At 39.1% G+C, this 144,179-nt stretch overlaps 2 protein-coding genes across 6 annotated transcripts in view; both read right to left on the minus strand.

Annotated features, from left to right (window-relative positions):
* Window positions 1-12,767: 12,767 nt before the first annotated feature.
* On the minus strand, window positions 12,768-104,831 carry ubr3 (ubiquitin protein ligase E3 component n-recognin 3). Of its 4 annotated transcripts, none has more exons than XM_079617568.1 (40): window positions 104,321-104,831; window positions 99,367-99,506; window positions 98,778-98,930; window positions 96,686-96,844; window positions 96,021-96,061; window positions 95,744-95,810; window positions 95,524-95,654; window positions 92,731-92,959; window positions 92,387-92,566; window positions 91,230-91,363; window positions 89,796-89,882; window positions 89,647-89,712; window positions 88,293-88,382; window positions 87,349-87,477; window positions 85,375-85,427; window positions 85,153-85,286; window positions 83,168-83,253; window positions 82,573-82,714; window positions 81,434-81,530; window positions 77,800-77,941; window positions 77,496-77,600; window positions 74,687-74,881; window positions 72,996-73,028; window positions 69,008-69,453; window positions 66,534-66,622; window positions 55,943-56,092; window positions 54,935-55,068; window positions 53,505-53,615; window positions 51,118-51,318; window positions 50,720-50,856; window positions 37,070-37,155; window positions 32,187-32,292; window positions 29,985-30,085; window positions 25,655-25,779; window positions 23,062-23,169; window positions 21,826-21,951; window positions 21,430-21,606; window positions 16,667-16,876; window positions 16,434-16,573; window positions 12,768-14,119 (listed from the first exon to the last, which is right to left on the minus strand). In XM_079617568.1, the coding sequence occupies exons 1-40, from the start codon at window positions 104,755-104,757 to the stop codon at window positions 14,002-14,004; spliced, it is 5,595 nt and encodes a 1,864-aa protein (XP_079473694.1). In that variant the 5' UTR covers window positions 104,758-104,831; the 3' UTR covers window positions 12,768-14,001. The 4 variants fall into 4 exon arrangements, with proteins under 4 accessions (XP_079473694.1, XP_079473692.1, XP_079473695.1 ...); XM_079617566.1 differs by having other exon boundaries at window positions 51,082-51,318; XM_079617569.1 differs by lacking the exon at window positions 72,996-73,028.
* A 23,258-nt stretch (window positions 104,832-128,089) lies between these two features.
* Window positions 128,090-144,179, minus strand: part of kalrna (kalirin RhoGEF kinase a) — a 277,075-nt gene continuing 260,985 nt past the window's right edge. For both annotated transcript variants that reach the window (XM_079619850.1, XM_079619849.1), the window contains 12 exons: window positions 143,320-143,576; window positions 141,311-141,446; window positions 140,161-140,223; window positions 136,594-136,621; window positions 135,346-135,508; window positions 134,055-134,176; window positions 133,845-133,976; window positions 133,201-133,365; window positions 133,040-133,118; window positions 132,739-132,939; window positions 130,933-131,071; window positions 128,090-129,053 (listed from right to left, as the gene is read on the minus strand). In XM_079619850.1, coding sequence (XP_079475976.1) covers window positions 128,508-129,053; window positions 130,933-131,071; window positions 132,739-132,939; window positions 133,040-133,118; window positions 133,201-133,365; window positions 133,845-133,976; window positions 134,055-134,176; window positions 135,346-135,508; window positions 136,594-136,621; window positions 140,161-140,223; window positions 141,311-141,446; window positions 143,320-143,576 — 2,031 coding nt within the window. In that variant the 3' untranslated portion in view covers window positions 128,090-128,507. The remainder of the gene's footprint in view (window positions 129,054-130,932; window positions 131,072-132,738; window positions 132,940-133,039; window positions 133,119-133,200; window positions 133,366-133,844; window positions 133,977-134,054; window positions 134,177-135,345; window positions 135,509-136,593; window positions 136,622-140,160; window positions 140,224-141,310; window positions 141,447-143,319; window positions 143,577-144,179) is intronic.

The following is a 144,179-nucleotide window of genomic DNA, read 5'->3' on the forward strand; positions in this document are numbered from 1 at the left end:
CACAGGCGAGCACTGAACACTATTAGACCAAAACATGTCACAGCTGTCTTATAAAGACCTCAGGGAACAACTGTGTCAACTTCGACGGCTCAAGTCGATGAGATGAATCAATGTAACTCCACAACAACTAAATAAATGTATCCACTAACCATTCAGAAACGTCCAGATGCGTCTAAAAGTTGCAACCCCTTCCTGAGTCTCTGTAAGGCTGCACTCCACTACTGGTTATTTCTGAAATTTTGGATGATTGAGATTCGCATGTTTTGTTATTGCCAGAGTATCCGGAGCTCATGTAGAGGATCGGCCGTCTTCTGAACGGGGGCGGAGCAGCAGCTCATTTGCATTTAAAGAGACACACACAAAAACGAGGCCGCCTTGCTCACATCAAAAAAGGAGCAAATTTGACAAGCTATAATAAATTATTATAATGGGGGGGGGGGGGGGGGGGGGGGTTATATACTATACAGTATATAGTATACTGTATCATACCGTTCTATTGACATGTGCATTTTTGAAGTGTGTAGCCATGTAGCCTATGCTTTGACAAAATGCAATGACTAAATTTGCTATGATCCCATTGGCTGAAAGATCTTGTTCACTGCTTGATAGTTTGTGTAGCCTTAACCATGTACATTATTTTAACAAATAGTAAATTACAATAATTTGCTTTAAAGTAAAATGTAAAAATATATAGGTGAAACAATAAATGGTCAAATTAAATAATAATAACAATAATTACTGTGTGTTTGCAGTCCTCTACCACTAAACAGGTACAGTACATAGACATGTATAGAAAGGCCAGATGGCTTACCGGCGCTGAGAGCCAATGGGACCCGACGACGTCACACGGCGGCCATCTTAGGACAGGACCGCTCGTCCAGTTATAACATTAAAGTCTATTGTGCATGTAGTGCTGAAATAACTATATTTTGCTCAATTTTCAACCGATTTTCAAACGGCTTGGTGTGTCATAAACGTCAGGGATGCCATGAAACACACAGCTACGCTGCAATGTTAAGCGTTTCTCAAAACGTGAAGCTACAATTTAAACATCGGCATCCCAAATCATAGCCACGTTAATAAGGTTTGTAATAAACCAAACCGTTTGTAAATCCGTCAAGAATTCAGCAAGTTACGAGCATTTTAGTTGGCGTATGTCACTCACCTTCCGTCCACAGCAGCAGGGAGCAGCAGCGCAGTCTCCTGACCTAAGATGGCCGCCAAGTGACGACACAGCTGACTCCGCCTTGAGCCATCTAGCCTTTCTATACATGTCTATGGTACAGTAGACCAGCCACTGGCAACCAAAGTGGTTTTATTTTATTTTTATTTTTATTAATTTCATTTAATTATTTTATTTTATTTATTTTATTTTATTATTTATTTGTTAATTTAATTTAATTTAATTTAATTGGTAACACTTTACAATAAGGTTCATTTATTAAACATTAGTTAATGTATTAACTAACATGAACTAACAATGAGCGATACATTTGTTACAGTATTTATTAATCTTTGTTAATGTTAGTTAATATGAATAAAGCTGTTCATTGTTAGTTCATGTTAGTTCACAGTGCATTAACTCATGTTAACAAGATTTTAATAAAGTATTAGTAAATGTTGAAATTAACATTAACAAAGATGAATAAATGCTGTATAAGTGCAGTTCATTATTTGTTAATGTTAACTAATGTAGTTAACTAATGTTAACTAATGAACCTTATTGTTAAGTGTTACCATTTAATTTTATCAGTTACAACCAAGGATGTAACATTTCTGATCAGGCATTACACTCAGCCCAATGTTTAAGAAAATATCTCTTGATTTTGTTGGTTGATGAAAAGCAATGCTAGCTAGATGTGATTGCCAATGCCAATGCAAAGCAGAGAATTGGAAGCAACCACTGTGACATGCAAGTTTCTGGTACAGTTCAGAGATGTATGTTCTTCAGTTTTGTGTGTGATGCATATTAAACATCAGCACAGTGAAGAACCCCAGTCTCTCTCTCTCTCTCTCACCATATCCTGCCATGGAGATGATAAAACTCTGGCCTCTGTGTTTCCTCAGAGTTATCCAGCCCGCTGGGCACAGGGTAAACACACACACACCTCAGGGTTAGTTAACCTCCCAAGTCAAAGTCACACACACACGCACGCACGCACGCTCTCTCACACACACACACACACACACACACGCACACACACACGCACGCGCACACACACACACACACACACACACATATCATGATGCACTCATCAGACCGTACATCTCACTTCTAAAGACATTATCAATGCAGTCCTTGACACGCAGTTTGAATTATAAGGATCATGTCAGTCAAGAGTCATTTCTACTGTATGTACCTCTCCATTCGAGGGTAATAAACTATATGTTGTCAGGCTGAGCCAATATAGGAGGAAAAAATATTACAGAGAACATTTTAGGTAAGTTTGAGTAATAAGCCAAATGAGACTCAGAAACACAGTGACCCCAAAATATTATTTGGAGACGTAAAAATGCAAATGGCATCAAGGGGAACTTATCACATATCTAATGCAATAAAAAAGGTAGACATATTTACATCTAAATTAGATAAATACTTTTGGTGCTTCTTAAAACTTTTTATTTAAGTTATATTTCCTAATAAAAAAATGTAAGATACATTACAACTTTTGAAGACTATATAACAAATATGAAACAATATTATGAGTTGTCCCTTAAAGTTGTCTTAAGTCATATGAATTCAATAAAAACTCTTCCTCTAAGATGCTTAAGACGATGCATTTTTTGTTTTCTTACCTGCTTTGGACCGCATCGGTTCTTCCATTGGCATTTCCTGTAAGGACATTGAATAATTAGACGTACGCTAGCTCAGGTTTTCTAGATGCTGTTCTGTAGACTCTCAAATAACCCATCAGCTCACTGGATCTCTCAGCACATCACCTACCGTCATGTCTCTATCACTTTGTGGCCTTGTACTGCACTAATGGCTTTGTCTTTCCATTCAAATGATTTTTCGACCAGCTAAAACAATCATTTAGAGAAGACCTACCTGCCATGGCTGGTTTCTGACATATCCGATGTGATTTTCAAACCTTCCTAGCTCTCCTGAGGTTAATAATTCACTAGAATTTGATAAGTTCCTGTGTGAGCGTTTCAGAGAGGAAGTGCACACATGACCAATCCCAGCACACACCTGACAGCTCAAGCACGCTGCAACATAATACACACTCTATACGAACAAAAAGCTGTATGATGATTTAAATCATATTAAAAACACTGTAAAAAGCATTTTAAATGTGATACAGAACATGGAATCTTAATTGTCATGAAATTAAGGTCAAAATGCAAAAACAACTCCATGGTCCGAATAATAACCTAGTTCAGATAATACTGATACCTACTGCAGATGCGGCATCAACATATTAGGCATCCATCAGAAAGCATTTTTGGATAAAACCTGCATAAACAGAAACTGCCAGTCCAAACAAATCCAGTTTGCCAAACTAATACAGCATGATGTCATGCAAATGTAGGCGGTGTATTGGTCAGTGTGTCATCCAGGCGGCTATTGTGTTGCCAACCCACTTTCCATTCAGAGGACAAACTTGTTTACAGGGGTTTGGTTTCTGGGCCGCAGCACGACAACATTGAAGATTGAGCCATTAGACAACTGAATGGTAGACATTTAGCAAAGTGTGAAACTAAAGCAGTGAATCTACTGATGTTTTGAACGTGTGCTCAGTTATGACACGTAAGAGAAATTTGTCTAGCTTTTTGCAAACATTAAATCAGAAAACAAACTGTCACAGAGTTCATATTATCTGCTGTAACTAATTGGTACAGAAAAGGTCATTATGTTCTCTCTCGGCCTAGATAAACCCGAGTCTCTAGTCGCCACAATTAACCCTCGTGAGAGAAGACAAGACTCTCATTAATATGATGCGGTCAGTTACTAAACATCAGCAAAATTAACTTATGCTACACTTGCAGATGAGAAATTTTAAAGTGCCCTTATTATGTCTACTAAAGTTGCCATGAAATCGAACTTTTTTGGCTTTTGGTATGAACGTGTTAGCCTTAAAGGCATAGTTAACCCAAAAATGAAATTTTTGTCATCACTTACTCAATGTTGTTGCAAACAACAAACAAATATATTTTAAAGAATGTTGGTAATCAAACAGGTGACAGTAGCCATTGACTTCCATAGTAAAAATTTGGAAGTCAAAGGCTACTGTCAAGTGTCTGGTTTTATAAATTTGTATACATAAATGGCACATTTGTATAATGAAAAGGAAGTCGAATTAGAATAGAATGAGGCATTTATATAGCCTTTATAGCGCTTTCATATGTACTACTGTACACCCAAAGCGCTTTACAATCATATCAGGGAATCTCTCCACAAAAATTAATCAATAATTAGTTAGATATCTCTTATTGGTACGATTAAACTTCCATAAAACAAGCCCAACAAGATGATTTTTTAGGCTAATTGCATTTAATAGATTACTCCTTAAATTCAAAATTTTCAATTGGTTTTGTACAAGTTATTTTTAAATGCATGTTTGGAGTTTTCCAATGCATGCAAAACATTGGAGTTTTCGTTGCATTTACACAATTCTGACCAGGGGCCTCATTTATAAACGTTGCGTACGCATAAAAGAAGGCGTACGCCGCTCTCTACGCAATAATTGGTATTTATAAAAAGCAAAATTCACGGGAAAATGTGCGGTACTTTACGCAAGCTCTGACCCAGGCGTACGCACAAAAACGGGTGAAATGAGAAATGGCGACACCGTCGGCAGATGGAAGAAACACGTGAAAGTGTGTGAAACTGTAGACCGTTGTGTAAAAGAAATGGCAATACTGCCTCTCATAAATAACATGAAGACTTCACAAAGCAAGTCTTACAATTAACAGCCTACACAAACCCATTCGATCGATCTGCAGTGTAAAACAAACAAAATCAAACGAAAATTACAACAGAAATTCAAATGAACACATATTTGCAAAAAGAAAAGTGAAATATGTTCTGCGATAATATTGGCATGTTATGCAATTTATCCTCATAAATAATATGGTAAACAGAACGAAATAATGTACAAAACTGATATTCTCGTCAATGTGTCCGTCTGGCGGAGCAGATATATAGTGCAATTATAGACAGATAGATAATTAGGGAGATAGATAGATAGATAGATAGATAGATAGATAGATAGATAGATAGATAGATAGATAGATAGATAGATAGATAGATAGATAGATAGATAGATAGATAGATAGATAGATAGATAGATAGATAGATAGATAGATAGATAGATAATTAGGGATAGATAGATAGATAGATAGATAGATAATTAGGGATAGATAGATAGATAGATAGATAGATAGATAGATAGATAGATAGATAGATAGATAGATAGATAGATAGATAGATAGATAGATAGATAGATAGATAGATAGATAGATAGATAGATAGATAGATAATTAGGGATATATAGATAGATAGATAGATAGATAGATAGATAGATAGATAGATAGATAGATAGATAGATAGATAGATAGGTAATTAGGGAGATAGATAGATAGATAGATAGATAGATAGATAGATAGATAGATAGATAGATAGATAGATAGATAGATAGATAGATAGATAGATAGATAGATAGATAGATAGATAGATAGATAGATAGATAGATAGATAGATAATTAGGGATAGATAGATAGATAGATAGATAGATAATTAGGGATAGATAGATAGATAGATAGATAGATAGATAGATAGATAGATAGATAGATAGATAGATAGATAGATAGATAGATAGATAGATAGATAGATAGATAGATAGATAGATAGATAGATAGATAGATAGATAGATAGATAGATAGATAGATAATTAGGGATATATAGATAGATAGATAGATAGATAGATAGATAGATAGATAGATAGATAGATAGATAGGTAATTAGGGAGATAGATAGATAGATAGATAGATAGATAGATAGATAGATAGATAGATAGATAGATAGATAGATAGATAGATAGATAGATAGATATATAGATAGGGAGATAGATAGGGAGATAGATAGATAGATAGATAGATAGATAGATAGATAGATAGATAGATAGATAGATAGATAGATAGATAGATAGATAGATAGATAGATAGATAGATAGATAGATAGATAGATAGATAATTAGGGAGATAGATAGATAGATAGATAGATAGATAGATAGATAGATAGATAGATAGATAGATAGATAGATAGATAGATAGATAGATAGATATATAGATAGATAGGTAATTAGGGAGATAGATAGATAGATAGATAGATAGATAGATAGATAGATAGATAGATAGATAGATAGATAGATAGATAGATAGATAGATAGATAGATAGATAGATAGATAGATAGATAGATAGGTAATTAGGGAGATAGATAGATAGATAGATAGATAGATAGATAGATAGATAGATAGATAGATAGATAGATAGATAGATAGATAGATAGATAGATAGATAGATAGATAGATAGATTGTCCACTGGGGAAAGTTGTTTTCATAGTAAACATTTCTTCATCAGCTACGGAATCATGGTATTCATGCATATGCCTTTAGTTTGTAGTAACTTGTGGGCGTTTCACGGACTATTTATGGGCAACTAAGGGCGTGACATGAAGCCGCAAAAGCTGCACTACATTTAGAATTGATTGTGATTTATTAAGGGAAAACTGCGTAGGATGTGCGCGCGCACGGTTTTATAAATCCGAATATTTCTGTCCGTACGCATGTCCTATGTTTCATTCGTACGCCACTTCTGACGCAAATCCTAGTTTTATAAATGAGGCCCCAGGTGTCTCCAGCGTGTGGCGTTTCGAGAGCTTTTAACAACAGTGAATCATTTTGCGAAACAACTGGTTTATTGATTCAAACACTCGGAACTCTTGGAACACATCTGTAAAAATCTGACGGAATCGCATTTCAAACCACCTCCAAAAATGGTTTGAATCAGAATGGAAAAACTACGATTTCATGTTTTTTGTTTTTGTCCAGACTTTCAAAAACCCATCTGGATAAAACCTGGATATGCAGCACACTTAGTTGTGTTATGAGCATTTGCAGGATGTGATGTCAAACAGATGGAGATGTTTTCTTAATTTCCTCAGTTGCAGCGCGTTTATCTTTGTGCTATTTGCAGCACGTTTCTGTATTTGAATGCATTGTGAGTACTGGCATTCACTGTTTTTATTTATTTTGAGGAATATCTGATTTTGTGCAAGTGAGATGAGTAAATGTCACGAGCGGAGCAAGACCCGTAAGTAGGACGTTCTCCGTCCCCGGGGCTACCTGTTTGATCCTGCCAGTAGCATATGCTTGTCTCATGGCTTAGATTAAGCCATGCAGGTCTAAGTGCTCATTAAATCCGTTATGGTTGCTTTGATCGCTACTTGGATAACTCCAATTACAGAGCTAATGCATGCAAACGAGTGCCGACACGACCACCCCAGGTCAGGGACGAGTACATTTATCAGATCCAAAACCGATCCGGTGTGGCTCCGGCCACTTTGGTGACTCTAGATAATCAGGGTTTGATTCCGGAGAGTGAGCCTGAGAAATGGCTCCCACATGCAAGGAAGGCAGCAGGCGCAGCAGGTAGTGACAAAAAATAACAATACAGGTCTCTTTCGAGGCCCTGTACTTGGAATAAGCGTATAAACCCATGGGTGAGGACCCGTCAGAGTCTTGTGACAGCAGCCGGGGTAATTTCAGCTCCAATAGCGTATACTAAAGCTTTTTGCAGTTAAAAAGCTTGTAGTTGGATCTCGGGAGTGGGCTGGTGGTCTGCCGTAATGTGAGCCACCGCCTGTCCCAGACCCTGCCTCCCTGCACCCCCCGGATGTCCTTAGCTGGGTGTCCGGTCACCTCGGGGCCCGGAGTGTTTACTTTGGAACAATTTTTTGTGTTCAAAGCAGGCCGCCTGTCGCCGCTGAACACCACAGCTAGGAATAATGGAATGACTCTGGTTCTATTTAGTGGGTTTCTGGAACCTGGGGCCATGATTGATTCATATTGCGCCGCTAGAGGTGAAATTCTTGGACTGGCGCAAGACGAAAGTCCGCAATCATTGTTAAATGGGACTGTATAGCATATGTAGGATTGCAAGCTGTCTAAATATGTTCACCTTGGTCCATTTATGCACATAATCTATATATAAAATTGCATCTTAGTCGGATATGTCACAATTTGTACAGTTTTTTTATTATTATTATTTTTACTTTGTATCATTAGATATTAGAGTATGTTGAAAAAGAAAGTTTTTTTAAGTATTCCCAATACTTAAAAAAAGGCTAGTCATCACCAATAGAGGATCATATTTCACAGATTAATTAGTGGGCTTTGGTCGATTATTCAGCTTTTGCAATTATTTAAAATATTGAGTTATACATATTCTAACAAATGAATAAAACAAGGAAATCACATCAGCTTTTGAAAATATCTTTTTAATAAACTTCAAGCCAACTGAATAGATCAATTTCCTTCAGGTTTTCTGTCTTCTGAAATCATCAATAGTCCAACTGCTACTTTATTAAGGCTGGGTATTGGCATAAATTTCACGATTTGATTGCTAAGCTTGCAATTTGATTACAATATAGATTTAGTTTGATTCAATTGGATATAACAGATGGCACAGTACAAGTACATTTTTCTCAAGGAAAGAAAAATCTCACAACTAATACGGTAAACTACACAGAGAACCTAGTCAGCTGGTACATTACAATAACATTAAAGGTTAAAAGTAAAAACTTTTATTTGTAAACAATTGCATTTTGTGCAGTTTTTATAATGTTCTACGACAGAAAGGTCTCAGATTTCAGCGAAAAGATCTTCATTTATGTTCCGAAGATGAACAAAAGTCTTACGGGTTTGGAACGACATGAGGGCGAGTAAATGATGACAGAATCTTCATTTTTGGATGAACTATCCCTTTAACTAAACTATATCTTACCATGAACTATTTCACCCTAAAACTTGTTGGCACATGTCATCTGTGAACAGTAAATCCTGCCTTCTTTGATTTGCCATCTCAATCCGACAGTTGAAGTGGAGCAGCCTAAAAACTGTCAGATGAGATATGTTGTCAGGCTAAAAACTGTCAGATGAGATATGTTGTCAGGCTAAAAACTGTCAGATGAGATATGTTGTCAGGCTATATGCCAATGTAAAAAAGGGAGAGATATGGCAAGTGTGAATTACCTGAGTCTGTGTGTGCAGCATCTCTCTACAAGCAGGTGTGAGTTTAATTACTTCAAAAAACCACCTAGTTCGTTACCACCTATTTGCGGAGCCCACTGCACAGCTGTGTTTGTTTGAACCGCGAGAGGCATCAATTGCCGTCATAACATTGTGCGTCAAGTTCAAAGGTAAATCGATGCGTACGGCCGTCTGCCAGAAGCTAGTTATTTTAGTCGATAAAGTTTTAAATATGGATATTTTTCTTACACGAACGCATCGCTTTACTTCAGAAGGCCTTTATTAACCCCTGCAGCGCCATGTCGAGCACTTTAATCATGAATCGATGCGCTTTAATGTACTTCCAAAGACAGATAGCCATTCACTGGCATTATCAAGCTTGGAAGAGCCAGGACATTTTATTTTTATATAACTTTGATTGTATTTGTCTGAAAGAAGAATGTCATATACGTACACCTAGGACGACTTGAGGGTGAATGTTAATTTTTGGGGTAATATAGTAGTATTTAAAGCTACACTGTGTAACTCTTTTAGTTTATTCTTAGCTAAAACCACTTAGTTCTTTCAAAAATATATGTGCTCATTAATGTATATTTACTTCGTTCAAGTAATAAAGTATTCTCGTGAGTGTATAATATGCCATTGAAAATACATACGGGTGAAGGGTTCGAATGTCGGTCGCCATGCTGCCCCTCCATCTTGAAAGTACATTAGCCAAAGAGGGACATACCCGTTAATTCAAGCTTCGCCTTTGGCGTCTCCGCAATTCACTGGCACCGGCCCTGTTTTTATTTTTTCCTTTCCCTCTCCCTCTCCCTCTCACCTCCGTCACATCTACTGATCTCTGCTCACGGAGAAAATGATATAGACTACAATGTAAACTTTGCTTTACGCTAGTGATGTCGTACAATATACAGAATAACGATAGCACTGATAAAAGTTACTTTACTAAGATTAGCTTGCATTCGTCTGGGACTGATAGCTGATGTTAGCAATGAAATGGTAAAAAAAAATAACGAAAACATAAAACTATTACATAGATGACATTATTACTATTACATTAACTGACAAATTATAATAGTTTTCTAAAGTAACCTCATCACTTGAAGGAATACTCATGGACGAGGTCGAACTGGAAGCCATGTTAATCTTGGACTACATTGGCCACCGTAGGAGTTAAAACGAAATCGGAATTGAGAGGAACAGAAACTACAGTAATATTCACTGGATGGTCATATACCTTTTCACCGCTAGATGGGGTAAAAATCACAGTGTAGCTTTAATATAGAACAGTGATAAAACCGACTGGAACTACCTGTGCATTAAATGTCTAAACACACACATTCCAGCCAATCAGAAAAGAGTATTCTGACATACTATCGCATATATGAACAATCTTTGCATAGCCAGGTGGTTAGAGCAGACATTTTAATATGTGGAAAGTACAAACGGAATTTTCTTTGAAACATAACGCTTGACAAAAAAACTAAAACCAAGGCATTTCAGAGCATCTGTATATTTTATTCACATATGTTACATTTTGCATTAAATGTCATTAAAAGTCACCCTTTCAGAGATGACATCATAAAGTCTGAATCAGCACCTACAGTAATGTACTGTATTACTGCCTGCCTGACAAGCATTCACCGCAGGAGAACACACCAGCATTATCCACCCATCACACTTAGCACAACTGTCTGTCTATACAAAGTGGGGAAGGAGAGAAAGAAGAACTCTCAAAGGGGAAAAAAACAGCAGCATGCAAGAAATCAAGACAAAATAATGAGAAGAAGCCAACTTCAAGTGCACTGAAAACATCCTCCATCCAGCATGACATGATTGCAGCAATGATACTCAACACCTACCAATCAAACTGATCAATACAAACCAAACATGCTTTCTTCTGGTACGCGAGTATGAATATGTGTGTGGTATGGGGGGGTGCTTGACTGTCTTCAGTAAGAAACAAAGCAAGCAAACTACCCTCGATGTAGCTGGACGTTACACGTCCCTGTAACTGCACTAAATATCATTTTCACAAGGGCTCGAGTGATGTTATTATTTTGATTGTGACACCACATTTAAAGCTCTTGAAATTACTTTCAACAACTCTCAATGTGGTGTCACACAAGGCGAATTATTACAATGTTTAAACTGGGAACATTTTGTGTTAATGTGATCTTAACTTTTAAGGGGAAAGGATGAGAAGACGAAGTACTCAAACTAAAATCACCTGCTAACAGAGGAGCTGCTTAAAATAAAGAAACTGTGTGCCATACCATACATGTCCATCACTGGACTGGGCTGTAATATTACATTTGATGTGATCCAGTTTAACGCATTTTCAAATAATTAACATGTGCATACATAATGCCCTTTCCAAATTAACAGATTACACAATCAAAGATGGTCCGAAGACAGAGCTTTGAGGAACACCGCATTTATCAGCCTGGAAAACTAGCCTTATACTAAATGTCTATTTGTATAAAGCACCAAATAACTTTTTTTTTTAATCCGCTTTCTTTTTGATAACATTAAAACTTATTTTTTGTTTATTTATTTGGTCTGATTCTTTCTGCACAAAGGAGATACACACAATCCGGCCAAGTTCAAACACTTTGGATCAGGAATTCAATATCTGAGTGGTGTGTGCATCAAAATAATATCACAATAATACATAAATATAGTCTTTGAACGAGAAAAAAAAAACCCTTCACAACCTGCAAAATCCTAGAGGAGGAGAAATTAGACTCCGGCAGCCAGTTGCTACAAAACTCAAAGTTAAGAACAATTATTACTAAGAACTTTCTTAACTTTAGAGGTTTGTTGCCAACTGATCACTGAGCCTGTATATACGTGTCTCTGAGCATCTACATGATCTCATCTATTTAAGTTGTGTGATGAGGCTCTTTGAAACCGAGCTCAGTGTATTGGACAACACGGCCCCCTATGGACCACCTGACACCAGTCTAGGCATTATCATGTAATTAGAATATGGGAAAGACAATCAAGACCTTGAGTGACAATTGACTTGGTGGGTATGTGGTCAGATTTCTGGCCAATAGTGAGGTAAGAAACTTGCCAAGAACATAACAGGTCACTATTTCACCCTTAATCAAAAAATAATAAATTATATTTTGCATTAAAAACTAAGCTTATTTTTTTTTAGAACAAGTATATATATATATATATATATATATATATATATATATATATATATATATATATATATATATATATTTGCATTGCATCTGATCACTCTTTACAATAAAGCCAAAACAAACACCATTGAGAAACAAGAAAAAACATTAAGATGCATTACATTATTGAGAAATGTTTGACTGTGACGAAAATTATGCAAAAAATAATTATCTACATAAGCTTCATTTTCTTAATGCAAAAAATATTTTGGTAAAACTTGAAGCCTTTATGAACTATGCATTATAAAAGTATTTATAATGTACGCTACAATGGATTTTATCATTTCATGAATAATTGTAAACAAAGTTAAAATGCATTATAATATTTACAAATATATTGTTACATCTGAAATTTGTTTGTCGTGTTTTATTGCATGTGTTTACACTTTCTAAGTGAATAGATAAGTATTATAATGTATTACAACAGTGGTTACAATTATTGATGAGAACAAACAATGTATTATAAGGTGGATTACAAGGCATAATTAAAGCATTACAATAATACTTATGAAATAATTTCATAATGCATAATATTTAAAGACTTTAAGTAAAGTTTTACCACTTTTTCTTTTCTTATATTTATTATTTTCAAAAGGCCTTGGGTGAGAAAAGGATAACCTTTATGCAAGGGAAAGAGCCAAAGACCATAAAGCCTTGTCCTGTCTCCAGTCATATAATGTGCCAAGAAATGCTGTTTAAAGGGGAACAGGGGAATTTGTTTTCTATAATAAACTCAACAGACCAGCCAACCACCATCAAACACAGAGCCTTCATTAGAAAAAAGAAAAAAAGATGAAAATTGTAAAAAATATCTTTTTTTTTTTACAAAGGTATAATTTAGTTTTTTTTAAACAATGAATAGCAGCACTTTTTAAATATTAAAATCTTTTATCTGAGGCTACAAAACAAAAAACAAACAAAATAAAATACCTGAGGATGACTGCAACTACACCTCGACTCGGAGACAACTCGTGCTTTAGCTCTAATCTGTTTATATTTTGTCTCATACACTGCTTTTCAACTCAGTCACTCATATGAGATGTGTTTAAACACAAATAGCATGACATGACTGCACACATCGCACTGGTCATGGGGTGGTGGGGGGATATGTTGAGAGTCTTGGTACCTTTAGCATTCAAGGTTTTGATATTAATTCTGATATCTGTACATGATTTGTTTCAACGTTGGTCAGAATAGTTTTTTTCCCCCCAAGAATCTCTCATCTTAGTTTTCCAAATATTACAGAACGGGAGCATTTTTCCCATTTGTGCGTCTAACAGGATTGACACAGATTCACTCGATGTGCTTTCACTGTGAGCTTTGCTGGGACAAAAAAAAAATTCTCCCCTATAAATCCACACGAAAAAATTACTTTTAAACACACACGCACGCACACACGCTGTTAGTCATTAGGCTTGATTGTACACTAAACTTCACATGAACCCAGGCTGTGGCCAACTCAATGCAGGTTTCCATTAAATTACACGACAGAAATCCTCAGAGGATGACATCATGTGACCTGTCCTCTCCAGGATGTGGGCTGTACAGTTAAAGTCCATTGTAGTGGGGACCCCAGCGCTTGTTGATGTGGTCGAAGGTGTGTGACACCCACTGCTGCTCCAGGACGCGGTATCTCTCCTCACATAAATACAGAGGCTTTCCTCGACTGCAGAACAGAAAAGATCAGGAGGTTACGGCAGGAAAGGTAAACAGTTTATAAAAATGCCCCCCAAATTCAAAATAAGGGGGCAACAAAATGCCCCTTTACAATTTACAGCAATCGCTGTGAACAATTTTTTTTGACTGAGACCATACATTTAGACTCCTTTGTACATGTTTTTTAGGCAGCGTTTTGCAGCATTATAACACTCTAGAAATTTCTGTTGAGCTTATGAATTTAATGGCCAATCAGAGGCATTCAGATTAATCACATCTGAAAATGACGTTCTCACTTTGTTCAGTGCACATGCCCTCTGAATGAATTCTGCACTGTTCATTTTCTCATCATAAACAACAAAGAGCAGATGCAAAGCAAATGAGAGATTCATTTAGCTTCAGTGATTGAGTGAACGAGAATTTTTGTACATAAGTCAGTTTTATGCATTTTCAAATAATTAACATGTACTCCTCCTCCAAAGTAACATATTACACAATCAAAGATGGTCCAAGGACAGAGCCTTGAGGAACACCGCATTTATCAGACTGGTAAAACGCACTGAACTGAAGTCATGGACTACTTTTCAGTATTCTTTGCTCCATTTATGTATTTTCCTTACGTGGCAATGCAGAAGTAAGCCATTTTCTGTGATTGTGTGTGTACTTACGATTCATTAGCCGCTATAGTAAATAACTGGAAAAATAACAAAATGCAGTAAATGGCAAAATAATTTGCACTACAAACCAGTGAGTTTATGATTACAATAATACATTCAAATAATATAATAACAAAGAATAGTTTGCAATATCAAGCAACGTAACGGACAGTTTTTGTACAGCTAAAATAACTGGAAGCTGAGACAGGAAGCCTCGACACAATCGAGTTATAATAGCCGTGCCCTCTCTTATGTTAAGAATAAGGTGAATAGAAGTTATTCACAGTTTGTTTTTCATGATACTAAAATAACCAATGCAAAGTTTTGATTTCGAATGCATAAAAGCAATAAACTATTCAAAAACAGTTCTTAGCTTTTGTCTTTCTAGCCAGAATATGATGTGCCGCTTCCCAACTTTTTCCTTATGTATTCTATTAATTCACATATTTATAATAATTACTACAACATTGAGGGAAATAATCAACAATAATGATTTTTGTCATAAAATTGCAGCCCTGTCCTGTAACGAGTTCCTGTTTTTTAATGTTATAATTTATATACTTTTTGTAGGCTATTTACATTTAGCAAAACTTGTAAATATCACAATAGTTTTGTTTTTGAAAGAAGTCTTATGTTCACCAAGGATGTATTTATTTCATCAAAAAAGTAAACAAAACTGTGAAATTTCATTACAATTTAAAATAATTGTTTTTCTATTTTAATACAATGAAAAAATATTGATTTATTTATGTGAATGTAAAGCTAAATTTTTCAGCTTCAGTGTCACATGATTGTTCAGAAATCATTCATGCCGATTTGCTGCACAAGAAATATTTATTAGTATTATTATCAATGTTTTTTCTGCTTAACATTTTTGTGGAAACAATGATACCATTCAAACCATTCATTTGTGGTAACTATAAGACAAAAAAAAATAAACACTGTTATTCATCAAGGACATGCGCATTCAACAGTGAGAGTGAAGAATTTTTATAATGTTCCAAATATTTCTATTTAATATATCCTTTAATAACAGTTCATATCAAAATAAAAATATTATAATATAAAAATAAAAATATTAGAATGATTTCTGAAGGATCATGTGACACTGAAGACTGGAGTAATGATGCATATTAAAATGTATGAAAATAGAAAACAATTATTTTAGTTTGTAATAATATTTTTTAATAAATAAATGCAGCCTTGGTGAGCAGAATATACTTCTTTCGAAATTTAATCTTTCCAAACTTTTGACAGGTTCTGTACATTTATGCCAGCTTTGAGCAGTATTAAACAAGTGCCATGTCAGACGCTACTTCTGTTCTACCTGTGCAAAAAAAGATGGCTTTTGTTGATGTTAATAAGTCTATAGTATATAGCCTATTTTAGCCTATAGCCTATTTTGTTTTTTGTTAACAGCCTATAGTATTTTGATTGAAGTAACTGGTTAAATGTTAGTATTTGACATTAAAGACAACACAGATAAAATAATAATAGTTAATTCTTAAAATTGCCCTTACAAATAATGATAAAAAACCCTCCTGGAAATCAATTCCAGGGGCCAGATATTTCCCCTTAATGGAAAATGAAATTTCAGACCCTGCTTCTGAGACTCTCAGAATGAAATCTAGATGCAGTATCTGTCCATCAGAGCAGCAAGAGGGTTACCGTAGGTCTCGGTCCTCCTCTCCATGAGCGTCCAGATACACAGACCCCCACAGACAGAAGCGATGCCCTCGGATGATGATGATGACCGAGGCGTTTACCAGGAGGAAGATACCGGTCGCTGCTCCGCAGTGCTGGGAGTGCTTTGGATTAAAAAGAAAATGATATAATCATAATCAGCATCATCAGTGTTTGGATCGTTCAAACTGAGCTTTCAGCGTTTGCTCCACACTCACCAGCACACACTCACACACGCCCTGCTGTTTACAGCAGTGCCCCTTCAGGCAGACGAAGGCGCCGCACACCAGGCAGAGCGCAGGGTCTTTGGGGGTTTTCCCGCAGCTGGTGCAGGACTTCCTGTGGTAGAACTGGAAGATGGTGTTGTAATTGTCTGGGAGATGCAGGAGGCGAGGGGCGGCCCACTGCGGATCCTGAACCAACAGAGACTGAAGAGAGAGCAGAACAATCACTCAAGACGACAGATTTCATTAATTATGCTGTATGGAACTTTTTCACTCTACCAAAGCATACAAATACCATAACATTTTTGCGGAAATTTAGGAAACGCTAAGTTCACATATTCGTTTCTCTGAAAAAGACTTCTACACCCAGTTATTTTACTTTGAAATGTGGGTTTCCAGGCTGGAATGTTTGTTTTTGTTTTGGTCTGTGACACTGCACGTTGCTAATTTGTAAATTTTGATTGTCCATTGCGCTCGTTCCTGTTGCGTGTGCTCAAACTGGCAACCCGAGTGAGCGCCGTCCAGTCTGAGGAGAGGGAGGCGGGAGAAACGACGAACTCCGATATTTTGAATTCGACTGCAGTACCTATTTCGACCACTAGTCATTACATACTGCACCTTTAACTTTCGCTGTCAGTCAAAGCAACTCGTCACTTTGTCATATCTTGACACGTGTATTGAATCAGTGTCACATGTGTCGGCCATGCTCAATGTTTGACAAGAGTTTTCGGTGTACGCTTTTCAGGGGAGTCAACCTACAAACCTAATATTTCTCTCTCCATACTGAGGTTATCCTGAAATCACCATTAATTTGTATGGAATGTTGCATTTTTATATATTATTCTGTTTAAACAAAACATGTGCCCTTTTATTCTTTAATCAAAAATATTACCAGGGTGGGCAATAAGAATGTCCAACGGAGTTCCCATCCACAACAATTGTTTACCGTAAATATATACTTTTATACATATACTTTTTTTTTCAAAAGTTCAAAGTGGTCAGTAAGATTTTAAATGTTTAATTAAATGTGTCCAAACTTAATCGTACTGACCCCAAACTTTTGACCTGTAGTGTAAAACATCCAATCAAATCCAATCTATCAGATCTTTCTAACGTTAGTCAAACTTTATATTCTAATTATTCAAGACTGTGAGAACTGACGCACTACAAGACATTTTGTCATTGCTGTTTAAAGGGGTCATGCCATGGATTTTTTATTTTAATATGTTCAGCTTAAAAGAAAAAAATATATATATATACACAGGAAAATAGTTATTTTCATTTAAATGTTTTAAGGGGCGGCTCCTTAAACATCATTGCATAGGAAACAATATCAACGGCCACTCGCTATTAAACACGACATTATCATTTACAGACAAAGCAGTGCACTGCAGTCAGATCCAATACAGTCGGCTGCTTCATCTGTCAACAAATGTTTCTGAAAAGTGAAGCCAAAACGTCTCGATCGCCCCCCGGTGGCTGGTCCTAGTATAGGTCATAAACCCCACCTAACCGTGTTATTCAACCGGACGTGAGACCAACTAAACAATTAAATTACACTTAAATCAAAATTTACCCTATTTACTTTGTTAGCGGATATTACTAGTCTTGTGGTAAACAATTCATCTGTGCAAGTTAATACACAGAAAATTTTTTTTTGCCGTGGTTATCTTTAATCAAAGTTTGAAAAGTTACTTCCGGGTCTGGAATGGTTCTTTTTCTGATGACATAGGCTTGGCGGCTTGGGTTGCTTAAACGCTTAACCACGACCCTCAAACCTTTACTCTGCTATGGGCGAGAGATGGAGAGGAGGAGCGCTGAATAAAACCCTGCCCTCTGTTCAATATTCCCTTTCACTCGGAAATGCGTCACAACACTTGAGAAAAGTCGTTTGCAACTTCCGGTTCACGCAGACTTTAAAATATCTTTTTTTCAAAGGTGGTTTCTGTCATTTGCTGTCGTTCTTATCACGCTGATATAAGTTCATGGGTCTGTTTTTTAGTTAGTTACGAGATGGTATAAAAACGGTGGTGTAACGTCATGATTGACAGCTGTGATTGACAGGTTCTCTGAGCGAAGTAGTCACTGAAGCACCAACAAACTTTTTTTCGTGATCTTCGGAGGACTTACGAGATAGTATTTACTTTATTTTAACAAGCCTCTTGTCGAACTGCAATCAACAGACATCAAAATTGGAGCAGAACAGAGCAGACATAGGCCACTTGAAAGGTGCAGGGAGAGAGCATTCTGCGAGAGTGAGGGCAGGGCCTTGATTTCACGGCTTTACTTCCTGCTCACTACTGCGCAGGTCTGGTCCCGAGATCGCTACTGCGCAGACTCAAGACCCAAGATGTCAGCGCCAAATCGGGACAGTGGCGGCTTCAGTTCTCACCAATGGAAGACAGCGAAGGGGCGTCGTCCATCTTTTTTTACAGTCTATGGGTGTGGCCTATATTTTGATGATGAATAACTATTTGCTCTGGAGGCAGGCATATGCAAATGTATTTGCCTGTGTGATGTCACAGATCCCACAATATCGAAACTAACCATTTTTAACGGTACAAAGAGCCCTTATCAAAAGCTCAAGGCAAATTTGATTTCTCATGCCATGAACCCTTAAAGTTGTATTTTTGCAGCATAAAATCTTATTCGTTCAAAACCCTGCTCTGCAATCTTGAATATCAAAGAAGATGTTATTGAAGATGGTTACGCTTGGTTAGGTCACAGTGGTTAACAGTAATAAAAAAACAATTGGTTAAAACTAGGGATGGGGCCGATCCGATCCAGTATCGGTATCGGGGCCGATACCAGCGTAATTCACGTATCGGATTTTCCCGATCCAACCTGCGGAGATATCCGATATCCATGAGCCATGTCTGCGCTTTAACGTTGTCTGCTGAAATAACTCCAAAAGTGATTCCCGCCGGCGAGTCTGCTAGCTGGCTGCAAACTGTGGAATGGATTTCCTGAACGGAGGCGCGGCTCAATGAGACACAGAGTTATGAGACACGATCCCGCTCAGGAAAGCCATTCCGCAGTTTGCAGCCAGCTAGAGCAGGATAGCATTGAGCAGCATTGTGGCTAGCCAACATGTCCGCTGTGTGGAAATACTTCACACTGGAAACACCATAGACAGTATATAAACTGGACACAGCGACTCCATAGGTTTCAATAGAGAGAAGTGAAGTCAATTAGAAGCACTCACTTCCTGATCGCCAGGCGAACTGCGCAGGCTCAAACTGAGCTTGACGACGTAGATGTGACGTGAGCAACCTGTAGGTCTTCTAGTCGCTGTGCCGGGAGAAATCTGAATCATTCCCTTCCGAATCTCGCAGAGACAGAGAGCGTGAGCATTAGCTGTCCATGAGCTAGCAGCGGGAGCAACTTTATCACTCTCTATGGGCTTCTCCCTTGACTCTATGCCTCCACGTCCCCCGATTGCTTGCGAGCTTCTCTGCCTGTCCATACGGTAATTTTTCGACTTGTGCGACAGAGTCGCGCGGGTATGACGCAATCGTTAGCCTATTTTTACAAAAACTGCTTCTACGGGGCCATAACGTAAGATACAAGGTAATGGAGCCTTTTATACATTTTCGTGTTTCTTTAGAAATAAACAATGGACAAACGGTGTCTTTAAACGCCTCAGATGTAAAGTTATTCGCTGTCAAAGTGACGCCAAAATGAATGGGAGTCAATGGAATGCTAACAGCAGGTGGGGGTCCGCTAGCCAATGGCGGCGCCCGGGGATGCTTCAGTGTCTTCCGAAACACTGCCCCCCTGGGAAACACAGCAGAGTGCAATGTTTTCAAAGCTGTAATGCATAGGCGGAAGCTCCCTCGCATCGTACAACACAACGAACGCCATAAAACATTTAAAAAAGCACCACGTAAAAGAGCACGATGATTTTTTAGCCAGGGGGCAGAAAGACAACGGGAGCCGTCAGGAATCACTTCTGGAGTCATTCATGATAGCGGCTCACTGATGCCCGCGAACTAGTTAAAACCTCCGGAATCTAGAGCGAGCGCGCCCGCGAGACAGACTGTGCTCCAAACCGCGTAGCGCGTGCACGACAGAGAGGGAGAGAGAGCAAGAGACCGCGCGCGTGCCTCACGAAGCGCATGTAATATCATAGTGTGTGTGTGTGTGTAAAATATGTTTACAGTTATTGCACTTTTCTTATATTTATTTTCAAATATTTTACATTTTAAAAACATGATTTGTTGATTCTACAAGAGCCAGTGTTCTTGATTTGTGCTGTTCAGATGTACACTGTTTTATTGATAGTGTGTGTGTTAGATGTTTACACTTGCACGTTTCTTATATTTTCAAGACTTATGAAGTTATGAAATGTAGTCATGAAATGTAATAAATATTGACATGACAATCAATTTGAAATTCTTAGTTGCATATTTGTTTTCAGAATGGGATTTTTCCTGTCAACAGGATTTCCTATTTTTCTGACCTTATACTTACTTCAAGTTGCCTTTTGGGACATATATGCGTACATATCATACTTGCCTGTTGAGAGGAGTTTATTTCAGCATCATATAAAATCAACAAGAATGATAATAATAAAATTAAAGCAAACACAGCTCTGGTATCGGAATAGTATCGGTATCGGCCGATATCCAAATTCAGGTATCGGGATCGGAAGTGAAAAAATGTGGATCGGTGCATCCCTAGTTAAAACACTGACGTTAGCAACACATTAAATAAAACAGGGTTACAAAAAAATCAAGACACAAACAGACACTGACCACAGATTGCTGGGAGGGTGTACTGGACAGAGCGACGACCTCTGAACACCACTGGTTAATCAGATCGAAAGCGTTGAAGTTCCAGTCCAGACACGCTGCGCTGCTCATGGATCCACTGGACTGAACAGAACCAGTCAAACTCAGACACCCGGTCAGCAGAGAAAACTCCTCCTCCACCTGCGACGAGAGGCTGAATGTGAGCCAACGTGTGTGTGAGAACCTAGTTAACCAAAACTTTCATTTGGAGATTCATTTGAAAAACAGTATAACATTAGAATACAATTTTTTTTTTCCTCTTAGGGTGTGAGAGTTAGGTTACAGCATTTATAACTAGCTGTAGAAGTGTATGTAATATCCCCCATCTAGAGAGTGATGTAAATGTGTGTGTGTGTGTACCAGGCATCCGGGTAAGCTGTCTCCATACAGGTGGTGTTGCAGTAAACAGGACAGTCTCAGGAAGGGCAGACAGAACTGCTGTAGGGTGAACTCAATGGACTGAGGAGACCACACACTGGAGCTCAACTACACAGAGAAGACATCATTATTAACCCCTCATTAACACAAGATCTTTAAAAGAACAAGCTTTAGGATCAAATACAGTAACAGTGAGCTGCAGATCCCTATATACCGTATTTTCCGGACTATAAGTCGCACTTTTTTTCATAGTTTGGCTGGTCCTGCGACTTATAGTCAGGTGCGACTTATATATCAAAATGAATTCATACTGACTGAGATGAACCAAGAGAAAACATTACCGTCTACAGCCGCGAGAGGGCGCTCTAGTTGGCGGAGTTGTTCAGAAGCGACACAGAGGATGAAGAGTACAGTGATGAGGAATGAGATCGGGAGCTTGGTGAACTTGTTTACCGGTAACTTGTTGGACTCGCTGGCTTATGTTAATTTAGCCTATTCAGCCTCCCAGGTATATGTTCTTTATGCTATTGTGGAGCTGAATAACTTGCCTTTCCAGATTAAATGTCTGGTCTTGGTCTTGGATATTGTGAAAGAAATTTCTAAATAAATGCAACTTATAGTCCAGTGTGACTTATATATGTTTTTTTCCTCTTCATGACACATTTTTTGACTGATGCGACTTATACTCCGGAGCGACTTTTAGTCCGGAAAATACAGTAATAGATAATTACCCTTCTATGGCCAATTCTCATGAAACTATTTTCAAATTAAAAATTATACGTATAAGATGATGCACTGTGGTTCCAATTTTTTGGTTTTCACAAAAAAAAAAGAAACTAAGCAGCACAACATTTTTCAACATTGATAATTATCAGAAATGTTTCTTGAGCATCAAATCAGTATATTCAAATGATTTCAGAAGGATCATGTGACACTGAAGACTGGAGGAAGGATGCTGGCTTGTCAAAACAACAGGAGAAGAAAGTGAATAGATGCACTGTCCCATGACACATTTGCAAGATATGTCCAACAATGGGTCCTTGGATACATATTCTCATTAGAACTACTGATGCTGAATTTGTAAGTTAATGACTTAAATTATAATTTTTGTCCAATAAATTTGATTTGTAATTCGGATGGGTGCAGAGTACTTGGCCATCACATGTCACTCTCACTGTAGTGCTGTGCGGTCCTTTCGTGATGTTGAAGAGGACTCACCACGAATGCTTCCTCAGAGTTGGTGTCGTACACATCTTTGGCCTTCGTCAGCTCGGAGATCACGTGACCCAGGAGCGACTCCCATGATTTGTCAGAGTTTGGCATGTTCTGTGAATTAAAATAGCATTGAATATTATAAACTAAAGCAAAGAAAAAAAAGTGCTTTTTACTCCCTCCAGACTGGAATCACTGTCCTTGTACTAACTGGATTGAAATACTGTATATTGGCTGTTTCAAAACTTAGTGAGCTGACTATCTAGACAACATTAAATGCACCAATATTCCCCAATACTGCAGTCTAGGAAGGAACTAGCTAGGTTTTGAAACACCCTGTGTGTTGTTTTAAACCTAGTCATCAATTTGCAAAAGCAATAGAAGTTTCAGACAGAGAGAGATGTGCATTAAAGCAGTCTGACTGATGACATGAAACTTCACCTTAGTCCATTTATTTCTCATAAAGCCCATCTACACCAAAAATAGACATTTAATGGAATGCAGAAGCATTGCTAATGATCTCTTCGGTGCTAATGAAAACCTCTGAGAGCCATTTATCTGAAGGATTTCCTGTAGTAGCTCCTCGCTCTGGGTTTTCTGAAGATTATTGCCATCACCCCTTAAACAGGATTGAGGGCCAATAACACCTTCTTTCTCTTAATAAAATTTGTTTATTGTAAGTGTCTTAAAGAGATAGTTCACCCAAAAATGACATTTCTGTCATTAATCACCCTCATGTCGTTCCAAACCTGTGAGACTTGTTCATCTTCAGAACACATGAAGATCTTATTAATGAAGAGATTTCTGTCCCTACATTGACAGCTGCGCATTGACTACTATTTTGACGCTTCAAAAAGTCCACAAAGAGATCGAAAAACTAATCAATATGAATTGAGTGGTTTAGTCCAAATTTTCTGAAGAGACTCTATTGCTTTATAAGATGAACAGATTGAATTTAAGCTTTTATTCACATACAAACATTGTTCATGTTCGCTTGAGGTGCGAGAACCAATGAGGTTGTCGTATGTTACACAGCACAGCATCAGCGAACACCGAACCTGCTTGACGCGTGAGAACAAACCTTTTATAGAAGCTCAAACATGATGCGTAACATGAGAATGATCCTTATTGGTCCTTGCTGAAGCTCAAACGTGCTGCGTAACACAAGAATGAACCTCATTGGTTCTCGCACCTCAAGTGAACATGCTTGAGCTTCCGTTTACCACAACTGATGTGTGAGTTGATGTATGTTTATATGTGAATAAAAGCCTAAATTAAATCTGTTCATCATACAAAGCGATCGAGTCTCTTCAGAAAATGTGGACTAAACCGCTCAATTCATATGGATTAGTTGATTAGTATGATTAGTATTAACTTTTTGAAGTGTCAAAGTTGTAGTTTCATAGTCAATGTAGGAACAGAAATCTCTCAGATTTAATCAAAAAGTTCTTCATTTGTGCTCCTAAGTTGAACGAAAGTGTTACAGGTTTGGAACGACATGAGGGTGATTAATGACAGAAATACATTTTTTGGGTGAACTAACCCTTTAATGTGCAATTTAATCATCATAAAACGGATAGTTCTGCTCTGGAATCTGACTGGATTGAGCTGCTGTAAAATAAACAATATAAGTATCCACACCCATGACAAAAGATCAGTTGAATTCTGCATATAGCACCACTGTGACAGCCTACATCATGAACTGTGTTCGATATTGTTGATTATAATTGCAGTTCCACAACTCACATCCTCGCTATAACTGACCTAACGACAAGTAAATGACTGATAGCCCAAATAGCCAATCAAATCGCTGCACTGAAAAGCCTGGTTGCTATCAGCCATTTTGTCAACTGTCAGACACACACAAACTCTGTTTTGGCAAATTCTTTAAAGTATGGTATGCTGTTGTGGAACATGAAATTCAGATACTAGGTGTTCATTGCTCATTGCGTTACCGAAATCAGACTGTTGGGTCAGACTTTTGACATTGACCTTTGTTCATTTTAAACTTCTGTGATATCCATGATATTGCCCTATGCTTCATCATCAGAGAATTTGAGGATGATATTTTATGAATTTCCTCTGTAAATATCTATCTACATTTAGAGTAAACATCTGTATACTAAGAGCAAATAGGCTTCATCAAGATATTTGTGCATCTGTTGTTTTCATCTTATGTGTGGATCGTATGTTTTTACTTGAAAAACAAAAGAATGCTGAATTGGTTTTAAAGTAATAAATAATGTAGCCAAAGTTAACGTTATTTTAAGAAAAAAGAAAAAAAACACGTTTGCATCTGCAATTGTAACATTTTTCCTGTTAATGTCAATGCCTGTTCGACTTCTTGACAACTGCGTAGATTTCCTCTTGTTATTTCACTAATTTATCATCTTCTACTGTTATTTTAGTGTTTCAACATAACAACCTGATACAATGGTTGGACTTTCAGACTTTTGTGCAATGATAAACTATGATGAACTGCATTTGAAGTCTTTTTTTCCAAAATCATTAAGGGACATTTGGTCTGTCATTTTGACTGGTGTTTGTCTGTATACGTGATTGGCTGAGATGGTTGTGATGTAAGGCTCATTGGTCGCACCTTCTTGGCAGCTCCGGTGTTGCTCCAGGAGAGTCTCTCCTCACGGCTGAATCTGATGGACAGAGCGGCCAGAGCCTGTGTGAACTGCAGACTGTACAACACCTTCACCACACACGTGAAGTGCTCTGCACACAAACAACACACACAACATGCTTATCATCAACACAAGATGTAGTGTCTTATGTTTAAACATGAAATTAAAACAGATTTTCACTTCAATAAATGTTTGTGGTCATACTGTGCATTATTCATCCAAATATAATGACTTCATTAAGATTATGATGAAATAAAAACATTTTATTTCACTCATATTCCATAAGATTATGACTGTTGCATATTCTAGGTTATCACTTAAAAGGTGATTCACCCAAAAATAAATGTATATTTTATAAAATGTCTTCATTTGTGTTCCAAAGATGAACGAAAGTCTAACTGGTTTGGAACGACATGAGTAATTGATTATAATTTTTTTGATTGAACTATTAAAGCCTTCCCTGGGAATCGAACCCATGACCTTGATGTTGCCTCGCTCTACTGTTCAAGCAACAGGAACGCTAATGTCATTTATTCATACAAATGATCAAATTCTTTGTGTAAATTCAAGAACTTAATGTTTTTAACCCACGCCACAATGTTAGGTTAACAAATCTAATTTACCTGAAAAAGTGGTATTACATCTTGTGTTATCTCAGCCACTGTTAATGAAACTGCTTCGTAAAAAGAGACAGCATATTTAACATGGTGAGTTAATATTAAGTATATTGACATATGTCCTATATGACATAGTATTGTGTACATTGGTGTTGAACATTCAGTCAACAATACGCTACTGTTCAAAAGTTTGGGGTGGGTTTCTTTTTTAATGCTTTTGAAGAAAGTCTCACCAAGGCTGCATTTATTTGATTTTTTTTTCTCCCTATTTTGATATACAGTATATTTTCAAATATTGTTTATTCCTGTGATCAAAGTTGTATTTTTAGCATCATTATTCCAGTCTTCAGTGTCACATGATCATTCAGAAATCATTCGAATATGATGATTTGATGCTCAAGAAACATTTATTGTTATTATCAATGTTGAAAACGGTTGTGCTTTGAACGGTAGTGTACATTTCACATCTTCATTCTTGTCCATTGGAAATATATTGAACGATGCATTTTCAAATTAAATGTGACCCGAGACCTTGAGACAATAGGACAATTTAAACTGGACTTCTGTTCCTCACAAATTATGTTCATACACTAATTACAGTGGAATGCATCATTTGTAAAGACTATGGATAAAAGTGGGGCAATAACTACAATATCATTCTATCAAACATATCTTAAACTTTTACTTTGGTCCCCCCAAACTGTAAAAATGTCCTTCAATAAAAGCATCTGTTCCAATAACAAGATGCACAGAGAGACACCCACTCAAACAGCTCTACAGACAGCAGAGCTTTCAAGAGAATCATGGGGCTTTTGTTCAGACACAAAAATCAATCATGTGACTGCGTACAGAAAAAGGACATCTGATTTTTTTTTTTTGGAGAGGGTAATTAGCCCTTGTGTTCATGTAGCAGGTGTTAAGACCGGTTGTGAGATGAAAAGCCACACACACTCCACATGACACTCCATTAACATCCTCACCAGAGACAGACACCACACACACACACACACACACACACGTTTCTGTGTGGCGGCACTAAACTATTCTCCAACACACGCACAGCCTGTTTCTGTTCTAACACAAGCTTTATTGTCTTGTGTCTTCAGACTGATGGACCCGAATCGATCCTCTGCTCACAATGACAAAAAACATGACGCTTATTTGAGTCAATCAATAATTAGTGATTAACCAAGACAGTCCTGGCCCATCTAATGTCTAAACTCACATGTGAAGGGTAGTGTGTGTGAGGGGAAAGAGGAAGATGTTTTTCTTAAGTGCAGTCCATCTACTGTAGCAGAGAGCATCATGGTAATTTGCTCTCATGTGTTTTCTTCTGGTTGGCCTTGTGCATCACAACTGTCAACATTTTTAGGACTGAGTGTGTGTGTTTCAGATAAAACTGCATAGAAGCACTTTGCAGGAGGGAATAAAAAAAAAAATGATAAAAAAAAAACATTTGTTTTTTGTTCGTTGCTATTGTTGCCTCTAGCTTGCTCATTGGGGCATTAAAGCATTATGTGCGGACCTTCTAGAAGCTCCCTGTTTAAACTACATGTTTAAATATTTCCATTAATACTTTTTGATTACCACGTACTCTCGCCAACATTTAAATATCTTAATAGAACAATACCAACCAATATTTAAAGGGGTCATGAATTGAGAAATAACATTTTCCATGAGCTTTTGACATATGAGAGGCCATTATATTATAAGAATATCGAGTTTCAGAACTGAAAACTTCCTTGTTAGTCTAAAAACAGCTTTTATTGTAACCAAGCCCAGAGAACGACTCATTGTGGAATGTGCCAATCTATAGATCGGTGAAAGACCGCCTATGCAGAAGAACTCCTACTTCATCATTGCAACTTTAGCCCCGCCCACTGGCGCGTTAGTGAGATAATGAGGAGAGAAGAGTGATACAGGATCACTGGAAAAAAAATAACATTACCTTCCAAATTATCCTAATGCTAGGAATGTGGTTATTTATTTTCAACAATGTGAATGTCTCAGTTGAGCATTATTTATTTGTATTCGGTACATTGCACTGTGGATTCTTTGGTAAATCAGTTGCAATTTCGGCGCAGGTTTTGCAAACAGCGTTTGACGATATGGACTCGACAGTAATGCCACGACATGCAAGTATCAACACGGTTACTTGCATGTAGTGACCAGTGATTTCTGATATGTAATGATTCATGTAGCTACAGTCCGATGTTCTTTGTCTATGTGTCAGTGAATCAAACCAAAACTGTCAACTTCACATTGTTTCTCTTAGTAGGATGAAAATAATCTGTTATTTAAACTGTGATTAAATTTAGAAAGCGATCAAAGAACACTTCCTTTACAATTGCTAGAGCTGTCAATCAAACAGTGTGAGTTTATCTGTGACTGAGTTTCTGGACTCGTGCCAAAACTCCCGTAAAAATCAACATTTACATCGTGTTTGCACTGATAGTTATGATGAAAACATTCGTTAGTGTGCATTCATAGAATTGCAAAGACGAGATCACTGTATTCATGCGCTCAACATGTCTGTGATCGGCTTCAATGCTCATCACTGCAACCTTTCATGCCACCATCTAAATTTAATTGAATAGATCTAAATATAATGCTATAATAAACACATTTCACGATTAGTAAATCTGGAGAGCTATAATAGTAAAAACAAGCTAAACGTTTTTGAGAAAGATCCACATGCAATACTTATTTCAAATGCAAAGGCGTTAGCCAATCACAGCAGTGGGAAGTCTCGCACAGACACGCCCCTTCAAACAGGGCTAAAATCTGGGTAGGAAAAATGCCTTTTACTTCTAAATTATGTAAATTTGTAATATAAAAATCATACTAACATTATAAGTGCACCCCAGGAAACATTATAAAACAATAAAACAATGCAGTTCATGACCCCTTTAATTCTCTTAATTGCCTTTGAATCCTCCAGGGTTCCCACACATTTTCCATTTCAAAATTCCATACTTTTCCAGACTCAAATTTACAAACCTCTCTGTAGATTTTCAGACCACATTTAAATTGGTATTTAAATATTATTTAACTATTATGCTTGTTCAAATATTCCCTTTAATGCTGTAATGCAGCTTTCTGCAAAGTTATGAAGACGAAAGAGCACGCAATAAATAAAGTTGTTGTTTCTCAAAAGAAATAATCGACTCTGAAAGCCTAAACGAGTCGTCAGGAATTTGAATCTTTCGCACACGTGTGTCCAAATCACTGTGGCAAATGTGCTAGACAACACTTTTAATACAATGTAGCTAGATCTAAATCTGGAGGATCATTGTATCATCATTATACAGTTTAAATTGCTATATTTAATTGATCTATCGAAATAAAGTTCAGACAGAAACTTTTGGTTGCTGTGTTTAACTGGTTTTGTAAAAGCATGAAGGCAGTACTTTAAATTGGAATTGATTGGTAGAAATGCCTTTACTTAATTCTGGGTTTACGTACAGGTCAGGGTGTAAGACTGAATGTTTTTGATTGAACATTTTCCTTTTTAAATCAAATTTTCATCATTAACTGTTAATCTGTCAGGCTTAATCGATAAATTAGTCATTAAGAAAGTCTTTCGCCATAATTAAACATGAACAGTATTTGTGATTCATGTTACTGTGTGTGTGTGTGTGTGTGTGTGTGTGTGTGTGTGTGTGTGTGTGTGTGTTACCTTTGCGTAAAGGCTGAGGCATGGTGAGGATGAAGATGATGAGGAGGGACGGGACATCTCTGAAGAGCATGGGCACCTCAGGACGTTCATCATCACAGAACCTGCACACAAAACACAGAATCATACAACAGAACAACACTAAATGCTGTAGAGAAACACACAAAACACATGATGTAAAGATCAAATACACACAGCATTTTTAACTTGGGTGCATGAAACTATGTGATCTTCTACAGACGACACTATCTTGCACACACAACAGCACAACTTAAATCATCATGTAAAAACCGGACCATCACTGTGGGCGAATATTCATGAGGCTTCAAATCCTTTCAAGACAATTTTACTGTACAGTAGGTGGGCAGGTTACATAAAAAAAAACAAAAAAAAAACAAGACTGCAATTAAAATATAAAATAAAACATAACAGCAAATATTTATTTATTCACTTATATTAAAAACTATCTGAGTGTGTGGGACTGCCCATTAGAGAAGAAATCTGAACCGAGCTTTTGTGCATATTGGCCCTAAATGGTGTTTGGACACTACTGCAAACACTAAAGTAATACACACTACTGCAAACACTCAAATAACACACACACAATGACATTCAATGACTTTACTGTCCAAACACAACTCTGAGATCATCTTTTTTCAGCTTGACAAGTGATTGTGGGCAGGCAGAAACCGGGACAGCAGCTTTTATTCTAATTACTGTATTAATAGCTCAGCGAATGTGCCCGCGGGTTCTAGTGACAGAGTTTTCCGTCAAAAGCCCCAAACAAGGCATTTATAAATACATCTGCGTCCCCTCGGAGCCGGAGTCCAGCCCGGCTAACAGTCCTAAGAGACGCGCGGGTGAAAACACTGTGTTAGCGCCCGACCGCAGGAGAAATGAGGCCACTTAGCCAGCCCGAGAGTGTTAAGTGCCTTTTAAACAGGAGACGTGATGAGCAGTAACCTCCGCACAGCCATAAACCCTCCAAATAAACCACAGCACTCAAGACATGTAGTGCTGCACACCATCATTTGCGAGATGCAGCAGTTATTGGTATCTATGGAAACCCCATTTGCTCTAATGTCTCTCTCGCTCTCTTTCAGAAAGATGCAGCAGCAACACCATGAAAGCCAGTGAGTAACAATAATACTTCTTTTAGCAAATGTTGTCATCGTCTTTTATTTTATTTTAAATACAATACCATTTATAGGTGCAAAACTCTAGTGTTTATGTGTACTGTTATCAATATTTGAGTCAAGTTTGAGTCTTTTTGACTGATTAAATAGTCATTTTAAATAGTCATTCACTGGTCTCACTGTTTTTTTGTGTGCAAAACTTTGTGAATAACACATAAAACTAGTGATTTTGAAATTAATTAGAACTTTAAAAACAGTATATTTTAAAACATTCAGATACTACCATTCAAAAGTTAAACTACTGCAATTATGTGTAATTACCATTTTTAACCATTTTTTTAAATAATTATTAAATTCAGCACAATAAATGATAATGTAATGTATTGACATAATTGTACTTTACAAATCCACACTAGTTTATACAAATATGGATTTGGACAAATATCTTTTTTAATATATTTTAAAATGTAATTTATTCCTGTGATCAAAGCTGAATTTTCAGCATCATTATAAATTATCAATTTAATGTATCCTTGCTGAATAACAGTCTAATATTTTGAACGGTAGCATATGTAGGAAGACTTTGATTATTTTATTGGCAATGCATCATGGGAGTAAGCGCTCGCACAAGTTCTTTTGTCAAAATTCCATAATTAGAGTAAATTCTCTGATTGCTGGATCTCTCTGCAGGATTATGGGTAGTGCAGTTGTACAGTGAGAGTTCAGAAATGTAACGATTTCATAAAAAAGATTGATCTCTGATCAGTTCAGGAAATGTGTGTGTACGTTTGGCTATACTTGTGAGGGCAAAACGTCCAAATATCATGACAACAGAGGCTTATGAATCGAGAACAGGCTTATAAGGACGTTTTTGTTTAAAATGAGTGTTTTGCACATATTTCTGTGATGTGTAGGTTCAGGGGATGGGTTGGATTAGGTAATGGAAACTATCATTAACCTGATGTAAAATCAATGGAAGTCTATGTAACGTCCTCACTAATATAGTGAAACAAACGTGTGTGTGTGTGTGTGTGTGTGTGTGTGTGTGTGTGTGTGTGTGTATACTCACTCAGGCTCTCTGCTGTGCGTGGTCTGTGTGAGTCTGGTCCAGGGGTTGTATGCTGAATCTATGCTGTAGAGACGCATGTGCATGGCCAGCACATGAAACAGCTGATCTGAAACAGAACACACACACACACACACACAAGTGTTAGTGTTTATAACATGATAAATGGAGTTTGCGTAAAGCCTCTAGGTGTGTACGAGGAAGTGACAGACATTAGACCTCATGAAAACTCAGATCAATGTCTTTAACACATGCTGGACAGAGCAGAACATGTGTTAAAGGCATTGAACCCACCGGACACTCTCAAAGCCTGAAGAACCTGCAACTGTACCTCAGATTACAACACAAACCCGCTGCTGGGAACTAAACAAAAAAACATTCGTACAAATGAGGTTTCAAGGATGATGACAAGCAGAAGAACATGTGGCTATGCACCATTTCTGCAGTATTTATACTGCATATACACTACCAGTTTTTAAAGCTTGGGGTCTGTAAGCTTTAGTAAACCATTTATTTAATGAATTATATTATTTATTTATTTGAAGCAATACAATTGATATTTAAAATAAACGTTTTCTATTGTTAATTATTTGAAAATGTTATTTATTCCTGTGATCAAAGCTGAATTTTCAGCATCACATGTCACATGATCCTTCAGAAATCATTCTGATATGCTGATTTGGTGCTCAAAAAACATTTATGTTTATTATCAATGTTGAAAACAGGTGTGCTGCTTCATATCTTTGTGGAAACCGTGATACATTTTTTATACATGTTATCACTCTATTCTCAACATGTCTAAGATGACCGAAGCTTATGTCCGCATACACTCATCAAGCACTCTAAAAATAGAGGTTCATTAACCTACTTCTGTGAGCAGGACATCTAGTGCAGGTGAACCGTTTGTGACTGCAACATCTATGATTTAGACAGTAACATAATAAGGCACATTTACACTACGTCAGCCTTTAATTACTCATTTTTATCCAGTGAATGCAACAAAAGTAGTGGCATCTCTCTCAGACTCATTAAAACACCAGTAACATTCAAGAAGCTGGCTTATCTACAGACTCATGAGAGAGCGATAGCACCACCTACAGGCCATCACTAAGTTATGAATAACTTAGCTCACCATCTTGTTCTTGGCTAGTTCATCCAACAGTAAAACTATCATAAACGACTCTTAAAGACAGGGTTATAGCCACTCTATTGCACGGTCCTTACATACATGTTTAGGGTCCGTCTCCTTCCCTAATGTCTCAGACAACTAGCAATACGTTTAGGTGTTAAAAATCTTGTTTGCATTTTGTTGCAAAAATGTTTGTGAATGCCCTCTAAACCTCAGACATAATGGCACAAGGCAATATGCGAGATCTTCAGATATTTATTCCGTTCCTCCATCCTCTCGTTTCTACCCATTTCCCAATCACTTCATCATGAAGCCTGACAGCTGAACCTGAGATCTCTGCATCGCTCTATTCCTCGTTCACATCGGTCCCTCCACCGCCTATCCTCACACACACACACTCTCCGGCTCCATATTGATCTTGTGTCTCCACACACCTGTGATTATAGTGTTCACACTCGGCCCTCTTCACACGCCATCGATCACACACAGACACGAAACACGAGCGAGAGAGACTTAGATGTTCAACTGTCGAAAGTGAATGACCTCCAATCTACACTAACATGCAGAGAAACATTTTACATCAAATGACACTCAAATTCTCCAAAATACAACCCAGAATCCCTCTGACTAAACTCGAGGACATCTGACAGCAGTGGAATAAAACAGAGTCAATATCTAAGGCAAGTACTAACAAGACACTTTCATCTGAACAAATCAATAACCTTAACTTTTAAACTTCGTCATGTCAATTGTTCTGTACAGTTCCATGGACATTTTTGGACAAGTGCGATGTTTATTTTTATACCATGGTCTGTCTGAATACTTGATTCTGATTGGCTGTGCGTTCAAACTGCTTATCAAATTATTGGTCAATCGCGCCATCCGGCGGTATGTTATTCCTCGGTAACAACCGCTGAAAACAGATAATCAGGTTTATCCGGGTTACTCAGCAGCGATATATGCTTGCTAGGAACGTTTTTTTCTTCATGGAAGTTTTGCGTTTGGTGAGATAATTAAATATTAAAACTCAACATTTTGTGTACAGTTATTTAATTATGTCATCAGGTAACGCGGACTCGCTCTCTCGTTTCATACAAACGAAGCTGCTGCCATTTTGCGACTATTGTTTTGAACACTGTATAAGATAAACAGGTACGATTTAAAAAAAACTTTCATATCAGATCAATATCTCCAATCTTCATAATTATTTATGTGGCAAAATGCTGTTTTCATCAAAGAATCCTGAAAAAAATTATACACCACTGTTTTAAACATTGATAATAAAAAGAAATGTTTCTTGAGCATCAAATCATCATATTAGAATGATCTCTGAAGGATCATGTGACACTGAAGACTGGAGTAATGATGCTGAAAATTCAGCTTTGATTACAGGAATAAATTACATTATATATTCAAATAGAAAACAGTTATTTAAAATTGTAATAGTATTTCACAATCTTACTGTGTTGTATTTTTAATCAAATAAAGGCAGCTTTGGTGAACATAAGAGACTAAAACAAATCATACCAATCCCAAACTTTGGAACGGCAGTGTGTGTGTGTGTGTAAGAATATAGGCCTATAAATATAATTACTGTAGTAATTAATTGTTATATTGGAATTACTCCATAGTGACAGATGCCCCTTTTTTACATTCGAGCCTTGAGGAACTCTGCACACATTGGCTTGATTTGAATAACTTTAACGTACTTGAAGTGTGCAAACACTAAGAAAATACAAGTATCAGATTGAGACTCAGTATCGGGTCAATATTAAATGACTCGGATTGATTGAAAACCTGATCGGGACATCCCTACCAAACAACCACTCGCAACACGGCGGTGAGATCTGCACAGCCACTCACATTCTCTTTCTGTGTCCATACTTTCTATTTTCTTAGTCTCAGTACATTAGAGCTTAGCAAGAGAACGAGTAAATCTGGCCCTCTCTATGGATGTGTGTTTAATGTAGCTCAGAAAATGGCTGCTTTGCTGGAGTGTGAAATCTCTTCAGCTGCGCTTGTGTCAGGATTTTTTCATAACAGCTCAAAGTCTGCACACACACTCATTTATAGAGAGCCAGCGTGTGGATGTGTGTCGATTGACTGGCATCAGCATACAAATATATCATCCACAGTCCACCATCCCAGAAGAATGCCATTCCTGAACAATTAGAACAGTCCGTTCCCATTTGAATCATGGACCGTAGAGTCCACTTGGGAAATTTCACTTGCGGTGCCGTTGTGTAGTGGTTAGGGTTCAAGGCTGGTAACTGCAAGGTTGAATTCCCCTAAGGCCCTATCAATGAACTCTTTGTATCCTTGAACACTAAATTGAAGACAGTGAACTTCAGATTACTCCAGATAATTAAAGTGTAATAAGTTCATTACCAGTGGCTGACACATTCAAGGTCAGCGTCATGTCTAAAGAGCAGTGTGACTGACATACGTAGAATAGCAAATGATACGTACACAAAACTGCTGTAATTAAATGAATACATTTACTCAATTCACAAAAGAATTTAAAAGTGAACATGTTTATTTTCAATTATCAATGCTGACGTGGATTTGGGAACTGAAAACATCTGCCAAGTGGACACTGTTAGATGCTGAAAATCACAAAATGACCAAGCCTGGCACAAAATACTTTAAAGAAAGAGTGTGTTCACAATTCACGTTTGGTTTGATTAAAACAAACTCTTGTTTCAAACTCTCTGTTGGTACCAAACAAGCAGACCGAGACCGACCAAACGCAGGATGTAATGTCACAAGATGCAATCCTAAAGAGTATGGATATATGAGAATTCTGGCCAATACCGATAACCGATAATTCTGTATATTTGAAAGCCGATAACCGATATATTGGCCGATAAATCTAAATCCAAATTGTTATATCATTTCAAGAGCCTGATAACAAAAACAAAAGTCTCACAATGTCTCAAGCACACAATTATAATGTTCTCATTAACATTTTATGTAGTCTATATAACAGACGTGCGCTGCACATGTTGCACTTTACTGTATTATCCTTTTTTGAAGTGATTCCAATCATATTTCAAGTAATTCAAAAACAAAGTGTCTCAGCTGAAGTAAATAATACATTAATATATCGGTCAAATTTTCTTATTGACCCGATAACGAGAACTTTAAAAATGAACATATATCGACCAATACCGATATGGTGGCTGATATATTAAGATTCTTCTTGTCATAGTTGCAATGTTGTCCATTAGAGTTCAGTACAGGCATTAGAACCGCTATCTCCTTACAGAAGATATGTTAGTGTGTGCAACGGAGGAATTCCTGCCGCTGTTTTGACATTTTATGACCTCTTTATGAGTTCTCAACTGGTAAAAAAAAAAAAACTATATGTACACGCATACAACGAGAGCATTGAGCGCACAGCACTGTTCTGGATGTTCAGTGAATTCCGTTGCAAAATATAAATGATCTAATCAGGATGTGAACATATCATTGCCTTTTATCTTTCGGTTTGGTGTTACAAAAATGACAGGGCTAATCGAAAAAGGACAAAAAAAATAAATAAATAAATAATTAGGACCGAACCTGTGAACTTTGCTAACTCTGCATTACTCCCTAACAAAGCTGTTAGTATTCTCTGGAAATGTTGACATTTAGTCACTCAAATTGTACACTGATAACAATCTATAAATGTTAAAAAAAAGCTAAACAAAATATATCCAACAAAACATTAAACTCAGAAAACAAAAAGAGAGGGGAAAAAAAGAGAAAAACTCACTGAGACAGGAGCGTTTGGCGGCAGCACTGGCCCCCCCACTGCACAGATCCCCCCCACGATGAACCAACTCTAACTCCAGATTAGTCCTGAGAGAGAGAGAGAGAGAGAGAGAGAGAGAGAGAGAGAGAGAGAGAGAGAGAGAGAGAGAGAGAGAGAGAGAGTTAGTCAACATGTGGACTAGAGCAGCTCTGAGGGAAACTAGGTTTTTGAGCTGGACCTATCCTTTTACAATGCCTTCTAAAACCCTGGAATACATTTTAATGCAAGCTAAAGAATGAGCAACACAAATAAAAGAATGGAACACAGAAAAGACAGCAAGAAAGAAATATAGCTGCAAGCAGCGATTACGGGCCCAAGCCGGTGGCACCGTATATATATATATATATATATATATATATAAAAAGCCGCCACCCCGTTGCCTTTCGGGTTCCTGTGCACGACGGGCAATAACGTAACCCCGCTTTGACTGTCGAGAAGAAGTCTGCTTTAGAGCTTGTATCAGTGTGAGTCTTTCTGCTCCCCTCCAAACACACACAGAAAAGGGGGGGGACTCACATTAGTTACATCCATGTGATCGCTCTCTTACAACAAACACGCTACTGAAGTTTCATCAAGATCAATAAATGTATGAAGACGTTATAAAAGATCGTGTTTCTCTTTACTCGCCATAATTTCGTTTCCTCGCCACGGCCAAACTGTTCGAGATATCAAAAATCCGTCAGCAATTTAGTATCCTCAATGTCTTGTCGTCAGGCTGACCGAGTTTGGTTGCGATTAGATGAATTTTCTAGAAAGAGTGTTTCAAATTCCAGGGGCATGCGTTTTCATACCACCCACAATAGCCGACTTCCTGTTGGGCTGGCGTAAAACTTAGAGCACGAAAGTTGTTCGGCCCGATGAGATCTAAATGTGTACCGAGTTTCATATTATTACATGCAAGCGTGTTTGATATACGGACAAGTGTTTGAATCCCATTCCAGGGGGCGCTGTCGAGCCCCCCTGCCACACCCGGGTACCAGCTTCAGCCTGGCCCTGATGGCCGCGGGTTCTGACCTGTGTGCAAAATTTCAAGAGTTTTCGAGCACGTTAAGGGCCCCAAAAGTGCCCGAGATTTTGCACACAGCAGAGAAAGGGTTAAACTAAACTAGCCCCCCTCCTCACACACACACACACACACATACACAGATCCCCCCCTCCCCTCCCCACCCCACACAGACAGACACACACACACAGAATGGCAGAGAGACAGAGAGAGACACAATTCACATTCAAACCACAATATCTAACTTTCTGTTGGTCGGAGCTAATGACTGTAAATTAGAAAGTTGTTCGGCTTGATAAGATCAATATACACGCTGAGTTTTGTAACTGTAGGTAAAACTATAACTAAGTTATAACACACTTTATGCATCCTTTTGTAATCATAAATTCGTTTCCTCGCCACGGCCAAACCGTTCGAGATATCAAAAATCCGTCCGCAATTTAGCATCCTCCATGTCTTGACTTCATGCACACCGAGTTTCGTGGTCATCGGATGAATTCTCTGGGAGAAGTGTTTCAAATGCCAGAACATGCGTTTCCATACAGCCCATAATAGCTAACTTCCTGTTGGACTGGCGTAAAACTTAGAGCACGAAAGTTGTTCGGCCCGATGAGATCTATATGTGTACCGAGTTTCATATTATTACATGCAAGCGTGTTTGATATATGGACATGTTTTTGAATCCCATTCCAGGGGGCGCTGCCGAGCCCCCCTGCCACGCCCGGGTACCAGCTTCAGTCGGGCCCTGATGGCCGCGGGTTCTGACATTTGTGCAAAGTTTCAAGAGTTTTTGAGCACGTTAAGGGCCCCAAAAGTGCCCGAGAAGTCCCACACAGCAGAGAAAGGGTTAAAATAAAGCCCCCCTCCTCTCTCACACACACAGACACTGAGAGAGACTGGCAAAATTCCCATCAAATCACATTCAAACCAAAATATCTGACTTCCTGTTGGTCGGAGCTAATGACTGTAAATTAGAAAGTTGTCCGGATCGGGGAGATAAATATAGATACCGATTTTTGTTACTGTAGGTAAAACTAATACCCCATTTTTGACTAAAGGTGACGCTACTGAGCCCCTTACCACGCCCGTTTCTGAAACTGTGCACAAGTGTACTAGGCAATAAATGTAAAGTGTCTGTTGAGTTTCATGCAATTTGAAGTATGCTAAGAGTCTCAAAAACTTTAAAAAAGAATATTAAAGTTTGATGCGTTGCCATGGCGACAGTATTAAAGATATCAATAATCCTTTCACAGGTCTACATCTGTCGTGTGTTTACATTATACAGATGAAGTTTGAAGCAAATCGGGTAAAAATAAGAGGGTGATTTCAAAGCATTTCGAAAGTGACACACTTCCTGCTGCCAGTTGGTGGCGCTATAACTTTGACTCACAATAGTCACATCCATGTGATCGGCCTCTTACAGCGAACACACTGCTGAAGTTTCATCAAGATCAGTTAATGTATGCAGAAGTTATAACACACTTCCTGTTTCCAATATTCGCCATAAATTTGTTTCCTCGCCACGGCCAAACCGTTCGAGATATCAAAAATCCCCTCGCAATTTAGCATCTTCCATGTCTTGACTTCATGCACACCGAGTTTCGTGGTCATCGGATGAATTCTCTGGGAGAAGTGTTTCAAATGCCAGAACATGCGTTTCCATACAGCCCATAATAGCTGACTTCCTGTTGGACTGGCGTAAAACTTAGAGCACGAAAGTTGTTCGGCCCGATGAGATCTATATGTGTACCGAGTTTCATATTATTAAATGCAAGCGTGTTTGATATATGGACATGTTTTTGAATCCCATTCCAGGGGGCGCTGGCGAGCCCCCCTGCCACGCCCGGGTACCAGCTTCAGTGCGGCCCTAATGGCCGCGGGTTCTGACATTTGTGCAAAGTTTCAAGAGTTTTTGAGCACGTTAAGGCCCCCAAAAGTGCCCAAAAGGTAGTAAAATAATAATAATAATAATAAATATAGCTGCAAGCAGCGATTACGGGCCCAAGCCGGTGGCACCGCCACCCCGGTGCCTTTAGTGGCACTAAAGGCAACGAGGTGGCGGTGCCACCGGCTTGGGCCCTCCATCGCTGCTTGCAGCTATATTTATTTATATATATATAATATATATACAGACAGACAGACAGACAGACAGACAGACACACGCACACACACACACAGAATGGCAGGGGGAACTCTGTCGGAGAGAGACAAAACCACATTCAAACCAAAATATCTGACTTCCTGTTGGTCGGAGCTAATGACTGTAAATGAGAAAGTTGTCCGGCTCTGTGCACAAAATACAGACCGAGTTTTGTGACTGTAGGTAAAAATAACCCCCCCACTTTAGTCAAAAGCATCTTGAAAGTAACACACTTCCTGCTGCCAGTTGGTGGCGCTATAACTTTGACTCACATTAGTTACATCCATGTGATCGGCCTCTTACAAAAAACACACTACTGAAGTTTCATCAAGATCAGTTAATGTATGAAGACGTTATAACACATCGTGTTTCTCTTTTCTCGCCATAAATTCGTTTCCTCGCCACGGCCAAACCGTTCGAGATATCAAAAATCCGTCCGCAATTTAGCATCCTCCATGTCTTGACTTCATGTTGACTGAGTTTGGTGGCGATCGAAAGAATTTTTTAGGATGAGTATATAAAATTCCGGGGGGATTCATTTTTTAAACAACCCATAATAGCCGACTTCCTGTTGGACTGGCGTAAAACTTAGAGCACGAAAGTTGTTCGGCCCGATTAAATCTATATGTGTACCGAGTTTCATATTATTACATGCAAACGTGTTTGATATATGGACCAAGTTTTCGGACCACGTTCAAGGGGGCGCTGTTGAGCTCCCCTGCCACGCCCGGGTACCAGCTTCAGGCCGGCCCTGACGGCCGCAGGTTCTGACCTGTGTGCAAAGTTTCAAGAGTTTTCGAGCACGTTAAGGGCCCCAAAAGTGCCCGAGAAGTCCCACACAGCAGAGAAAGGGTTAAAATAAAGCCCCCCTCCTCTCTCACACACACAGACACTGAGAGAGACTGGCAAAATTCCCATCAAATCACATTCAAACCAAAATATCTGACTTCCTGTTGGTCGGAGCTAATGACTGTAAATTAGAAAGTTGTCCGGCTCGGGGAGATAAATATAAATACCGATTTTTGTTACTGTAGGTAAAACGAATACCCCATTTTTGACTAAAGGTGGCGCTACTGAGCCCCTTACCACGCCCGTTTCTGAAACTTTGCACAAGTGTACTAGGCAATAAATGTAAAGTGTCTGTCGAGTTTCATGCAATTTCAAGTATGCTAAGAGTCTCAAAAACTTTAAAAAAGAATATTAAAGTTTGATGCGTTGCCATGGCAACAGTATTTAAGATATCAATAATCCTTTCACAGGTCTACATCTGTCGTGTGTTTACATTATACAGATGAAGTTTGAAGCAAATCGGTAAAAATAAGAGGGTGATTTCAAAGCATTTTGAAAGTGACACACTTCCTGCTGCCAGTTGGTGGCGCTATAACTTTGACTCACAATAGTCACATCCATGTGATCGGCCTCTTACAACGAACACACTGCTGAAGTTTCATCAAGATCAATTAATGTATGAGGATGTTATAACACACTTCCTGTTTCCAATATTCGCCATAAATTTGTTTCCTCGCCACGGCCAAACCGTTCGAGATATCAAAAATCCCCTCGCAATTTAGCATCCTCCATGTCTTGGCTTCATGCTGACCGAGTTTCGTGGTCATCCGATGAATTCTCTAGGAGAAGTGTTTCAAATGCCAGAACATGCGTTTCCATACAACCCATAATAGCCGACTTCCTGTTGGACTGGCGTAAAACTTAGAGCACGAAAGTTGTTCGGCCCGATGAGATCTATATGTGTACCGAGTTTCATATTATTACATGCAAGCGTGTTTGATATATGGACATGTTTTTGAATCCCATTCCAGGGGGCGCTGGCGAGCCCCCCTGCCACGCCCGGGTACCAGCTTCAGTCGGGCTCTGATGGCCGCGAGTTCTGACATTTGTGCAAAGTTTCAAGAGTTTTTGAGCACGTTAAGGCCCCCAAAAGTGCCCAAAAGGTAGTAAAATAATAATAAATATATATATATATATATATATATATATATATATATATATATATATAAATATAGCTGCAAGCAGCGATGGAGGGCCCAAGCCGGTGGCACCGCCACCCTGGTGCCTTTAGTTACACTAAAGGCACCGGGGTGGCGGTGCCCCCGGCTTGGGCCCTCCATCGCTGCTTGCAGCTATATTTATATATATATATATATATATATATATATATATATATATATATATATATATATATATATATAAAAGCCGCCACCCCGTTGCCTTTCGGGTTCCTGTGCACGACGGGCAATAACGTAACCCGCTTTGACTGTCGAGAGGGCAATATAGCCCTATGTATCACTCGATTTTATTTAACCAAATGTTTTTTAACAAAATATGTTATTTATCTGATTCATCCAACCCTATACTGCACTCTTTTACTAATACTATATTATATTTCATCGTTTTCATGTCTTGCCCTCAAACATATCTGTTTAATCTGCTTATTTTTAAGTTACACATAATACATTGATTGAAAAAGAAACTCAAACTTTTTGTTAATGGTAATATTATTTGATACAGAAATAAATAAGTGAGACTGTGGGAGTGAGGGGAGGGTAATGACAGCCAAAGGGAGACAGAGACAGATAACTTTTGAAACTAAAAAAATGACATCCTAACTTTGATAATGTTTAAATATACATAAAAATGCAACATATAATTAATTGAAATTAGTGTACTTTAAAACACTTGTTTAAAATAAAAAAAACATTTATACATTTATACATAGTATAAAACACTAGATGGCACAATTGTTCATAGTCTTTCTGCTCCCCTCCCCACACACACAGACAGGGGGGCTGTCTGTGTGTGTGCCCTCCCTCCCCTCCCCACACAGACACACACACACACACACACATAATGGCAGGGGGAACTCTGTCAGAGAGAGGCAGAGAGAGACAAAACCACATTCAAACCAAAATATCTGACTTCCTGTTGGTCGGAGCTAATGACTGTAAATTAGAAAGTTGTCCGGCTCGATGTGCACAATATACATACCAAGTTTTGTGACTGTAGGTAAAACTAACCCCCCCACTTTTGTCAAAAGTAACACACTTCCTGCTGCCAGTTGGTGGCGCTATAACTTTGACTCACATTAGTTACATCCATGTGATCGGCCTCTTACAGCGAACACACTGCTGAAGTTTCATCAAGATCAATTAATGTATGAAGACGTTATAACACATCGTGTTTCTCTTTTCTCGCCATAATTTTGTTTCCTCGCCACGGCCAAACCGTTCGAGATATCAAAAATCTGTGCGCAATTTAGAAACCTCAATGTCTTGACTTCATGCTGACCGAGTTTGGTTGCGATTGGATGAATTTTCTAGAAAGAGTGTTTCAAATTCCAGGGGCATGCGTTTTCATACCACCCACAATAGCCAACTTCCTGTTGGACTGGCGTAAAACTTAGAGCACAAAAGTTGTTCGGCCCGATGAGATCTAAATGTGTACCGAGTTTCATATTATTACATGCAAGCGTGTTTGATATATGGACAAGTGTTCGAATCCCATTCCAGGGGGCGCTGTCGAGCCCCCCTGCCACGCCCGGGTACCAGCTTCAGCCCGGCCCTGATGGCCGCGGGTTCTGACCTGTGTGCAAAATTTCAAGAGTTTTCGAGCACGTTAAGGGCCCCAAAAGTGCCCGAGATTTTGCACACAGCAGAGAAAGGGTTAAACTAAACTAGCCCCCCTCCTCACACACACACACAGACGCAGAGGGGCAGAGGGAAAATGCTCCTAAAATTCTAACCAAAATATCTGACTTCCTGTTGGTCGGCTAATACAGCTAATGACTGTAAATTAGAAAGTTGTCCGGCTCGGGGAGATAAATATAGATACCGATTTTGGTTACTGTAGGTAAAACTAAATACCCCATTTTTGACTAAAGGTGGCGCTACTGAGCCCCTTACCACGCCTGTTTCTGAAACTTCGCACATGTCTATTAGACAATAAATGTGATATGCATGTTGAGTTTCATGCAATTTGAAGTATGTTAAGAGCCTCAAATGCATCCAAAAAGAATATAAAAGTTTAAAGCGTTGCCATGGCGACAGTATTAAAGATATCAATAATTCTTTCACAGGTCTACATCTGCCGTGTGTTTACATTATACACATAAAGTTTGAAGCAAATCGGGTAAAAATAAGAGGGTGAATTCAAAGCATTTTGAAAGTGACACACTTCCTGCTGCCAGTTGGTGGCGCTATAACTTTGACTCACAATAGTCACACCCATGTGATCGGCCTCTTACAGCGAACACACTGCTGAAGTTTCATCAAGATCAGTTAATGTATGAGGATGTTATAACACACTTCCTGTTTCCAATATTCGCCATAAATTCGTTTCCTCGCCACGGCCAAACCGTTCGAGATATCAAAAATCCCCTGGCAATTTTTCATCCTCCATGTCTTGACTTCATGCACACCGAGTTTCGTGGTGATTGGTTGAATCGTCTAGGAGGAGTATTTTAAATTCCATTGCATGTGTTTTTTAAACTACGCCAAATAGCCGACTTCCTGTTGGGCTGGGGTAAAAAGTCAGAGCACGAAGGATATATGAACCGATGAGATCTATAAGTGTACCGAGTTTCATATTATTCCACGCAAGCGTGTTTGATTTATGGACCAAGTTTTCGGACCGCGTTCCAGAGGGCGCTGTCGAGCCCTCCTGCCACGCCCGGGTACCAGCTTCAGTCCGGCGCTAATGGCCGCAGGTTCTGACCTGTGTGCAAAGTTTCAAGAGTTTTCGAGCACGTTAAGGGCCCCAAAAGTGCCCGAGAAGTCCCACACAGCAGAGAAAGGGTTAAAATAAAGACCCCCTCCTCTCTCACACACACAGACACTGAGAGAGACTGGCAAAATTCCCATCAAATCACATTCAAACCAAAATATCTGACTTCCTGTTGGTCGGAGCTAATGACTGTAAATTAGAAAGTTGTCCGGCTCGGGGAGATAAATATAAATACCGATTTTTGTTACTGTAGGTAAAACTAATACCCCATTTTTGACTAAAGGTGGCGCTACTGAGCCCCTCCACCGCGCCCGTTTCTGAAACTTCACACATGCCTAGTACCTAATAAATCTGATATGCATGTTGAGTTTCATGCAATTTGAAGCATGTTAAGAGCCTCAAATGCACCCAAAAAGAATATTAAAGTTTGATGCGTTGCCATGGCAACAGTATTTAAGATATCAATAATCCTTTCACAGGTCTACATCTGCCGTGTGTTTACATTATACAGATGAAGTTTGAAGCAAATCGGGTAAAAATAAGAGGGTGATTTCAAAGCATTTTGAAAGTGACACACTTCCTGCTGCCAGTTGGTGGCGCTATAACTTTGACTCACAATAGTCACATCCATGTGATCGGCCTCTTACAACAAACACACTGCTGAAGTTTCATCAAGATCAGTTAATGTATGAGGATGTTATAACACACTTCCTGTTTCCAATATTCGCCATAAATTCGTTTCCTCGCCACGGCCAAACCGTTCGAGATATCAAAAATCCCCTCGCAATTTAGCATCCTCCATGTCTTGACTTCATGCACACCGAGTTTCGTGGTCATCCGATGAATTCTCTAGGACAAGTGTTTCAAATGCCAGAACATGCGTTTCCATCCAGCCCATAATAACCGACTTCCTGTTGGACTGGCGTAAAACTTAAAGCACGAAAGTTGTTCGGCCCGATGAGATCTATATGTGTACCGAGTTTCATATTATTACATGCAAGCGTGTTTGAGATATGGACATGTTTTTGAATCCCATTCCAGGGGGCGCTGGCGAGCCCCCCTGCCACGCCCGGGTCCCAGCTTCAGTCGGGCCCTGATGGCCGCAGGTTCTGACATTTGTGCAAAGTTTCAAGAGTTTTTGAGCACGTTAAGGCCCCCAAAAGTGCCCAAAAGGTAGTAAAATAATAATAATAATAATAAATATAGCTGCAAGCAGCGATTACGGGCCCAAGCCGGTGGCACCGCCACCCCGGTGCCTTTAGTTGCACTAAAGGCACCGAGGTGGCGGTGCCACCGGCTTGGGCCCTCCATCGCTGCTTGCAGCTATATTTATATATATATATATATATATATATATATATATATATAAACCGCCACCCCGGTGCCTTTAGGGTTCCTGTGCACGACGGGCAATAACGTAACTCCGCTTTGACTGTCGAGAAGAAGTCTGCTTTAGAGCTTGCATCAGTGTGGGTTCTGCAAAAGTGCGCATCGAGGGCACATATCAACCACAAAGTATGCGTGAGCACCCTTCTGAAACCTAAAATGAAAAATAAGACACCCTACAGTCTCATGGACTTAACGGCCACATGAAATCAGCAGCCATTGTAAGTACACAACACCGAAAATTCCTATGAAGTGTGGTATATATATTCATTGAAATTACTGTACTTTAAAACACTTGTTTAAAAGAAAAAACACATGTATACATAGTATAAAACACTAGATGGCACAATATACCTAGTTTTAATAGTCTTTCTGCCCCCCTCCCCACACACACAGAGACAGGGGGGGCTGTCTGTGTGTGTGCCCTCCCTCCCCTCCCCACACAGACACACACAGGGGGGCTGTCTATGTGTGTGTGTGTGCCCTCCCTCCCCTCCCCACACAGACACACACACACACACACACACACACACACACACACACACACACACACACACACACACACACACACAGAATGGCTGGGGGAACTCTGTCAGAGAGAGGCAGAGAGAGACAAAACCACATTCAAACCAAAATATCTGACTTCCTGTTGGTCGGAGCTAATGACTGTAAATCAGAAAGTTGTCCGGCTCGATGTGCACAATATACATACCAAGTTTTGTGACTGTAGGTAAAACTAACCCCCCCACTTTTGTCAAAAGTAACACTTCCTGCTGCCAGTTGGTGGCGCTATAACTTTGACTCACATTAGTTACATCCATGTGATCGCTCTCTTACAACAAACACGCTACTGAAGTTTCATCAAGATCAATTAATGTATGAAGACGTTATAACACATCGTGTTTCTCTTTTCTCGCCATAATTTCGTTTCCTCACCACGGCCAAACTGTTCGAGATATCAAAAATCCGTCAGCAATTTAGTATCCTCAATGTCTTGACGTCATGCTGACCGAGTTTGGTTGCGATTGGATGAATTTTCTAGAAAGAGTGTTTCAAATTCCAGGGGCATGCGTTTTCATACCACCCACAATAGCCGACTTCCTGTTGGGCTGGCGTAAAACCGATGAGATCTAAATGTGTACCTAGTTTCATATTATTACATGCAAGCGTGTTTGATATATACGGACAAGTGTTTGAATCCCATTCCAGGGGGCGCTGTCGAGCCCCCCTGCCACGCCCGGGTACCAGCTTCAGCCGCGGGTTCTGACCTGTGTGCAAAATTTCAAGAGTTTTCGAGCACGTTAAGGGCCCCAAAAGTTAGGGATGCATCGATCCGATATTCAGTATCGGTATCGGCTCCGATATTGCCATTTTTGCCAGATCGGGTATCGGTCAGACGAGGCCGATCCAAATCCGATATTGTGCGTATACTATTCTGTGCTATTGTTAAGCCCCACAAAAGGCACAAAAACATTATAAAGCACCATAAAGTTGTCGTGCACTATATTATAAGTGTTCGGAAGCCATTATATAGTATAATGTGAGATAGAAATTAATATTTAAGTCATTAAATTCAAGATCACGTTCACTTTTCCCTCCGCTGCGGCTGTCAGTCATTCTCCATTCAGCATCAAGCAGTGCGTCACGTTCGGTTACGAGTCAACACGATGAAAAACTCTCTCCAAGATGATTCAAAGTTACTATAATTATACTTGATCTGTAGATAAAGGGCTATGGTTTTGCATTAAACAACTTTATCTTGCTGGACTTTATTGCTGTACCTTAATCATGTTAACGTTACTTTCTACCGGGTGTCTCTCACAACACTGGAGTAGAGTCAGAGCATTATAATTGTTCTTCACGCGCAGAGTAACTGACATTTAAAACTGTTTAAAGAAAATGCTCTGTTTAAAGAAACTATTGCATAGATGGATAGATACTGTATAATACACTACGCATCAATATGCCTTTCCTTTGTGATTTGAACTTTTCAATGCGGAATCGACGCGCTGCGCGCTGTGACTCGTGTTGCTTCATGCGCATCATTCTGCGCTCGCGATGCGCATAAGCGCTGTGTGCCGCACTGTACTGGAGCCTTTCATATCATAATACAGCGACGCAATGAACGATTATTTCTAGTTCTGTCCTATCTATCATATGTTGCTGCCTCATTAAACCGCTGTGCTATAAATTTAAAACATGTCTCAATTTTATAGTAGGCCTAGGCTATATATAAAATAATTAATCTTTTTGATTTTTGTTATCTTGTTTTTCATGAATGTATTTTACAACAATACAAAGAGCAATGTGTAACGTTTTACCAAATTTAGTGTTACACTTATTGTCTCATATTTGTTTTTGGCTAAATTTTACTGCTGAATTATCCACTAATCTAGTTTATAATAGCATTTTTGTCACAGATTATGATCATATTTTTTTTTATTTGTTGTTTTTCTTTATAATGAAGTTGTCTGTATTAAGTAGATTGTGTTTAACACAAAATAGTGACTATCAGTTCAACACACAGAGTTATAGAAATTCTACTTGATTAAAAATAAAAAACTGTGCTGGTATCGGATTGGTATCGGTATCGGTCGATACTCAGAATGTTTGGTATCGGATCGGATCGATTCTGAAAAAATGGTATCGTTGCATCCCTAAAGTGCCCGAGATTTTGCACACAGCAGAGACAGGGTTAAACTAAGCTAGCCCCCCTCCTCACACACACACACATACACAGATCCCCCCTCCCCTCCCCACCCCACACAGACAGACACACACACACAGAATGCCAGAGAGACAGAGAGAGACACAATTCACATTGAAACCACAATATCTGACTTTCTGTTGGTCGGAGCTAATGACTGTAAATTAGAAAGTTGTTTGGCTTGATACGATCAATACACACGCTGAGTTTTGTAACTGTAGGTAAAACTATAACTAAGTTATAACACACTTTATGCATCCTTTTTTAATCATAAATTCGTTTCCTCGCCACGGCCAAACCGTTCGAGATATCAAAAATCCGTCCGCAATTTAGCATCCTCCATGTCTTGACTTCATGCACAACGAGTTTCGTGGTCATCGGATGAATTCTCTGGGAGAAGTGTTTCAAATGCCAGAACATGCGTTTCCATACAGCCCATAATAGCCGACTTCCTGTTGGACTGGCGTAAAACTTAGAGCACGAAAGTTGTTCGGCCCGATGAGATCTATATGTGTACCGAGTTTCATATTATTACATGCAAGCGTGTTTGAGATATGGACATGTTTTTGAATCCCATTCCAGGGGGCGCTGCCGAGCCCCCCTGCCACGCCCGGGTCCCAGCTTCAGCGCGGCTCTAATGGCCGCGGGTTCTGACATTTGTGCAAAGTTTCAAGAGTTTTTGAGCACGATAAGGCCCCCAAAAGTGCCCAAAAGGTAGTAAAATAATAATAATAATAAAGAAGAAGAAGAAGAAGAAGAAGAATAATAAATAATAATCCTAAGAAAAACAATAGGGCCTTCGCCTTTTCAAGGCTTGGGCCCTAATAATAATAAATAATAATCCGAAGAAAAACAATAGGGCCTTCGCCTTTTCAAGGCTTGGGCCCTAATAATAAAGAAGAAGAAGAATAAATAATAATCCGGAGGAAAACAATAGGGCCTTCGCCTTTTCAAGGCTTGGGCCCTAATAAAGAAGAAGAAGAAGAATAATAATCCTTAGAAAAACAATAGGGCCTTCGCCTTTTCAAGGCTTGGGCCCTAATGAGAGAGTAGACAATAGAACAAATTAAATAAGGGGGGGGGGGGGACACGGCAAATGAAATAGGGGGGGTGGGGGGGGGGCAAATGAACCAAAGCACAAGCTAACAAAAGAATGAACAAGAGAACAAACAAACGGAAGAACAAGCTAACTAAACATTGAACAATACAAACAAACAAAAGAAACTAAGAAAGAATGAATGGATCACGGGAAAGAAAGTACAAACATACCAAACAAATACCGGTAATATATAAAAGGAGGTAAAAATCTGTCAATTCCATGTTTTCCCCTATTTCGACACTGCTGAAGATAACAAACATTATACTCTTCCTCCAGGAAACACTGATCATATTGAAGAACAAATCACAACTAAAATGATGCCATTTCCACAATCATTGTTTTAAAAACAAATTTTACCAATAATATAAACACTGTCATGGCATCAGAACATCTATAATGCAAGACACACACACTTTATGGTGAACTGAACTTCCCTCTAATGCCAAACATAATGAGAACACTGAAGCTTAGATTAAAAAACACTGACCCATAACAAAAGTGGAAAAGCTGTGTCTTAAATAGATGCTCTTTCTCACCTGGCCACGGAGTACATGAACAGGAAGTCGTTGTCAGGTGACCCTGGGTTCTTCCCATAATCCATGTATTTTTTCTGTGTGGTGTTTTTAATGTCCTTTATAACGGATTCCATCTCTTTACTCAGGTTGGACTCCGTCTGTGAGGAAGGAAACAACACACCAGATTTGTGAAGGCGTGAGTTTAATGACCGGACACTGGCTGGAGATTTTGTGTTATGAGATGATAAACCCCAACAGTATTTGGTGGGGCATGAAAGATCACAAGGAGGTGAATGGCACACCAGTCCTTACTCTGAATCAGGATGGAGGGATGAGATGAACAGAACAGAAAAGAGGGGAGGGGAGAACGCTCTAATAAATACCAGTATGGGATCTCTCTGCTTTACGCTGGCGCTTACTGGGAAAATGCCCAGCTGCTCCTGAAGGTCCTCCACTTCCTTCACCAGTGTGGACAGGCTCTTGGTACTGGGAGTGTGCCAGGCGCCCGTCTCCATCCCACGCCCAGGGCGACAGGGCAAAACACTGTTGGCGAACTGACGACACAGTGGACAGGTGAACTCACCCTTATCCACGGAGAACCCCTGGAGAACCTGATCATTCTGAGGAATAAACAAATACAGTTAGGTTTAAAGCAGACTACTTTATAAAAAAAGAACAGACATGACACTTATAGTATCACATATATCCTCTTATAGAGACTATTGACTATTAGCGTAAAAGTCTGGTCCACATTGTAGCTTAAAGGGGTGGTAAAATACCCTTTTCACAAGATGTAAAGTAAATCTCTGATGTCCCCAGAGTGTGTGTGTGAAGTTTTAGCTGAAAAAACCCCACAGATATGATTATATAGCATGTTAAAGTCACTTTTTGAGGGTTTGCAAAAACGCACAGTTTTGTGTCTGGCCCTTTAAATGCAAATGAGCTGCTGCAGAGGGCGGGGTTTCAAGAGCTCGTGTGTGTTTGCAGCTGCGATTACCTCACGCAGACACACACTAACATGACAGAAACTGTTCTGCCTTTAATGTTAAAACGGAGTCAGACAAAGATGGAGAGACTCAAGAAGAAGTGACATGTAGAAGCAACAGGACGTCTCTGAATGGATAGTTGATGAATTTATGTTGCTGATGTGGAGTTAACTATCTTCAATTAGCATATTCTGTCATGATAATCTATAAATCGCTCGTATAGGAACTGTTGTGAGATGCACACAGAGTGACTTTTTATTGCATGTGGAAAGATGCTAAAGTTTGAGCTGACTAACAAATGTGCTCGACTACAACAACTCTTCCTCTTCTCAACATGGACTGTGTTCCCGGGGGCGGGGCTTATGTACAGTTTAGGGTTGCTGATGTCACTACCCCGGAAGGAATGTCGTGTAGTCGCTACCAGCCGTGTGTTGTAGTCCTTTTCTTTAAAAGCAAATATCTTCCTTTGCTTTGAACTGAGCGTTGTAACTTTGCAGATGTTGTTTATGATCAAACAGCAACATTACACACTAACTACAGTTAGAAAAGTGAAATCATACTCAACCACCCCTTTAAGATGTGTTCACACTTGTAGTTCGATTCACTTAATTCGGACCAAAAAAACAAAAACAAAAAAAGTCGGACCGAGGACAAGTTAGGACCAAAAAAAAGTCCTGGAGCACTTAGCGTTCACATTGGCATTTCGATGCCGAACCTAAAGGCATTGGGATTTGTTCATAACCCGAATGGTCGGATTTCATTATGGTTCTGATGCCTGAACCCGAACTGTGATGGGCAACATCACGACTATGATGAGAAAAAACAGGTATGCTTGAGCACTCTGTCCTTTTCTTGTAACATCATGTCCCATTTTAGGTTTTTTTACATGTCTTTGGTCCGTGTTGCATTCATATTTCATTCAAACCGCACAAGTTCATTTGGAACCGGGGCGAGATCCATCTTTTCAGCATCTCGGTCCTCGTTTGGTGACACCAGGATTTGGATGGCAGCGTTCACACTTAGGGTGTATTTACGCCGGTTTTGTTTGGTTCGATTGAATCGAACTCAAGTTCGTATCCCCCCCTGGTGCGGATCATTTCGGCAGGTGTGAATACATCAATAGCACTCGGGTGCAGACCAAACAACCGTACCGAGACCCAGCTGAAGAGGTGGTCTCGGTCCGGTTCCAAACAAACTCTAGTACAGTTAGAATTTTTGTCCAATCAATGGATTTTTTCATAGACAGACCTCTAATGACAGATAATAGCTCAAACTAATAGCTCAAGATCTTGTCTAGAAAAAGACATTTTATATTTGTACATCATGGAAAGTATTGTTGAACGTACCAACTTGTGTATCAACAATATTTAACAAGTAAAACTAAATTAATTTTTAGCAGACAAGACAGTAGATAAACTGATAGTCTTTATGCATCACAGTCAATGAAGACCGTTCCTCCACTCTAGAGTCTGTGGTTCACAAGGCTCTGGTGCCATGGGACATTTTCATAAATGATGAATTGAGGTTTGGAATACAGCTGACAGAGTGTGTGAACGGTGAATACTGAATATGTCTCTGACAGGGGAGTCAAACGCCAGTCTCGACAGACACTAGATCAGAAGCCACTTTCTATTAGACAGCTGGATGAATGATTCCAGAATCATCTGTTGGGTTAAATCATTTAAGAGCTGTTCAGATGCTAGGTGGGCTGTGAGAGTGGGGTCACTGTGCACATATACTTCTCCTAACTGTAGTAAGACTTCCTCTATAACTGCTCCAAATGCACGATAAACGGCTTGATAAGTTACAGTGATTCTCACCCGTAAGGATTCCATGTAGGACTTGTGACAGTCTATATGAAGAGTGTGGCCGCACGTCTGCACATATACACCCCCGTCCCAGCCAACAGACACCGACTGCAGACAGGAACTCTGGCCAATTGAGAACATGGGAAAAAAGAGAAGCTTCAGAACATCAGTCATGACCATGTGGTCAGTCAGAGTGGCATGTTAACAACACATTCAGATTTGATGTATTAACTGAACACAAAGCTTTCACTTTCACTTGCAGTGGGGTTTTCCATACAGTGAAAGTCAATGGGATCCAAAAACACATTGAATTCCACTGACTTATAGTAATATGACACATGAGAAATTGATTTTACTACGTTCCACACTGTGCCTAACAAACCTGTACTGAGGTAACAACACTGTAATGTATTGGTCTCTTGTGGTATCCTGCATTATTAAAGCATGTGTGTAACCGTAATGAGGTTGTACATGTATGAAAGTATGTCGTGCAAAAGTGGTGGTGCATTTAAAATGCTTAAAGGAACACTCCGACTTTTTGGGACTTTAGCCTATTCAACTTATCCCCCAGAGTTAGATAAGTCCATACATACCTTTTTCATCTCCGTGCGTGCTAAAAGTCTGTTTGACGCACCCACCGCTAGCCTAGCTTAGCACAAAGACTGGATGTAAATGGTTGCAGCTAGCATACTAATCCAAATAAGTGACAAAATAACGCAAACATTTTCCTATTTACATGTTGTGATTTGTATAGTCACAGAGTGTACAAAAAACAAAGTCACATGAGACACAGACATATTTTAACTGTATAAATACTGGGAACTATATTATCTGAAGGCGAAGCACTGCTACTTGGGCGGAGTGATAACCGCAGCACCTGAGACGCGCTCTGAACGAACTCTCTGCTCCTCACCACGGCGCGTCTCAGGTGCTGCGGTTATCACTCCGCCCAAGTAGCAGTGCTTCGCCTTCAGATAATATAGTTCCCAGTATTTATACAGTTAAAATATGTCTGTGTCTCATGTGACTTTGTTTTTTGTACACTCTGTGACTATACAAATCACAACATGTAAATAGGAAAATGTTTGCGTTATTTTGTCACTTATTTGGATTAGTATGCTAGCTGCAACCATTTACATCCAGTCTTTGTGCTAAGCTAGCGGTGGGTGCGTCAAACAGACTTTTAGCACGCACGGAGATGAAAAAGGTATGTATGGACTTATCTAACTCTGGGGGATAAGTTGAATAGGTTAAAGTCCCAAAAAGTCGGAGTGTTCCTTTAAACATTTTAGCCTCTCGAAAAAATAAAAGAAGAAAATGGATAAATGCATGCGTATCCAGTCATATTGCACTTATATGCCTGAACAAAGATGTTTGAGATTGAGTTTTATATTGTTAGTGTGTTATAGCGAGGTTATTGTGTGTTTATATATGGCACATACATCTTTAAAGTAGCGTTGCATAAGGGACAGTCTAACATCATTGGTCGCTCCACATGTGTCCTCGGGGTAGATGTGTTCCTCATCTGTAGTTGGCAATCGCTTTGGCGTGTCACTACGACAACGGTGCCCCAACACTGAAATACACACACATACACACTCTTCAGAAATGCCAATCTATGTTAATTAGCTGCCATCACCACATTTATGGCACTCACCACGTCAAAGTCAAAACTGTAACGAATGACACGCTGATGCTTGCTGACCCTAAACCCAACCATACTGAATACTCAGCAATACAAATTAAAAACAGACCAAATCTAAAGCCGGTTAGTCCATAAAATCTCAAAGAACTTGATTTTCTGCAAATAATTTCTCTACAGATGTAGACATGACTGCTTTAAAGTTGCCATCTTGAACTTGAGGTGTTTCAAGAGTACTAAAGTCACATAACAGACAAATCAAAGACCAGTGATTATTCATAAAACACAATGTTAATTTTATCACCAGCTGAGGAGTCACAGAAGCAGTTAAAACACTGTTGTTAAAGCAAGTAGAGTAAAGAGGGTGAATTTAAACTCATGGGTGGTTTAATGCACAGTTAAAGAGCTCCAGTGATCTGGACCACAACCTGAACCTGCAGATGGAAAGCTGTAATGATACACACAGCCCTCGTGGTGATATAGAGACTTACGCAAATGAAAAAAGGCAGTGATGTTCAGTACATCATAATTTTTTTTTTGTATAGTGCTTTTCAGAATACATATAGTTTCAAAGCAGCTGAAACTATACATACATGGGTGTTGATCACTCACTTGACAGAAAATCTCCCTGTAGTCAAATCATTTTATCCCTTAAAACTCATCTTTGATCACCAAAAATACATTTATTTTTTATTACTAAAAGCCCTGATGTGATCGGTTTTAAAGCTGGCCTAAAATCCACTTATACTAGCCAATGTTGATATAGCCACATATACATTGCCGATGTGAATGTTGGAGTGTGTGATACCTGATGAAGCCTGCAGCAGCACCACCAGTCCTGTGGGTCTGTCTTCAGTGGACGGGCCGCTCTGACCACAGATCACACAGTCATACAGAACTTCAGACTCCAAAGGTTCTGTCGAGCCCACGTCCATCACTGCATCTGCTTCAGGAGACTCTATTGAACACACAATCAAACAAAACAAGTCAGATAACCTAAAAGTGGTTTCTTTCCACAACCTAGTGAGCTGCCTACATATATAGCATTTTAAAGATGCGGTGTGTATTTTTTCTTTTTTCTACTATACTAAAGCATAAATATATCATACTATGTTTGCAGAGATTTAGGAAACATGCTAAGTTAAAATACGTGTTTCTCCGAAAAACAATTCTACAGCCAGTTATTCTACTTTGAAATGTGCGTCTCGTGTCGGTATGTCTGTTCTTGTTTTGGTCTGTGTGATGCCGCCCACTGCCAATTTACCCAATAGCATTTTGACTCCCTGGGAAAACAGCTTATTGCAGCCATGAAAGACAGAAAATTAATTGTGTCAGAAATGGCAGATTCTACAAGACCAAAAAAGCATTGGCATTCATCTAATAAGCCCTATAACCAGAGGCACATTAAAACGTGAATAAATATAGTGTAAGGCTCGTCGCATAATAATTTCTGCCATTCAAGACAGAATTCATTCATTCAACATTCTTTTATTTCTTAGGGAAGCATCACATGTATCTCTCACAGAGAAGGCAATCCCAGAGTGCACTGTGAAAAATACCAGCCCACAATATTGTATTCAAGATTCCTGATGAGTTAAGAGAAATGTTGATTATAAATGTTGATTATAAATCATTTTAATAAATAAGTATTGAAAAACAAATCCGTAATACGGCTCAATGGGTTTCAGAGAAGAGATAAAGAACATCAATTTAGATAAAGCATCAGGGATACTTTGCATAGGTGGCCCATACATTCAGTTTAAGTTGTGTAGACATTGATTGTTCGCCGGAAACTTTCGAAAGACTGATAAAGTTTGAAGCTCCTAGCAAAAAAGTAGCAAAAAGTATCATGAGATTCTTTAGATACGTCCATGATAAGGTCATTAATTACTGATTCATCATCCCACCACAGTACTCTATTGTAAGGGTTTGGCGTTTTCATTTTGCATTAAAAAAAGAGAGAAGCCAAGCATAAAAGTCAGAGAAAAAGGGGGTGAAATCCAATAACTGAACATGAATTATGAGCTCAGTAGATTGGCAAAACTTAATTAGTTATATAATGTGGATCTGAATTACTTTTTTGCACTCTCCTGGTTAAATTAGCAAACAGCTAATGGAGGTTCAGGCGGTCATGCATTAAAAGCAGCAACAACAGAGCTAATGTTGTGTGAACCACGCTGTATTTGTACAGCATGTGGAAGCTGAAATTTATATTCTGGGTGTGTGAAGCGATGAGGAGGCTCAAGGAATGGTTTGAAATCTGGCTTAAAATGGCTTAAAGGGGTGGTATAATGCCCTTTACACAAGATGTAAAATAAGTCTCTGATGTCCCCAGAGTGTATATGTGAAGTTTTAGCTCAAAATACCCCACAGATATTTTTATATAGCATGTTCAAATTGTCACTTTTTGAGGATGAGCAAAAAAGCACAGTTTTTGTGACTCCCTTTAAATGCAAAAGAGCTGCTGCTCCCGGTACAGGGGGACGCACACAACACTCACGCAACAAACAAACAGGACAATTTCATGCACTGAATTGTCAGCAGTGTTCAGTTCAAACCAGAGTCGGACAATAATGCCTACAGAGCCAGAGATGCTGTATGGAGATAGAACAGGTGAATAGTTTAGTTTAATTACGGTTATTACTTATGTTGGCACCTTGATTTGATCCACTATACAAGCCTGCTGTAGCGGACCACGTCCGAATGATGGCCAAAACTTTACTGACGAGTTTAATGAAGATTATTGTACATCACACAAAAGATGAGGTGTCAGTTTACACTCCAGAAAATCACCGTAAGAGCTGAATAAACACCGTATAAGAAATGTGCATTCAAATCTTATCCATAAACTCTCTCTCTCTCTCTCCCTTTCATTATCATCAACATACACAGAGAACTGCACAAAAACACTCGTTACAACTAACAGTAAACCAATATATACAAACTTTATGCCTTTTCAGGGGGTGCTAAATAAACTGGTAGGCTTTATATCCGTAAAACAACTCTGTTCAACTGTAATAAAATGAGCACTCTCCCTTTCTTTTCTGCCGTGATCAGTAACGTTAGGCCTATCACTCCGGAGACTGTAAGCTGGATCACAAACGTATTTGTTCTGAATCTGATCCATCCTTGAGTGACAACTTTTTAGCAAAACCTGTTTTGTTTTGCCCCTCATTCACAAAGCAGTCTGGTGTAAAATGATTCGCGCAGACAAACAAATTTAGGTATATGGTGGCATATTCCCTTCAAAAATAAAATGTCAGGTGATGTCAGGAGAAATCGAAGACTGTAATGTTCACTTTAAAGGAGAACTCCGGTCAATTTTAACATTGAGCTCAATTTTTAGTAAATTTGGAGTGCTGTCAATACAGAGAACAACGACAAAAATCGGTGTTGCCTACACCGTGTTATCCTCTTTTTAAAATTTGCACCCTATTGACTTGAATGGGGCAAGTTTTAAACCTGCTTTTATCCTCTTAACATCTTTGATGTGTCATTACAAGTGCCCAGCCATGTTGAGTGATTCCTTCAGAGTGAACACGAGTGAATCTGACTGCAGTAGATGTGAAAGATATTCATAAAAATGATGTTAATTCAGCCAGCGCAAATACCTGTATTTAGTTCCTGTTTTCGGTGGAAGTCCAAAGTAGTCGATTGTCGAGTTCACGCGCGTGATCATAGTAACTAAACCTATGCGCGTGAACTCGACAATCGACTACTTTGGACTTCGACCGAAAACAGGAACTAAATACAGGTATTTGCGCTGGCTGATATAACATCATTTTTATTCATATCTTTCACATCTACTGCAGTCAGATTCACTCGTGTTCACTCTGAAGGAATCACTCAACATGGCTGGGCACTTGTAATGACACATCAAGGATGATAAGACTAAGAACTGGTTAAGTTTAAAACTTGCCCCATTCAAGTCAATAGGGTGTAAATTTTAAAAATAGGATAACACGGTGTAGGCAACACCGATTTTTGTCGTTGTTCTCTGTATTGACAGCACTCCAAATTTACAAAAAATTGAGCTCAATGTTAAAATTGACCGGAGTTCTCCTTTAACATCCAACAACAAAACACCCGAGTTGCTTACGAGACATTCTTGTCTACAGGCTCCGGTGTCGAAACAATGGCGGACCAAGTTAGCTCACTCAGGGCAGGTCTACGCTCAAACTGCAGTGTTAGTCAACCGCCGTGGGAGCGGCTTGTGCAAAAGTACGTCACTTTGCCCTGAATCTGTGAACGGTGTGTTCTGAGACAGTGATTAGGATTTATGGGGATTTTAAAAAAAGCACTTGGTGGATTTTTATCATTATAGGATGGTTGTGTACACACTGCCAACACATATATTTGTGCTCAAACATCATGTAAACGAGAATTTTGCATAATAGGTGCCCTTTAAATGAATGATTCAATGATAAATAAAACATTTTAATAGTCACTTGTCGCCACCTACTGGTGTAATGTAATAGATAAAATCTTTCTTTGAAGCGTTGTTACATGCAAAGGCGATTTACTCTACTGTATGTTGATTGCTACCGTAAATATCAGCGTTTATATCCAAACTATAAACTTTTATCCTAGTACTTCTGTGATAATCTGAATTATTGTATAATTTGTGAAGCTGCTTCATACCTATACATGCCAACTGCTTTCTCTGGGTCAGCGGCAGCGTGAACGCAGATTTGAATGCGAATAGAAAAAACAGAACCGCTGTCCTTTAGGAATAAGATCACAGGGTATTTGAATCGAGATCGCAATCTTTTAATGATTAATCGTGCAGCTCTACCACAAGTCAAGCACCTTCCACTCTGCAGTATACTATATGTGGATTCTCAGTCAACACTTATTTAATGCATTTAGTTACTTATTATGAAGAGTAATGCAACATATTTGACATCACTTTAAAAGTAGCGTGCCCAGTCATAAACACTGCTGACTCCCCTACTTTTAAAGTCTGCTATTCCATTAATTACCTTTTCTAAATCATTCCTAAACATTAAAGAACGAGCAAATAGAGGCTTTGTAAATGTCAGTGTGTGTTTGGATTGATTTATAGCTTAAGGTGCACTGACAGTGACAGGAAGTCTATGGGGAAATGAACCGTTTGTGTTAGAAAGTTAATGTGACAGTGTTTGCCTGAGGCAGCCTGCCAGGTACTGCTGCCCTCCACACACCCGTCCTAAATAAACACTATAATACGAGATACTACAACAACTAGTCGTCACATGTGGACAATTCATGACCTTTGTACACGCCACAAAGGTCAAAACATCAAATTTCATGATGGTGAAACTAGTTTTTGTTGAATATATTCAAATTCATTCATCCAGTAGACCTCGTTCATCAGAAAAACACACAAGCATACACAAACTCAAGGGTTAATGCAGACAGCACATCAGTCAAGCTCGGATTATACAGTAAACAAGATTAATGAACCTGACCACCAGTTCACAAACAAATCAAGTATTTATCACAAAGCAATTATGCAGCTAATACAACTTAATTAACCCAAGAGACGTTCCCATAGCAATAAAAGCAATGTGTGAACTTTGAGAGATTTATGACACAGCATTATTATCCTATGCACTATTAAACAAACCCAAAATTGCCAAGAATTAAAAGTAGGGTAGGCAATTCGTTTTATAAGCATTTTTTGTTATATTGGTTGAAACTCATATATCTGCTGTGGAAGTCTCAGGACCAAAACATTTTTGTCCAATCATTGCATTCGGTCCGAATGTTGACCTGCCTGTCTACATATGTATGCCCATACCTCCGTGCACCCTCGTCACCAGCGCGTTTCGTAAGGCTATGCAGAGTTGTAGACACAGAGTCACCGAGAGCCACAAACAAACAGCAGACACCTTTTTCAGTTCCTCCTGACCCACAACAACCAGCGTATGCTGCGTTCACGCCATGTCGTAAACATAATAATGAGATGGCAACCCGTGATGTTCTACCTGTAGCGGTTCACGTCCTCAGACTCATGAGTTTTTAAGTCAACACGGTCAACGCTGAAATTAATCTGCAGCAGTCAGGTGGTACAACTAGAGCTCTGCAAGTTGTTTACGTTCATTGTTATTTGCTTTGAGACAAGAGGTGATTCATGTGTTTTGAAGGAGGCGTGGCTTTGGAGACGCTCTGAAGGGAGGGTGGGATCTTATGCTTTCAAAGCTAACTTGCTATTGCTAGCCTCTCTGAAATTGCCTACCCTACCTTTAAAATGGCAGAACTAACGGTTAGGAACCCTTAGGAACATTTTCCTGGTTGCATTCGCACCGCCAGCAGGAACTCTGAAGTGACGTAAGCCGCGCTTATTGTTATGACCTTTATTTTGACGGCGCTGAGAACGCCAGAGCCTGAGCTCACACTGCTCGCATTCTCCGTGTTCATTAGTTTACGATCTGTCGTTATTGATACGTTATTAGATAGAACTGTTATACGTAGAAAGTAAGACAGCATATGAAAAGGTATTAGCGTATGCCGTGTGGTTGATATCCAGTGTTGCTAGCTGAGCAGAAATACATAATCATGTTTGGCTTGGTCCCCTCAAAGTTACATTGGATTTTCTCCTTAGCGTAAAGGTTAAGAGGTCTACCTATCATTGTTTTCCATGTCCGTAGAGTATATTTCTGGAGGAAATATATAGGCTATAATATGTGTTTCACTGCTTTTTTAAATTTTTTTAAATGGAGGGTGCTGTTGTTTCGCATGCGTTCGGCCAATCATCGTAAACTAACATCACGGCTAGTTCCTATAGTGCTGGTTTAGACCCTACTCTGAAGCAGGAGCTAAATTAGTTCATCCAAAAGGAGTTCCTAGAACTAAAATCGTTCCTAGTTCCTGCAGTGCGAACTCGCCAAAATCCGGGTACTTCCGCCAATAGTTCTAGGAACTATGAAAAGGTTCCTCTGGTGCAAAAGCTCATATCAGCCATGGCAATTATTCAACCACTAATTGTTTCAATAACGAGGCATTTTGATGAATCACACATTTCCTTTCATTTATTCAGTGTGATTCAAATAGCTGCACAGAAATGGTAATGTTTTACAATGGTCTGTGTTCCTGTCTAAGTGGCGAAGATAAGCTTCAAAATTGACCAGACTATATGCCAACAGCGAGTCTGGATTTGAGAGACTAGCTCTATTATTGGCACTCAAGTTGTCTTTATTACCTCGATTTGATTTTTGATCAGGCATTGACTAAAAACTCACGTCCCTCTGTAAACACCTTCCTCATTTTCACTGTCCCATCACTGTCTCTTGCAGTAAGACATTCAGTACTACTCTGAGATCCATTACCATATGCACAGATGCTCGAAATGCTGGCCCAATTTATCTCATTATAACTCCAGTGCAAATATCCATGTTCAAAGTGACCTTTGATTAAAATCTGGAAAACAAATGGAGCCTGTACAGCAGAGCTCAAGAGAATGTTTTATTCTGACAATCCCAGACACACATCTATAATACAGACACCGCTCAATGTCAGCGGGGACATCAGCCATGGGCGTCTGAAGCTAATATTTCAACCGTCATTTTAGCATTTGCTGGTGACAAATGGTGAACAACAAAGACAAATACTGTTTCTCTAAACAGATCAGATATGATCTTTATTCAAATAACACAGCTAGTGATGCACTGATATTTCAGCAACCAAAAACATTTGGATGACAGTAATTTTTTGGTTTTGGCATAAACAGTTTGGAGGGCCGAAATCCTTACAGTGACATTTAATTAGCACTTCTCCGATGGCCCGTTCTGACGGTATTTGTCTCTTTTTTAAACGTAGATAAGCTACAACAGCAGGGTTTGATGATAAAGACTGCCCGATGGCCCAGGCCAGCGTGAAAGATGCGTGGGACATCTGACAGAATTGTCACTAGCCCAATCATTTGCATGTTTTTACAATGACTTGCAATCATTAGCAAGTCTTGCTAATTTAAACATTTGAGCAATTTTAAACCATTCAAGCCCAAGACAAGAAATAATTATTGCGCTTGAACTGTCAAAATGCTATATTGACGAGTATGCTCGCAAACAAAGTCAGTATAGACTTAAGTGAATGTAAACAGTTGAGAAAGAAAATGTAGGTGTAACAGTATGTTGGATCTGTGCATTCGCTCTTAAAGTGACAGCAGCCTAATATACCCGTTGCCATCTGTGTCATTCATTCGCATTTAATGAAAAATCCTTAGCCCTGAACAGGTAAACATAATAAAATACAGATTTTTTCATTTTTAATCAATCTTCATTTTTATGAACCAATATCGATTCTTTTGTGCAGAGCTGTACTATAGCTGATTCGAAAATTTGTTTCATAATCCAGAAAGAGATTCTTTCTAATCTCTAAACCATCCCATGTACAGTACATAGGCGGTCATGTGTAGGATATGATGTTGACTGTACTGAGATATTACGGTTTATATTTAAACTTCATCACTCATGTTTTAAACACAGTGTCACTGCGTATTCCCTCTTGATCTCAGTAACCAGCACACAGCAGAACTGCCCTGAAGCCCAACAATACGGCCCCTGAGAATCCCCCCCCCACCCACACACACACACGCGCTTCTACTAAAAGGGCCTGAGGGAGTGTGTATGGCAGAACTGAGGCAATTTGAGTCACCTTCCTTCAGAGAGTAAAATTACAGCCAACAGCTTCAGCATTCAAGGATTTCTGCAAGTTTACTATGTCCTCTAAACTCCACGTCTGTGTTTGTATTTGCTAGCAATAGAGTTTAAAATGTAACTGACTAAACCGTTAAAATACTACACTGGAAAGGTCATTATTAAAACCAGAATTTAACAAACACGTCTAAATTGAGATTTGCTTATCACTTTCATTCCTCATAGATGAAGCTACAATAATATGTTAAAATACCTAGAGTATCATATAAATACCATAATGAACTGATGAACCAAATCATTATGACCACTCACAGTTGAAGCGAAAAATGTCCCATCAAGGTGTCATGTCAAGGTCTGGGTTGATTATATGGCAAGCGAACAATCTGTTCTCGAAGTCAACCTGAGAGATTTTGACAAGGGCCAAATCGGTATGGCTAGACGAACGGGTCAGAGCATCTCTGAAAGGGCAAGGCTTATGTGTTGCTCCCGGTCAGCAGTGGTGAGGACAGTGGTCTGAAGAGGGAAAAACCACACACCAGCGACAGGGTGTTGGGCGTCTAAGACTCATCAATGCCGTAGGGCAACAGAGGCCATCCTGTCTGGTCTGAACAGAATGAAGGTCAACTGTGGCATAAGTCACAGAACATTTTAATGATGGTTATGGGAGGAATGCGTCATAACGCATAGCACTCTGCTGCGTATGGGGCTACGGAGCCAGTCAGAGCCCACGAAGACCCCTGTCCACTCTCGAAAGCACATACAATAGGCACATAAGTGTCGGATCTGGACCTTGGAGAAGTGGAAGAAGGTAGCTTGGTTCTAGCAGTCCCATTTTCTTTTGCATCATGTGGACTGCTGTGTATGCGTCTGCCGTTTACCTGGGGAAGCGATGCACCAGGATGCACTGTGGCAAGATGACTGCCGTTGGAGGGAGTGTGATGCTTTGTGCAATGTTCTGCTGCTGGGAAACCCTGGCATAAATTTGACACTTGCCTAAACAATGCAAACTAGGTACACCCCTGCATGGCAATGGTATTGCCTGATGGTAGTGGCCCTTTCCACAGGATAATGTACTCGCACTGCACACATTGTTCAGGAATGGTCTGAGAATCATGATGAAGAGTTTTCCCAGATCTCAATCTGTCTGAGCATCTGTTGGATGTGCTGAAACAACAAGTCCGATCCATTGCAGTTCCACCTTGCAACATACAGGACTTTGAAGGATCTGCTGCTAATGTCTTGGCACCAGATACCACCGGACACCTTCAGATGTGTGTTGTAGAGTCCATGCCTCGGCGGGTCAGCACTGTTTTGTTGGAGGACCAACGGCATATTAGGCAGGTGGTCATAATGTTTTGGCTCATCAGTATAAAAATGGGGGTTTAATCTGTATTAAAATGGGGTGTAGCATGTAAAATCTCAAGAGTAGTTTAGGATCTGTGGGAGTGTGAAAGCTCAAAAGAGTGTGAATGTCCAATTAAGAGTTAAAAAGCTATAAACCAAAAGATCTATAATGTGTACATGGTCTTACAAATGGCAATGATTCAGAACCATGGCATATACACAAGTAATGTGGTATTACCATATGACACTAAGGTACCACCACAATTCTTTCTGTAATAGTTTTCAAATTTCAGTAGCACTTACAGTCCTGTTTCCCCATGTACCTACTATGTACTTATTATAGTAATAACAATAACTGGGTAATAACTAGGTACTAACCCTGAACCTACCGCTAAACCTAAACTTAACCCATGTATCTCTGTAACTGCAATTGGACGTACTGTAAAATAAAGTGCAACCACAATTTGAATAGGCAGAGTGCAAATGGTTAGAGGCCATTTATACGTAGTGCAAATAGTGGCAGATACTATTGGCACCTCAGTGTTTTGTACTATGATGAGTGTATATGATTACTTATAAAATGGATATTGATTCTGATTGCTTGAGCCGTGTTCAAAGCCATTGTAAATTACTCTATAAAACATTCACCCGTGTCCTTTGCTCTGCTTCGTGCCTAACAAACGCCCCTTAGCTGTTTGAAATTCACTGTAAACTACGGCAGCTTGGGGCTTAATTTATTAAAAACATATATAGATGCTGCCTTACTGGGACATTTCTTATCCCTGTCCCTAAAGCCCTCCCCTACTCCAACCCATAACCCTACCAGATGAACACTTTATTCCCACTAGTAAATATCTGTTAGGCACTTTATTTCCTGTTTTCAAAAAAAAAAAAAATCCTTTTTATTTAAATTAAATGCCTCTCCGAGCTGATATTCATTGGGAAAAGAGAGAAGAATGAGTTTGTAAAAAGGTTGATTCGAACCTCGGTCGGTCGAGTTAAAAGCTAAGGCTACATCTCCATGCCAGTGCTCCGGTTATGGAAAACAGAAAAGACTAATCCTATCTCAAATTCTAAATTACACCTATTAAAAATTGTTTTTTGCATTCAGTTCCATGCCGTAGCTATTTTTGAATACAAGAACATCTCATATAAACAGTCTGGGCTGTTTTGCAAACCCATGATTATGAAGAACAACAAACATTGAAAGACTGGAAGATATTGTGAGAACATTGAGTTAAAACATATCCCGATTAAAAAAATTATGTTGTGTCTTTAGATCTGACATACGTCAGAATGAAAATCAATCATATAAACATGAAACTGATCATCTACTAATTAACAGCTAGAGAGGCTCATCAAATTCATAAAGGTCATAAATGTCAGCAAACAACGTCAGCTCATATTCAAGCTCACCAACATCCATGGCAGTCTCCATGAAGCTCTTCTGCCTTGAGGCAAACTCCGCCAGCAGCTTCTGCTGTCTCTCTCTGGCCCTCTGACGCCTGCAGATGTCAAAACACAAGTTATTTGCATCATTATCTTTAATTACTAGATATTATCAAGCACTGAAATGTTGACATGATCATAATCAGATTACATTTGATGATCAGATTTTGAGGATGTGAATGTATCATTCTCAGAAGTCATTAAGTCCAATGGAAATCCTCATTAGTAAGGGATGCACTGACAGAAAGTATGTATATTTCATGTTATTGCATGATATTTTCACATTAACCAATATGATGGCCATATCATAAAATATAATAATATTTATTTATTTAACAAACAAATAGTTTACAAGACTTTTCATGCTATTAGTGATTACTTTACCATGGACAATATTAAAAATGGATAAAGGGGGACAGAAACAGTGTCATGCCATGTGTTATGTCTATAAATTTGAACACGTTGTTTTCTATGAGTGAACACACACAGCGCCGCCACTCACTGTCTGTCCGCAGCGCCCAGCTACAAATCCAGAGGCTGTTAAAAATTATTTTGACTAGGTCACGACTACTCGCATAGTTTTCCATTAAATATTTGTCCCAAATCATAAGTAATGTTCAAAATGACATCACCCTAGCTTGGAAGAATGCGTATACTGCATTTTTCAGCAAAACTTTGACTTTCTGTGGCTTGAATAAAGTCTGCATAATATAGAGATCTAAATAGATTGCTCTTTCCATATGCTGGTTTAAATTTTAGGTAAAAATAAATAAATAAAAAAGGTAAAAATCCTTCCAAAAGCAACTTTTGACACTAAATTTTAAACCCCTAAAAATATTTTTAAAACTAAAAAAAAGCCTGTATATTTCTTTCTCAAAAAATGTGTGCCATATATGTGCTCACATTAGCCCTTTTCACACAACAATCCCAGTAAATTACCAGAAAAAAAAAAGCCAGACCGACTTTCACGGTAAATTTTAAAAAATGTGCCGTTCACACAAGCAACACTCTGTGATGATGTCATTAACTGGAAGTTTATGCCTTGTTCCTGAAGAAGGCTAGTTATTTTATCGTACGTGACAGTATCGCCAACTGTTCCTCTAAGTTGTTGACAAATCTCTTCATCCACCCGGACAAGGAGAAACTTTAGTTTTAGTTTCGGTATCACTCCAATGAATGGCCCAGAGCCGTTGCTCTTTCAGCGGCTTCTGATTGGCCCAAATCACTTCTTCCAGCAGCGCGTTCTGAACTCATACGTGCAAAATACCATAATAATAATCTTCATTCTGCATTCACACAGCACATATATCAGTAATTTTCTGGTAATGTTACAACTTCCCTTACTGGTAAATGACCGGAACCAATTTACCGGTATATATTTAAAAGGTCCTGTTCACACGTGATCTGTTACCGGTAATCTGACAGTAAAGACTGAGTGAAAGGGGCTATTTTCTGTCTGTCTGTCTGTCCCAAATGTGCTGCATACGTCCTGAAAAGTGAAGCCAAAGCATTTCAATCGCCCCCTGGTGGCTGGCTGCAGTATGTCACAAACCGCACCATCTCCATGTAATCAAATGGGACACGAACCAAAAAAACAACAACTTCCAATTACACTTCGACAAAATTTCCCTCAAAGTTGGTTTCTGTCATTTTAGGTAGTTATCATCAAGCAGACGTATGTTCAACTATTCGTTTTTACAATAAGTTTTGCTTTAGTTAGTTATTTGATGCTATAGAATGCTATTGTCAGGTGTACTTGCGATTGAGTCTGCGGGAGCTGGAGAGTATGCAGGACCTTGATACCACGGCTCCACCTCAGGATCACTACTGCGCAGACTGGCTCAAAATTACTTTTGATATTTTGGCTTAATTTTTCAACAATGGAAGTATGTGTAGATGCGTCGTCCAGCTTTTTTCCTACAATCTATGGTCTGTCCCTCCAAAAATTACACTAAATGTGTGAATATCTGGAAACCCTAATAAATCAGTTCAATAAAGCAAATTCAACCAACAGACAGTATAGCACAAAACCTTAAATATTTGGCAAACTCGATCAGGTGAAAGCGGTGGTGTAATTCTCCATCTCTCTCCTTTCTTTATAGTCGGATGGGAGGAACAGACACTTAAGAGGAGCATAAGCGAATAAAGACAGGGATGTTAAGCTTCAAGAGTTTCCAGCTGACAACGTTAAGGACAAACACACATGTGCAAAGTCCTTCAACACTGCTCTTAGAAAAGCTGCTATAACCTATAGTTTTGACTTGGTTTGGGGGTATCGGTTCCACACTCAGAGGTGCTGACAGGAGGTTTATAACTCGTTCCTTCAACATTACAGCGCATTAAGGAATTAAAGATAGTGTTCATAAAAGCCGGCGCTGCTATGAATAAGGTCTCGTCAAATGTAATATGACACCTTTGACAGGGAACACACACACACACACCTCTCCTCCTTGTCCATACTCTTCTTGTCTCCAGGACTGTTCTTCTTGGGTGGTACGGGTGGACACACCTTTCCACAGATTTCCTGTAGGCATCTCTTGCTGTGCCGGCTACGCGCGGCAGCTTTGGCCAAGATTCTTTCGATGGCTGTTAACCCGTCTCCGTGTGCGTGATGGGCCAGATCCACCTCGGCCAGCCAGCTCAGAGACAGAGAGTTCTGCTTGGCAGACAGTTTCTGGTGCAGTTTGACCAGGAGCGACAGCATGCTCTCCCGGATCTCCAGGATCTCGGTCACCAGCTGCGGGGGTGATCCGGGCGGGAGCCACCGGGAGGACGAGGACTTGGGTCGCACCGCCTGACTGGCCTCGTGGTTGCTGCGGTTAATGATCTCCTGGAACTTCCTCCTGCGCTCCGCCACGAGACTGAACACTTGAGCTTCACGCAGGTTCTGAGGAGAAACCACAGACAGAGAATAAACTGGTAGAAAGGCAAATACTCATAGAGCTGCAAGGAACAGTTATAAGGCCACACACACCAATGTCACACTCATGGTTGCGTTGAGAAGATTTGTTGGGTCGTAGTCATTCCGAGTAAGTAGTTCACATGCTATTGAAGCAATAACTCACTTGAGGGTGAGGCAGTGTGTTAAATCATTGTAATGCACAATCTGCTTTTCTAATACAGCTTTATTAAGTGCAACATGACTTACAATATTTTTTTGTTTATTAATTAGTAAACATTTACTAGAAGTTATAGTAATAACTAGATGTTTGAAGTGGTTTAGAAAGCTTGAAGTACCGGTGTTACACAGTGTTCAGTCACACACCAATTACATCACTTGCCCACCACGGCACCACCCACCGATTTTGATTTTTTTGTAGTAATACAATTATATTACGGTAGTTCAGTTAGATAACTGAACTGAGCAGACACATTCAGTTTTTAGTTGTAGTATCTGCTCAGTTCAGAGTGAGCCAAAAGAGTCACATGCGTATCCTTAAAAAGTCTTAAATTAAGATTGATAAAATTTAAGGCCATAAAAAAAGCCATATCTTAAATGGTATAAGAAAAGTCTTCTCAGGAGGTCATAAATATGCAGACAGAAATAAAGTAATCGTTATGTTGCATATTGTGATTGATTATTAAACTTCAAAAGGCTAAAAAAGGTTGATTTAATTAATCGTGAGCGCTGCACGTTTCAAAGTAAAAGCACACTGGTGTTGCGGTCTATAGGCGGTCTATTTCAGAGCAGTTTGCCAAGCAATTACCGGTACTAATGATGTATTGTTAATGAATTATGACAAAGTTTAATGATGTTTATATCTCCTGCAAACTTGTTGCCTGTCTGCAAAATTCTTCATTCTGAGGCCCTGTCCCAAATGAAACCCAAACCCTTGTGATCGTCCACCGCGTCCACACTTTCGTGACGTAACACCGCTTTGACGGTCGGGCAGAGGTCTGCGGAGGAGCTCGTAGTAGGCTCTGCAGAAGTGTGCATCAAGGGAGCATATCGTGGGCACTCGTGAGCACCCTTCTGAAACCTAAAATGGGGGACAAATGCGACACCCTATGGCCGGGATAGGCAACTCCGGTCCTGGAGGGCCACTGTCCTGCAGAGGTTACCTCCAACCCTAGTTAAACACACCTGAACAAGGCAATCAAAGTGTCCAGGATTACTAGATAGATACAGGCAGGCGAGTTGTTATCAGGGCTGAAGCTAAACTCTGCAGGACAGTGGCCCTCCAGGACCGGAGTTGCCTATCCCACAAGTTGCCATTTGGGACAGGGCCTAACAAGCTCAGTGTAAGTTGTGAACAAGGATTACCAGAGTAACCACTATATTTCCATAAGCACCTCCTACTGGTGGTCAGAGAGAGAACTTATTTTCATTCAGTCCATCTCCTGTTTTTGACCAATGCAAAAACTGACTCCTATTTTTACGCAGAACAGCATATATAAGCACTGGTGTTAACTGGTGGATTGAGAAAAGCTAATGTGCAATCTGAAAATCTACACAAAGATTTTCTACAGTATATATATAATCATATTATAAAATCATTTAAATATAATCATTTATAATGTAGACTTTAAAATGGTTTAAAGGCTGAAATGTGAGCTTTATCATAAAACTTGCATTATTTGAACTGTAAACTTGTTTAAATCATAATTTACAGTTTAAGATATTAGAGTCAGACAGTCCCACTTCTTTCATTTGTGCAGGTCTTAAAAGCTTTACACTGAAATAGACCGGCGTTACTCTTTTTAAAAATATATTCATGACATTTCTGATACACGATTGGCAGAACATATTCTGGAATCACAATAATAAAGGACAATTCCTTCACACATATGAACAACTAACCCTTACTGAACGTGCCAGTTGTCCATAGTGTTTAATTAGCATGCTAATCTCACTGAAGCGAATGAATATTTAATAACGAGCACTGAACCACTGACCGCTGTGCTCAAGACTCATTATATCTCCATACATCACTGGAAACACATGCAGTTAATGAAAACTTCCTCTCATCTCTGAGCCAGTTTGAAACATGAATGAAATCACATACTATGAACACAACATCACACGAGAGAAACAAACCAAGCAGGAGAAAACTGCACAGATCAAAACACAAAATCAAACGAAACCCAAAAAATAAACAAAACAAAAATACAAATCACAGAAAACAAAGATACCAGTGCTCTATTTCCTGTGCATTTTATAATTGGGTCAATGGCATAATGCTCGTTATATGTATCTGGATCTATTAATTAATCTCTAAAATGCGCATCTTTCTTTTTCTGAGAACCGATAGATTGAATAAACTCCTTCTATGATAAACATTTTCAAATGTTACATAAAAATTGCTTAAGAGAAAAAAAGTCGTCCACACACGGGTTTTTTACATGAATGATTAAATGTCATGAATGTAAAAATGTATTGTAATCAAATTAAAAATAGGGGTTACCTTGAAAATAGTTACTGTTGCCAGTTTAAAGGAAAACATCAGAAATACGATGCTGCCTATCTAAAATTTTGCACATCCATTTTAAGCTATACGTTATCTTCCTGTTTTCATCATCTTAAGGCTGGTTCACACGGCATAATTAGGCCGATTTTAGCCCCGATTCACCCCTTCCGACAATCTTAAGGATGCTCCGATTATCATTAAATAATATGATCAGATATTCCTGCCGTGTGTGGTGTGTTAAGACTGCTCTCGTCTGCTCGGAAGGACGTCGGGACCGCTCCGATCTCAAATCGGGGATATCCAACATGTTGGATTTTTTTGGCCCGATTTCTCCTCGTGTGTGGTGTCCCCCGGGGACAAACGAGCACGCACCCTGTGGACTGTGGCGTGTAGCCAATCAGAAAGCGAGGTGACGAGGCGGCGATGAAGCACCGGGAAACAAAATCAAAACAGCCGGCGGTATGGCGCACCAGAAAGTCCGGTGGACGTCGGAGATGGAGGATAACGTTTTTTTTTTTACAAACTATCGCCACTGCATCCTCTTCATCCGCCATGATTGTTTACTCTGAAGTCACGTTTGATCTCCAGGGATTTTGCGAGATTTCCCGTCTGACCTGGGAATGCTCAGGAGTCAAATCGGTTTGTGTGTGATGTGTTGATTTTGCCGTGTGGTTGCGCACCACACACTGTACGACCAAAACTGTTAGACCCGTGATTTTTTATCGCCGTGTGTGGGGTCTCTCAGGTTTGGAAAATCGGCCGACAATTTTAAAATCATCTCGTGTGAACCAGGCATTAGATATCCTTATTTGTTACAGACCAATCGTCATTACCCCTCCCAAAAATGTGTGTAACAAGAAAACGAGCAACAGGTCTTTGAATATCGCAAAAGAATGTTTGCAAAACAAACACAAAAAAAGTGCAGTGCTTGTACTTCAGACCATTCCAAACTTGGTTATTCCAAACAGAACTCTTGAAATCATTCCACATCACTTATCAAATCATTCCCAAATCCCTCTACCTCTCTCCAATTTCCTGTCAGCCGTCTGGAACTCTGAGGATGGAGAGTGATGTCATCAAAACAACAGGATATAGAAATCAACTTTTGCGTGACCCGGTCTACAAACCATTTTTCAATAATATTTCAGACATAACAGTAATGGGGCCGTATCATACACCTTGCGCAATGCAGTGCCAGGCGTTTGCGCCCATCTGCCATTTGTGCGCCCATGGGCTGCTGGTCTGAAAACCAGGTGTGTTCTGGTGCATTGTTGGCGCATTGCTATTTTGAGGAAACTGAAATAGTTTCCTCAATCCGCCAAAATCCGCCATCGACCAACTGAAACCTGGTCTAAAGTCAATGGCGCATATTTTAAAATTGATTTAAAGAGTGCATTATGCGCCTATAGGCGGATGCACAACATGTGTACACTTTGTCCTTGAGCTTTAAATGGGTGGTTCAGGATTTTGGACATCGGACATCATTTTCAAGTTAGCCTGGTTGTTATTCATCAGCGGAGACAGTTTTCAAAAAATGTCATCCAATCTTTACAGTTGCATAGTTCGCCGGTGCTAGGCTAGTGCGAGTCAACGGTATATACTAGCCTGCCATTAAAAACAGCAAATAAATTATAACGCCAGACTATCGATGTAAATGTCTATTGAGAGAATAATGTTAGAAATCAAAGTACTCTTGCATCTCAATGATCGCATTACATTTACAGGAACTAGTTTCTCAGCAGCGGCGGAATTTTACTTTGCTCCGGTTATTAGTACTGCGCCGAAAAGTAAACAGAACAGAAGCGCACTACGTCTAGCTAACTAGTAATAGCCTTGAACAACGATATAGAAAAACATTTAATTGTAAACTAAGGAATTCTCTACGGCATCTCCAGCGGCTGCTGTCTCTACAGACATTCTTTCAGCATCCATCTCGATTAGTTCTTCGTCTGTGTATTCCGGCACATAAATGTGCGGTTTGTTGAATAAAACACATTCCTCGCCTTCATCGTCTCCAAAGTCTGAAACATTGGCATGGCTTTCAAACGTGGCCATAGTCCTATGTTGATTTCTTCGTGAAATATACTCTGCTTCTGTAGTGATGAGTGTCAGTGGCAGGTAAATACACTTGCGTGATTGTCATGTGGACCGGCTCTCTCGGTTGCCTAGGTAACGTAATATCACTCCGCCGCTGCTGTAGACTGTGCTAATAAACACAGCGAACAAAATATAACTATTGCAATGCAATGAAAGGGTAGTTTGATTTCTAAGTTTGTCTCCACTTATGAATAACAACCAGGCTAGCTTGAAAAATAGGTCCGATGTCCATAATCCTGAACCACCCCATTTACCTCGTGCACGAGCAGATCCGTTTCCTCTTTGGAGAAGCGTTCAGTTTTTCCGCATGCAAATTCCGCCATGTAAACAGTGAATCCGCCATGGTGCGAACGCAACTGGCTTTTAAAGGGAATGAGAGATGAGACTCTGATTGGTTTATTGTACGTTTATGCCCAAAACACACCCATTACTCATTAAGAGAATAGAGACAACCCTTTTAGGACCATGCGCCGGGAGCGCTGACCATTTTCCCCGCCGTTAAACTAACAAAAGTGGATTCGGACACGGCCTAAGTACACTTGCGCCGTGCGCTTTAGATCATGCGCTTACATCGTTAAAATAGGGCTGAAGAACTCAGAGGAGCATCAGGCTCACCTGTCCGAAGCCGGCGCTCTCAGAGCTGGTGCTGGGTGGAGTCTCTCGCTCTCTCTCCCGCTCTCTCTTTCTCTCCACCTCAGGAGCCGTCTCTGGCACTCGAACCCGCACAAAGTTGATGACGTGATGGAGGTTAGACAGCAGGCTGGTGCCCGGGAACCAGCTGTCATGGCAGTGCTCCTCGATACAGGGCTCCTGCAACAGAGTGAGGGAAAAACACCTCAGCAACGAGGAAAACGCAAAAGCCTGGAATACGGGAATGTGTGCTTTTAGCTGCTAGCCATAATCTGGTCAGGAAGAGATCTGTTTAAAGACTGGACTAACCGTGATTGAATTAGTCAAACGCTAACAGAGTAATAACAGACTGCTGGCTGGTAAATGTGTCGGAGACTACTTTGTTGCTGAGGATCAGATTGGAGTTTAGAGCTGCATTTTTCTGATAAAAATTGCGAATGCGATTTAAAACGCAATTAAAACAAAATCCAGGTTTGCAGGGCTGCACATTTGTTAAAAAGTTTGAAATTATATATTAATATGGCTACATAATAATAATAATAAAACTACAGTTGTAATGTAGCCTAACAATTTAAGTAAAATAATATATTACTAATATTTATAGTTCTTACATTTTCAAACATTAAACCAAGAATGTTTTACACCGTGTCTTAAAGGGCACCTATTATGACATTTAAAATGTTCCTAATGTTGTTTAGGGAGTCCCCAACAACAGTTTTACATGCATGCAATGACAAAAAACACTTTTGTTGTCGTATAATATGCATTTATTTTTACCTGATTTGCTCACCAACTCCCAAATGAATCGTTCAACGACTCGTTTTTCAAACCCCTCCTTTGCGCGACGCTAATCTGCGTTGATTGGTCAGATGACCCAGCAGTGTTTACAGAGATAATACTTATTTTTAACACGGAGTACAATGATGCTTTTATCAATTAAATTGTGTTATAATAATGATTATAGTCCACTGCTTTATAGTAGTAAAAAACGAAAAATAAGATAAAGAATTTAATGTTATGTTAGCGAGCATAGCCCAGAGTTCATATTGTAAAAGCACAATCAGTCTTTGTTTGCATTAGCCCGATGCATAAACATAACGTTTTTACACAAAAAAAATGCAGTTACATTACTACGAGGTATTACTTTAGTCTTTAGACAACTCCGAAAACAACGACACTTCACATATCTCAATACAATTGCCATTGAAGACCTAGAAGCTAAACGGTGCTTACACAACAAACAAGATAATTATTAAGCATGCTACATAAAACATAAAAGCAACAATTATTAATAACACTTACAGGTTGTGATACGGAGGAGGAAGCTGATGCAAATACACTTGGAACTGAACCTTCCTTCAATATCGCGAATCCAAGTTTGATTGCATTTAAGTTGGTAAAGCAATCGTCTTCAAAATGGCGCGAACAAAGCACAAGGCTCGGACTATACTTCTGTGGTATAGTTGTATATATGAATTGTAGTCACTTAGTCTTCAAATGCTCCTCCTTGGGCAGATGAAAAAAGTAGGCTTTTGAGTCGCACTTCAGAACACAGCGTCTCATCGCCATGATGTTTTCCATGGCCTTGGAGCGCAATAAGTGTGGGCGTATCGTATTCAAATAACTTGACAAGTTGACGTCATCTAGTCAGAGAAAAAGCTTCGGTCTTCTAACGATTCATAAAAATGACTCAGAGTCGACTCTCACTTTTGAAAGACAATAACTTTATATACGGTGCACTTTCATATTTCAAACTTTGCAGGATGTTTTTGTTCACTTAGATCTATGTTACACACTACATGAAAGGTAAATTTCAAAATTCCATAATAGGTGCCCTTTAACCATGAGATGTGATGCGATAAAAGGCATATTTTCCATGTGAATCAGAGCGTTTCATTCCCAGCCACATGTAGAGATGGAATATTCAAGCCGTTTAGTCATTTTCTAACCCTTAACATAAAAACAAAACAAACAAAAATCAAGCTGAAATGTTTTTTGGGAGGGGGAACGAAAAAGGATACATTTAAAAAATGTTCAATATAAATAAATAAAATAAAAAATCTAACTAAATAAAAAAACGAATGGACAAAGGATACACAGATGCAAACTGTGCCTTGTTTTGAAGTAAACTGCGAGTGTAAAAGCTCCCTTATTTAGATGGAAAACTGCTTCTTTAGCTTTTGTTGAGCTGCTCAAGTGAAAACAATATATACTAAACTGTATTGGAAAGACATTAATTTAATGCCATGCAATAAATTTACATATTTATGTACTAATAAAAATACCCTGCAATTGTACTTTTGGTGTGCTAAACTGATTTCCTTAAAGTCTGCTAAATTGGAACAACTAATTTGGTACTAAACGCACTTTAATTGTGCAGAAATAGTGCTGAGGTTCAACTAAAGATATACTTGATTGTGCTAAAGTGGAACTATTGCAAGTCTACGTTAGGTACACTATAATATCAGTCTTTAAATGCAAGATATTTAAAAAGAAATCATACAATCATTATTAATAATGATATTAAAACACATTTTAGGCTTAATATTAAGAAATGTGCATTGTGCAATAAAAACTTACTCCAAATAAAGTTTAATTATAATTTTAGATCAGTAAGTCTTAAGTGATGTGTCATTAAATATGTTAATGTATTTGAAGTATACTTCGCATGAAATAAATGTTTGTTTTGGTATAGTTTTTTATAAGGGAGAACACAGTGAACCACATCAGTGTTTGGTCACGCTCTCTGATTCTGAGACGAGACCAGTCTCTTATTCACCAAATAAATGCTTACCTCCTCCACTTTGTCATCCTGGACCTGATTATCAAGTCCGAGTTCTATCAGGTACAGCACCATACACAACACATGTTCAGACATGTTCTGGTGATCCATCCAGATCTAAACAAACAGAAAACAGATTATCACAGATAATAAAAAAAACAATGGGAAACCACTCATTTAATTCTAGTAAATGACCAACATCTACATATTAAATAATGCCAAGCGGTAAAGCCAGTCATTAACTTAAGTTCAAGCATCTTGTAAAATTAACCACACGCATAACTGCCAGCGCTGTTTGCTCTGTGATAAGTTTCACCTTATAAAGCAGTGTAAAGATGACGATGTGCAGAGTTTTGCAGTGCAGCAGGCGCGCCAGTCCTCTATAGCAGGGGTGCAGGGGGGTCCTCTCCTTATAGGGCGGCCAGGGGTTCCCCGTGTTAACGCCTGACTGTTTCAAACTGCAAAAGAAAAGAAAAATACTTATAAGACATTCATTAAATAATGCAATTTGCTTCCGCAAGCATGTTTCCAGTCTAATTGTAAAAATATAAAAACTCCCTTCGGAGTATTTTTCAGTGTAATCCTGAAAAACAACATTAAAACACCCAAAAATAACAATTCAGTCATCATTTACTCACTCCCATGTGATTATAAACCCCACATCCCTTTCTTTTTTTTCATGGAACACAAAATGAGATTGCAGATTGTTCTAGCTGTGCTTCTCGTTTGATGTTAATGAATGGGGAATAGGGCTGTCGATCTCCAAAATGACAACAAGGTACCATCAATAAATCATAAAAATAGTCCATAACTTGTGCGCTACATTCCAAGTCTTACAATAGCTTGAGTGAGGAACTGATCCAAATTTATAGTCATTAATATTCTATAGACATGAGATTTTAGACAAGTGACACCAACAACATTTCACATTGACGTCATAGCCTCCACCTTTCCACCTCCACGGTATAAATTGAGCTTTTTTGACAATGGTTCTTGTAAAATCATGTTTTTTTTTTCTTTTTCATTTTGGAGTTCAACAGACCAAGTCTACATTCACTTTTCATTACATGAAAAAGTGTGGCCAGTACATTACCAACATTCATGTTGGGGTTCAAACTCAAGTTCACTCAAAAAACGAAAATGATCACATACTTTACTCACCCTCAAGCCATATGACATTATTATTTTGGTCAAACACATCTTAAAAATACCCTGGCTCTTCCCAGCTTTATTATGGCAGTGAATGGTACCTTCGATTTTGAAGCCCAAAAAAAAAATCCATCCATCCATTATAAAAGTAATCCATATGGCTTCCAGTGGGTTAATAAAGGCCTTCAGAAGCGAAGTCATGCGCTTTTTATAAGAAAAATATGTCCCACTTTATATTAAGTGGCTTTAAGTACTACGTACTTACATCGAAAAATAAGTACAATGTACTTATTGTGTTCATGTTGTATTGTAAAACACTTTTGCTGCTATTGAGATGTGATACGGGTCAGGTTAGGGACAGGTGTGCTGGTATGGTTAAGTTTAAGGGTGGGTTAAGGTGTAAGGGAAGGCTCAACACTGTATTAATTACAAATGTAATTACATACATTAATTACAGCTGTAATAACATGCAGGTATTTTAAAAATTTACAATGTAAAAACATGTATGTACACAATAAGTCCATTGTATCAAATTAGTAATTTCAATGTAAGTACATAGTACTTAAAGCCACTTAATATAAAGTGGGACCGAAAAATATTCATATTTATAACTTCATAAACTATAATCACTGGCTTCCGGCGGCAACAGCCGTATGCGAGTCTAGTTCCAGCGGAAGAGTGACCTCTGACCCGACGGATATAACCCATGACACCGCAAACCGCTGTGCTTACAATTCAAATTCAAATAAAAACCGGAAGGTTTGAGTTAATCACTCAAAACAATTAGCAAAATAAAAATGGTAATGCAACCTCCATTGGTCCACTTGAGAAGGCCCAAGTTTAAATCATGTGAAACAATTAATTTTGGATTCATATTGTGTTTTAGGATATAAAGTACAGTGTGGCATCCTATGTTAGTGTATGATTCACAAAATCACAGACAAGGAACTGTAATAGTCTAAATGCATGCAGAAACCAAATGTTACATTTAGAGTTAAAGCATGAACGCAGCTGATAAATGCGAACAAAGTGTGTCTGAGAAATACTCTCGCGTTACCAGACTTGGACACTGCTCTGCTTTAAAGACATCACTGACTGCATTTGTGTTGAAAGGAACATGCGATATAAAACATTTTGTCCTCTTGACAGGTGATCCATCATCCAGTGGCCGGACACGAGAAACTCAAGCAACATATTCACAAACTGACACGCCAATGTCACATCCAGCGCGTTCCGCTGAAAACCACTTACACGTCGTCTCCGATTAAAACGTTCACTGCTTTCATGTTGATCTCGCAGCTACTGCAAAACTATCGTTTAACATGCCATTGAATTTATAGAGAACAGAAAACACTTTTAAAGTCAGCATGATATCAAAAATGACTTTCTGGCTGACATCACTTAGGCCGTGCAGGCCATTGGTGAATGTTAATGCCCACGTGTTGTGATGCAATCAATTCATGATGGATAACATCCCAGTTTGGGAAATGAAATTAATTTATTCACTAAAAAATTTTCACTCAGAAACACCCACATATCATACAGTTCCATGTTCATAAAAAAATAATTCAGCTAGCCTTTAGCAAAATCTAAATGTGTATAAACGTAAATAAATACAGGATGAAAAATATTTTATTATACAGTAGAACTGCTCGATTCAGACGATCCTGAATAGGCAACTAAACAAAATAGCGTGTTATTTCAAAAAATAAAAAATAAAAAAATAAAAAGCGATTACAATTACTTTTTACAAATCAGTTTGAATGAATGATTCATTGACTCACTCAAAGATTTCACTAGTTTCATTACTGGATAAATCCGTGTTTTTTTATTCAATGGCAAATACATAATTAACAGTCTCTTGTCGCCACCTACTGGTGTAACTATACAATCTTTATTTCAAGCGTCAAGTTTCATGTTTCGATCACTACTGTAGACATCAGTGTTTTTATCCAAACTGTTAACTTTAATTTCAGTACTTCTGTGATAATCTGAATGCTTGTAACAGAAATAATGATACAAGTGGTTGAAAAGAAAAGTTTGTGAAGCTGTTTAAAAAAAAAAAAAAGTGTGCTCATAGGAAATAATTTTTTTAATAAATAACATGCAAGGAAGTTTCTCCTCAGTGAGGAATATCTCGTGATCGACGCAATGGATTATATTGATTTTGATACACTTCGGGTTTAAGGGTTTAAAACCATGTTTTATTCTAATGTGGGCAAGTTTAATAAAAAAAAGCAAAAAAAAGCTACGTTTTAAACAAAAGGTTTAGAAAACCGAGTTTCCCCCTGACATGACTAATTGAGAAACCCCATTTTAGGTGTACGTCCCTCCACAAACACCTTCCTGAGAACAGGACAAGGAGAGACCCTGAACATAATTCCCTCCATCACACAGCGACCCTCGACCCCAAGGCGAACAGCGCACCACATCAAGCAATTTAAGGCTCCATGTGTGAGGATTTTTTCTATCAGTTTGGTTTCAGGATGATCAATGGCCCTCTCAGTGAGGTTTCACCGCAGAATATATATATGATTTGGAGTAGTTGTGTCCCAACATTACGGTATTAAGCAACTATACGAGTCTGATTTCGTTCTTTAGGACTGCCTACATTAAGCTATACTTATCTAAGAACAGGAAAAGTCTGTCCTTACAAAGATTTCAGAGAGTATGTGCGTTGTATAAAACTGTGCAGCATTTGCATGCGTTTATAGACTGTACCTTAAGAAAGGAAAATGAAATGAACCAGCAGATGTTTAGTGTGTAAGTGATAAAGAGTCTGGGGGATTTCAGAGACTCACAATGCTGTGTATCGATCCATGGCCGACTGCACGTCTCTGCGGTACACGGTGCGTAGAATCACCATTATAGGGTCAAACTCTTTCTCCCAGACTTCCGCTGGAAAACACACACACAGAAAATGGATGTTGGGTGCGAGTTATGAAAAAGGAGAATCATTTAGAAACAGCCTCAGTCTGCCACCATGTGGAGAGAGCCGAGCAATAAACTTAATGACCACAATGCAATCCAAAAAATCATTACACACTTATATTTCAGAAAATGAGCAGAAAGCCAGAAGAAACTCAATGTTTACATGTTAAAACACAGTATAAATCGATATTCCACTTCTAGAATGAATGAATGGACAAAGAAGATATCCTGATATTTAGTTTGCTCCTGTCAACCACATGTCATTAGTTAAAGCACAGCACACTTGCTCCACAGTGACCAGATAATAAAACTCAATTACAGAGTCGTTTTAAATGTACATAAATATGTCTAGTCATATCCTGCAACAGAAACAAAAGCACATCTAATACTAGAGAGCAGATGCTTCTGTCCTAATGCAGAGAAAAGTGTTGAACACTACAACCATGTGGTCACATTGCCATCTGGAGGTTAAAAGAGGTACACACATCATACCAATGCAATGTATTTATGGGAAAAAAAGACAGTCAAACAAAAACATTATTCAGACACCAGATATAATTTTACTAGTGGGTGTAGGATACTATAGTTCATTTATATAAGTGAGGTTAGCACAATAAAGTAAACTGTGACATATTATACTCAAAAATTCTTCATACAGTGGCTACCAGTCAAATGTATACAAATTTGGGACCAAAAATTATTCAGACACTTTGACCTAACCATGATTTGCTTAAGTGTTTTTTTTTATTGCTAATGCGACCTTTTTACACCACAGACTGACCAAAATTAAGCATTGCTCGGTAATTGGTTGATCTAAAGTGGTATTATCTAATTGTGTAATTAAATTTAACAGCTGACAGATATTAAACATAATTCATTTGTGAGACAGTCTAACAGAAAGATGTCCAAAACCAGTGAAATATCCACTGATTTGATAACTCTGAAATGTTGAAGGTGTCCAAATACATTTTGGTTTGACTGTTAATGGCAATATGATAAGTTGCGTCACCTTTTGGCGTGTACATGCCCTGTTGCATTGATCCTCCAGGCTCAAACACCGGGGCTTTAAAGTCGGCTACAGCAGAAAGCATCTCCTCAAAACTGCAGCTGCCCGGCACCACGCCGCTCTTAGGGTTGGGATTCTCCGGGATCTACGACTGCAGTCAAGGACAACCATCAAAACTCAACTACTACGACCAGAGTATTCAAGTTATAAAGTCCACAGAGGTCAATAATGGGATAAGTGCAAGACAATTTAACATTAGACAAACAGGAGGGCCTGTGTGATTAGTATACGGTTGTGAATATTCTGATAATGTTTCCTTTTTTTTTCAGACGTATTTAGTGTTTTCATTTTATCTGGGCATTAAGAAACTGCTTTTCTTTCTTAAAAAAAACACTTAAATTATCATGTATCTTTTTGTACTGGGTTACATTATTTTTACATAGTATAATATTTTTTAAAGAATACTATCAACAGTCCTTAATCAAAAATGATTCTCAAGAACATCACAATTTGTTCTAAAACTAGCGAAACCTCAATCAAAGCAGAGTGCTTGCTGTACTTGCTGTGAGTACAATGTGTTTTCATGGTGAAAGGATACCAGATCTAGCAGGGAACTGTGGGTACGATCATTCATACACAACTGAGACACCATCTCCGCTCTCAAAATCTCATCATCAGACATTCCTGCAGAGAGACACAAAGACAGAATTAATTCATTGAGTTCATCTCTCCATCTCTGTGAATGTCTGGAAACCCACGAGGGAAAAAAATCCACATGCGTGCCATAACTCACAAACCACAGCTTTTAAAAATGGGCATATCCATCACAAAAGGTCCAAATATTGTCAAGCTGTTTGCTTGACCATTTTTTTTTAGTGATTATCTTAAGGTATTGCAAAAATGTATTATTATTATTTTATTATTATTTAAGGCTGTCGAGCAATTAAAATTTTGAATCCAGATAATTACACGTGGCGATTAATTAATCTACCGGTAATTGAATCGCAAACTGCACATCAAATTTGGCTAAAAAGTTACCCCCCAAAAAATAACTTAAAATAATTATTCTGTTAAATGAGAAAAGCATCAAACAGACATTATAAAAAGTAGCTTTAGAAAAAAAAAAAAAAAAATTTTTTTTTTATTCCGCATAAATTTCACATAAATAGCCATGGTAAGTAATGATGACAGAATTTATTTTTGGGAGAACTATACCTTTAATGGGTTTTTAATTACGGTAATATGGAACCATCCTGACCCGAGATATTGAGTGTACTGTAAATGTATAACCAAAAATTTGTTGTGGGCCACGACAGACAAAAAAAGGAAGACAGTATTCGCCCTCGACCCCGGACCTGTCCTTGAGCCGACGATACGGTACTTGTCTCTGGAGTGTAGTCCTCAACAGAGCCAAAAGTGCTTTCATCGTGGAAGCTCTTACATGCAAAACACCGAATCTTACACGAAATTCACCTTCATCACAGTGTAACGGATGGTAATGGGAAAACGTGTATCAATGCAACCTGTTTTTAGCTTTGCCTTATGTTACTAGCTCGTTACCGAATCAAACTCAGTATATATTAAACTTTACCAGTATTGATATGCTAGCTTGATAGTGAGTACTAACAGCCATGTTAGTTGTTTATATTCATAGTGATAAAGTTGGGTATTTATTACATGTGATTCTGACATGATGTCATGCATTGCGCTCCTCTCAGCTCAGCGCTGGTAGACGCGTCCTCCAGCTGAGCAGTCGCCATTGCGCGTTCATGTGTTTTGGGGGCGTGGCTTTGGAAGGGGCCCAGAAGGGAGGGGGTGGAGCCCAGAAGGGAGGGGGTGGGAGTGAATGGAATAAGTAGCTGTGTTTATTGCAGCCCTGAGAGGACTACAGACACTCGATTTGTATACTCTCTTTTTCAGAGTACTTACATTTTAATTACGTGGTATATACTAACAGTTTAAACAAATTTGGGGGAAAAGTTTTTTATATAAATCCTACCTACCCTACCTTTAACAGAGAGTTCTGTAAATAACATGGTACTCGTATTTATAACAACGTCACAGTAGGCGGAAGTCACTGCGGTTACACACATAATGCCTTAGTGATTTAATAACTTTAGGGCTGGGCAATATGACAAAATATAGTGATCTACCAATATTGTATTTATAAAGTTGATTAGCAGATAAAGCATTTACAGGCTTTGATTTCCCCGGCCATGAAATCAGGTACATACAAATATCAGGAAACCTGATTCCTGGCCACATGCCAATGTTCATGGACCACTGGTTCTTTGGTAAGTTGTAAGGATCACAGTCAAATCCAACTGCCTTTCATTTAAGCAGACGATCGTTTATTTTACTCCCGTTTATGCAGTTTCCACAGGATGTTTTGCTACTCGGTCTGACTGAGTGTGTGTGTCCTGGCGGGAAAGTGACGTCAGTGCACACCATCTACACTGAAGCTGTATGAGTGTAGCCGTATATTCACCAATTAGAAGTAACACATTCCACTAATGACAGATCTTGTGTATGTTAGCTATTTAATGTTATTGAGCTTCAAACTGAAAAAGAGATGACATGTACCCAGGTGTATTCGGAGACTGCTCAGTATGACCAGGAAGGTGAGCGCCCCCTCCAGCATGGGTCTCTCCTGCTCGGAGTCCAGCACTGCGTTCTGATGTTGAGACGCCATCGTCAGCAAGTCCACCACCTTAAACCTGGCATAAACACAAAGCTTTTAGGAGACATCTCTAGACAACGGTGGCTGAAAACAATCTGTGTGAAAACACAAAAAAGTTGCCGTACCTCTCAAACACTGAGGAAATGAAGTAATCTGGATCCAGTCTAGATGCACACACCTGAAGACAAAAAAAAAAAATCCTACTATAGTCTCAGGAGCAAACATGAAGGGTCTATTAACAAAGTGCTAAATGTGAACAGCAAAAGGGTAAGATAACCAGCAAATTTAGAAAGAACTGCACAAAATACATGGTTAAAAACAGGTTATAACGACGCTCACTGAACGATGTACGCGATTCAAATCAAACTGTCTTCTGAAGAAAATGTGTTGTATTGTGCATCTGCTAACAACTTTTACCTCAGAAGAAAAATAACCAACATAGGTTTATCTTTCTTAATATGGAAACATGAAATATTCCACACATTTAGCCATGAAAATATGAGGAATGCAATCATGTTGTCCAAAAAATCTAAATGTTTTGATGATGCTAGTGATGCAATGACCTGTGCTGTCTGTCTGCAAAACCAAACAAAACGTTTTTTTCTTTCTGCGAAACCAAACAAAACAGTTTTGTTTGTCTGCAGAAAAAAACAAAAACAAATCTGTTTTATCTGTCTGCAAAACAAAACCAAACAAATCTGTTTTTTCTGTCTGCAAAACAAAACCAAACAAATCTGTTTTGTCTGTCTGCAAAACAAAACAAAACTGTTGTCTGTCAGCAAAACAAAACCAAACAAATCTGTTTTGTCTGTCTGCAAAACAAAACAGTTGTCAGTCAGCAAAACAAAAAAAACAAATATGTTTTGTCTGTCTGCAAAACAAAACCGTTGTCTGTCAGCAAAACAAAACCAAACCAAACAAATCTGTTTTGTCTGTCTGCAAAACAAAACAGTTTACTGTCAGAAAAACAAACCCAAACAAATCTGTTTTGTCTGGTTTTGTTTTGCAGACAGACAACGGTTTTGTTTTGTTTTGCAGACAGACAAAACAGATTTGTTTGGTTTTGTTTTGCAGACAGACAACGGTTTTGTTTTGCAGACAGACAAAACAGATTTGTTTGGTTTTGATTTGCTGACAGACAACGGTTTTGTTTTGCAGACAGACAAAACAGCAAAACAAAACCAAACAAATCTGTTTTGTCTGTCTGTAAAACAAAACCGTTGTCAGTCAGCAAAACAAAACCAAACCAAACAAATCTGTTTTGTCTGTCTGCAAAACAAAACAGTTTACTGTCAGAAAAACAAACCCAAACAAATCTGTTTTGTCTGGTTTTGTTTTGCAGACAGACAACGGTTTTGTTTTGTTTTGCAGACAGACAAAACAGATTTGTTTGGTTTTGTTTTGCAGACAGACAACGGTTTTGTTTTGTTTTGCAGACAGACAAAACAGATTTGTTTGGTTTTGATTTGCTGACAGACAACGGTTTTGTTTTGCAGACAGACAAAACAGCAAAACAAAACCAAACAAATCTGTTTTGTCTGTCTGTAAAACAAAACCGTTGTCAGTCAGCAAAACAAAACCAAACAAATATGTTTTGTCTGTCTGCAAAACAAAACCGTTGTCTGTCTGCAAAACAAAACCAAACAAATCTGTTTTGTCTGTCTGCAAAACAAAAAAACATTTACTGTCAGAAAAACAAAACCAAGCAAATCTGTTTTGTCTGTCTGCAAAACAAAACCGTTGTCTGTCAGCAAAACAAAACCAAACAAATCTGTTTTGTCTGTCTGCAAAACAAAACAAAAACAAAGAAATCTATTTTGTCTGTCTACAAAACAAAACAGTTGTCCGTCAGCAAAACAAAACCAAACAAATCTGTTTTGTCTGTCTGTAAAACAAAACAAAACCGTTGTCTGTCAGCAAAACAAAACCAAACAAATCTGTTTTGTCTGTCTGTAAAACAAAACAAAACAAAACAGTTGTCTGTCAGCAAAACAAAACCAAAATCATGTGTGGCAAAGAATTTTGGACCTTGGATGAACTCGTACTTCAAGTCCAGAAGAGTGAGGTGAGTGGGCGAGGGGTGTCGGTGTGTGTGTTACCTGCAGGAGGTAGATGTCCGGGTCAATCATAGAGTTACAGAAGTGAGACTGGACATAGGTCATGGCCTGACCTTTAATCTGCAGCCCATTTCTCACCCACATGTTACTGTGGATCTCAGACAGGCTAGCCTGCACAAAAACACACAAAACACAGATCCACTTATGGATACCATCTACTTATCACACACTGTAGAATTAACATCATAACGCTGTCACTTGACATTAAGTCACACGCCAGAAGTGAAACGCGAGACATCGGTCAAGATTTATGACAAACGGCTGCAACATTACACAACACAATGTCCTCTGCTTCAGTAGCATTAATGCACTGATGGACAAAATGAAGACCAAACAAAATAACTATATTAGATGGGCATAGCTTATCAAAAAACACTGTAATGTTATCATAAAAGAAGGACATGTGACTTGTGTTCAATTAAAAAAACATTTGAATACATTGTCACAAGATCCAATGGTTTTGCATGTTGTGTTTGAATGTATCCAAGCATAGATGAGAGTAAGGAACTGTGGTGGTGGGAGGATTTTCACTGAACAACTTGTATTTTTCTGTGGAAGAGTGCAGAAACTCAGACTAGTCTTACAAGTTAGTCATCTAATTGTTTTCTTTAGGACTGGTTATAACTTTACAGTATGACAGTTACATAAAGTAGGTTGGTCTAAAAAGTAAAACCGATTATGCCTTGACTAACTGCCAGCTGGTCAAACTAGTTCCTAAGACAATGTCTCAACATACAGTACAGTATCATATGACTCCAGAAGACTTGAATAATACCAGATATGGGTCATATGGGTTATTTTACATCATACTTTTAATAGTTTCAGCCCTGGTATAACAGTTTTAGAATACAAGTATGATTTTTGACATGAGGATGAATAAATGTGTTCTTATCTTAATATTTCAGTTCATCTCCATCATGTATTACCTGTATCTGAAGAGGGTGAACCATGATCTTCATCAGCATCTCCTGATCAGGAAGCAAACTGTCCAAATCCAGACCTTGACACTTCACTCCCTGCAAAACAACAGATCCGTTTATAATAATGCACATAAAACAAAGACTTCAAACAGACCTATTACTAGCACTAATTAACATCTGATTGTGGAGCAGCTCTGGAGGGTTTTAACTGTATCAGTGTTTCTGAGGAAATGACATCAATGCATCAGATACTCTTCAATTAATTCACATCTGCATGAAGAAAGCCACCAAACCTCTTCATGTCAGTAAATCTAATATAAACAGTGCCCCAATTTTGGGTGAACCCTTAATTCGAACCAACATATCCATACGAGGTCCTTTGTTAAACGTCAATCCTTCGTACTTGATGGAGTGAATTTATTATATTTTTTTATATTGTGATGTCAATTGCACTATTATTATTACTAAATGTAGACCATAACAGAATAATATTGTATTGTATTAAAATACCTCCGCATTTAGGGCCAGATTTACTAACAGTTTGCACCAGTGCAAACCCTCTTTTGGCGTTACAAGAACTACTGTCAGGATTTACAAAAGACACAGCGCTGAAAAGGCGTGGACAGGGATATTTTTGCGGCTGACCTTATTGTATGCATTTGTAGGAGTTTCCCTTTCAGTTCCTTTTGTGGGAGGAGAATATTTAAATGAATCATGTAAGGTGATTTACAAAGGTTTGCACTAGAAAATGTACTGGTACTTGCGCCATTATTTAAATAAAAAAAAACTCATATTAAACTAGACGCTAATTTGCGCTGCTCTTGGTAGATTGTGTTCATTTTGTGCGTCGTCAGTAGATCACAACCAGAACTTCACTCCCATCGGCGCTTTCATGAGATTGCGCTCTCGTGCTAATTTGCCCAATTTAGTAAATCTGGCCCTTAGACTTAAGCATATAGTTTTACTTATAAAACACACTTCTATAATTTAATTTTAGTGATTGGCTGTGTTTGCCAGTTTAACCTGTGAATGACTGGAGTGCTTGTTGCAGCAACTTAACAAATTCATGCTGTGTTTTAGTACAAATGAGTTCTAATTGGGGCAAAGCTGCCCAGGATTTATGTGACCCATGTTGAACCACATTTTTTACTGTTTTTATCACTCCACTTATCCGTGTTTGCTCATATCATACAGGCTGTCAGTCTGTGCATTAGTGGTGGGGATTCATCAATGACTCTCTTACATCGTTTTGTAAATAGTAGGCAACAAGTGACTGTCTTTATCAGCGAGTCATTAAATTATTCACTCAACCAGTTTACTTTACAGGTTCTGAGTGTGTCGGACTGGGCTCCAAGCTCACCTTGCTGAGGAACATGGCGTAGTATCGATGGAGAGGTAAATGAAAGGTCAGCTGGTTGAGGGAAGGCTGTGACAGAGAGAGAAAGGTTTCTCACCAGGTCCACATTCATGAAGACATTTAGTCTGACAGTTTACGCTTTAAGACTGTACCTCATCTACAAACCCAATGGCATCAAACCACATCTGAAGAGTTTCCAGACAGTACCGCACCACTGTCTTAGTGTAATCCTGGGTCTCCTGACAACACAAAACATGTTCAGTTCAAACTTAAGCCACTAAACACTAAACAGGGCCAGTTCACACAGAACACATTTCTGTACATTTGCTGATTTACTATTGTTTTTCTGCGTAAACATGCGGTAGACCAGTGATTCTCAACCAGGGGGACTCAAGATGACTTAATACAAGTGCTGTCACTAACAATTATTCTGGTAATAGAGTAATTTGTAGATAATTTTGACGATTAATCATATTTTTTGTGGTAAAATAGACCTAGGCAAAGACCTACGCGTTTAAAATGACTTAAGTATATTCTGTACTAACAATGAGGCAATCTTATTTTGTTCAAATAAAGTATCAAAAGCAAGAAATCATATTGTAATCTACAATCATGTACATTTTGCATAACAAATGTCTGCAGAGGACACCAACGGCCTGGTGTTGTTACACTTTACAGCAGATCAAATCCTTGCTTAACATTGGCTTAATGACATTTACTTTAAATGTTTACTTAATCTTTAATAATTTTGGCTACTTCTTTCCTATAGAAATGCTACAGCCAATGTAATTTCTTGAACATGTCGACATCAAAACACGCAAACTCAAGAGTTTAAACTTATTTTGAAACTGTTCGCATATTTAGAAACATATTGATGTATGCTCATGTGTTGGCGTAGGTTTAAAAATAGTTTACCTTACAAATCTGATTAAATGGAGCACATTGTTTGCATTCACAGATGAACATTATAAGCAACTATATAAAAATTCGGTTCATGGATTCTCGTCCGTGAAATGCCGGTTACTTGAAATTGCAATCGAGGATTATTAAAATGGAGGAATCGTGACAGCCCTACTTAATACTATTTTAAAATAAGAATGACAAAACAAGCATTAACTTAAGCTAAAACAAAACAACTAAAAATCAAGATTAGTATTAGGTTATTTTTTATAATGAAAAGACATCTTTCAAGCTATTCCAAGGAGGGAGGACCTTCAAGTATTGTTGTGGCCTTGAAGTCAAAAAGGTTGAGATCCCCTGTGTTAGATGGACATGTTTGACACGCTAAACCAGGCTCGAGGCTTTTGCAGCATCTCACACACGAAGTGTTTAGGGTTAAATAAGTGAAATATGGAAAAATTAAGCAGTCTCAAGACCTTGCGTTGTCTCACATTTTTGAATGCAAAACCTGTTCTGTGTGAATGGCCATTGAACTAATTTATCAAGTTACATGTAGCTATTGTACGACAACATTTATAGCAAAGCAAACCTGCAATAAAAAAATACAAACTGAAATATCACTCAGTATGCAGCAGATAAAGGAGAATATTACAAATAGAAAGGTGCTGGAGTGATGTGTAGCTCACTTTGACTTTGCAGTGTGTGAGGAGACCCCACATGGGCTGAGCACAGGCCTCCAGCTCAGCTGCAAACGCGGCATAATACGTCTGAGACTCAAACTCCACGTGCTCATTCAGCTCTCTCTTGTTCAGATTCATCCCTGACAGAGCGAAACATACAGGGAAGAAATCAATAACAACATTCTTGACTCACCGAAATCAAGTTTCAGTTGTAACATCACCTACATGTTTTTAATCACAACTAAAGTGAACTTTATCAAATAAATAGTCCTAGATGCTTATTATTATGTAGTAAGTATTTATATAAGGCATTCGATGTCAAGCTATATAGTAAATACAATCACAATATAGTATTCACTGCACAAAATATTTTTATTCCTCAGTATTTTTGAATTGGTTTCCAGTAAAAATATCGAAACATCCTTAAATCAAGAAACATTTACTTGAGAAGGAAAAAAAGCGTTGAGATATTACATTTTGTTTTCTGAAAAATGTATAAAAATTTAGATTTTGTTTAAAAATCGGACCCTATTGGTAGATTTCTTCTTGATTTAAGCATCAACTTACCGGTAAGTAATTTTAAAAAATTTCAGAAAACAAGACATGTTCACACCAAGAACAATAACTATAAAGGTAACTACAGTATAATAACTTCATTAGCGTCCACACCAGCGCACAGTATCGTTCTGTTTATTGTTTAAGTGCGCTACAGTTCTGTCGCCTGCCCATTTAAATGCACAAGCTTTTTAAAATTTGGTGGATTCTGATTGGCTGTCAATGTTTTTGCCGTTCATCAGCGGGAAAAATCATTCTGAAAGGGATTCCAACCATATTGTTTCTATGCCGTTATCGCTACAGTTGTGGTGTGGACTCTGCTATTCTTTTAAATTTAGAACTACATCTTTATCGGTTTAGTTATTATCTTAGGTCATTTTGCTCCTCAAGTAAATGTATCTTGACTTATTTAAAGGTTAGGTATATTGTACAAAAAAATAGTAAGAGTTGGGCATAATTAAGCCCTTTAGCTGTAACCATTTTACAATTAGTAAGTAAACACTAATTCATTCTCATTGTGCCATTCATAGAACTAGGAAAAAACAGCACCACAGACTTTGAAACAAAAACAGCGTCTATGACCGCAGGATTTCCTGTCAGTTACTGACCTTGGAAGTAGGAGACGAAGCTCATCCAGAGCAGCAGCAGAGAACGATCCTCCAGGAAGCGCTTGGCCACACTTTGGTGTGAGAGGATATTAATAAAATCACTAACTAAAGGCCAGTAGGTGTTATTCTTCAGTAGAGCTTCACCACAGTTTACCACCACATGACGATTATTCTCCTCATCTGTGACATTAAAAAACACAGATAGAAGACATTTCAAAACATTTTACACTTCTGGAAATGTAGGCGGTCATCCAGGTGTCGCCTCAAGAAATGTGCATACAGTGTTCAGTACATCAACAGTGGGACTGGTAGCATACATTTCTCTGGTTGTTTTCTTGGGTTACCTTGCAGTTCGCTCTTGATAAGGCAGCTCTCCATCATGTAGAGAAGCACAGTGACCATGATGTCCAGTAAATGGCACTCCTCCGTGACGTGTCTCGCCAGCTCCTCGTTACTGAAGAGCTGAACGCTGATGTGAACGATACGGTTGGACATGGTGTCGGACTCGTGGCTCTTCATGAGGGTCTTCATGATGAAGGCGTAGTGTTGAACAAATGTTTTAGTGAACGTGATCTGTGGCACAGGAGAAGTAAGTACACATTTTGGTAAAAAACTATATTATAAATTAAATTATAAAAAAAGAAAGAAAAAAAAAGTATAAAACCAATATTAGAACAATGCAATTTGGTTCTTTAGAGATCATATGCTGTTTGCACCAGCTATAAATAAGTTATATATGCAAATGTATAACTATTTACACACTACTAAACATTTGATATATGACATGGGAGGAAATGTGTTTCACTGCTTTTGCATACTCTCGCAAATTGATTATATGTTCCCTAGAAATTCTGCGATCATTGCAAAACCATTGCGTTCCCCCAAGAAACTTTGCAAACATATACAGTATACATGTTTTTTTTATATGATATTTACATTAATACAACAGTTCGTTCTGGTTCTCGATTCTGATTGGCTGAGAGCCTTTACCAGCCATGCAATATTCTACCATTAACACTACAGGAGACATTTCACCCATCGTATCACTCCGCTTGCAGCTTTTTTCTCACAGCGAGTGTCATGGGGGATGAGCAAACACCATCATTTTACAAATACTACTGTTGTTGTGTCACGGAATGTAGTTTAAGAGTTTTTTTAGGTGAGAATGTAGTTATTTAAACCTCAAATATGTGACTTACATATAAACATAGCACCTATTTGATAAAAGATGTGAGCTCCAGACCGTTGAAGACAAAGAAATCGCTTTCCTCCCATATTCAAACTGATTTTGAGATTATGAATAAGATTGACCTGAAGAACATCAGTTAAATGCAGGTAATACACTCGCTTAGTCGATCTCTCTCATAAAACTGACATTTTAGAGTTAGTAAAGGAGGCTTGGGCTGTTGAACGGTCAACTTGAGATTTGTATCCGTGGCAAAAGAAAGTAGTTCCGCACAAAAGAGTGTTTTTAAAGACACTACGTTGTTGTTTTTTTACAGTATTTATTTACACACTTGTGCCGTCGAACAGTTGTATAAAAAATTGTCAATCAAATCAAACTTAACGGGGCAAACTGAAATTCACAGCGTTTCAACAACTTCTGCTCACAAATTTGAAGGCTGCTATTGGATCACTGAAAGTTCACCGCATATGCGACTACGCATTACTTTACGGAGAGCTTACAACCTACTAGGCTACGTTCTGCCTTAAGAACAAAAATTAAGTACAAACTTAGTAACTAGTAGTTAAGAACCTACTAACAGTTGGTTGGTACAATACTACCCAATACCATACAAAGTAGGAAATGGCAAAATTTTCTACATTTACCAGAGATTTACAGTTTAACTTTCAAGAAGTCAAATGATGCCATTTTAAAAGGTCCTTATTTTGTTTAACGGTGTATTAGAATAGGTTAACATGTTTTACTGTTTAAAAAAACATTACTTTTCCACATACTGCAAATTATTGCAGCACCTCTATTCCTAGTTTGTCTGAAATGCTCTAATTGACCGTTCGCAAAGACCCGCCCCCTTTAGTTACTGTTGCTATGTCCGACAAGCTACGCCGCTCTCACGCCACATCATGATCTCACGCAGTGAAAAATACATCGCGGAGCAGAGAGGAGACTGACAACATGCTGACAGACAGGACAGAAGAGCTTACTTTTGGGTTACGTTTGATATTAAACAAAGTCTCACCTTTCAAATTTGGTCATTTAAAAAAAAAGAAATTTAAACAATAAATACGGTTTTGTGGCTCTTTAATGTGTCGTGACAGATCGCTGTAGAGCCTCTAAAGCTGCTCGTGAACCGATCATCTCTTCCTTCTAGTTCATTTATAGCATCAAATAAACATGAATGAACATCAGAAGGAATGTTGTTTTAACCGCGGAAAGGCGTCAGTACACACGTTATTCAAGTTAAAATCCTCCCATGTTAATCTACTAACTCTCCTGACTGCTTTGTCGGACAAAATGGCGGATGGCGAAGTATGATTGGTCAGATCACCTGTCAATCAAGCTCCCTGCGAAGGGTCAATTGAGTTCTGGTTTCTACAAAGCCCCTCCTTCTGAAAAGCTCAGAGTGTTTCGATTGGCCAGTTGACCCAGTGTGTTGTGAAAATAAATAAATAAATACCTCAAGCGTGTGATGCGACTTTACCATAATATGAGTTTCAGCTTCTAAGGCTTCTAAAGCAATTGTAAACTCACAGTTAATCGTGTCTTTGGTTTTACCATATCAGTTTGAGTCGAAGTCAGATTCGGAAAATGCAAATGATTAAGCAGATGATCGATCGGAACCAACATCCGAAATGCCATGACAACAATTCACTGAAGCCTTGCCTTCCTTCTCCGTGCATGCCTTTGGGCGGGCATTATGCTAACTCAAATTGTGACGCAGACGGTTGCAGAAACAATATCTGGACTTCATTTGATGCTTCAGGCAGTTCTGGAACAGTGTTCTCTGTTAGATATAATAAATCCCTTTTGTGGAAGACCTTGCAGACTTTATGCATCACAAACAGATACATTAGACACATACCAGTAAAAAGCATCATATGGCCTCTTTAAACAAACCACAGGTTCATGTTGGATCCTGCATATAATAAGTAATAAGTTTAAGAGCATCAAATACCTTATAATCCTGATCTGGCAACATGTTGAGCAAAAAAGTGACCATCTTCTGAGGAAATTCATACTTAATAGTCCAAAACAATAACTCTTCTAAAAAACATTTATGTTTTAGAGTGTCCATTATGGATGGATCTAACAAAACAGGAAAAGAGCAAGGACATGTAATTAAAAATAAATGCCAACAAGATTTAAGTATGATGATGAGATGTAATGAGATGTACCTTTGGTACTGCTACTGAGCTTCACTCTTTTCCTCTGTCCCACACCCTGCAGCCCGTCCTGATCCTCCTGTCAAACAGATACATCAAACACTTCAGTCGACACACTCTACTCAACGACGAGCCCCGCTAAAACAATCCCCTTTGACAATAAGTTCACGTTGCTAAAGCGGCCAAAATAAAGCCGAGTTCCCAACAATAACACAATGGGCAGACACACCCTGCAGTGTTTGTTCTGACTGGTTGCTGTTCGATCTATCCCAGAAGTCTGTGTGCCTACCTCTTTGCTAGAGTCCTCCAGACTGGCAGCAGCAGTAGCTCCTAAAATAAAAAAAGTAGTTGCCACAAAAATGTAGCAAAATATTAAAACCATGTTACCGTAGCATCCAAGAGTTATCGATACGCTATTCTAGAGTTCGGGACTGAAATTTAAAAAATGTGACGCTTTGAGCGGAATCGTAAACGCCTCTCATACCATTGTATAATGGTCATTGTACGCGCTCATCGGATAGGTCTGTGATTGGCTACAATGATCAACGCTTCAAAAACATGTTGTAAATATACATCAATGGCGCTCTTCACGGAGCGCTTGCACAGAAACACACGGGAGTGTTTGAAAGCAGGCGTCTATCAACGGACCGGTCCTTTCAAATGCTAGTTTAAAAAAAAAAAATCAAACACTTCCGTGTGGTCTCGAACTCTCCAGTGTGTTGATCATTGTAGCCAATCACAGACATATCTGATGAGCGTGTGAACACAATGGCCAATCAGAGGTGTTTACGATTCCGCTCAAAAGCACTCACAATTTCACGATTTAAAAAATTTCAGAATTTCAAATTCAACATTTGAAAGTCTGTACTTTTTGACCACTCTACGCTATTCAACAAAGAGGATGACAACACATCTCTACGGTCAGGTAAAGCACAGAGGAGACGGCAGTGTTACCCAGCAGGCTGAGTGCTCCTGCTCCTGCTGAAGTGTCTGTTGCTGTCCCAGCGCCAGCTCCTCCTGCTCCTTTCTCCTCCACCGACACCAGACCCGAACTCTTCAGTGCTGACAAATACTTCTCATAGTTCCTCTTTGCAAAAACATTCTCCTCTTGACCTGTGGGAGTGGGGCGATATAGATGTGTGAACACTGTCCCAAATCATTTTAAACTCCCTTTTGGTCAATTTGAAAGTGTGAAAAAGAACCAAAAAAAAAAATGTCCTCTGTCCAAAAAGCCTATTATGAGAGCTAATAGCTACTGTACAATTACAGCTTGATTAAAAATTGGATTTATGAAATCAAAAACCAAACCGAAAAAATATAAATAATGAGGAAGTAGGATATAGGATACAATATAAAAAAATAAAGGTTCTAAAAGGGGGTTTTCACAGTGATGCCATAGAAGAACCATTTCAGGTTCCCCAAAGAACCTTTCAGCAAACAGTTCTTGTGGAATGGAAAGGTTTCATGGATGTTAAAGTTTCTTCATGGAACCATAAATCTGGCCGAACGTTTCCAGCTATATTTCCCCTTGAGCTTGGTGCGGCACGGCACGATTATGACCCGTTTTCGGCCCGGAATTGGCTAACCGTGCTGGTAGAATGCGTTTAGTGACGTCGCCACTCAGGATTGGTCACTTGTCTGTCACCTGTCTGCCAGTTTCTTTGTAGCTGGACAACCGTGCTATTTGAGTGAAGTTAAAGCAAGTTAGTAATATAAAATTAAAAGAAAATCTGATCATGCTCTATATCATGATCGCTATTTACATCTCATACTGTTTGTAAACTCTTGCATTACCAATACAACGACTAACGCATTCATATTACATTCCAAAGAGCTCATCAGCCCCACAGTGGAAAATTAAACCATATCCGTAACGGCTGGGCCGGATCGGCACGGAATGGATCGGTTGAGCAATGAGAACGGTTTGGTCGGACGGTAGAAAAGTGACTAGATGCAAATAAAGAAGCTTAATTTCAAAGTCATGATGAGAGCTTTTCTTCCTTATTGTGATGTACAGCCAAGTGTAACCGTTTATCAAAACAGAAAACAAAATGTCGAGATGTGGGCACTGCACTCAAAAGTGGAGGCAAATGAATGCGAGCGAGTTTAAGAGTACTAAATAATTTACAATAAGATCTATAACATGCATTTTGAAAAATTATTTCATATTCCATGTCGACTTCAAAAGTGAGGTGAAGACGCTATTATCCTAACAGCAGAAGAGAAAGATACTACTCCAGTTCCTAATTGTACAAGTTAGTTAAGGGAAAGTTGCAGAATATTGTGGCGTTTAAGGCTTCTTGTTAGGGCTGTTAACGATTAATCGCATCCAAAATAAAAGTTTGTGTTTACATAATAAATGTGTGTGTACTATGTATAATTATTTTATATATTTAAATACACAAACATGCTTGTATATAATTAAAAAAATATTTGCATGTATATACTGTATATAGATTTATATATAATTTATAAATATTTGATATATAAATAACACATTTTCTTAAATATGTGAACGTGTGTGTATTTATATATACAAAATAATTATACATAGTACACACACATTTATTTTGGATGCGATTAATCGTTTAACAGCCCTACTTCTTGTGTTAAAAACAAGTAGCTGAAGTTTATTTCCCTGATAAGTTTAAGATTCCTGATCATTTGCAGTGGCACATTATTAAAGGATGGACGGTTAAAAAGTATATTTTGATAGGACAGGAAACACAACCTCTAAGTTAGTTCTCACATTCGAAGAGGACAGCCAATCATTAATTAGCATATATAGGTCTTAAAGTCAAAGCAGCAAAAACAGCATTTTTAATTCTAGGGTCAAAGAGAGGGTGGAAAATGGTCAAATAAATAAACAAGGACAAGCGTGGAGAAAACTAAACAAAAACAAAAACGTTATATGTAGACCTCAGGGGAAAATGATAAAACCCAGTAACAAAAAGAAAGTAAGAACCAATGACTGGAAACAGAACTTTGTTGATCGATGCATATAACAACAACTACAGTCAATAAAACATTCACATTGCATACTCACCCATGCTCAGTTCTTTAAAGGTCTGCTGATTGGTTAAGATCTTGGTGAGAACGGTGCGCATGGCCCCGCCCATCTTGGTGAGCTCTTCTAAGAAGGATATGTGCGGCTCCAACTGCTGCAGGACCTTCTGCAGATCTCGGTCAGCGGCCGACTCTGCAGGCACATGATAAGATGTTTGTGTGCGAGACAAAATAAAGCAGCATATGTTATCCCAGTGGGCACGATTAGCAGCCTCAGCCAGTACATGCCATACACATGGGACTGATATTATGCAAAAGCACAGAGAAAGCTGTTGACTAAAGCATTATTGTATTATTGCAGATTATCTTATTTGTTGCTTCACAATACGTCTGGTCAGTTTAAGACCTGAATCTACTCAAACGGCTCCAAACTAAACACTGAAAAACCCATGAAATTAAATTGTGTCTTTTATTTCATAGCTTTGTGGCCATGTAGTGCATTCCCATAAATTCCCATAAATTAACAGAACAGCCTTTAGCTGGCAAACCTTGTGTGCATGTGAAGCCATTTTATGGGGTCTTTAAGGAAGTTAGAACAGCACATGGGCATTGAGATGTGATGTCCTCACCTGGTTCAGTGTAGCCGTCTCTCAGGTACTGGATGATCGTGATGATAAACCGCGGCAGCACCATCTCAGACATGAGCAGCAGATCCCAAGGGACTGATGGCACGTTCTCTCCCGTTTTTAATCGATGCCTACTACAAAACCTGTCACACAAGAGCATGTGAATTAGAATTGAACATGTCAGCAGAGTCATTTGCAGTTTACAATACAATACAAAAATCCTGTTTTCATTGTAATCAATAAAAATGTCTAACATTACACTTTTTTTTGTGAAGGTCAACAGATTGATGCACTACAAGCAAATACAATATGCAAGTCTATCACTAACATCATGGTGGTGGTGTAGGGATAAAAGAAGTGCTGGAACACTAGTTGATCCATAACACCATGAAACAGTAAGTGATCAACATTATCAGTGCTCATATGAAGTATGTTTCTAATTCATTTCCCCCATATATATATATATATATATATATATATGAAGCACAAAACTCTTTATTTAAAAATGTTACTTCAGTATAGAAATATGCGAGTAGACTGGGAGAGTAGAGAGAAAGACTTGATCCTTCATGGGAATCTTATTGGTGGATTTCTCCTCACAAAAAAAAAGGCTATTAATGTCACATGGAAATTGAAATGAAAGATTTTTTTAAGTACTTCCGAGAGTAACAGCCTATCGAAAAAGTAAAATGTAATTTAAATTAAGGATACACTGATATACATTTTGGTTGATACCGATAATTCTTTATATGAAAGCCGATAACCGATATATTGGCTGGTAAATTTTTATATAATTTCTGAGAGTAACAAAAACAAAAGTCTCACAATTAAAAACCATGTCCCAAGAACACTTTTATAATTACATAATTTTATGTAGCCTATATGATTCCAATCATATTTCAAGCCATTCAAAAACATCATGGAGAAGCTGAAGGAAATAATACATTATTTATTGGCTTTAATATATCGGCCAAATTTTCTTATCGGAATGATAACATAAATAAAATTACCATATGTCAGCCGATACCGATATGGTAGCCGATATATCGTGCATGCAGATTTAAATGAAGACAAAAAATTATTGTAAATTTTAATTTAGACAAAAAAATTATTTGTAGTGCACCTCCCATCCAATACTCTCAATAAACTTTGATATGAAACTCTCAGCACTTTAAAATTTTAATCAGAATTTATTTGTATTTTTTTATTGGCAGTGAACAGGACTAAAAAAGCCATGATTCTCTTCTTTAAATGAGAGGTCAGATAATTGAGTTTACAGTCACTATGAATCAGAAAGAACATGTGATTAGTGTGATGTCAGTCTCCAGAGCAAAAGCAAAAGTGTCTCTTCGCAGTAAACATCTACCAATAATAAAACCGTCTATATCCTCATTCCTGCAGAGCGGAACGCTTCACGATAATCACACCCTTTACTGATCAAATACAGTGAATCTTTTGAGCTCCAGCTGACAGCAGTCATACCCAGCCCCATATCTGAACCTCTACACGCTGAGCTGTTGAAGTGAAGGCCCTGTGCGGTGTGAGAGAAGCAAGGGAAGAGACCCGTCACTGACCCTGAGGGGGAGTTAAAAATAGCCCAGACTGTGGCACTCTCTGTAAGGCAGTGATCCGGTGCCACACGGTTACCCTCCCCTGACAGCCCCGGACTCTTGTGTTAGAGCATGTGCATCAATCAATGCACAGCTGTGCCGAAAACCAGGAGCCTGTGCTCAACATTTCAGTGGAACGTGCTTTTACCAGTTTTACTAGTTACCATTAGTGTGCGGCATTAAAATAACGACAAGAATGAATGCATGTAACATGGCCGAAAAATGTGTTGATACAGAAAGAACTGTAAAAAAAAAAAAGTTGTAAATAAAACAGATTATTGGAGTACGTTTTACAAGGAAAAACTATTATTTTAGTCTTTCTACTTGAATTTCATGTTTAATTTAATGTGCTACTTGTCATTTCTTTGTAACTATTTGTCAAATTAACAAGCAATTTCTGAGTGAAAATTATTTCAAAGTTAATATTAGGTTACACTTTATTTTAATGGTCCACTTTAGACATTACATTAACTGCAAGTGACTTTGCAACTGCATGTCAACTACCAGTCAATAGAGTATTGTCTGATTAATATCTGCTAACACTTTATAGTGATGCTCCCCAACAGATAAATCATATAATAATAATAATACAAATAACTTGGCAATTACGTCAACTTACTCTACTAACATGAACCCTAACACTACTAGTCTACTAAATACTCCATGAGTTGGTTGACATGTAGTTGACAAGTTACTCAGTCAGTAGAATGTCTATAGAGGACCATCGAAATGAAGTGTAAATAAAAATTGCATGTTTTTTCATTGTATAATCTGTATATTAGTATAATCTGGCCATTCCCGTCACATCTTTGACAGCCAAAACGTTTGATGATTTGGGACATGCCGTGGTGCCCATAACCGCTGCTGTTAGATGCTCAGAAATGTTTCTGACGAGGTACACACCTATTATATGATGCCAGGTTCACTAGGTTTGAAATACTGCTGCTGATGCTGATTCAGAACAGCAGAGTACAGGTAATGCTGAGACTCAAAACTGCTGCCAATTTGGGAATTGCCTACAGTGCCCAAAAATAACGCTGAACCAAAACACCCCTATAAATATCATGACAGAAATGATGCAGATTTAGAAGATTTGATGCTCAATGACTATGGATCGGTAGGCAGACGCACACTAGGTTTGAGGTGCTGCTGATCCGGGATAGATACATGTGATGCCCCGATCAGTGCACTACGCTGGAGGCCATGATGGCCCAAAATGCTGCTGATTGCAGATGTGTAAGTGACACAATGCCGTAGGTCAGTATTTCCCAATCCTATTCCTAGAGGCAGCGCACATTCTGGATGTCTCTCTAATGCCCGGTATACATTGTACGATTTTGGGCTGTCCCAGACGAAATATAACCAATCGTGGTGATTTCTGTGGTCATGGCTCCTAAATGGTGGTCCTACGTCATACAGGGAGAGGCTGTTGTCACGGCGACCAAAGATCATTTTGTGATCATTTTTGGACAGTGTCATAAATTTAGCATGATCACACAGTGGGTTTGCTGCTATGATCAACGTCTACTGACTAGCCAATAAAAATGCAACATGAAATGGAGTATTGATCAACGCGACACGACGGCACTAAAACTTAAAACTACTTACCTCGAGCTCCATTTGAAAAACGTACATGCCAAGATGGCCTCTTTTCCCAAGCCATGACCACGTCTATATTCTCCTCTTCCTCTATTTTTTAGCGCACATAAAAACCACAGAGTGCGATTCATCTTGCTCTATTTGTTTTACACTAGCGCATGCTGATGAGGTTTTATTCTTATACTAACTTGCGTCGTAGCCTACGATTCAGAAGGTGTAGTCATCATCGCTCAGTCTACAAACATGTCGTACCCAAGTTTATCAGATCCATGTCGTAGTGTGATTTGTAACGATCTTGCAGGATTGCTGAAATCACAGCGTCTGTATCGGGCATTATCTGACCCATACATTTTTTATCTTGGAGTCTCTACTAACAAGCTGATGAGTTGAATCAGTTGTGTTTGAAAATGTGCAGTGTTGGTGTGCCTTCGGGAACCAGGTTGGGAAGCACTGTCGTAGGTAGTCGGGTCACTAGCTTTATAAGATGCACAAAAACCTAGAATACTGCTAATTTAGACTGTCCAATTATGCTATCCATGCAGGCGGCTCACTAGATTTGAGACAATGACGCCTAATAACATTTCTGACACAGGATCTGCCTATATAGGCTATGATTCCCAGAAATGTTGTCTAGGTATAGACACTACAGCTCACTAGGTATGATACTATGATGCCCAAAAATCCTGTTTATTCGGGGTACTCCTATGATGGCGACATTGCTGCTGAAACAGAACGCACCTATAATGTGATCAACATAATGAGTCTACATTTTTTGCTGATTATGACTATAGACGTTCCAGTTATATTTACATTGATGCATTTGGCAGACGCTTTTATCCAAAGCGACTTACATTGCATTTCAAGGTAGGTACACAACTACACATTTTACAATCTTATCCGTTCTTGCTTTTCCTGGGAATCGAACCCATGACCTTGGCGTTGCAAGATGACGTGTTTTTGCAAGAAGACGTAATTTGTAAGATGATGTGTACATTAACATCTAGGTGTTCAGCATGCAATTCGGCTGTATTAATATTATTTATTAGTTATAGGCCTGGTTTCACAGACAGGGCTTAGATTAAGCCAAGATTTGACCTTAGTTTAATTAGGACATTAAAGTAGCTTTTATAAACGTGCCTTAGGAAAACTGCCAGAGACTGATCCCAAAAATGCTGCTGATTTTGATGGTGCCTATAATATGATGCCCAAAACATCTACCGACTCGGGATGAACCTATATTATGATATCTAGGTAAGTTATAGGCAGCTCACTAGGTTTCATACTATGATGTCCAAAAAAATGCCTGCTTATTCAGAACTCTCCTATGCATGCACCTGAACCGCCACGCCAATGAACTCTACTGGAAAATACTAAAGAGCAGGTAAGTTAGACAGCTTGGATGTTCAAAATCCTAAAATACTGCAAATTCAAAATTCACCTACAATCTCACGTAATTAAAATTATGACCTCTCAAATTCTGCAGCTGATTTGGGACACGCATATGTTATGATGCCTAATAATAATAATAATGATAGTAGTAACAATAGCAAGATAGGCAGATTGCAATGACACTATGATCCCCAAAAACGCTTCTGGTTTTGTTTGCGCCTGTGTTATGACATCCAAATCTGACTCGGGATGCGCCCATGCTATGACACCCCAATAAAGCTGTCCGTGTAGTCAGACTCAAGGGTTTGAGTCACAGCCCCTGTCAGTCAGTCAGATGTCCGCTCAGAGTGGCTACTGACCCGCTCTCTTTCATCACGTTCCCGTCCCCGCAGTCACAGGCCCCGCCGGCCTGACTCCGGAACATGTTAAAATCATGGCCCGTGTGATCGCTGTTATTGAAGCACTCCGCACACAACGACATGCACGGAGAGATGCCGCAAGTCCGGCAACGGTAGGCCACGAAGTTGGCAGTCCACACCAGCCCGCAGAGGGTGGCGTTATCGTAGGATCGGACGGTCCGGCAGAACTCGTCGAAAGCGTCCCCTCCGGCCAGCAGCCATTTACACCAGTCCAGCCCCTCCGGGTCCGGGTCCGAGCCGCGCTCCGGGTCCAGTACGGTGTCCAGCAGCTCCCGCAGCTGTCGCAGCCCCGAGCTGTTGTCGGCCCGCTGGAGGTCTGCCTTCAGGTGGGCGGCGGTGGTTCTCTTGTCCCGGCGCAGCAGCAACGCCGCCATCATGCTCCGGGTTTGTTGTGCTCACTTTATTTTGGTTGTCTTGTTGCTGTGTTCGCGAGGCATCTCGCGAGATCTATGCTTAAGCGGCGCTCTGGTGTGGCAATAAACAGAGTGCTATAAGGGGCGGAGCCTAATTTACATCTTAGTCATTTTAGCGGACGCTTTTATCCAGTAGCATTTTTTTTTTTTTTTTTTTTTATGTAACAAACATAACATAGCATAAAAATTCCTCCACGATTATTGTTTTTTAATGAGGAATTTCTAATAGATATTTGGAGACACTGACCTGTATGAAAAGTCCAGTGAAATGGAAAAACTTCCTGCTCCCCTACTTTCATTCCTTTCTTTCTTCTTCTTTTTCTCTTTCTCTTATACTTAGGCTTTAACTTACTTACTGTTGGGCAGAGGTGGACAAAGTACACAACTTCCTTACTTGAGTAAAAGTACAGATACTCGTCAAATATTAGCCTACTCCCTTACAAGTATTGTAAAGACCGATTTTTACTTAAATAAAAGTACAGAAGTCGTTTTTAAAAGTACTTAAGTATAAAAGTAAATGTCAATGCATTGTTGTATTGTATTATTGTTGCATGTAATACGTAGGCTACCTTATGCCTCTGAATCTAAGCCTGCCTACCCTCATATCAATATCACATATTTCTATAGAACACAGTTCCTGTAGTGGGATTGAAAAAGTGTAGCCTACTCAATAACGTCCACAATGGTTTCGGACACCCAAAAGGCTGTTCCCAGTTTTTTGGCTTTTAGAATATGTTAGCCTTACTGCTATAAGCTAGTGTGCTCCAAAACAATGACAAAATTTGTATTTAAGACCAAACCCAATGTTGAAAATTAGTATCAGGTTGATATCAGAATCCTATGTCAGATTGACATTAATCTCCAACGTTGGACAGACGTTGTATTGTGGTTGAAAATCGGGTTGACGTCAGAAACCATCATCAGTCGAGTTCCACAACCAGACTTTCATTTCCAACCAAAATGCAACTGCTGCAACCAAAATCATCCCTGACGTTACTTTCTACTCAAGGACCTTGACAGAAATGTAGTGGAGTAAAAAGTACAATATTTGTCTTTCATATAGAGTAAAGTTAAAGTAAAAAGTTTCCAGAAAAAAATAAAGGATAGATAGGCCTACTCAAAAAGTGTAGGCTACTTATAGCCTACAGTACTCAAGTAGGCTACTTTTTGTTACTGTCCTCTGCTGTTGGGAATGGTATGGGCTATGTATATTGTAATGTGGTGATTGAATGTAAGATCAGTCTTTTTTGTAAAACTTTCAGTTATTAATGCCTTTCTGTTAATGTTCTAATAGGCCCTATATGAATAAAATAAATAAATAAAAACTTAGCATAGCATACAATAGTACAAAACAACGTGTGGCATTAATTGGTAACAGGGGATCTGAAAATTGTATCATACTATTTTAAACAGTGGCTAAAATGACTTTGTTTTTTAGTAATTTCAGAGAAGACATAACAGTCAAATTCTAATATAAACACTTTAAAGACTGGATGAGTTTACATACTTTTGTTTACATATACAATTTTGCCAGCATTAGCCTATAAATGAACAATGTATTCAAGTCCTCTGTTAGCTTCGTTTTCATAATAGCCTAATAATATATATTTTATGCAAAATAGTATTTAATCTTTACTAAGTTAAAGAGAAATTCTGCCAATTACCTCCAGAAACATTGGATGATTTTACAATCAAAAAATATGCGTCAACAGCTCTTTCTCACTTTTACAAAACGAGAATAAATCATCAATACTTACTATAAATCATATCAATAAATAATATCAATAATTTATCATAAAGGACTCAGAGGCAGCAAGTGATGCAACAAAGCTATACTAAAGAATACAAATAAAATAAAAATGTAATTTGCCTCTATCTGGTCAGATATAATGGGTCGAAAAATAAATTTTCTCCTAATTTAACTTTCCATTGTGTATTTTCAATTCATTAAAGTTTCTCACTGTGACACTCTTTGCTCTTACGTCATGTGATAGGCTACTAATTACGGACCAAGACTGCAGTAGGCTACTGAATTATTTTAGCACGATTAGGCTACTGTATCAGATTTTAATTTGGACCACTGGGACTATTCAGAGTAAATAAGAGTTTTAAAAGAATACTCTTTGTAGTGTACAAATGTCTCAAATGAGACAAAAACGTCCTGACATTCGAATGCGTTTCTGTTTGTTGAGCCGAACAGCGCCGTCTAGCGGAATGTGTTTAGCCCGATCGAGTGTTTGCTGTTTCTCGCGAGGTTGTTCGGTGTCATTTGTGTATTTCGCGTTTTTCTCGCGATGCGTTGTCGTCTGATTTATATACAGTGGCTGGACAGGTGACAGACAGGGTGAGATGTTGCTTATCTGACAGAAGCATGTTGCTTACTGAGACTATTTTGGACGAATATCTTGATATATTATTACTCAACTTCACAAGTAAACATGTTTATGACTCAGCAAAAATGCTTTGTGTTTCTCTAATACTAGAGTGATATCAGTCCTCTTCAGACTGCAGTAACCTTACCAACGTGACAGAAATATGCTCTGTTACACTTACACACACACACTGAGGGAAAAAAAGCTTCAGCAAGAACTCACCATGTGTTAAATACATTTAAACTGGTGACATATAGAATACAATATAGAAAATAAATACTTTTTTTATTGAATTGTTACAAAGGGATCAGAAATCCAAATATTTAGCAAATCTTTTGATAACATTTGACAGATTCAGTGCTTGGACTCCAAATTATATTTTTTTAAAGAAAAATGTTCAAAGAAGCAATTAACTTTCCTTTTATAATAACTTTTTTATTTGGTACAAATTACTGTATTACTTATTTTTATTTTATATTTGAATAGTAGCCTATGTCTTACTTAAATATACGCTAGACGGCCTACCTAAAAAAAAAACTTTTTTTTTCCTGTTGTTTATTTGTCACATTGCTCATAATTCCTTTCTTCTTCCAAACTGACTGTTTACTTAAATAACTGCTTAAGACGTTTGTTGTGGTATTGAAATTATAGGCTATTGCAAAAAAACTGTATACATATTTAGTTTGTGAAAATGAAAATACAATTAGAAAATGAAGAATATTTGCTAACAATTGTGTTCTCATATTCATTTTATTTTAGTAATGTGTTTTTGTAAAGTCATATTTTTGTTATAATACTTTTTTGAACAGTTTGCCCTTATTTGTAATGGTTGGTTTCTATTTACTATTTTTCATAGTGTGATTCATTAATTGTATTGAAACCAGTTAGGATCAGTTTGTAAACATCATAATAATAATAGTACAGAGAACCCACAAGTAAAAAAGTAGTGTCCTCATTTTTAATGCATAGATATTTCATTGATATTGATAAGTGTCCCCCGCTGCAATAGTTGTGCTGGTGTGTTGGATACGGGACTGGTTTTCTGCTTCAGGGATTTTATTTTTGGATTGGACTAGACTACTCAAGGAATGTTTTTATCGACACTTCACCATTTACAACCTCACTACCAACTGGCCTGCGTTCCTCGCTGCTTGGGTACTTTGTTGACTTGATCTGCGTATACCGGTTAGTTAGACAACACTTCTGCTCTATTCATAAGTTATATCAGTGGGCTGTAGGGGCTGCATAGTTTTTTTAACCAAATTAAGGTTGCCCTATAGCCTGACTACGTCAGACTTCCTACTTCCGCTAATTTCATTTCGCTCCTGTAGTCAGTCTGAGATAGCGGCCCATCTTTCAGTTTTCCACCGGCCTTAGGACGGCCGGGCCAATCAACGAACAGAGGGCGGGCTGAGAGCCGTGACGTAGACGCTAAGCGCCGAGTTTTGAGACACGGGATGCAATTCGCTCTGTTTCGCAATCCGAGACAGAGAGACTCTGCTCCAAACCGCGTAGCGCGTGCACGGCAGAGAGGGAGAGAGAGCAAGAGAGGCGTGTGTGCCTCATGAAGCTTCTCGGGGTAGAGGGCATCATAAAGGAATTATGCTTAGGGCACCGAAATGGCTAGCAGCGGCACTGGCTGTGTTTAAAATATCTAATCCTAAATTTGAGAGTTGGCTACAAATATTTTCTCGTTTCACAATAAGTTTAGAGGCCGTGATTGTACCCTGGATGCGTAGATTAACGACGCATAATCTGCAAAAGTCGTTTACAGCCATGTTCACTCCGGTATTTCGCTCGCATCATCATGTGTTTACAGTGTAAGTTCGATCATAGATTTGAGTTCGATGCATGATGTCTGTGGTTCGATGCGGCTGTACAGGCGGATAACATACGTCCTAACTAAACTTCTGATTACGGGTAACCAATGATTTTAAACTTCAGACAATCGCCCCCTAGCGAGAGAGAAAACACTTCTCTATTATGCCATTCCAGACTCTGTCTACGAAGCAAAGTGAAGTAGCAGAGTCTGGTATTACCAGGCTAGTTGCCCTGTCCCAAACACTATCAACTGTTTTTTCTCTGTGTTTTGGTTTTCCTGCGTTTGCCAGGTTGTGTAGATGGATTGGTTCCCTGATGGCTGTAGTCAAATTGTGTGTAAAAAAGAAGGTTGGTGGGATTGGGGTTTTAAAGACAGTTGGAAATTGAAACCACACTCATGACTACGCCACCCTCGGGACTCTACCCAGGGAAATAAGTTGACCCGTACTTCATCTTCAGTGATGTTACATGAAAGACCTCACATTCTGACCTTTCCCATTTCACACATTAATACGGGATGGTTAGGCTGAGCTCTTTCAAGGTCAAATGAGTGTGATTTCCAGTGCAGTATGTTCATCTCACCTCCAGAGGTCTCTGTCACCCCCTTATAAACTCTAATATGCGACAACTCAATATTCAGATAATGTAATGTTTATTCAATGCATAATCACTGTTAGAGAACTAATGGTACAGCTCGAGCACAAATAGTCTATTCAGTTTATAAATATGAGAGAGAATATTTTCTGTAAAGTATTTGCAGTCTCAAAGATATATACAAATAGAGGCCTGATCTATAGCTAGCCTATACTGTAATTTGTGTACATGATGATGAATGAAATACAAGGGATGGAGAATGAAACTGAAACACTGTTGGAGGTTTCACGCATTTATGTACGCCCAAATATTCACTGATTTTACATTTCATCAGTGTGAATGTTGAATTAGAAGAGCAGAAGCACAGCTGTGCAGACAATATTGCAATCCACACACACATAATGGGAGACACATCAGAGTTCAAAAGAGGACAAATTGTTGGTGCATGTTTCGCTGCATGGCTCATCTGTGACCAGGACAGCCAGTCTTTGTGGTATATGGCAACTTACAGGTGCGTTTTCTTTCAGAATCATCAACAAGTAGAAAAACTTGATCTTATTCTATTCTAATCTCACGGGGAGGTGTGTTAAAATGCAAAAGAACAACTGTAAATAATCAACAATGAATGATTCTATAACAACTTTAATAACTTTTTAAATAACAAAAATTACTTCAAGCTTTTGCAGTTTCACTTTCTGTTTGATACAATTACTCACTTTATACATTTGTATTGTGTATTGTTTTATTTATATTTAAAGTCCTGGACGGACTCTTCTCTTTTCTGGCAACAATTGTCAATCTTTGTAGTGTCCACTCGTGGCAGGAATGCAGTTTTCATGGCAGGTCTGTGATCGCCTGGTGATATGGGGCGTTGGACTTATCCTCCCAGTTTCTGTGTGCTCTCTGCCGATCTTCCTGCGCACTCTTAACCCAAATTAGTTGACTTTACTCGCAAATCGCGTGGAAACGTACTCGGTTACTAACGTAACCTCGGTTCTCTCTAGAAGAGGGAACGAGTACTGCGTCGAAAGACGCTACGGGAAAGATTTCTTTTCCGAGATTGAAGCCTAAAAATTAATCCTTAATTTTGTAAAATTTGTAAAACGCTTTTCTGTAGCATACAACCTTAGGCGGAGCAATTCGCACGCCTATTGGCTGCTCCGCCAGAAAAGCACAGCCTATGCGAGGCCAGTGACGCTTGACCAATGAGGGCGCTTTGCCCCCTCTGCGTCACCTCCCGCCGAAACGGGCGTGGTCTTGGCCTATAAATACGAGCATAGCTGTCTTCCACTCTGATTTTCGTCACAGAAGCGACGCAGCGTGGGCACGCACGGCCTGAGACGCAGTACTCGTTCCCTCTTCTAGAGAGAACCGAGGTTACGTTAGTAACCGAGTATGTTCTCTTACGTAGAGTTCTCTCGTACTGCGTCGAAAGACGCTACGGGAACCCCTGTAACACGCCGTGCGTGCTCTTGGACCGACACAGACACCCAAGGGCGCGCGCGCCCTGGCATACAAGCGCCTACACCAAGAATGTATTGGGAGAGCGGCTAGAATTAGCATCATCCCTTCATAATAGTGCCCCTGAGGGCATAATAACATATATATGTAAATAAATAGATATATATGAGGGGTCATAGCATGCTCATGGGACACATTGTCAGTGAGTGATGCTTAAAACATTGGAATGACCTGGGCCGCAGCGCGGGGCAGGAACACCATACATAGTCTTCTAGACCGAGAGCAGTTTAGCCTGCAAAGCAGGAACCTCTAGGTTATAGAACCTTATAAATGTAGATGGGGAGGCCCAGCCTGCCGCCATACAGATATCTTGTAACGAGATCCCGCTATACCAAGCCCACGAAGAGGCCATGCCTCTCGTAGAATGTGCTCTGATGCCCAGAGGGCATTCCAAACCTCTAGATGCGTAGGCCAACGCAATGGCGTCCACCACCCACCGAGACAGACTCTGTTTCGTCGCGGCTCGCCCCTTATAGCGCCCACTGAACGAAACGAAGAGCTGCTCCGTCTGTCGAAAAACAGCGGAGCGGGACACGTAAGCTCTTAATGCCCTGACCGGGCAAAGGGAGCTATTTCCGTCCTCAGAGGCCGGCAGAGCCGACAGGGAGATGACCTGAGCCCTGAACGGTGTGTTGAGGGACTTAGGTACGTACCCATGCTTCGGTTTCAACACGACTACAGAGTCGTTAGGCCCGAACTCCATACAAGATGCTCTGACTGAGAGTGCTTGCAAATCCCCCACACGCTTCACTGAAGCAAGAGCCAAAAGAAAACACGGTCTTGAAAGACAGGTGTTTCATGTCAACTGAGTGAATAGGCTCGAAAGGGGCGCCTTTCATAGCGTTCAACATCGTAGAAAGGTCCCAAACGGGGACTGAAGGAGGCCTCGGAGGATTTAACCTCCTGGCTCCTCTAAGGAAACGGACCACCAGGTCGTTTCTGCCCAGTGAACGGCCAAGCGTTGGATTAACGAACGCTGATATGGCTGCCACATAGACTTTGAGCGTGGATGGGGTTCTACCCTTATCCAATAGCTCCTGCAGGAAGGAGAGAATCTCTGTTTCCCTGCACTGAAGGGGTGACAGACCTTGGTCTGAACACCAACCAGTAAACACATACCATTTGGAAGCGTAGAGCCGTCTAGTAGATGGAGCTTTAACCTGCTCGATCGTGTCTAACACTCCCCTTGGGAGGTTAGAGGGGAACCCGTTTATGGCCCACACATGTAGGGACCAGAGATCCGGGCGAGGATGCAAAATCGAGCCCTTGGCCTGCGAGAGGAGGTCCCTCCTCACTGGAATCGGCCACTGGGCAGTGCTCTTCAGCCGCATCAAAACTGGGAACCAAGGTTGATTCGTCCAGTATGGAGCAACAAGTAGCACTGAGCATCCGCTTTCCCTGATTCGCTCCAGCACCTGAGGCAGGAGTGAGACAGGAGGAAAAGCATAGAGCGGACGGCGGGGCCAGACACTGGCCAGCGCGTTCACGCTCTTTGAAAGAATTCCGGGCAGTGAGCGTTTTCCTGGTTTGCGAACAGGTCTATTTCCGCTCTGCCGAACGTTCTCCACAACAGGCGCACTGTTTGTGTGTGTAGCGACCACTCTCCTGTCGGAACGTTGTTCCGTGAGAGTCTGTCTGGGCCTACGTTCAGGTGACCTGGCACATGCATTGCTCTCAGCGAGCGCAGGTTGTGCTGGGCCCATACCAGGATGCATTCCGTCAGCCTGAAGAGGTTTCGGGATTTCACGCCACCCTGGCGGTTTATATAGGCTACTACCGACATATTGTCCGAACGGACCAGGACGTGGTGCCCTTTTATCCGAGGACAAAAGCGCCTCAGCGCAAAGTCCACCGCCATCATTTCCAACCAGTTTTTATGTGCGGTAGTCTGACTCGTTCTGCCCACTGGCCAAAGAACGGTCTGCCCTCGAGCAGCGCTCCCCAGCCTGAGGTGGACGCCACCTGTCCGTGGACACCACCTTCAGGCTCGAGGAAGTCCCCAGGCTTACACCTGACCGGTACCAGTCTGACGCTCTCCATGGTGTCAGGGCTGAAATGCATTCCTGATTGACCTTGAGGTGATAACGACCGTGAACCCATGCTCGGCGCGGTACACGCGCTCCCAGCCAGAACTGCAGTGGGCGCATGCGCAGCAGGCCCAACTGCAGAGCTGCCGAGGCTGAGGCCATGAGGCCTAGCATTTTTTGAAATCTCTTGAGCGGCACTATATGACCGCTGCGGAAGGATTTCGCCATTTGCAGGGTGTTTCGCCTGCGCTGTGATGACAGCCGTGCTGTCATAGACAGTGAGTTCAGATCCAGTCCTAAAAAGGAGACCCTTTGACTGGGAAACAGTGAACTTTTCTCCCAATTGACTCTCAGACCTAAGCACTCGAGTATTAGGGTCTTGTGGCGAGTGAGTTCTGAAGGTGATTGAGCTAGAATCAGCCAATCGTCCAAATAATTCAGAATTCGAACGCCTCGGAGTCTCAGGGGTGCCAGCGCCGCGTCCATGCACACTGTAAATGTACGAGGTGCTAGGGACAGGCCGAATGGCAGGACTGTGTACTGATATGCCCGGCCCTCGAAGGCGAATCTCAAAAATCGCCTGTGACGTGACGCAATTTGTATGTGAAAATACGCGTCTTTCAGATCTATTGCCATAAACCAGTCTCCTCTGCGAATCTGCGCGAGGATTTTTCTGGTCGTGAGCATTCTGAACTTTCGCTTTGTTAGCGCTTTGTTCAGATGCCTCAGATCTAAAATGGGTCTGAGACCCCCGTCTTTCTTCGGTACCAGGAAATATCTGCTGTACAGACCCCCTTCGCTCTGAGCTTGAGATAAAGGCTCTATGGCCCCTTTGCTCAATAGCTTCGCTATTTCGGCTCGAAGTAGATGTGCTACTTCTGCTTTTACCGTGGTTTCGACTCTTGCCGTGTAACGGGGAGGGCGTAGATAAAACTGTAGCGAATAGCCTCTTTTTATAGTCTCTAGCACCCATTCTGAGAACCCGGGAAGTCTTTCCCATGCATCTGCACGCGTGACTAGGGGTTGAATGTAATCTGGGCCCTGGTCGCGAAATGGCGGCGACACGAGAGCAACCGTGTGCTGTAACATGGACGCCGTTGCGTCTGAGGCGGGGGGCACGTTTAACACAGCGGGTATCCCGCGCATGCTCGACTCTCTGAGTTGAGAGAGAGCGCGCGGGGCGAGCCCCGTAGGGCTCGTTATGTTTGTAAATAAATGTGGGCGCGTGGTAGCGGGCACATTTATAACACCGGGGATACTGTGTTTTTGAACTGACTGACCGTGCGTTGGTTTCGTTTTTACAGAAAACCGCGGGACGTGCAGTGTGTAGTGGTTGTGGGCACTGGATAGTGGGCACGCTAACTACATGTGATGCACAATCGACATGAATCGATTTCTTTCGCGCGCGGTGCGAGCCCCGTACGGCTCGGCATGTTTGAGAATAAATGTGGGTGCGTGAACGCGGGTACATTTATAGCACTGGGAGTACTGTCTATTAGAACTGACTGACCGTGCATCGGTTTCGTTTCATAGAAACCACGGGACATGCAGTGTGTAGTGATTGTGGGCACTGAAAAGCGGGCACGTTCACTAACTTACATGTGATGCACAATCGACATGAGTCGATTTTATGTGTGCAAGCCCTGTATTGTGTGGGGCTGTGCTTGTGTGTACGAATGGGCACTGGGTCGTGGGCATTACGGATACACACATTACACCATCGGCCGTGGCCGGGACACCAGAAAATACATTTTCAGATTTACCTGGGACGTCGTGAAAACGGCGTTTGTGTGCAGGCAAACGGGCCTTGATGCCGGTTTGGTGACTGCAAAATACACTGGCACGGTCGCGTATGTTGGGACTGTGCGAGTGAGACATTTTAGTGAAATCCGGCCGCGGCGGGATTTTAACACTGTAGCTTTCCTCGAAGCAGAAGTGCGCATCCTGGCTGAAAACGGGGCTTTCCGGGACTCCGCGATTTCTTCGTGAATTCAGGAAGAAAAAGGCGCGGGTCGTGAGGACGGTAACGTACGTTCCTCTGCAGAAAAGCAGCCATCCAGCCGGTAAGCGCATCGATGCTGGTCTTTCTCCGTCGACGCTCACGAGCGGCGGGGGAGGGGAGATCCTCGGAGCTCGCCCCTCCCTCGCTACCCGAAGCGAGGAGAGAACAGCAGTCGTCCTCCACAGACGCGGCTTCACCTTCCTCGTCCATGACGGACGCGGCGGCACACAGCGGCCCTTGTCCGTCGGTCAGAGAGTCCAGCGAAGCGGGCGGAGAAGCTGGCGGCAGCAGCGGCGAGCACCTCGTGGTGGAGGGAGGTTCCGGGCTCCGCTGAGCACGGCGCTTTTCACGGCGCGGCACTGCAGCGGGCGGAAAGATGCACCTTCAGTAAATGAACGCCAGGCGAGTCCGCAGAGTCACCGTAGGCATCAAATCACAGTGATGGCAGCCGCCATCGACGAGAGCTGAAGCTGCCTGATCCTCACCCAGGCAGGAAACACAAGCACGTGGTCCCCGTCGCTGAGCGGGGCTCTACACGGGCCACAGGAGGTGTGAGGCATCTTGAAAAAGACGCTCGGCTCTTTTAGTGGTGGGAAAAAATGTGTGACACGACGGCAAACACACACACAAAACACACACACATAATGTAAAGGATATTCCACACCGGAGAAGCGCAGCAGGGAACGGCGGCTGAAGGCGGCGATGAATCAGCGGCTTCAGGTAAGAGGCTCGTCCTGCTGAGGTGCTTGTATCTGACGGCTGTGGCGGCTCGAATCCAGTCCTACGATGCGTGTAGCTTCGTGAAGAATAAGAAAATCAGAGTGGAAGACAGCTATGCTCGTATTTATAGGCCAAGACCACGCCCGTTTCGGCGGGAGGTGACGCAGAGGGCACAAAGCGCCCTCATTGGTCAAGCGTCACTGGCCTCGCATAGGCTGTGCTTTTCTGGCGGAGCAGCCAATAGGCGCGTGAATTGCTCCGCCTAAGGTTGTATGCTACAGAAAAGCGTTTTACAAATTTAAAAAAATTAAGGATTCATTTTCAGGCTTCAATCTCGGAAAAGAAATCTTTCCCGTAGCGTCTTTCGACTCAGTACGAGAGAACTCTACGTAAGAGAACCCGTTTCCCTATACCACTTTAGTTTTTACACAAGCTGAAACTAAACATGTTGAATTGTATTAACATGGAACCCTAACTTTTTACACAAGCTGAAACTAAACATGAGTTGTGAGTGTCACCATTGTTGAGACTCATATGCTGATTGTTGATGTGTGACAAAATAACATGGCATTAAAAAAAAATTCTGCATAATATTTTTACAATTGTCCAAATTAAAACAATTCTGTTGGATTTCCTGCTGTATAAATCACAGGACTTTCATATCAATCATATGGAAAGACCCAGACAATAAGAGATTAAACTCTAGATGAAATGAGGTGCTACTGACTTCTAATCTTTATTGATGACAACATCAATATGCAGTCATAATCACCGGATCACTTTACTCTTGGCTTTTTTGCTATAACAATTTTGCCTTTTAAACACTCAGGTAAGGCAGCCAGAGAAAAACGATCGTTCAAATGTCAAGGGCAAGAGCCCAACTAAAGCCAATACTTATCACCATTATGGTGACTACAAATTAAACAATAATTCATCAACATCTAAACCTCTGTTAATTCTCAATACTCAATACAATTCTCAATACTCGTCCCGCCTGGTGTAGAGCCCCTTGTGTACATTAGACGCGGGACTTTTCACGTGACCAGGCAGGGTTTTGAATTAGCCCTTCCTTATGAAACTAAACATACCAAGTTATCTCTGCTAAACCTGATTAGTGCAATGAATCTTTCAGCTAAACAGTACAAACAACTAATGTTGTTTAGTAATGATAGCAGGTTTTTACTAAACATAAAAGAATAAGTAATGATCACTCGTAAGTTTAACAATAATTCAGGCCGGGAATTTGACTCCACTACCAGGCCACCTCTGCTGCTGCAGTCACCACCACCCTATTCATGTAATCTACTGGACTGATAAACTTGTAGGCTAACCCTATTAATGTAACAGGTAGACTACCAGATGCAATATAAATGAATAAAAAAATAACCCTTAAAAACTCACTGTCCACCACCTCTAGCTCAACAGCAGGAGCATTTGCAGCTCTAGTGCTACTGTTGCTTCCTTCGTCACCTTTTCAAAATAAATAAATAAACAAACAAACATTGTAGGCTACATATTGTAGACTAGAAATGAAAAATCGAAATAACTGACACTGTATTCTTTTCCATACCATCTACTTGATTTATTTATTATTTAAACAATTTGACCCACTAACACTATTTTGTCTACTTTTTATACATTTTTATTTATTATATAACAAATATGCTACATGTAGACGAAACGAGACTTGACACATCACCACTTACATATTGTTGCTCGTTTGTTTGTTTAATTTTATCTATTGTGATTATCTAAGTGATTTGTATGTAGTGTTAATTTTGTCACCTATTTTTAATTTAGTCTTAGTCTTGTGCCAAATGTCTTAGTTAGTCTTAGTTTTAGTCAACTAAAAGTCTCGTCATTTTAGTCTAGTTTTAGTCAAAAGAAACTCAAGGTATCTTAGTCAAGTTATTTTAGTAAAATTTTAGTATTTTAGTCAAATTTTAATTAGTCGTCTAATTTTAGTCAAAAGAAACTCAATATTTCTAAGTTTTAGTTAAAACATAAATAACAAATTATTTCTGAGATTATTTCTGATAACCATTTCAGTCAAATAGTGTTTCACACATCTCAAATATTGGTTAAATGTCATAATTACCTGAAAAAAATCGAATAGATTTTTTTAATGCAACTAGTTTTTAACATTAATCTGTTCATAACAGATGAATATTCTATCTCCTGATGATGGCAAGTAGAGACGATTGGAGACGAAAATGAAGAGAGATTTTATCTTAGTTTTTATTTTATGCAAAACATTCTCGTCTTTTTTCGTCAACAATAATGCATGTTAATTTAGTCGTAGTCAGCGTTTTTGGACATTGGTGCAGTCTCGTCATCGTCTCGTCTTAGTCATCGAAAAAAAGGTAGTTGAAGAACATTTTTAGTCTCGTCTCGTCTGACGAAATTAACACTATTTGGATGAAAGCGTTCGTCTGCCAAATTATTACAAATATAATGTAAATGTAATCTTGACCGACCTGTTCCCTTACTGGCGAACATGGCTGAGATTTTGCAGTTTGCTGCGTCTGTGGCCAGGGCTTTTTTCCTTTTTAAACGCTCCCTCTCTGCTCCTCCTTTGCGTTTACGCTCCATTTTTTGAACTATTTAGTCAGATATTAGGCAGTGCTTCGTGACGTTGGGTGGGATTGTCATTTTCACTCCGCCATTATGATTCGTCGATTGAGAGATCCGTCAATTATTTCGTAGTTGCACACCAGCCTATCACATGCCAGGCTGATCGTCTGCAACTTTTTTTTTTTTTTTTTTTTTGGCAGCCGGCAGGCCAGAACGACCGTCAGGCCACCGGGAAATGTCCCGGTGCTCCCGATGGCCAGTCCGCCCCTGCTGCCAGGAGTCTGCATAGTTCTGACACAGTGGGGCTGAATTCTTGGCAGAATACAATCAGTTCGGTGGAGAACTTCTCTTCTGAGTCATCAGGGCTCAGCAGGTGAGCCATTGCTTTCTTCATGTCGTTCACTGTCCATGTCCACTGTCCACTGTTCAACACGTAAACCAGTTGGACCCTCCGGTCCCGAAACCTTGATCATTGGAGCCAGAAGTTCTTCATCTTCTCTCTGATGGAGGATGGAGTATTTCTGATGGAGGATTTGTATCTGGATTCCCCCTGGGAGCTCTGACCTGTAGTAGTGATGGTATGGGGGTGGAGATGCATGTGAACAGACAGAAACATGAGATGTGTTTATAGGTGCACATGGGGAAGATGCTTCTTTTTCTTCACTTTTTGTGTTTCTCCCATCCCTAAATAGCACTTTTTTCTGCATTGACCTTCTCTCTCTCTTCTCTCCCTGTTCTACCCAACAATCAATGGTCCTCTTACAGGACACACACACATGTCTGAAACAACAACCTCTTTGTTTATCATTCCACTCTTCTACACACTCTCTAACAACCTTCGGTCTGGTAGTGCTCAGCGTTCCCTCTCTAGGGAAATCATGATGTTTTATTAGCTTATCTATGTGTCACATACACTTGTTCCCATACAACTTTCTCATCTGGTTAAACACCGGTGTATTTTTCACAGCTCTCATTTTTACTTTGAGATTTTCCCATGCTGATTACACTCTGTGGTGTTCTTTCAGCGTACCTATAGTCTATTGGACGTCTCCCCAATTTTTCCCTAAAATCGGACATGAGTAGCTCAAGTACTGACTCACGGGGTAACCTCGGGTTCACTTCCCCACCAGTCCGCACCCCAAAGATTTGTTTAGAAGCTCTACGAATGGAATTGATCCAGTCTGCACCCCACATAAACCGATTAGGTCCCCGACCTTGAGTTTAAATACACGTCAAACTCACTACTCTACCACAGACCCGGGTCATCAGCATGGTTTCATCTCTCTATTTCCCCATACATTTTTTAGAATAATTGTTTGTCTCTTACCCAGTTCTCAGTGCCACTTGAGTTATTCGGGGTAGGACTGAATCTCTCGATTTCAGGATGATCAGTCACCGTCCACTCTCGAGTCCAAAAGACACATTCAAGGAATCACACTTCTGACACCAAATTGTTGTAGCAAATACACAATTCTGAATAAGAGACAAATGGTCAATCAGTGATTAAAATTGTTTATTTCTTGCAAGAAAGGCACACAGTCTGTCAGCAGAATTTGAGAGTGTGTGCACGGAGGAGAGGCTCCCTCTCTCTTTTATATCTCTGCTACTCATAACATAGGGCCATAGCCCTGGCTCATAGCCAATTTAACTTGTCTCCAGCTTACAGTTTTTTTATTGACTTTGGTACTATTTTCACAAGTAAGGTGTACATTTCCAAAACACTTAGTGCTAAAATCACAACTGATCATCAAAAGTGCATTGTTTTTCAAATCATGTTTTCCATTGTGTTAGTACAATACTCTTTGTGATCTACTTTCACAACACAAAATAACTGTTTCATCTATATAATATATATATATAAATGTTTAATTCACAGTAGCTGCTTTTCATAATGCCATTACTATCAAACTTATGATTTGCATCTCTTGCATCTTGTTCAGTATAATACATTTGTCTATTATGTAATCTATCTAACTGATCTTAATGGTTAATCAATGAATCATTTGATACACCTATAGATTTCTATAATTGCAGATTCTATAGATATAGTTTCTGCTTTGTTTGTCCTGATAAACTCTACATTATGGGGACAAAATGTACTAAGGGGTGTTTGTTGGAAATGTCAAAATACAGAAAGTTTTCTGTGATGAGTTTTTAGAGGTAATGGATAGAATAGGTATATAGAGTTTATACAGAATAAAAATCATTTTGTCAATGGAAAGTCCCCATAAAACATGACAACTTCATCACACCTTTTGATAGCACATTAGATACTATTACAAACATTATGGATTCAATTTCACAAGTTATGTAATGTTAGTGTATTTTTTAATGTGGCAACTGTAGCCTGTATTGCTGTATTTATTTTAGCAACAAGGGTGAATTGAAACATTGATCTTGCATTGTTTGCTGTTGACTTAGTTGATTGTTAAAAGTACTAAACTGAAAGAAGATCATACTGTTGTTTCGGTGATTAAACCAAATGTTCTCAGTCCATATTACAATAATCTTGTGTTTGAAACAATGAGTATGTGGACTGAAATGTGTATGACTGTAATAAAAGCATGGGATCAGGTTTTGAAAGAATGACTACAGTGCTACAAGTGTGATCAGTTTGTATTTTTGTACTAAGAGTTTTGGAAATGTACACCGTACTTGTGTAAATAGTACCAAAGCGAATACAAAAAATGTATTAGGAAAACACGTGATTGCTTATTGGAAAAGATCATTAATCTGAATAATATAATGAATACAAACAATTTCCATGGCAGAGAGCATTAGAAGCAGTTTAACTAACAATAGGACAACAATATGAAAGTGCTGTGACCCTTCCCAGTTTAGTCCAACAGTATTTTTATGATGTTTTATTATTAGTAAATCGATGTAGAGTAGAAGAGAAGAGAAAAGAATGTGTTTATGGATCAAATGTTGCCGAAAAAGATACGTCAATAACTGTTTCTTGAAAATGGCTGGACTCAGCAGCTCTGGTTGAGTTGGACAGGTCAGTCCACCAGCAGGGAACAGTCCAGGTAAAGGTCCGTGAAAGGGGTTTTGTGCCTCTATGAGATGATGGCACCACGAGGCGGCGTTCACTTACAGAACGCAAGTTTCTGAATGGCACGTAAGTCTGGAATAATGAATTTAGGTAAAAGGGAGCAGAGCCAGTGGTTGTTCTGTAGGCAAGCATCAATGCCTTGAGTTTGATGTAGAAAGTTCAGTGCGGGGGCTAATGCTAACAACACCTTCACGCTAACCAGCTAACTGAAGACATGCAATGGATTCTTCAAAGGGATTTTTCAGGCATGCGTCTGCAAAGGAACACTTTAAATGCATGGCACTGTGGAAGGTTTAGTGCATACACTGATGTCAGGATGCCACAACTTACCCATTCTTCCAGCTGATGCTTCACGTCTTATTGCCTGTATCCACTTTTGTGTCCCTAAAGGCTCGGTTTTCAGCTTTTTAGCTTGTTTGCTGTAGGCACCTTGTCACAAAGCAGCTTTTAGACTTTTTTTTTTTTTTTTTTATAAGTCAGAAATGACAAGCAGGCAGCTTCATGAAATACAAAGTCAATGGAGACGGTTGCGTTGTTCCCCAGATTGTGGGATTGTTCCCCAGATTACATTAAAAATAACAATTTTAATGACAAATTCAATTTGCACCACTGTAGTTGAGGTCAAGAAAAGTATACATGACACTGTTATGAAATAATTTGACAGAGTATTAACACTTAAAGACATTTTAATGACAAATTCAATTTGTAACACTGGGGAAAAAAGTGATCAGAAAAATAATCATGACAGTTATAATGGCCTCATGGCAGCCAATGTCAAAACCAACCACATGACAGTTTAATATAATGTTAACCCATAAAGCTAAGTAGTTTCTTAAGTTTGATAATTAATCTGCTTTGTCATGTTTATGACAGGTTATGTTGTCCTAGTAATGTCAAGTTGTCATGACAAAGACAGTGACAGGTTATGATGTATTGGTTTATGTCAAGTTGTCATGTCATGAATATGTCAGTCTTATGCACACCCCTTCAAGTAAAGTGTTACCGAAAGTGCTGTTTATGTATTGGGCACATTGACAAAGAATGCAGAAAACATCCTTCTTGTGACATGTGTGGGTTTTATAGACATCACACTTTGCTTCATATCTTTTCTAAAGAAAAGAGAACAACAGATAACATTTGGAAAAATAAACACGACATTGGATGTTTTATTTATAATTTGATATACTCCTATACTCCGCAGACTTGTGGATTCAGTGAATTGTTAATTGTTAAAGGGTTAGTTCACCCAAAAATGAAAATAATGTCATTAATGACTCACCCTCATGTCGTTCTAAGCCCGTAAGACCTCCGTTCATCTTCGGAACACAGTTTAAGATATTTTAGATTTAGTCCGAGAGATTTCTGTCCCTCCATTGAAGCTGTATATACAGTATACTGTCCATGTCCATAAAGGTAATATAAACATCATCAAAGTAGTCCATGTGACATCAGTGGGTTAGTTAGAAGTTTTTGAAGCATCGAAAATACTTTTTGGTCCAAAAATAACACAAAATAAGACTTTATTCAGCATTGTATTCTCTCCCGGGTCTGTTGTCAATCTGCGTTCAGGACTCCGCAGTGACGCTGCTGACGTAAGACGCTGATGACGTGTTATCTGGTGCGCCCGAGCTTCGTTTACAGTCTGAGGAAGACGCACGCTATATTCAAGCTATTCTACATTGTTTGCGTGGATATCATTTTTTTAATGGTGCGTAAATGTGCATGTCGCGGATGAGACACTTTTACAGCGTGCGTTTCCCTCAGTCTATAAATGAAGCTCGGGCGCACCAGATAACACGTCATCAGCGTCTTACGCCATCAGCGTAACTGTGAAGGATTGACAACAGACCCGGGAGAGAATACAATGCTGAATAAAGTCTTATTTTGTGTTATTTTTGGACCAAAAAGTATTTTCGATGCTTCAAAAACTTCTAACTAACCCACTAATGTCACATGGACTACTTTGATGATGTTTATATTACCTTTATGGACATGGACAGTATACTGTATATACAGCTTCAATGGACGGACAGAAAGCTCTCGGACTAAATCTAAAATATCTTAAACTGTGTTCCGAAGATGAACGGAGGTCTTACGGGCTTAGAACGACATGAGGGTGAGTCATTAATGACATTATTTTCATTTTTGGGTGAACTAACCCTTTAATTGTCGTTTGAATCAGTGAGTTCTTGACTCTAACAGATGCAATTGGATTGGTTTAATTCACAAAATAATCATTCAGTGTGATTTGCGAACTGATTTAACAGATAAATTGAAAAGAATAAGCTTGTTCACGAATCGGACAGCACTATCGCATCTTGGAGCAGATGACGATTTCTTCTTTTATGAAATGTAGTGGAGTAAAAAGTATGATATTATGCTTTGGAATGTAGTAAAAAGTTTCAAGTTTCCAAAAATAAAAACACTCAAGTAAATGTGTAAAGTACTGTACTTTAAGTACAGTAACAAAGTAAAATAAAAATAAAGTTACTGGCCACCACTGTCAACAATTAGTTCCATATATGTTCCTTTGGGAATTGAATCCACTGGTATTGTCTGCTAAGACAATCCTAAAATTGCTGGGCTGAGATGACATCTTACCAGTACCAGTTGTTAAATAAGTGGATCAGATGGGATGGCTACAATAACTTTACCATCTGGAAGGCTTTGAGCTTGCAAGATGTCTAAAAACCATTCAACTTTGGAGCTATCACTACTGCACAGTTGCAACATTTTTCAATGCAAGAAAAGATGGCTATGGAGCTGTGACACATTTTCTGTAACGCAATACGCACTCTCAAATACACTGATCATCCACAACCTTAAAACCACTGACTGTGAAGTGAATAACATTGATTTTTTTTTTTTTTAAAGATGGCAGCTATCAAGGGGTGGGATATATTTCCTGAATTGCATGCGTTGAAAGCAGAAATATCTGAGGGCCTTTGACAGGGTCCAAATAGTGATGGGTATGTGACTCGGTCAGAGCATCTCCAAAACAGCAAGTCTGGTCAGGTGTTCTCAGTATGCAGTGGTTAATACCTACCAAAAGTGGTGCAAGGAAGGACAACTGGTGAACCAGCGTCAGGGTCATGGGCATCCAAGGCTCCCTGATGCACGTGGGGACGAAGGTCCGATCTCAACTGGTCCGATTACACATTACTGAATGCTGCTCATGATAGAAATGTGTCAGAACACACACATATTTTCACATACCCTGGTTACACAGATGAGGTTTAAGCCTATCCCAGACTAAAATGCATGTTTGAGCTGTTTTAACTGAAAGCAACTTGCACTGACACATCTTAAAATATTTTGTTTCAAGATGCACACCAGTAAAGTTTATAATTTTTTCGAAGGCAAGTTTATAAGCTACTTAAATGTCTTAATCGAACGAAGGCCTAATCCTGGCGTAATCTGTGAAACCAGGTCTTTGTGTTACAAATGCCTGTTATTAATTCTTGTACAAGTAAGGGTTAATGCCCGACGAGGTGTCCATTGTCAGGTTTTAATGGACGACGGCGAGGTGTGAACCGGCCGACGCGCAGTGGAGGACGGTTGCCTCCGCCGAAGTCCATTAAAACCTGACAATGGACACCTCGAAGGGCATTAACCCGCTTATACCATGGTCACTTGCCAAATAACACATTTTTAAAACATTAGTTTATATTTTAATTAGTTTTACAATCGAAATCTAAAGTTACAAGTTACAAACAATAACTTGGTTTCCTTGGTTACGCCTGACAGTTTATTTAGGTGTCCTCTATCACTTTTTAACGAACACCCTGCAGCCAATCAGAATCGAGTATTCACCCAGACCATGGTATAAATCTTGTATAATTGAATTGAGTTATGCACGGTATGTAATTGGAAATTAACTACTTGTACTTTCATATTGTGCACATATTAACATTATAATATATTAAAATAATAATTAGTACACCAAAATAATATTAAGACTGCATGCTAATGTTTATAAAACCACCTCCAGATGAACTTCAGAAAAAAAACAAAAACAAGAAAAGAGTTTTTCTAAAAACAAAGCACGGTTTATTAAACATTCAGTAACAAACAAACAGCCCATATGAATCGATTAAAACATTATATTTCCGCAAATTTTACACACAGGCGTCTATACAATCCTTTTGCAGGGGTGAAATATATGCAATGAGCAGATCTGGCTTTATTCTTTAGAGATCTCCTGAGATGCTTTCCAAAGGAACTTGTTTGGGTGACAGCTAATGACTGAAAACAAATTACATTCCCATTATTTGTATGTTGTTTGTTTCGGATGCGCTGAAATGAAACATGGCCCGACCCTGATGATGATGATGATGTTCATTGAGCAGAAGCTTTAAACAGAAGGAGCTGATGAGGTCAAACATGAGATGTAGCGATTGTCCCAATGCAGTATTCACAGGCTATCATGCTGTTAGTCTCTATACTGCCCCGCTGTGTGTGATAATTCACTGGCCCTCACTGAACCTCTCTATTAGGCTTCCTTATTGATGGACAATATGTGTATTTAGAGTGTATTCACTGATATGGTCACATTATCAACTGAAAGTGTTTACGAACTATGTGCTTCTGGCCTATCAAAGCTGATATCTGACTGCACATACAGTACAACACACAAAACAATTATGTAGTCAAACATAAACTTATAACATGAAATAGTTGGACATTCCTTTAATACATTAATGTGTTTATTAAATAAATGGGAGTAAAAGGCTTCTGGTGGTTTCTTCTTTGACAATGTGTGGGTATTTTGTATAAAATAAAATAAAATAAAATACAGTACTGGTCAAGAGTTTGGGGTCAGTAAGATTTTTTTTTTAAAAGAAACAAATATATTTTTTTCAGCCAGAAACAATTCTATTTCGAATAAAAGCTGTTATTTTTTAAACTTTCCATTCATCAAAGAATCCTGTAGAAATGTTTTCTACATTGATAATAATCATAAATGTTTCTTTAGCACTAAATCAGCGTTACGTGACACTGGAGTGATTATGCTGAAAATTCATCTTAGCATCAAAGGAATATATTACATTTTAAAATAAATTTAAATGAAAAAGTGTTATTTTGAATTGTTTTAATTAAGTTTTTCACAATAGTACTGTTTCTACTGTATTTTTGACCAAAGAAATGCAACCTTGGCGACCAAAAGAGACTTCTTTTTAAAAACAATAAAAAAATCTCATCAACCCCAAATCTTGAACGGCAATGTAAATAAGTGCTGAACTGCTGAGGTTTAATAACTGAAATGACAATACTTTGCTGACAAATAATAAAACAGTTTTGAATATGAATTTGTTCAATTCATATTTTTTTCTATTTTAAGACATTCAAAATCATCCTCATTATGCTAAATGACATCAGTGATGACACTCATGACCCTAAATTATGAAAACTGAATATATTACATTTTAACTGGTGGATGTTCTATTATTTTTACATGCATGTATTTGTACAATAACCTGTCAAATATTCTACATTCTTTCATTCATCTTAATGAATCCATGAAAAATATATCTGCTGCAAGATGATGGACAACTACATTTCTCTTCACACCCAACCACATTCTATCACATTCTGTCATCGTTTATTTACTCTCATGTCGCTCCAAACCAGTATTTGAATTTGAGAAGTACTGATATATATTGAGCTCCAAATATGAACTAAACGTATCATACAATTGAAGACCGTTCTGTCGCTCTTCGCCAAAAATCTTCCAAATAAGCCATATTCATAAAACGGATTGTTCCTGTCCTTGATTATAGAGTTGCTCCGCGTTTGAAGCCATTGTAAATTACTCTACAAACATGTGACCACATTACATCAGTATGGTACCCGAGGCCATTACAGGAAATGACATATTTGTGCATTTTGTACATCCTATTGCAGTCTTTAATCGTGAAATAAGCTGATAAATAAAATGCAGTTCATATGCTGACGTGAACTGTTAAATTGGTATCTAGGGCTGGAATTGACCCTTCGCAGGGAGCTTGATTGACAGGTGATCTGACCAATCATACTGATACAATCATGGCCATCCGCCATTTTGTCCGACAAAGCAGTCAGGAGAGTTAGTAGAATAACGTTGGAGGATTTTAACTTGAGAAGCGGAGTGTACTGACGCCTTTCCGCGGTTAAAACAACATTCCTTCTGATGTTCATTCATGGTTATTTGATGCTATAAATGAACTAGAAGGAAGAGATGATCGGTTCACGAGCAGCTTTAACTGAGGCTCGACAGCGATCTGACAGACACATTAAAGAGCCACAAAACGGTATTTATTGTTTAAATTAATGACCAAATTTGAAAGGTGAGACATTGTTTAATATGTTTAATATCAAAAGTAACCTTGTCGGACATAGCGACAGTAACTAAGGGGGGCGGGTCTTTGCGAACGGGCCATTGAAGATCGGATTTGTATTCATTTTGTGAAGACATATTTATGTGGCCAAGTGTAAAAGGAACCGTTTGAACAAATCAGACAGCTATCAGATAAGTAAAAAGTAAAAACACATGACCACATATGAACAGGCTCATAGATCACACATGATGTGCCATATTTGAATATGCGAACACAAATTAGTTTTTTTTTTTCATTTACTTAGCATAAACATTCGTCAAAACGTCCTTTTTTTTTGCAGGTCTGGAACAACACAAGTAAATGATGACAGAATTGTCATTTTTGGTTGAAATGTTCCTGTAAACCCTCTCAGTACAACTGAACATACAACAACACCCAACTACTGGTCTGTTTAAGTTCTAAAACAAATCACCCTAAGCCACTCCCACACATATGACAATCAATTATGTCACTACTCCTAGTTATTCCAGTGTCTTTGCAGTTTCTCAACCTATTAATCACTAATGGTCTCAAAAGTGTTGATCTCCCCGGGTCACAAGTCATCAGAGCAGGCCGATTATCTCTACAGGAAACACCGTGTACAGTAAGTGCACATTCCAAATGATATGATATAATGTAAATGATATTTAATGTTGAAGAATGCCCATCATCTCACAAGGTGTGTCCCATACTGCTGCTGACCAGTCCTTTAACGTTTGTCACAGGTCTGACTCCATGTAGCTGTTTGCGTCTGTCGATGAACGCAGCGAGTCTGACGGTGTCCAGTGGTGTTTTGGAGTAGTCTCCACTATGAGCGCTGACCCACGGGTGCTGCAGGCACGAGGCGGAGCTCGGCCTCTTTCTGGGGTCCTGGTTGAGCGTGGACACGATGAAGTCTTTGGCGGCCTGGCTGACGCCGCAGAAGTACTCCTCGGGGAAGCAGAAGTCCAGCCTGCAGATGTTGACGCAGGTCTCCTCCAGACTCTCGTCCAGGAACGGGGAGACTCCGCTGAGCAGGACGTAGGCCAGCACCCCTACACTCCACACATCTGTAGACAGGGACACCGGGGTGCCCTGGACGAGCTCTGGAGCGGCAAACTCAGGGTTCCCCAAGAGGAGATGCACGTAGCGGTGACCCGAAACCTGCACTGCGTCACCCAGATCCGAGAGCTTCACGCAAGGCACCGGCACGTGGAGGTCCACCAACAGATTTTCAGGCTGAGGAACAAGAAAGAGACTTTCAAGATTCTGCACTAGTTTTCTAGGTAACTTTGTTTTTGTGGTCACATACCTACATATTTGGGTGCTTGCTTGTACAAAACTCAAAATGCTAGCGTGATGTGGATGTGGATGGTTGCAAGGATGTTGGTATTTGGCTGCTGCTAGATACAGGCTTCTAGCAGATTTTATCAAAGTCCCTCGCAAAGAAAGTCAGTTCACTTGGCTGCCATGTTGGAAGTTATGCAAGACCAACTCCAATTAACTTAAATGTGGTAATACTAAAAACTCAAAAACATCTGACACAAGCCGTCTCTTAAATGTTGTTTCTTATGCTCAAATAACATTAAAGGGCACCTATTATGGAATTTTGAAATTTACCTTTCATGTAGTGTGTAACATAGATCTAAGTGAACAAAAACATCCTGCAAAGTTTGAAATATGAAAGTGCACCGTATATAAAGTTATTGTCTTTCAAAAGTAAGAGTCGACTCGGAGTCATTTTTATGAATCGTTAGAAGACCGAAGCTTTTTCTCTGACTAGATGACGTCAACTTGTCAAGTTATTTGAATACGATACGCCCACTTATTGCGCTCCAAGGCCAGGGAAAACTTGAAAACATCATGGGACCAGACGCTGTGTTCTGAAGTGCGACTCAAAAGCAAACTTTTTTCATCTGCCCAAGGAGGAGCATTTGAAGACTAAGTGGCTACAATTCATATATACAACTATACCACAGAAGTATAGTCCGAGCCTTGTGCTTTGCTCGCGCCATTTTGAAGACGAATTGCTTTACCAACTTAAATGCAATCAAACTTGGATTCGTGAGCCGGCTGATATTGAAGGAAGGTTCAGTTCCAAGTGTATTTGCATCAGCTTCCTCCTCCGTATCACAACCTGTAAGTGTTATTAATAATTGTTGCATTTATGTTTTATGTAGCATGCTTAATTATTTTGTTTGTTGTGTAAGCACCGTTTAGCTTCTAGTTCTTCAATGACAATTGTATTGAGATGTGAAGTGTTTGTCGTTGTTTTCGGAGTTGTCTTAGACTAATACCTCGTAGTAACGTAACTGCATTTTTTTTTTTTTTTGTAAAAACGTTATGTTTATGCATCGGGCTAATGCAAACAAAGACTGATTGTGCTTTTACAATATGAACTCTGGGCTATGCTCGCTAACATAACATTAAATTCTTTATCTTATTTTTAGTTTTTTACTACAAACTACAAAGCAGTGGACTTTAATCATTATTATAACACAATTTAATTGATAAAAGCATCATTGTACTCCGTGTTAAACAATAAGTATACCAATCACAACTGACTGGGTCATCTGACCAATCAACGCAGATTAGCGTCGCGCAAAGGAGGGGTTTGGAAAAATGAGTCGTTGAACGATTCATTTGGGAGTCGGTGAGCAAATCAGGTAAAAATAAATGCATATTATACGACAACAAAAGTGTTTTTTGTCATTGCATGCATGTAAAACTGCTGTTGGGGACTCCCTAAACAACATTAGGAACATTTTAAATGTCATAATAGGTGCCCTTTAAGAAGTGTATCTTTCAGGTCGGTCCTGCCAATGTGCAGTCTCAGGAGCTTTGCCGATTGACTCTTTTATTAAGTCTCCAGGACTTTCTCTATTATATCCATCATATTTTTTTGGCACTGCAGTTTCTCCCATTGACAGTAATATAAGTGAACAGTCTTTGAACAGTATATGCAGTCTTTGGTTTTATTTAGGTTTTTAGCACGCTGCTGCACAGTTAGTGTTGCAGTGCAGTTGCTAAGGTACTGCTTTGGATAAGTGTCTCCTAAACTTATACTTTTTTACTAAATAAGCTCTAAACATGCTGATGTGGTGGTATAATATTTCACCTTGAGGTCCAGATGAGCTACTCTGCATGTGTGCAGATGCTGCAGAGCTTCCAGTGTGTCTTTAATGAAGAACGCCACCTTCTCCTCCATCAGCTCATCGTGAGCCACTAGATAGTCCAGCAGACGTCCATCTTCAACACTGAACACACAAATATGATCACATCAATGTATGTCTTTCTTTTTTTTAAATACCAATTCTGAAACACTTGGATCTAGGTTTTAGGACTCAACACTCTTATTTGTTTATGGTCTTTGTGTTATCCAAGTCATACAGTTTTGGATTGGCATGAGTTTGAAAATGTGACAAAATGTTTGTTATGGTTCTTCAACCCTACTCCTGAGGACCAGGCTGTGTTCAAAATCACCCCATATACCCTCATCCACTATTCCCTATGTTAGTCCACTAATATAGTAGCCTGGCTCCGCCCTCCTACCTACTTCCGGTCAATTTTCATTTTCCTTCGGTACTACGTCTGGGTTTGCGGTATATTCGCAGGTTTTCTCCAGCCAATTTTTTACCGGTCCAATCAGCGAACAGAGGGAGTGGCTGAGAACGATGACATTGAGGTTGTGCGCTAGTCGTGCGTCACAAGTCACGACCAAATATTAGCGATTGGTTATGGCAGATCCAGAGTGGCTCTGGGCAGATCCAATAGCAATAACTTCAACAGAGTACGCCTTCAAGGAAGTTAATGCTTATCAATGGAGAGTGGCCAGACTCTCTGTACAAATTAAATGTATGACAGTCTGGTAGGTCCAGGCTACTAATATAGTCCACATCATAAACACATCACACTGAAGGAGTGAATGAAAACGACTGTGAATTTGGACACTGAGTGCGCCGGAAGAGCTGCCACTTTTGCATGCTTGATGTTTAATAATTATTTACCGTAAAATGGCTTTAGTAGAAATGAAAAGGTTTGTATTAAACTCTGTCATGGAAACTATGTATAAACCTTAAGTAAACAATTTAAAAATCAATTAAAAGGAATGTGTACCAATATGATATTACGCTGTACCCACATTGAACCAGTGGTTTGGAAAATGTATGGATGATTCAGCCATCTTCTGGTCAGACACAGGAATTCATTCTGCGTTTGAATCTCACAGTGCATTATGGGTATTCTCTAGCTGTTGAGTGTACATCCGTTGTATTGCGGTGCATTATGGGATTGAATGAGGGCACTCGATAGCGTCCACTGTGGTTTTGGACACCACTGCAATAGCTGTGCCCACAAACAGTGCCCTATAGTGCCCCACTGTCCTGCAGACTTTAGTTCTGACCCGAATCAAACACATCAAGCTCTTCGGGATCAGCTGAAAATACACCGGCAGGTGTGCTGAAGCAGGCTGGAAATAAACGTTGCTGGACAGTGGGTCCCCAGGATCAGGGTTGAAGATCTCACTTTAAAGATATTGATCATTTTTAAGATAAGCTCTCATATTCTACACTTCTGTAGCATCTTTTTACCTTGAAGTTCAACTGTCATCATGCTTGTCAAGTTTTTTTTGTTATACTAAAACATTATATGTTTACATATACATATACATATACATGTAAACAAAACTAAAACATGTTATACTTAAGTCATAATATACTGTACACCATCATTTTATTGGAACATTAGAACTAAACAAGCTATTTGTAGCATCAATACTTCTACATGTATTTGATAATATTGGCTAACTTCATTCTACCATAGCCCACTCTGTTCATCGGGATTGGCTTAATTGCTGTCTAGACATAAGTGATTTGTTTAGTCTAGGCCCATTACTGTTGTGTCAATGGAAGTGCTTTCCACTCACAGCTCCAGAACCAGCATGTAGGCCGTGGGCGACTCGTATGTGTCAATCAGCGCCACCAGCTGGGGATGCTGGACATGACGCAGGATATCGGCCTCATGGGCAACCTGCTCTTTCTTCTGCATCTTCTTATTGACACATTTCACAGCAACCTCCTTCTTACTGGCCTTGCTGAGACACTTCCTCACCACTGAGAAACGACCCCTGAAACAGAGAAGATATGAAAAAAAATGCCAGAGTTTGTTACTGACAAAATGAATAGTGCTAGACTGCTTTTTAACAAAGGTAAAATGTATATATTTACCGTCCAATTTCACATAATTCTGTGAACGCAGATTCAAAGTTGTCTTTCCACTGGATTCCAGTGCCGTCATATGTTGAGGCTTGATGAAAGAGAGAAAGAGAAAAAAAAGAAAGAAATGTGTTTGGAACAAAGAGTCTCTTTGGTGATTTGGTTGTCCTCACCTGTGCTGGGTAGAGTCACCATGTTTGAGGGTTCACTGGGTGGGCTGATGCCCCAGGGGTTACTGGCGCTGACTCTGAACTGATAGTGCCCACCAGGAATCAGATTCTCAATCTTCACACACACATCTGTAGTGGAGACCACCGACTTCTGCCACACCAGAGAGTCTGCACACAAGATCAGACACACACATTTGTGAACCCAAAGCTGGATGATTAAAACATGGACATGACACAGATCCATGTCACAAGATTAACTTTGCAGACAAAATGGTATGCATGGATCTGGATACATTTTATTTTATTTTTTTATGTACGCTACTGTTCAAAAGTTTCTGCTCTTATAAACTTTCTAATTATGAGAGAATCCTGAAAAAAATGATTTCCACAAAATGTTCATTAGCTATTTTAATAAAACATTGACAATAATAAGAATAATTCAGAAGGATTTCAGAAGGATCACGTGACATTGAAGACTGGAGTAATAGCTGCTGAAAATTCAGCGTTGCCATCATATTAATAAATTACATTTATTAATTACAAAATAGCTATGATCGCAAAATAGTGTCCCTCATTACAACAGAAATAGTTCTCTCGGTGGTCGTTTGTCAGTGTTGCTGTGTATTTGACAGCGTGTAATGGTTCACCTTCCTGCCTGTACTCCACAGTGTAGCTGGAGATGGTGGAGTTGCCCGAGCTGACTGGAGGAAGCCAGTGGACTATCACTGCAGTGCTGCTGGCCTCCTGAGCCACGGGTCGAGCAGGGGCTGCTGGGATACCTGGACCACACAACAACCGCGATTACAGATGATCAAGATCTACAACACACATCTTTACTTCTCTTTGCGTCTTCTCACCTTGTACTTTAATAGATGCAGATGAGGAGGCTGTGCCAAGATCATTCACAGCCACACACGTGTAGATGCCAGTGTCCTGTGGCATTAGATTGCAGATCTTCAACACTATATCACCCGTATCCCTAAAGTGGATCAGGCACAACACACAGAGGGAGAAAGTTATTTTCAGATAAACAAATAGCACAATTAAGCCAATTATATTTACAAATCGATTCACACATGACAATCTGTCATATAAAATAGCTTATTCAGTACAAAAACACAAAATAACCTGTTATTGCAAAACATAAAATCAACATTCTGCATTTATAACAGGAAATAGGTCAAAAGTCATACAGTGAGTCATATAACAAACTTGAGAATCAGATTTGGGGATGTATTTGAACTTTGTTATGTTCTCCATAGAGAGTTAAAGATGTGATAATAAACAGATCGTTGTAGCAGTGGTTGGGGAGTAGAAAAAAAATCCCAAATATGTATTTTGGTTGTATATTGCTCTTGTATAAGTGTGTTACGAGCCACAGTCAGTGGTGCAGTGGAGAATAATAATAAGAAGAACAAACCTGAGGAATCATGGGACAGTTACATAACAGTGAGACTTATGAGGTCACATGGGTACAGTTTTCCCACAGACCCAACTCAGATTACATGATCTGAAATTGAATATAAAACATTTCTCTAATCCTGAACAATTTCCTGAAACCAATCAGTGTCTTACACCCAAATATTTATACTAAGCCCCTCCTTCCGAAATGCTCAGAGTGCTCTGATTGGCCAGCTGACCCAGTGCGCTGTGATTGGCCAAACACTTTAAGCATTTGTCTGGAAAGTTACACCCTTTACCAAAACCGCAAGCTTCCGCTTCCAAGGCCTCACAAGCAATTGTAAACACAAACGGTTAATGTTCTCTGTGTGACCATATCAGTGTAAGCCTGAGTCCGATTATGAAAATGTGGATTGACCAGAGCACAACTTGTGTATAGCTGGCCTTGTGCTCTCCCGGGGTCAGGGAAGTGTCCTCCATTAAATGTGCTGAACACAAGCAAACTTTTGGGTTGTAACTTACAGCTCAGGAACAGTGTTATAAACACACCTTAACAACTGATTCCTAATTTCTTCAGTTTTAAATCCCTTTTGTGGGAAACTATGAGTTTTGTAACTGCACTTCGGCCACCGTAACAAACAGATACAGATACACACTAAAGCAAGTGGAAAACACACGGCCTCTTCACCTTTGCCGAGAGTTTCATGTCTCATGCTCACAGTGTTGTGATTGACTGTGGATTTGTACCTGATGTTGATAGTGAATCGGTTATTGTTGACCAGCAGGCTCTGATCGGGTCCTTTCAGGGTGATCGTGGGCTTGGGTCGAGCGCACACTTTACAGCACAGGACCACCGTCTCGCCCAGAGCACACGACACGTCCGCTAGAGGCGTCAGGAACTCTGGAGACACTGCGTTACAGAGCCGACACGTGATTCAAATCACACTGCAGTTATTTATTAACACACATAATTTTTAATCCACATAATAATAATATAGAATTTCACATGGCTTGGCGACATTTATGGTGTTATTGTTCAATATTTCAATGAGTTAGATGTACATTTCAGATATCTTTCAGATATCTTATATTTTATGTCTCTTGATTTGTTTTATTTGTATTATATGCTCTGTATAAAGTATGTATTTTATTAATTTTATTTATTTTTCTGTACAGCACTTTGGTCCACTTCGGTTGTTTTAAAATGCTTTATAAATAAAGATCTTTGATTGATTGATTGATCTTCGCTATGCATTAAAACGTATAAGCTAATTGGGTGAAATTATTCAATTTAAATTCAGTGTATATCAGATGCCTGTATACAAATAATACACACAACCAACCAACATAAATATATGTGTGTGTGTGTATATATGTATATATATATATATATATGTGTGTGTGTGTGTGTATATATGTATATATATATATATATATATATATATATATATATATATATACACATATATATACACACACACACACACATATATATATACATATATATACACACACACACACACACACACACACACACACACACACATGTATGTATATATATATATATATATATATATATATATATATATATATATATATATGTGTATGTATATATGTGTATGTATGTAGGTATTATGGTATGTTGGTATATGTATGAATTTATATATATACACACACACATACACATTATGTATGTATGTATGTATGTATGTATGCATGTATGTATGTATGTATGTATGTATGCATGTATGTATACATACATACATACATACATACATACATATTCACACACATAGACACAGACACACACAGTACCCGTCAAAAGTTTGTTATCAGAAGTATGTACAGGCTACATGCATTGCTCATTGTCCTGCACATAATTATCTACATATCTAAATGTGTTACAATTTTAAAGTAAATGGGGGCATTTCCCCCATCTTTACCCTACTAGTGAAAAATACAAACATCAAAGCATCTGTACATTCATAAACTCACCCTCTTGGATGAAATTAGGGTTCAACAACTGCAAAACAGACAGATGAGTGTTACAGACGCATACACAGATGCAGCGTTTCAGAGGGTCAATTAAAAGCACTGATAGTTTCTACACACAAATAAAGAAGGAAAGCTTTATGTTGTGTCACTTCAGCACAAGCCAGCAGAGGGCAGTGCATCGCATGTGAGACAGACACAGGCTGGATTTGAAAGGGCAATACGACTGGTACTATTTCTGCCGTATAAACAGTGTTGGGGGAAGTAAATATTTCGAGTAATGTGTTGATTATATTTTATGGAAAGTAATGCATTACGTTACTTTTGTGTTACTTTTTCGCACCTGGGCTTGCTTGTTTGTTTTAGAATAACAAAAAACAAAAAGAAGTAATTTTTTTGCCCAATACAAAGGTCCTTATACACCAAAAGTGAAATGAATAAGCCTCAGGCTGAAGGAAATGCACATTCACTCCTGTACAGTAGAGGGCGCCGCCCAAACAAACCTTTCAGCTGCTGCCATTCTGGAATACAGAAGAATTGGACCCAGGAGAAGAAAGTTTAAAGCAGTGTTCGAAATCGAGCCCTATACCCTCATTTGAAACATAGCAAACTGGCAGCTCCAATAGTAATGAAACTATTTATCTTGATATCTGTCATTGAAACTATTAGATTTTTTTTATGATGGTTTATGTATGCTAATCAACAAAAGCAATTCATACCTATATGATATTACGCTGTACCCACATTGGACCAGCGGTTTGGAAAATGTATGGATGATTCAGCCATCTTCTGGTCAGACACAGGAATTCATTTGACGCTTGACTCTCACAGTGCATTATGGGTATTCTCTAGCCATTGAGCGTATATCAGTTGTTCACTATTGCAGTGCATTGTGGGATTGAATGAGTGCACTCAATAACGTCCACTAGTTTGTACACCACTACAAATGGCTGTCCCCTCAAACAGTGCCCTATTTAAGGGTATAGGGGGCAATTTCGGACCTAACATCCTTAGCTCAGCAATACAAAAAGAGAAAGAAACACAAATGTTATGTCTATCAAAAGTCATTTTTGCTTATTAATTTGGCTAATTTGGATCATAAAAGGTCAGCAGCAAAGGCATTGATTAATAAAGTGAGATTAAATACATACAGTATATGTGTGTAATTCAGAGGTGGACAAAGTACACAACTTCCTTACTTGAGTAAAAGTACAGATACTACTGGTCAAATATTACTCCGTTACAAATAAAAGTTGTAAAGACCGATGTTTACTTAAGTAAAAGTACAGAAGTACTCATTTTTAAAAGTACTTAAGTGTAAAAGTAAATGTCAATGCATTGTTTTATTATCGTTGCATTGTTGCATGTAATAACCAATTTACAGTACCGTATGCCTCTGAATCTATGCCTGCCTACCCTCATATCAATATCACATTTATTTCTAGAACACAGTTCCAGTCGTGGGATTGAATAAGTCACTCAATAATGTCCACAATGGTTTCGGACACACAAATGGCTGTTCCCAGTTGTTTGGCTTTTAGTATGAACTGTCATCTATAAGCTAGTGTGCTCCAAAACAATGACAAAATTCGGATTTAGACCAAACCCAACGTTGCAAATTAAAATCATGTTGATGTCAGAATCCAATGTCAGATTGACGTTAATCTCCAACGTTGGACAGACGTTGTATTGTGGTTGAAAATCGGTTGACGTCAGAAACCAACATCAATCGAGTTCTGACGTCAACCCGACTTTACAACCAAAATGCAACCAAAATCATCCCTGACGTTACTACTTTCTACTCAAGGCCCTTGACAGAAATGTAGTGGAGTAAAAAGTACGATATTTGTTTTTCAAATGTAGTGAAGTAAAAGTAAAAGTTTCCAGAAAAAATAATACTCAAGTAAAGTACAGATACTCAAAAAGTGTACTTAAGTACAGTACTCAAGTAAATGTACTTTGTTACTGTCCACCTCTGGTGTAATTTAACATAATTATTGCAGGTTTGCGTTTTACTGTTTTCATTTTGAGGAATACTGAATCTGTTTTTATGCGAGTGAGACGAGTAAACGCTAACATATAGTGTAGAGCTACAATAACCATCATGTTTACACACAACGCCTCTGCACTTACTCACGGTCTCTCTGTCAGTCAATACATTAATTAATAACTTTTTTTACAACAATAATTAACCATCACTGAACTTACTTATGTTGGACTGACGCTATTTTCTTCTAGAAACAAACTCCATAAAGCTGCCAAAAGCGTTTTTTAAACAATCTGTATTGTAATGTGCTTTATAAATAAAGGTAACTTGACTTGGCATGGGAAAACAAAGTAACTTACTTAAAAACTTAACTGATATTTTGTTGAAAATTTAAAAGTAATGCATTACTTTAGTTAGCCTACTTGGAAAAAGTAATCTGATTATGTAACTCGCATTACTTGTAATGTGTTTCCCCCAACACTATATACATATATGGGAGAAATATTAACAGTATGAATGCTATTTGGTATTCTTCTGCTGTGTATGTTCAGAATAGCACACCATACTATTGATACAATGTCTGTAGTGTGCTACTGTATATCGTGTAGAAGGAGTAAACCTCACTTCAGACCAACATATATTGGCCTAAATGAGAAGAGTATACAGCTAAAGCACACTGCTTGTGATTTCCAAAACACAATGCACTCCAACTGATTTAGGATTTCTAGTGAGATGTATTAAAGTGTAATAAACACAAATATCTCTTTTATTTGACAGGCAACACACACTGGCTGTCGGAATGAAGGTCAGTTATAAGAGCCAATCACCTCTCTGATAGAGGCATCACATGGTCTCTCTGCTCTAGAACAGTGACAACAAGTCATTTGAAGAAGAAAATGATACTTCTGTCAGGTTTTTGCAGGTTGGCCACTGACTAAACACACTTTCTCCAGAGCTTTGATGAATGAAACATGCACTCAGTGAGATCATGTGACAGCAGCTGTTCTCTTTGAGACAATGCAAAAGCTTTTCACTAGGGTTGAGGCCCGTTCACATCAAGACAGATAACTATAATAACCATAACTATATTAGCATCCACACCAGCTGACGCTAATAACGTTCTGTTTATCATAAGCTCATGTGGTTCTGTCGTCTCAAGCTCTTTAAAGTCGGGTGAATTTGGATTGGATGTCAATGTTTTATCATTAATAAGCTGTAAAAAAGTTGTTCTGGAAGTGAGCTCAGCAATATCATCCCTTGGTGTTGTTATCGTTATAGTTGTGGTGTGGACTGGAATTAGAATGATTGTGAAAACTTTATAGTTTACGTTATAGTTATCATCCGTGGTGTGAACGGCCCTTTATACCAATAACTCCACACAATTAGTTAAAATAATACATAACCAACAACAACTTAGGCCAAATAAAATGTACAAGGGGTTACAACGCAAGTAACAACTTGGAGCTTCAAAAGCTGTACCTATTTACTATTCAATTCAGTTTATTAAAAAAATAATGCTACCAATAAATACATAAATATCTATTAATCTACTGGGCAGCATGCATTGAGATCAGCATCTCTACCTCCATACTAGTTTTGGGGTCTAGATCGTCCTCACAATCGGACTCGTCTGAGCTGCGGGACGCCTGTGGTTCGGGTCGAGAGAGAAACATGTTACACACACTTACAGATACAGGAATACAGCGGATTCAAACCCGGAAACCCACCACAAAATGACAGGAATACAACTATCATATCATTAATACAGCAGTCATATCATTAATTTTAAAAAAATAGGAAAATTTAAATAAATAGTATTTTACCAAATCATAATAAGGATAATAATAAAAAAGTTTATAAAACAAATGTTATTTGGGATCTAATATATATACAGGTGAAATTAGAAAAATTTGAATATCGTGCAAAAGTTGTTATTTCAGTACACTGTAAAAAAAAAAAATCATTTATCACAACTTTTTATATTTTGTCAAATCAACTTCGATAACTAATGAAGATAACATACTATTTTGAGTTTCTGTTTATTAAACCATTCTTCTTCATTGTATTAACTTTTTTGAGTTAGACCAAATGTTTTTTTTTTACAGTGTAATTCAACTTAAAAGGTGAAATTATATTGAACTCATTACATTGAAAAAGTGAGATATTTCAAGTCTTTATTTGTTATAATTTTCGATGATTATGGCTTACAGCTTATGAAAACCCCCAAAAACAAAATTAGAATATTGTGAAAAGGTTTTCATAAGCTGTAAGCCATAATCCTCAACATTATAACAAATAAAGGCTTGAAATATCTCACTTTGCATGTAATGAGTCTATATAATATATTAGTTTCACCTTTTAAGATGAATTATGAAATAAATGAACTTTTGCACGATAATACAATTTTTGAGTTTCACCTGTAGATGCTATATATACCTGTATATATATATAAAGATTATAATACATTATGCATTTATAGTCATGCAGTTGTTAGCAGATTATGTCGTAATCATTCAACTTTTCTAATTAAAATATATAATGGCTTTTTAAAAAAATGGAACAAAAGCCAATATTTGAAACAATGTGTGTTTCTGTCAGTGTCATGCTGTCATTAACGCAAGTGGCGTGAGTGATGTGTTCAGTGTTTATTTCCACACAGGTGAGGATGCAGCGCACGCACACACACACGCACACACACACACACGCACACACACCCCTCATCCTCTTACTCACTTTCTCAGTGACCTTGCTGCTGAGAATTTCCTTTGGCTTACGCAGTCCATTCTCAACTTTTATGTCACTTTTGAGCGGCGCACTGTCCTTCTCTGCACGCTTGCGAGCGCGAAGCGTGTTCCACGAGAGAGATTTCCTGTCGTGTCAAAACATCAAGTTGTCAAACCCACACACGCTGGCGGAAATGCAAATCGAACAGCGGGGAAAAGCAAATTAAAGTGCTTGAGGGGGGAAATTATTTCAGGAGGGAAAAAGGGAGGGCCAAAAAAAAGAAAGAAACCACAAACAGTGCAGGTGACCTATTTTTATCATCATCCAGTTCCATTTATAGAAGCCTCAAAAAGTTTTTGGACACTCAAGTACAGCATTCAAATGTTCATAAGTGACTTACATTAGTGTGTATTCTGAAGTGTGGCCAAATATTCTCTTTATTTGAGTGTATAATCTTGTACAGTTTATTCTTCATTTTATTATATTAACAAAAGTTTGGGGTCGGTAATATTATATATATATATTAAATTAATACTTTTATTCAGCAAGGATCCAATAAATTGATCAAAAGTGGCAGTAAAGACATTGTTTTTGACATTTGACAATGTTTCAGTTCTTTTACTTTCTGTTCAAAGAATCCGGAAAAAAATGTCTACAGTTTCCACTAAATAATTACGCGGCACATCTGTTTTCCATGTTGATGATAATAAAAATGTTTCTTGAGAATTTTTTTCTAAATGATCATGTGACACTGAAGACTGGAGTAATGTTCCATCAAAGGAATACATTACATTTGACAATATTTCCAAATAGAAAGTAAAAATATTCCACAATATTAATGTTTTACTGCATTTCTGATCAAATAAATGCAGCCTCGGTGAGCAGAAGAGACTTCATTCAAAAACATAAAATTAATAAAACTTGGAAGGATAGTGTGTATATAAATCTACATCCTTACACCACGGTGGACACATGGTTTGTGTGAGAACAGCAATCATTCATATTATTCACAGTAAAGTCTTGCTTCACACACAAACCTGTCACACTGTCAAGGACCACGGAGGTTAGTACAAACGCAAAATAAGTGTTCTACACACTACAATACGAAATAAAACAAATGAAAGACATAATAAAAATAAGAGGCACCACTTCTACACTGCAAACACAATGAAGGATTTCTTCACATGTACTATTAGCAGTCACTTGGCACTTTTATTTTATATTAAAACAAAAGCAGTCTATTTGACTAAGCCGTGTTAAGTCATGCGCATGTCAAAATTTTATTTTACATATTTAATATAATACATTTCAAATCATTAGTTACACTACAACATTGCAACTGTAGTTCTATTGCACAAACCTGACTTCATTAATAAAGATTGACTTAAATAGTGCAAAAGGCTCTTTACAGGAATGTGCTACAAACAGTAAACAAACCAACAGTATGTACAGTAAATGGCCAACATGTGATCCTGTAGAAGAAAACAAAAGAAAAGTCTATACAAAAATACAAATACTTAAAACAAATACATAATCTATAAAAAAAAAATTGCCATAGACAACAGTATATGTTCTCCGCCAGGAGAAACAGGCCAAATCCTTCAGACGGCCTTCCTTTCACTTTTTCTTTTTTCTTTTCACACACACAGAAACAAAAAGAAAAATCATATCAACAAAAAAAACAAAAAACAACGAAAATGGTGTTAGCAAATGAAATAAGTGTCCAGACGTGTCCATTTCCACACTGATGTAAGATTCTTGGCAAATCCTCAGCCTACAAAACAACAACGACGTGGCTTCGCTAAAGTCCTTTCAACGTTTATCTGTTTGTTTTTTAACTTCTAGCCCAGAAAAAAAGCTCAAGAAGAAAATCAAATCTTCCCGTGCAAAATGGTCCAAAGCATCCGGGTTAGTTCCAACAGAATGGGGTGGGGGAGGGTGTTCAAAAACGGGCGTGCAGTTTAAGAAGAAAAAAAAAAATCCAATCATAGTTCCAGTTAGTATTGACTGACACTTACTTGATGTTTGAGTCTGCAGCCGTGTCTATGAGGGGTTTAGTGAGGGGGCCCAAGACGTGTCCCGGGACCCAGCCCTCCGCAGCGGGTGATTGGCTGTTAGCGGGTCGATACACCAGGTACATGTTCTGCTGGTTCGTGGCCAGTATCTGCACTGCCTCACCCTGCGTGACACAGATCTCGTTCTCTTTCAGTGCGTTATAGTCCTGAGTCACCATCAAGGAGGACGACGTTCCGTTGCAGCCCACACCGTCAAACTGCTGTGGGAAACACACGCGGCGTACAGAGAGCAACACACACGGTTAAAACACTTAATACTGTACGTCAACCAAACCCTAATCTTCAGTAGTTAAGAACACCAACACATCTTTTAAAGGATGCTTAGGTTATGGAGTTGTGTAATGCACAGCACATGCTGAATTTTCAGTGGGTTGTTTTTCAAATGTCAAGGATGACAAGCTTCCCACTGAGGGACAGTACATTTCTAGACACTGGACAACAGTGAGTGTGTCAGTAATACTGATGAAAACTGGAACTATGGAAAATATGAATATCCCGGATTCTCTGTCAAACAATTTCTCTGTGAGGTGTGAAATGCTATGAATTGTGATTTATATTACTGCGTAACGTCAACATGAAATAGTATTTGCAGGCCATTTTCGCAATCTAATTTCATGAATATTTCAAAAGTTTACTTTGAAAGTAAGTGGGCAGGTAATCTTGATTTTGCCAAGTAAGACATGTTCCTGGATCAACATATTTGGTTGATCCTGGAATAACATTCCTGTCCCAAAATGTAGTCCTTACCCTATCCATAACTTTTCCCTAAAATCAGAGAGATATGACAGGTGAATAACACTGAT

This window comes from Phoxinus phoxinus, assembly GCF_949152265.1.
Source record: "Phoxinus phoxinus genome assembly, chromosome: 7".
Classification (NCBI taxonomy): Eukaryota; Metazoa; Chordata; class Actinopteri; order Cypriniformes; family Leuciscidae; genus Phoxinus; species Phoxinus phoxinus.

Bases quoted from the DNA above. Each gene is read 5' to 3' on its own strand.
- ubr3 (XM_079617566.1), bottom strand. From the start codon at position 104,757: ATGATGGCGGCGTTGCTGCTGCGCCGGGACAAGAGAACCACCGCCGCC. The intron at 96,062-96,685 runs GTAACACTGCCG...TTTTTATTTTAG, and splicing joins AGGAGCACTCAGCCTGCTGG to GAGCTACTGCTGCTGCCAGT. The intron at 85,287-85,374 runs GTACGGCAACTT...TGTTTATGCCAG, and splicing joins ATTTCCTCAGTGTTTGAGAG to GTTTAAGGTGGTGGACTTGC.